Below are 108,246 nucleotides of genomic sequence, written 5' to 3'. Positions count from 1 at the left end.
GTAGATATAATGGTCATCTGAATTAAATTCCCTGACTCTAGTCCATTTTTGTTCACTGATTGCTAAAATGTGAATGTTCGCTCTTGCCATCTCCTGTTTTACCACTTCCAATTTACCTTGATTCTTGGACCTAACATTCCAGGTTCCTATGCAATATTGTTCTTTATAACATTGGACTTGACTTTACTGGACTTTACTTTCACCACCAGTTTCATCCACAACTAGGCATTGTTTCCACTTTGGCTCAGCCTCTTCATTCCTTCTGGAGCTATTTCTCTACTCTTCTCCAGTAGCATATTGGGCATCTACCAACCTGGGGAGTTCATCTTTCAGTGTCATATCTTTTTGCCTTTTCATATCGTTCAAGGCAAGAATACTGAAGTAGTTTGTTATTCCCTTCTCCAGTGGACCAAGTTTTGTTAGAACTCTCCACTATGACCCATCCATCTTGGGTGGCCCTACACGGTATGGCCCATAGTTTCACTGAGTTAGACAATGTTGTGATCCATGTGATCATTTGGTTGGTTTTTTGTGATTGTGGTTTTCATTCTGTCCGATGTCTGATGGATGAGGATAAGAGGCTTGTGGAAGCTTTCTGATGGGAGGAACTGGCTCTGGGGGCAACTGGGTCTTGCTTTGTTGGGCGGGGGCTGTGCTCAATAAATCTTTAAGCCAATTTTCTGCAGATGGGTGGTTCTGTGTTCCCTCACTGTAGTTTTGCCTGAGGCCGAACTATGGTAGGAGCAATGGCAGTAATGGTGACTTCCTTCAAAAGAAATTACATCATCACGCCTGGTTCCCAGGACTGTTGTATTCAGTGCCCCTGAACTTGAGGCAGGCCACTGTCGATCCACACCTCTGCCAGAGACTCCAGGACACTCACAGGCAAGTGTGCTTCAGTCTTTTGTGGGGTCGCTGCTTCTTTCTTCTGGGTCCTGTTGCACACAAGATTTTGTTTGCGCCCTCCCAGAGTGTTTCCCCAGTCCCGTGGAAGTTCTGTAATCAAATCCCTCTGGCCTTCAAAATCAAGTTCCCTGGGGATTCTCAGTCCTTTTGCCAGATGCCCAGGTTGGGAAATCCGTTGTGGGCCCTAGAACTTTTGCAAAGTGCAAGAACTTCTTTGGTGTGATTGTTCTCCAGCTGTGGGTCATCTGCTCGGTGGTTCTATAGGGGAGGTAATGGCGAGCTCCTCCAAGAGGACCTAGGCCACATCCCCCACCTCCCAGATCTGCTGCAGCCAGAGCCCCTGTCCCCACAGCAGACCACTCCTGACCCATGCCTCTGCAGGAGATACTGAAACGCTCAAAGTCTGGTCTGGGTCAGTCTCTTAGGAAAGTCACTTCTCCTTTCCCTGGGGCCTGGCGCACACAAGGTTTTGTTTGTGTCCTCTGAGTGTCTGTCTATCTGTCTGTCTATTAAAGTTTTAAGAAATTGGTTCCTGCAGTTGTGGGAGCCAGCAAGTTTTGAGGTCTTTAGAGAAGGCTAGCAGGCTAGGGACCAGGGCAGAGTTGATGTTGGAGTCATGAGTCAGAAGGCAGTCTGAAGGCAGAATTCCTTCTTCCTCTGACAAATGTAGTCTTTACCTCTCAAGACCTTCAACTGATTGGATGAGACCCACCTATACTGTGGAGGATAATCTGCTTTACTAGAAACTTAGAAACTTACTGATTTAAATGGCAGTCTCATCTGAAAAGGGGGCCTCCCAGTGGGTGCAGTGGTAAAGAATCTGCCTGCCAATTCAGGAGATGCAAGAGACATGGGTTTGATCCCTGGGTTGGGAAGTTCTCCTGGAGTAGGAAATGGCAACCCATTCCAGGATTCTTGCCTGGAAAATTCCATGGACAGAGGAGCCTGGTGGGCTATAGCCCATGGAGTCACAAAGAGTTGGACATGACTGAGCATACATGCATACATGTACTCATCTAAAAAATGCCTTCACATCAAAATCTAAACTGCTGTTTGGTGAATTTCCTGGCAATCCAGTAGCTAGGGCACTGTGCTTCCACTGCAGACGGCATGGGTTCGATCCCTGGTTAGGAAACTAAGAGTCGGCAAGCTATGGAGTATGGCCAATTAAAAAATAAACAAAAAATAAATTGTTGTTTAACCAAATATCTGACTAGTGTGGCGTAGCCATGATGACACATAGAATTAACTGTCACAGATGGGGAACAGCGATCTGTGGTAAATATGAACCCAGAACCAAAATGTTTGAACTAAAGCACTGTCCCAAAATGGCTTCAGCCTTCAGTCTGCTTAGGTTTTGATTGGGTTCTGTTTTTAATTACTTAAAACCCATATACCTCTTTGGCATTTTTGACTAGTCAGATGAACTAAGATTATTAAAAAAGCAAAATACCATAGTGAGAAATGCAGTCTGTGGGTTTTTAGCAGCAAAGATAAAAACAGAACTTCAGGAAGTGAATTCCTTTTGCCCGAGTGACTATTTTACCTAATCCAAAGTTGAGGGTGAGCTATTATTTTTTTAAAAAAGAAAAAGCTTTATATGTCTCCCCTCTGTTCTCTGTTGCTAAGCTGTGGAACTTATTCATAGCAAGAACAGAATTACTTTAAATAGTTTTGAAATATTTTTTAGGAAGGTGGAAATTAGTTTATTTCCTAGGCAAAACTGGAAAATACTCTTACTGTAATAATTCAAAAATAGCAAGTTCTTCAAGTAGCACCTACACTAGAATAAATTTGCTGCCTTTCACCTTTGAAAATGATCTTTCAAATCCTCAATCAGCAAGATAGTGCTTCCCTCCCAGGCTCCTTACATGGCTTACAGGTGTTGAAAAACAAAGGAGTTTGTCTAGATTGGCTCTTGAATTTGGGAGAAAGCTATTCAGGACTGAGGAAATGGCCAAGGAATCCAGCTGAGATAACTGGCTGTGACAGAGCCAGATGGTTGGTTCTATTTCTTCTCAGCAACAGGACCCCAGTTTTATTTAGGATGGCAGTGTGCCCAGATTATGAACAGCATTCCCTAGTCAAAGGATGCCCCCACTTTTGTCAATTTCCCCCTGCTCCTGGAATATAGATGCAAGGGTTGGCATCCTAGCAATGATATTGTATTAGGAGGTAATGTTGGGCTTCCCTGATAGCTCAGTTGGCAAAGAATCCACCTGCAATGCAGGAGACTCCAGTTCAATTCCTGAGTTGGGAAGATCTGCTGGAGAAGAGATAGGCTACCCACTCCATATTCTTGGGCTTCCCTTGTGGCTCAACTGGTAAAGAATCCACCTGCAATGCGGGAGACTTGGGTTTGATCCCTGGGTTGGGAAGATGCCCTGGAGAAGGGAAAGGCTACCCACTCCAGTGTTCTGGCCTGGAGAATTCCATGGACTGTATAGTCCATGGGGTCGCAAAGAATCAGACACGACTGAGCGACTTTCCCCTCACTTCACAGGAGGTAAACTTGAGGTTAGTAGCCACATGCGGTGGAACTTCTGTATCAAGCCACAGTGTTTGTGGATTTCCTACCTCTAGAGTTCTTCTATGTCAGAGAAGAAAACCTTGTGTTTTTAAACTGCAGTAGTCAGATCTTGGTTTCTTTCTCTCTCTCTGTTTTGTTTTGGCCATACCTCGCAGCTTGTGGGCATTTAGTTCCCCAACTAGGGACTGAACTGAGCCCTCAGCAGTGAGAATACAGAGTCCTAGCTTCAGGAATGCCAAGGAATTCCAGATTTTGTTTCTCACAGCACAGTTTAGTTCTTACTAAATCACTAGCCCAGGCAGTAATCAAAACAATAAACTTCTTTAACATACTACATAGACGGGTAATAGGCCACAGACTCAATATAATTTTTAAATCCATTGTAATTTGATATATGAGACAATTTAAATAATCCGAAGAGAAAAGGAAAGCTGTTGGTCGTTACTACCTTTAGCCATAAATTAAGAAGCTGTTAGAACTGGAAAAGTACTTTAAAAATTCCTAACCTAACTTTCTGCCTCACTGGCTATTTCATAGATGAGGAAACAGAGGCCCAAAGTTTAATCCAGCAAAGAGACTCAGTAACTGGGCCAGAAGTGAAAGTGAAGTCACTCAGTCATGTCCGACTCTTTGTGACCCCATGGACTGCAGCCTACCAGGCTCCTCCGTCCATGGGACTTTCCAGGTGAGAGGACTGGAGTGGGTGCCATCGCCTTCTCCAAACTGGGCCAGAACCTGTGCACAAATTCCCCAACACCAGTCCATGACCCCATGAGGATTTCCAACCCATGATCTACAGACGGAGACATAATCTGACATAATCTGGATGTTTGACACAATCATGAAAGAGACTGGAAACCATTGCACACACTAGACTCATGTTCATATGAACACCATTTTGCCTACCTTGTAGCATAGCTATGCCCAGTTTACTGATATTACAGAATCCTCTGAAACTACCACAGAGCTCATTCCACATTTGAGCATCAGAGAACAGTCCTTAATCAGTGACTGAAACCTTCTGATGGCCCACTTTTGGCTCAGTTCCTGTTAGCTGGAGGCAAATGATCTACAGGCCCGGCAAAGAAAGGGGCCCATTTGGCAACAATTCATCCTTGTCAGATTTGAAGCTGTTCTGGGAAGGCATTTTAATTAGGCAGTGGGAGAGCTGCCACATTTAGAAGCAGCTTCTGAATGGGAAGCAGTGAATTTCAGGACCAACTGAAGTTTCTGGTGCTTATGTTGTTTATTAGTTAAGAGACAGCCCCAATGAATTCTTCTCCAGTATTCCTTTCATGTGTATTCCAGGCTTTATAAGATTTAGGACAGTCAGATGATTTCTCAAGGCTCATTCCTTAGTTCTTACTGCCCTTCAGACTGCATAGTTTGCAGGCAACACAGGTCCTTTAATCATGGTTTGATTAACTCAAGTTATGTTCCATACAAATGGTGACTGTTTTGATTATTGCTTTAGTTTTTTCATAAGTGTTAAGAGACAAGTCACTGTAGTGGAGCCTTTACAATGCATGGATAGTAATTGTTTTTGTATAATCAAAGCAATAAACCAATAATCACAGCAGCATTCTGTATTAGCTATCTGCTTATTTGCAAAAAGCTGAGCAGTTGTGGAGTGTCATTTTACAATAAGACTGCAACAGAGAGAATTCAGTCACCCCGCTCATGGAAAACAGGGTAAGAATTTGAAGCCAGAACCCAGATCACATCATAACAATTGTTCAAATGAGAAATAACAATTTTCATCTTCTGATCTGTGTCAAACATTTTGGCAATATTTATAGTACCATCCAAGTGAGCGTCTATTAAAAAGAAGATGCCCAGCTTAGGCAGAGAAGTGGAAGATGGTATGCAATAGAACAAAGAAGACTGGCCCAGAAATTGAGATTTGAATTCTGTCCTCAGCTCTGCATCTGACAACCACTGTGACCCTGAGCAGGTTACCCCACGTTCCTGGGCCTCCAGTTCCTTACCTACAAAATGAAGTCTTTGCTTCAGAAATCTTTCATCAGAAGAAACATTTTGTAAAATCTCAATGTACAAAATGGTTAAGAGCAGAGTGCTCTGATGGAGGAGGGCCTGAGGGGCGGGGTACTTGAGGCCCCCTGGGTCGGCTCCTTCCAAGGGGATCAATAGCTCACAAGAGCCCTTTTCTAATCCTAGGGCATTGGTCCATGGAACTGTAATACCCTTCCAAGGCTCTGTTTGTATATTTTTTAAATTATTTATTTACTTATTAGATGGAAGTGCAGTTGATTTACAGTGTTGTGTTAGTTTCATAGTGATACAGTTCTACATAAATACAAATATGTATGTATATATATGTTGTTGTTGTTGTTTAGTCACTAAGTCATGTCTGACTCTTTTCTGATCCCACGGACTGTAGCCCACCAGGCTCCTCTGTCCATGGGATTTTCCAGGCAAGTATACTAGAGTGGGTTCTCCCGTGGGTTCTCCACAGGATCTTCCAGACCCAGAGATTGAACTTGTGTCTCCTGAATTGGTAGGTGGATTGTTTAACACTAGCCACCAGGAAAGTATATGTAATACATATATATTCTTATTCAAGTTCTTTTCCTGTGTAAGTTACTACAAAACATTCAGTATAGTCCCCTGTGTTATACAGTAGGCCCTTGTTGGTTATTTATGTTATATACAGCAGTGTGTACTAAGACGGTAGGCACTGAGAGAGGGCATCAGAGGGCAGACAGACTGAAACCACAATCACAGACAACTAGCCAATCTGATCACACAGACCACAGCCTTGTCTAACTCAATGAAACTAAGTCATGCCATGTGGGGCCACCCAAGACGGATGGGTCATGGTGGAGAGGTCTGACAGAATGTAGTCCACTGGAGAAGGGCATGGGAAACCACTTCAGTATTCTTGGCTTGAGCACCCCATGAACAGTATGAAAAGGCAAAAAGATAGGACACTGAAAGATGAACTCCCCAGGTCAGTAGGTGCCCAATATGCTACTGGAGATCAATGGAGAAATAACTACAGAAAGAATGATGGGATGGAGTCAAAGCAAAAACAACACCTAGCTGTGGATCTGACTGGTGATAGAAGCAAGGTCTGATGCTGTAAAGAGCAATATTACATAGGAACCTGGAATGTTAGGTCCATGAATCAGGGCAAATTGGAAGTGGTCAAACAGGAGATGGCAAGAGTGAACGTCAACATTCTAGAAATCAATGAACTAAGATGGACTGGAATGGGTGAATTTAACTCAGATGACCATTATATCTGCTACTGTGGGCAGGAATCCCTTAGAAGAAATGGAGTAGCCATCATGGTCAACAAAAGAGTCTGAAATGCAGTACTGGATGCAATCTCAAAAACAACAGAATGATCTCTGTTCGTTTCCAAGGCAAGCCATTCAATATCACGGTAATCCAAGTCTATGCCCCAACCAGTAACACTGAAGAAGCTGAAGTTGAATGGTCTTCTATGAAGACCTACAAGACCTTTTAGAACTAACACCCAAAAGAGATGTCCTTTTCATGATAGGGGACTGGAATGCAAAAGTAGGAAGTCAAGAAACACCTGGAGAAACAGGCAAATTTGGCCTTGGAGTACAGAATGAAGCAGGGAAAGGCTAATAGAGTTTTGCCAAGAGAATGCACTGGTCATAGGAAACACCCTCTTCCAACAACACAAGAGAAGACTCTACACATGGACATCACCAGATGGTCCACACAGAAATCAGACTGATTATATTCTTTGTAGCCAAAGATGGAGAAGCTGTATACCGTCAGCAAAAGCAAGACAGGGAGCTGACTGTGGCTCAGATCATGAACTCCTTATTGCCAAATTCAGACTTAAATTGAAGAAAGTAGGGAAAACCACTAGTCCATTCAGGTATGACCTAGATCAAATCTCTTATGAGTATACAGTGGAAGTGACAAATAGATTTAAGGGACTAGACCTGATAGACAGAGTGCCTGATGAACTATGGACAGAGGTTCGTGACATTGTACAGGAAACAGGGATCAAGACCATCCCCATGGAAAAGAAATGCAAAAAAGCAAAATTGCTGTCTGAGGAGGCCTTACAAATAGCTGGGAAAAGAAGAGAAGTGAAAAGCAAAGGAGAAAAGGAAAGATATACCCATTTGAATGCAGAGTTCCAAAGAATAGCAAGGACAGATAAGAAAGCCTTCCTCACCAGTCAATGCAAAGAAATAGAGGAAAACAATAGAATGTGAAAGACTAGAGATCTCTTCAAGAAAATGAGAGATACCAAGGGAACATTTCATGCAAAGATGGGCTCATAAAGGACAAAAATGGTATGGACCTAACAGAAGCAGACGATATTAAGAAGAGGTGGCAAGAATACACAGAAGAACTATACAGAAAAGATCTCACAACCCAGATAATCATGATGGTGTGATCACTCACCTAGAGCCGGACATCCTGGAATGTGAAGTCAAGTGGGCCTTAGGAAACATCACTATGAACAAAGCTAGCGGAGATGATAGAATTCCAGTTGAGCTATTTCCAATCCTGAAAGATGACGCTGTGAAAGTGCTGCACTCAATATGCCAGCATATTTGGAAAACTCAGCAGTGGCCACGGACTGGAAAAGGTCAGTTTTCATTCCAATCCTAAAGAAAGGCAATGCCAAAGAATGCTCAAACTACCGCACAATTGCACTCATCTCACATGCTAGTAAAGTAATGCTCAAAATTCTCCAAGCCAGGCTTCAACAGTATGTGAACCGTGAACTTCTAGATGTTCAAGCTGGTTTTAGAAAAGGCAGAGGAACCAGAGATCAAATTGCCAACATCCATTGGATCATCAAAAAAGCAAGAGAGTTCCAGAAAAAAAATTCTATTTCTGCTTTATTGACTATGCCAAAGCCTTTGACTGTGTGGATCACAATAAAATGTGGAAAATTCTGAAAGAGATGGGAATACCAGACCACCTGATCTGCCTCTTGAGAAATCTGTGTGCAGGTCAGGAAGCAACAGTTAGAACTGGACATGGAACAACAGACTGGTTCCAAATAGGAAAAGGAGTATGTCAAGGCTGTATATTGTCATCCTGCTTATTTAACTTATATGCAGAGTACATCATGAGGAACGCGGGGCTGGAGGAAGCACAAGCTGGAATCAAGATTGCAGGGAGAAATATCAGTAACCTCAGATATGCAGATGACACCACCCTTATGGCAGAAAGCGAAGAACTAAAGAACCTCTTGATAAAAGTGAAAGAGGAGAGTGAAAAAGTTGGCTTAAATCTCAACATTCAGAAAACTAAGATCATGGCATCCGGTCCCATCACTTTATGGCAAATAGATGGGGAAACAGTGGAAACTCTGGCTGACTTTATTTTTCTTGGCTCCAAAATCACTGCCGATGGTGACTGCAGCAATGAAATTAAAAGATGCTTACTCCTTGGAAGGAACGTTATGACCAACCTAGACAGCATATTAAAAAGCAGAGACATTACTTTGTCAACAAAGGTCCATCTAGCGAAGGCTATGGTTTTTCCAGTGGTCGTGTATGGGTGTGAGAGTTGGACTGTGAAGAAAGCTGAGCACAGAAGAATTGATGATTTTGGATTGTGGTGTTAGGGAAGACTCTTGAGAGTCCCTTGGACTGCAAGGAGATCCAACCAGTCCATCCTAAAGATCAGTCCTGGGTGTTCATTGGAAGGACTGATGTTGAAGCTGAAACTCCAATACTTTGGCCTCCTGCTGCGAAGAGCTGACTCGTTTGAAAAGACCCTGATGCTGGGAAAGATTGAAGGCAGGAAGAGAAGGGGAGGTCAGAGGATGAGATGGCTGGATGGCATCACCGACTCTATGGACATGGGTTTAAGTAAACTCCGGGAGTTGGTGATGGACAGGGGGGCCTGGTGTGCTGCGATTCATGGGAACACAAAGAGTCAGACACAACTGAGCGACTGAACTGAACTGAACTGAGTGTGTATAAGTTAGTCCCAACCTTCTAATTTCAAAGCTCTGCTTTTACATTTATTTCCTCCCAGATTTCTAAAACTGAAATATATGGAAAATTCAGGCAACATTCTGTTATTTGCCCATCACTGAAACCTAGAAGACACTAAGTAAAGCTGAACCCTATTGCATTTCAGAAAGGGATCTATTTCTTCTATGCCCATCAGGGACCTTTACCAAGTGGACCATTTGAGACAGTGGAGAATATTCTCTAAAAACCACAATCTGCAAAACTCGTTAATGGGTAATGAGAGGATGGCATAGGGAGAAAAGGTCTTAGCACAACCTGGCTCTCCCTCATTATAAACCAGGAAATCAAAAAACAGGGCCAAGTTGCACTGACGTCCAGACTAATTAGAATGGCCACCATCCTCAGACAGAAGGACTCTCAGACATTATCACATGGAGCATGAGTGCGCTCTGAGACAGGGCCACAGTGTTTCTGCCTCACTTTCTGTCTCTTATCCGAGGATTGGGTCTTGGCTAAATGCCTTTCTTTCAGTCACCAAGTATGCCTGGTCGCAAAATCAGGTACCCACACTTTTTTTTTTATTGAATTAACATTGTTTTATAACATTTTATAAATTTTGAATGTAGAATATCATGTTATACCCTAAAATGTGCTTGCCACCAAAAATTTAGTTTTCATTCCTCACTGTATGGTTAATCCCTTTACTCTTTTCACCTCCCACTCCTTCCCCTGCAGTAACCACCGCTGTTCATTGTAGCTATTTGCTTTGGTTTGGGCCTTAAGGATATTATGCCAAGCGAAATAAGCCAGAGAAAGACAAATACTTTGATTTCACTCATATATGGAATTTTAGAAAGCTAATAAGCAAGCAAAAACAAAACAAAATAAATGAGCTTCTTTTTTTTGTTTGTTGGCTCAGGGACTCCACCTCTGCTCTCATGAGGTAACAGAGTGTCCTTCTGTGTCTGTCACTTTACAACCCGTGGTGGTATCATGGAAGGTCAGAGGCTCGCTGAGAAGCTTGTGCTGACAGTGCAGGCAGCCTTTCCTCACTGTCCACCCATCCGTACTCACCACACTGCTGTCCATCTGCAGTGGCTCTGAGTAGCAGCTAGTTCTGTGGATAATCCGAAAGCTCAAATGGTGAAAGGAAAGTAGGATTTTGTGTTGCTGGATGAGGTTTTGTGGATTTGCCTGATTTGGAACTCTGTCAGGACATAAGGCTAAAATAAAAAATAAACTCCAGTCATTACACTATGGCAGATACCTCATCTGTTTTTTAAATGTGAAAACTTTTCACAAACTAGGCCCTTGCGGTATATTGCAAAAATGGCCATCATTTCCCCATATCTGTCTAGGCACACCCTTTTGATGGGAAGTTGAAATTCCTCCCGTCAGGAGGTGGAATCTGTTTCACCCCACCTGGAGTCTGGACTTGGACATACGACTAGGTTTGGACAAGGAGGTCGGCAGCAGACAGAGACTTGCACTTTAGGCCTTGCTGTCTTTCACTGTGATTGGAACCCTGAGGTTACCATGTCAAGGAGCCCAAGCTGGCCTGCTAAAAGATGAGAGGATACGAGGAGCACATTCGAGGTACCCTGGCCTCCGGGTGCCAGTCAGCCACCTGCCAATAGCCAGACATTCGGGTGAGACCATCCTAGGCCAGCCAGCCTCCAGTCCCAGCAGTAGCGGATCACAGGCCACATAAGCCCAGCAAGGACAACCTGGAGAAGAACCACATTTTCAGTTCCCAGAATTATAAGCTACATAAGTGCTTGTTTTTTCAAGCAAGTAAGTTGTGGGGTAATTTGTTATATGGCAAGAGCTAGCTGATAGAGCACTTAACAAATGATTGCTAATTCAGATGTCTAATAAGAGTATGAGAATGCAAAGACAATAATGTATGTTCAGAATAAGACAAAGAGAAAATTGCTAAGTAAAACAGGAACTGGCAGAAATAAGCAAATTGTTGATTTTTGGCTGATTTTTCTCCCTGAATTTAGAAAAAAGGTTGTTTTTTAAATAAAACAGCAGCAGAAAACAAATTCGTATTTCCAAATTTTGATTTACCTTGTACTTTGATCTACTCTGTGAATCTGCTGAGTTCATGCTGAGCCTCTTTCAAAAAAATACTCAACCCATCACCCCCCCTTTCCCAACCCCTTCCCCCCTGGCTGCCCCGAGCCACTGTGGACAGGACTAGCATGTTCTTGTTCAGAAAGAATTCAGGGCTCCTTGGATAACACAGGAAGGACAAGAATTTTGCTGACACAGAAATAGCATCAGTGGTCTCTGTGTTAATATGAAGCCAGAGAGAAGCCTCTTTAGGAAAGGGATGTGCTGGTTCTGCCGCCTCAGATAGAAGCTGGAGAGAGCTGTGGGCGTCTGCAGGAAGTGCTCGGAGCTGTATGAGTGTGCATGTTCCAAACATGATCCTATTTTTAATGTTGGCTTGGCAATATCTTTATTTTAGTCTGTTCAAAGAGTATACCTTCTCAGGAAATGGTGAGGATATAAACATAGGTTTAGCATTTGCCTCCCAAAATGCAAACTCCCTAAAGATTTAACTTCTCCAGCAGCCTGTCTGCTAATACTTTATAGCCCATGCCCAGGCAAACTATGAGTTTTTCTGAGATTAGTATATTTTACTTATTTGAAAAGATTTCCAAACTGATGCAAAGTGAAGAAAGCTTATAAAATAGATCGATATTTTTATACATCTTAGTAACTCAGAACTATGGTTTTTTTAAGAAAAAAATTTATTTTTCTCTCCAAGTTAGATTTCAGTGTTCAGTGTCCCTCTAGTGAGTACCAGTGAGTCCCAAAATCTTTGATTATAGGATTTCCTAAAGTCTTTTCAAAGATGGAAAGACCTTGGGGAATCCCTGGTGGTCCAGTGGTTAAGACTCTGCTTTCACTGCCAGGGCCTGGGTTCAGTCTCTTGGGGAGCGTACACAAGCTCTGCAATACAGCCAAAATAAAACTTTAAAAAAAGAAGAAAGAAAGACCTTGAATATTCTGATCCAGTGGAACATAAGATTCTATATTTTCAAAAGGGTGACTCCATAGATGACCCAGTTTTGGAAATCATGCCAAGAAAATATAACTAATGGATTCAATCATTTATTTGGCTTTCTATAGTCATAATAAAGTGATTCTTATTTTAAAAAAACACATTTTTTACAACGCTACATTTGTGCCTACTCACTTAGCATCTGGACTATTTTGAAGCAAAAATACCACTGTCTAGGCTGGAAAAATAAAAATCAATATCTGTTGCAGAATGAGTTGTTTGGTGCAAATGCTTTTTTGTATCTATTTGTACCAAACACAAACATTTGAGCTCACACACATAGATCAAGTCTTGATTGTAAATCTAACTTCTTTTTTTCCAGTCAAAGTTATAATTTGATTTACAATGTCGTTTTCGTTTCAGGTGTATAGCACAGTGATCCATATGTGTGTGTGAGCAAATATATATATGTGTATGTGTATATATATTCAGATACTTTTCCCTTACAGGTCATTACAAAATATTGAGGATAGTTCCCTGTGCTCTACAGTAGGTCCTTGTTGGATATCTATTTTGTATCAGTATGAAATAGTATGTATATGTTAATCCCAGACTCCTCTTCCCACCCTCCTTGTCCCCTTTAGTAACCATAAGTTTGTTTTCTATGTCTGTGAATCTCTTTCTCTTTTGTAAATAAGTTTGTTTGTGTCATATTTTAGATTCCACATAAAAGTAATATCATGATATTTACCTTTGACTTACTTCACTTAGTATTATAATCTCTAAGTCCTTCCATGTTACTGCAAATGACATCTTTTCATGTAAATCTAACAATTAGTGTTGCCCAGTTGCCATGAGTGTTCGCCCCTCCTGGCTATTCTCCCCAAGGAAGAAGGAACAACTTCAATTGGCTGATGACACTATCTGATGGGACACTGGGCGTGCGGCGCCTCACCCCTTTCTTGCTCCTTCCCCTTGACAGTTTCCTGGCTACTGTTTGTGTTGCTCCTTTGTGCTCTTCGGCTTTACCTGGCCAGCGTGTCCTGTCATGTAAAGCTGTTTATCTGGGAGGTCGGTATTATTGACCACTTGACTGTGGATAAAAGTCACACATTTCTTTATCCACTTTAGCAGTCCTAGAAGAAATACGTTGGCCTCTACCAGACCCAGGCAAGGGAAAAGAGTGTTAGGTATGGGACCCTCTTCAAACATATCAACATATCCCTGTGAAATCATTACTTTTATTATTTCTGTTTTAGAGATGAGTAAGATAAGGTTCAACAGCTAAATTCTTTGCCCAAGACACTTGAGCCATCAGACTAATCTTTTTTTTTTTTTAATAAATTTATTTATTTTAGTTGGGAGCTAATTACTTTACAATATTGTAGTGGTTTTTGCCATACATTGACATGAATCAGCCATGGGTTTACATGTGTTCCCCATCCTGAACCCCCCTCCCACCTCCCTCCCCATCCCATCCCTCTGGGTCATCCCATTGCCCCAGCCCTGAGCATTTGTCTCATGCATCGAACATGGAATGGTGTTCTGTTTCACATATGATAATATACATGTTTCAATGCTATTCTCTCAGAACGTCCCACCCTCACCTTCTCCCTCAGAGTCCATAGGACTGTTCTCTGTATCTGTGTCTCTTATTCTGTCTCGCATATAGGGTTATCGTTACCTTGCAGTCAGTTGATTACAAATAAGATACTTGAAAAAGGTGACACATGGACTTAATAATGTGTCAATATTAGTTCATTAATTATAACAAATATACTACACTGTTAGATTGTAATAGGGGAAACTGGGTGCAGGGTATATGGGAATTCTTTCTACTACCGACAGTTTTTTTTGAGACTCTCAGTTCAGTTCAGTTCAGTTGCTCAGTCGTGTCCGACTCTTTGCGACCCCATGAACTGCAGCACGCCAGGCCTCCCTGTCCATCATATCTCCCCAGAGTCCACCCAAACCCATGTCCATCGAGTTGATGCCATCCAACCATCTCATCCTCTGTCGTCCCCTTCACCTCCTGCCCTCAATCTTCACAGCATCAGGGTCTTTTCAAATGAGTCAGCTCTTCTCATCAGGTGGCCAAAGTATTGGAGTTTCAGCTTCAACATCAGTCCTTCCAATGAACTCCCAGGACTGATTTCCTTTAGGATGGACTGGTTGGATCTCCTTGCAGTCCAAGGGACTCTCAAGAGTCTTCCCCAATACCACAGTTCAAAAGCATCAATTCTTTGGCGCTCTGCTTTCTTTATACTGCAACTTTCTCATCCATACATGACCACTGGAAAAACCATAGCCTTGACTAGATGGACCTTTGTTGGCAAAGTAATGTCTTTGCTTTTTAATATGCTGTCTAGCTTTGGTCATAACTTTCCTTCCAAGGAGTAAGTGTCTTTTAATTTCATGGCTGCAATCACCATCTGCAGTGATTTTGGAGCCCAGAAAAATAAAGTCAGCCTGTGTTTCCACTGTTTCCCCATCTATTTGCCATGAAGTGATGGGACCGGATGCCATGATTTTAGTTTTCTGAATGTTGAGCTTTAAGCCAACTTTTTCACTCTCCTCTTTCACTTTTATCGAGATGCTCTTTAGTTCTTCTTCGCTTTCTGCCATGGTGTCATCTGCATATCTGAGGTTATTGATATTTCTCCCGGCAGTCTTGATTCCAGCTTGTGCTTCCTCCAGCCCAGCGTTTCTCATGATGTACACTGCATATAAGTTAAATAAGCAGGGTGACAATATACAGCCTTGATGTACTCCTTTTCCTATTTGGAACCAGTCTGTTTTTCCATGTCCAGTTCTAACTGTTGCTTCCTGACCTGCATACAGGTTTCTCAAGAGACGGGTCAGGTGGTGTGGTATTTCTATCTCTTTCAGAATTTTCCACATTTTATTGTGATCCACACAGTCAAAGGCTTTGGCATAGTCAATAAAGCAGAAATAGATGTTTTTCTGGAACTCTCTTGCTTTTTCGATGATCCAATGGATGACGGCAATTTAATCTCTGGTTCCTCTGCCTTTTCTGAAACCAGCTTCAACATCTGGAAGTTCACGGTTCATGTATTGCTGAAGCCTGGCTTGGAGAATCTTAAGCATTACTTTATTAGCATGTGAGATGAGTGCAATTGTGCGGTAGTTTGAGCATTTTTTGTCATTGCCTTTCTTTGAGATTGCAAGGAAAACTGACCTTTTCCAGTCCTGTGGCCACTGCTGAGTTTTCTTTCTGAGCGACTTAGCAGCAGCAGCAGCATCTTCACTAAACAAGTGCAAGCCATGCATCATCGTCTCCACCATGTCTGAACACGTGGTTGGATGATGTGTGATGCCTGGGCATTCACGTTTTATAAAGTTTCCTTTGAAAATATTCTGATTATCACTGCATTTTCAAATAACACGTTAGGGGTTCAAATGTTGATAAAGAAAGAGAGATGTACAAAGACCTTGATGTCTCTGTGTTGGAAATGGACACACCTCAGTGTCTTCTTTCTATCTATTATTGAGTCAGGCATTCTAAGAAGGAACTAATATTTGACTGCTTAGTGCTTTGGGTTTTTGAGAGGAAAAACATTTTTATTTTATTAAATTTTTTTTTTTTTTTTTAGTTTTTTGGCCATGTGGCAAATGGGGTCTTAGTTCCCAACCGGGGCTCACACCCATGCCCCCTGCAGTGAAAGCAAGGAGTCTCCACCACTGGACCACCCAGGAAGTCCCAGAAAAACATTTTAGAGATCATCATTAATAATTCATAAATGAAAGAATTTTACCAGGTCAAAGAAATTCAATATTCTTGTTTCTAACTTACCTTTAAATTTTGTCAGTGCCTTTGAAGTTTTTGCCTACCATGAATCACTCTGAATGATTATTTTAAATGATTAATGACAGCTGAGTGCTCTGTGATACAAAGATTGATGGTTGGACCCCAGCCCATGTTGGTGCCTTCCTCAGAAGACCTCATCTGGAGGATTAGGATCAGTATAGAACTTTTTAAACAAATCATGTTAGATTGTTGGCTTGGGGATATGTACGCTTGCATTTAGTATCTTTTGTCTTTATCGTAGATTATTTTATCTGAGCATGAGAGAAAAAAAGAATGATTTTAGTCTATAGCTTCTCTGTGATGATGATGGAAATTCAGAAAAAACAGTGATTTTCTCTGCTGTTGATGGCAAGGTCCCTTGCCTCAGAGTCTGAAGGAATGACAAATGAAGGGACCCTCACCTGCCTGTGTTCTTTACAAACAGGAAAGGGCATTCCTCTCCCGGAGTGGGATGCTTTTTAAATGTGATTTTATGCTTTCTGAAAGCTATGGTTTCTTCATCCAATAGTATATCTTTGGAACTCGGAATTATTTGGGGTAATTTTTTCAAATATGTACATATACACATGCACACATACACACACTCCACACTCACTTTTTAATTTGTGAATTGGAGTTACAGGATAAATTTGATTTAAAAATTGACCGAGTAGACAAAATTACTTTGGAAAGTTCATGGAGGGCAGGTAGTGATCACCAGTCTACCTCTGTTTTTTTATTAGCATGAATCTTAGAAAAGGCAAAGAAGGAATCAGAACAGACACTGTGGACAAGAATTTAAGCAAAAAATAAAAATTTGGATTGTTATATTATCTTATTTTCAGTATGCTGCTGCTACATAGGTATGGTGTAACCTTTCATCAGCATCATTTGATGATTCATATTAACTCATAAATAAGACATTGCTTTTTTGAACCATTGTTGAAGTCGTATTTCCTGTAGAGATTAAAATGTTAAGGAAGACATTTGTTTTCTACAAGGTAAGAAATGTATATAAAACCTGGTAAATTAATTTATTATTACCCTTTATATAGATTTTGTTTAATCTCTCCATCTTATTCTTAGTATGGATGGTAGACCATGATAATTGAAACACATTTTAAAATACTTAAATGATTCATTTCTGGATAAAGAAAACTAACTCAAAATTAAGCATAATCTTATACTGATTTATTTTCAAAAAGCAAAAAAATCTACAGAGCTATAATTCATATCAAATTTACAAGTATATATTAAACACAAAATATTGTTTTGAGATCTATTGAGTGGAATTTATAAAATACAATTTATTTCATCTTAAATTTCAAATTAATGCTGTGAAATTAGAAACCTAGGAACTTTTGTATGGTAATGTAACAACTGTATGAAACTGATTCTAAATACTGTATAAGAGGACTTCCCAGGTGGTCCAGTATCTAAAACTTCAGGTTACCAATGCAGGAGGCCTGGGGTTCAAATCCTGGTCAGGGAACTAGATACCATACACAGCAACTAAAGATCCCACGTGCTACAACAAAGACCCAGTGCAGCCAAATAAGTAAGCAAATAATTTTGAAATATACTATGTAAGAAACCAGACAAGTCTACTTGAGTTGGAGGAGTTAGGTCACAGGTCACAGGTCAAAGGGTACAAGTATTAAACAATACTACTCTTTGCTAAGTTTGAAAAATTAGAAATTTTTTGTAAAACTGCTTGTCACTGACATCCCTGCTCATAAGAATTAGTCATTTATGCTTCAGATTCTTCCTGATACAACTTTGAACTCCATCTAAGGAATATCATGTCTCAGCAACTTTTAGCCCAAGATGTTGAGTCCAAGAATGCCAACTAAACTCAAAGTGTATTTGCATATTAAGTTTCCCTGTATTCCTAGAGCCAAATAAAGTGAGCTACAGTGTGCTTTCTCAGTCACAAATATAATGGTGACACACTGCTTAAAAACCTTTCAGGAAAGTCAATGATCTGGCCCCAGCTCACACTTTATTCTTACTCCTGATACTCTCCTATGTGCAGCTTATTCAGCTTCTCCTTTTATCCCCAAATACTATGTGTAATCATGTCTCTTTGCCATAATTCTAATATTATTTCTGCCCTGATACTCTTCTGTTTCTCAACATGACAAACTATTTTTCATTCTTCAAGACATGGCTCACGTTTTAATGCCTGTAAGAAGTCTTCTTGACCATCTAGTTCTTCCAGTTTATGCACAGCATTTACATATATCTCTCCCACTGGATCATGAGTCTTTCCCAGCAGACTGTGAGCTTCTTGAAAGCTTCTTGAAAGCTCACAGTAATAATAATGTTGATATTCCCACCCCTCTCACTGTTAACATATACTATAGCCTAGCACAATGTCTGGCGTAATACATCTCTAATGGATGAGTGAATGCTAAATCAATATGGTCCCTGTTGCTTCAAAGTGCAACTAAAGAAGATGTTTGTGTGATCAGGCAAGAAGCAAAAAACCTATACAATTACCAAAAAAAAAGCTATACGTAATTTATACAAGTTAGGAAAAAATTACTCAGAGAATAAAAATTGGGAATCTAAGTATGTATGGTAAGTACAGAAATTAACTGTAAATCACTGGGAATTTGTATAGGAGACAGTGCCTAGAGGTGACGCAGCAACCAAGTCCTGTTTTATATATGCTGAGTCTCTGAAGAGAGTGAACTATTATGATCAAAATATCTCATTTTGACATCCATTATGGCTTTGTTCCATACCAGTGATTTTTCTATGTATTGGGGTATTTCAGTGGCCCAACCTTTTACATATATAATCACAATACTTTGTTTAAAAAAGTCCTTATATCATATAAAAAAAAAAAAAAAAGGACTTCCCTGGTGGTCCAGTGCCTAAGACTCTGTGCTTCCAATGTGAAGGGCTTGGGTTCAATCCCTGGTCAGGGAACTAGATTCCACATGCCACAACTTAGAGTTCACATGCCGCAGCTGAAGATCCTGAATGCTGCAACTAAGAACAGACAGTCAAATACATAAAAATAAATATAAAAAAACCAACAGGGGTTGACGCAGCTTATACAATATAGTTGGGAAATCCGCTTTAAGAAAAATACAAAATTCACAAACATAAAATTATATATGAAAGCAAATATCTATTTAGAACAAGATTAAAAATCACAACAAATTACAATTTTGTTGACAAATACCACAAATATCACAAAACTCAGAAAAATTGTGTATTTTCATTAATTAATTGCAATGTAGCTTTTTCCCTACATTTTTGGCTGTATGCTCATTGACTGTTCTATCTGGTGATAGTCTTGTTCTATCACCTTTTATAGAAAAAAGTAGAAAAATAATTATATTTTTGGGCATATTTTTCCTAGTCAACCCTCATCCTTTCAGTGCTGGTCACCTAGGGACATGCTCTTATTGTGAGAGACCTCTGGCTTTGTGCCTTTTTATCATGCTGAAAAATCAGAATAGTGGGCAATTCTAGTATTTCTGGAAGCCATTTCTATACCAGAGAGACTAGCCATGGTTTCCCTACACACAGAAGTGATGAGACTTACAAAAACATATCCCAAACACCATGTATTACCAACTGTATTTTCCTTACTCAAGTTCCCAGAATACCTGCAGGCACTGCTATTAACCAATTAGTCACGGGGGAAAGTGTGACAAGAGGAGAAGTTAGAACAGAAAGACAACATGGTCTCAGCCAGTTGTGGGGAAAACATCTAACTTTTACAAATGTTACAAAATCCATTGGACCATGTGAATGCATTAGAAGGGTCTCTCCCCGTGCTTTGGAAGGGGCTGTTCAGGAGAAGGGCCCCAAGACTAAAACTTGCCTCTTACCTAATGCCCTTGAAAGAGAAGAATCACTTATTCTGTGACCCTCATATAGAAGTGAGAATAACAAAGGCTGCTGATAAAAAAATGTAGTCAGAGGGACTTCCCTGGTGGTCCAACATAGGGGGCCTGGGTTTGATCCCTGATCAGGGAACTAGATCTCACATGCCACAACTAAAATTTCACAGGCCACAGCTAAAGATACCGTATGCCTCAGCAGATCCTGCCTACTATAGCAGATTCCATGTGCTGTAACTAGGACCTGGCACAGTCAAATAAACAAAATATTTAAAAAAAGAATGTAGTTAAAACTGAAAAGTCTATTTTGTATTATTAAGAAAATAGCCTTAATTCCCAGTAGATGTGCAGAGGAAGAGAGTGAGTAATGGAAAGAACATTGCTTTGCACAAAAATATGACTTCCAAGACATCGATTCTGGAGAGAAAGGTGACTTACAAATTAGGAAATGGTTGGAAAAATATTTTCTCCTTCCTACTGGTTTATATGGTTTTGGTTTAGGAGTCATAAACTGGTAAAACATAGGTCATATTTAACCTGAAAGCAGCTTTTATTTGCTCCACAAATGTCTTAAATTAAAAAAAAAAAGTGAGCCAATGGAAGCAAATTTGACTTCAAAATACAGCATTGTGGCCACACTGACCTCACCTCTCTGTGCCCAGCCTGGGCGAGGATTGCCCCTTTAGATATGCTGCCTGACGCCCAGCTTGCACAGGCCTCACTGCTGACACAACCACACAAAGGCTTTTATTTCGGTCCACTTCAGTTCTGGCTTAGGCTGACTGTTCTATCTTTATCCTTCAGGGTGTTTGATCCAACCAGCTTGCACTTCACACTTGTGAACAGATTGGGAAGGACCCAATTTTATTAGGAGTGGCTAGGCATGTCAGAGATGGGATCACAAGGCTAGGAGAGACTGTTCTGTGGGAGGGGGACACCTGTAGACCACACTAATTCTACTGGTAATGGGCTACCTCGCAGCACATTATCCCAGACCGCATGGATCAGACTCAGGAAACCTGATGGCTGACAGGAAAGTGAGGAGGCCCTGTTGGGGAGGGGAATGTACAGTTCCAATAACTGGATTTGGGGTTTGGAGTTTTTTTAAGGTAGGGGAGATTCACACAGGGAAACCTAGAAAGAGGAAAGGCTTTGAGAGAAAGATGGAAATTTGAAGACAAAAAAAGCAATTTAGAACAGTGGGGAAATCAAGCAGGATCAGGTGAACTTTTTAAATGATCAAATCAGAATGGTAAAATTTTACATGCTTTTAATTTATTTATTTTATTATTATTATTTTGCCACACCACATGGCTTGTGGGGTCTCAGTTCTCTGGCCAGGGATGGAACCCATGCCCCCTATATTGAAAGTGCAAGAGTCTAAACTGCTGGACTGCCATGATTCTAATTTAATTTTTAATTAAATCTTTTAAACTAATCTGCATGATTTTAATCTTTTAATTTATCTATATTTTCTACATGATCATTTTAATCCACATGATTAATCTTTTAATTAATGTACATGATATTAATTTTTAATTTACCTATATTTTCTAATTTTTTGAAATGCATGTGTATCATCTAATTTTTATAAGTAGAAGAAATTTTTAAAGGATGAAAAGTTTTTAATTGAGATGATGACTATTTAAAAAAATAAATAAAATCCAAATTGGCCATCACCAGGGTATTGGAAAAATGTATGGGAATGAAAAATATTCTTACTCTTGGAAAAACAAATTAAAGAAAAAAAGATTTCAGGTTAAAAAAATTGATAAAGAAAAAATATTACAAAGAAAAGGACAACTAGATGCAGTTTAACAATATCATCAAATGAAAAGGCATTTAAAATGTCTATGATAATAATTACACTGTTTAAAATTACTTACTTTTAGAAAAATTTCTCTCTAAATTTTTACAACTTACAAGGAAATAGTCACAGATGTTAAATTAATGAATTAAATGTTAATAAATTAATTTTATTGATAATAAATTAATGTTAAATTAATAAACACAAAAATTCATAAATTAAACAATAGAAATTATTATGGATTCTAGATACATATATTTCATAAAGAGACTTATCCTGACTTTTCAACATCAACCAGTTTTTCAATCATTGTCAAAGATAGAAAAAGGAATCAAAGTTAAAGAGAGAAAAAGAAAGTTATTAGTCAGAGATGAATAATTGTCCAGAGAAATGAACTCCTCTGAAGGAATATTTTGAAGGTAATTCTTAGTATCGTAATTTGAAGTTGCTAAAAGTTCACCATGCCAGGAGGAGAAGTTGACCACTGGCCTGGCGTTGTTTTATCTCTTCATGGGGTCATACGACCCATCTTTTTTTTTTTTTTAATTGGTTGTGCGGGGTCTTGTTTGCTGCCCAGGCCTTTCTCCAGTCTCCACAAGCGGAAGCTGTCCTCTAATTGCGGTGTGCCGACTTCCCATGGGGGTGGCCTTCATTGCAGAGCGCAGGCTCGGGGCACAAGGGCTCCGCGGCTGGGGCACACAGGCGTCGTTGCTCCGTGGCATGTGAAATCTTCCTGAACCAGGGATAGAACTTGAGTTCCTTGCATTGGCAAGCAGATTCTTGACCATTGGATGGATCACCAGGGAAGTCCAAAGGTTTCACAGACTTTTAATGTGTGAAGGACAAAAAAGAGGTAATAAGCGTTAAATTAGAAGAGAATATTCAACATAAATTTTGGTGTGCCTTTTTATGTAGAAAAAAAAAGAAAGGAAGGAAAGGAATTGTAATCCTTACAATTGCCTTGCTTGAGAGGTTTGTGTTTCTCATCCAGGCATTTTGTAGTTGAGGGTCATGAGGTTCAGAGAAAGTAAGTAAATCAGTGGAAGGTAACCCAGGGCAGTACTGGAGTGACTCTGAAACCAGTGCTCTTTCCCAAGCAAACAGCTCCTAAGTGTCAGTCATTCAGGCATCAGTTTCAGAAACTGTTACACCTGAATACCATAGTAATAAGCATATTAACTTATCAATTCAATTTAAAATTTTTAAATATTTATTTAAAAAGAAATTGTATTACTACTATAAGTGGAATCTAGTATCGGTGATACTAGATACTCTAGATACTCTTCCAACAACACAAGAGAAGACTCTACACATGGACATCACCAGATGGCCGACACTGAAATCAGATTGATTGTATTCTTTGCAGCCAAAGATGGAGAAGCTCTACATAGTCAGCAAAAACAAGACTGGGAGCTGACTGTGGCTCAGATCATGAACTCCTTATTGCCAAATTCACACTTAAATTGAAGAAAGTGGGGAAAACCACTAGACCATTCAGGTATGACCTAAATCAAATCCCTTATGATTATACAGTGGAAGTGAGAAATAGATTTAAGGGACTAGATCTGATAGACAGAGTGCCTGATGAACTATGGATGGAGGTTCATGATATGGTACAGAAGACAGGAATCAAGACCATCCCCAAGAAAAAGAAATGCAAAAAAGCAAAATGGCTGTCTGAGGAGGCCTTACAAAGAGCTGTGAAAAGAAGCGAAACACAAAGGAGAAAAGGAAAGATATACCCATTTGAATGCAGAGTTCTAAAGAATAGCAAGAAGAGATAAGAAAGCCTTCCTTAGTGATCAGTGCAAAGAAATACAGGAAAACAATAGAATGTGAAAGACTAGAGATCTCTTCAAGAAAATGAGAGATACCAAGGGAACTTTTCATGCAAAGATGGGCTCAATAAAGGACAGAAATGGTTTGGATCTAACAGAAGCAGAAGATATTAAGAAGAGGTGGCAAGAATACACAGAAGAACTGTACAAAAAAGATCTTCATGACCCAGATAATCACGATGGTATGATCACTCACCTAGAGCCAGACATCCTGGAATGTGAAGTCAAGTGGGCCTTAGGAAGCATCACTACAAACAAAGCTAGTGGAGGTGATGGAATTCCAGCTGAGCTATTTCAAATCCTAAAAGATGATACTGTGAAAGTGCTGCACTCAGTATGCCAGCAAATTTGGAAAACTCAGCAGTGGCCACAGGACTGGAAAAAGTCCGTTTGCATTCCAATCCCAAAGAAAGGCAATGCCAAAGAATGCTCAAACTACTGCACAATTGCACTCATCTCACACGCTAGTAAAGTAATGCTCAAAATTCTCCAAGCCAGGCTTAAACAGTACGTGAACCGTGAACTTCCAGATGTTCAAGCTGGTTTTAGAAAAGGCAGAGGAACCAGAGATCAAATTGCCAACGTCCATTGGATCATCAAAAAAGTAGGAGAGTTCCAGAAAAATATCTATTTCTGCTTTATTGACTATGCCAAATCCTTTGACTGTGTGGATCACAATAAAAAGTGGAAAATTCTGAAAGAGATGGGAATACCAGACCACCTGACCTGTCTCTTGAGAAATCTGTATGCAGGTCAGGAAGCAACAGTTAGAACTGGACATGGAACAACAGACTGGTTCCAAATAGGAAAAGGAGTCCGTCAAGGCTGTATATTGTCACCCTGCTTATTTAACTTATATGCAGAGTACATCCTGAGAAACACTGGGCTGGAGGAAGCACAAGCTGGAATCAAGATTGCTGGGAGAAATATCAATAACCTCAGCTATGCAGATGACACCACCCTTATGGCAGAAAGTGAAGAAGAACTAAAGAGCCTCTTGATGAAAGTGAAAGAGGAGAGTGAAAAAGTTGGCTTAAAGCTCAACATTCAGAAAACCAAGATCATGGCATCTGGTCCCATCACTTCACGGGAAATAGATGGGGAAACAGTGGAAACAGTGTCAGACTTTATTTTTTTGGGACTCCAAAATCACTGCAGATGGTGACTGTAGCCATGAAATTAAAAGATGCTTTCTCCTTGGATGAAAAGTTATGACCAACCTAGACAGCATATTAAAAAACAGAAACATTACTTTGGCAACAAAGTTCCGTATAGTCAAGGCTGGTTTTTACAGTAGTCATGTATGGATGTGAGAGTTGGACTATAAAGAAAGCTGAGCACCAAAGAATTGATGCTTTTGAACTGTGGTGTTGGAGAAGACTCTTGAGAGTCCCTTGGACTGCAAGGAGATCCAACCAGTCCATCCTAAAGGAGATCAGCCTGGGTGTTCATTAGAAGGACTGATGTTGAAGCTGAGACTCAGCTACTTTGGCCACCTTATGCAAAGAACTGACTCATTTGAAAAGACCCCGATGCTGGGAAAGATTGAAGGCAGGAGGTTCGACAGAGGATGAGATGGTTGGATGGGATCACCAACTCAATGGACATGAGTTTGGGTAAACTCCAGAAACTGGTGATGGATAGGGAGGCCTGGCATGCTGTGGTCCATGGGTCACAAAGAGTGGGACACGACTGAAGGACTGAATTGAACTGAGTATTCAGGGGTCATAAACAGAAGGCATAAACATCTCCATGTGCAAAAGTGCTTGGTTTTCAGTTCATCCCGAACCTATTTCCACCTCATTGTGTTTTTAAAATTTCTTTCTGTCTTGGGTGGCCCTATGGCGTCTTGGTCAACTCCCATTTCGCATCCTGCCCCAGTCTTTCTAAGAATTGAAGGCTGCACATCAAATAAATATGAATGCCATCTGTCTCCAAGCTTGTCCTGAGAAGCCCTCCCTGCCCTACCTCCAGGACTGTGATATTCGTCTTCTTCTGAACAGTCAATAATCAATGCATACTCTGGGAAACTCTGAACCAAACTGCTTCCTATCCTTCTCTTCTACAAAAAAAAAAAAAAAAAAAAAAAAAGTACTAAACACAAATACTGCTGAGGGATCAAAATATACAAATAAAGAGTGCAGTTCTGGGGCATATGAATTGCCCTAGTCATTCAGTAATGACTTTGGAAAAACACAAAGGGCTAATGTATCCTTTTTAGTAGATAACATTTCTCTTTTAATGTTCTCCTTGGCAACATTTATTTATTTTTAGAGTTTTGTGGCTAGCAGACTAGACTGGGGTATGATCAATCTATTCATTTATGCTCTCTTTTGTGTTGAAAGCAGTTGTTACGACTGAATCAATTCTGTCATGAACCAGACTAGCGGTTATGACCACCAGTACAAATGGGCTCGGGAGAAGGCAATGGCACCCCACTCCAGTATTCTTGCCTGGGAAATCCCATGGACAGAGGAGCCTTGTAGACTGCAGTCCATGGGGTCGCTAAGAGTCGGACACGACTGAGCGACTTCACTTTCACTTTTCACTTTCATGCATTGGAGAAGGAAATGGCAACCCACTCCAGTATTCTTGCCTGGAGAATCCCAGGGACGGCGGAGCCTGGTGGGCTGCCGTCCATGGGGTTGCACAGAGTCAGACATGACTGAAGCGACTTAGCAGCAGCAGCAGCACAAATGGGCTCGTGGTGCCTTCGGCTTTTATGCTGTAGGCAGTCATCATCTCTCTCTGGTTCATTCAGAATCTGAGACGAAACAGTCTTTGTAGCTGCAATGAATTTTCTTTGGAACTTAAGTGTTAAATGTTGATTGTCTGAAAGCTTCTTCAGGTGATGACAATTTGGTTGTTAGGTGTAGCCTATTCCTTTTGGGTATGCGGATCCTTAATTCCTGTTCTGTATGCACTTATCAAAGAGTTAGATTGTATCCCGGTAGAATCTATCCTTCAGGACAGCCAAGATTCCAAGTTTCTTGTGTTTTGCATAGCATCTATTCTGTGTTTTCCTTATGTGGAATCTTGTTAGGTTAAATTGAAAAAAAAAAATCCTTTACCATTAAAAATTAAAAAAGCAAGGAGAACAAGACTGAGTAAAATAAGCCTCCAATATATAGGGGGCCCTCACCCTATGTATGTAATCCTTTCTCAAAGTATAGACATTGATTGTTTGGGGGAAAACTGTAGGGGAGGAAAAACAATCTCTTTCCCTCTTCCCTCCTAGATTTTCTACTTAGAGCCATGTAAATTAGACTGACAGATTAACAAGAGGAAAGCTTACTAAATTATTTAATATAAGTTTTGCATGACATGATAGCCTTATAAGGAAATGAAGACCTGGGAAACAGTTAAGTCTGAGTATTTTTAAACTAGGTTTGGTGTAGAATGAAAAGTCATGGGGAAATATGATAGGAAAAAAAAAGAGAATGAGCTAAGGGTAGTAAACTAGGGAAACTTAGTGAGGCCTGTTCACCCAGACTCCTCTATCCATCTTAGAGACAAGGATTCTCCTTTTCTCTGGGTGTAGGACAGCACCTTTCTCAGGGGATGGGGGGCAGTGGAAATGACCTACTTCAGAGGAAGATCAGAGAGTCCTCCCTATACCTGTTATGTCTCGAATCCTTCAGTGTAAAATTTTCAAAATGGCAAGGTACCATGTTGTGGGGTAGCATGTTCTGAGCCTCATCGCTACTAAATACTTTTTTTGCTTAAACAAAGACTCTTTGAGAGTCTACTGTCCTCTCAACACCTTTTCTATGGAAACAATAGGATGAATACTGTGTGGATTGCAGGGCCAGCTCACTGAAGCCTTTTCACCTCACTTGGAGTGAAGCTGTGCCACGAGATGTGCAAGTCAGACCTCTGAGCCTGGGAACAGCAGGCCACGTGACAAGACAGGAGGAAGAGAGGAGAAGGAGGGAGAATGGTCCCTTCTGTTGTGGGAACTGACTCGCCCTAGGACCAATGATTAGGAAATGCTTACTGTTATCATGTTATTTGGGGCTAGGCACTGTTCTACGTGCTTTATGTAAAATAACTCATTTGAGCAGACATGTTTTGATTTGGGCAGCTACCCTCGTTCCATCCTGTCCCCCTTCTCCTCTCTGCGAACACCTCTCTCCATGTGACCTGGGCACGTACTGGTATCCTGCGCTCTGCTCTGGCTCCTGCACTGGCCAGATGGACACTCCAAAGTGCTACATGCTCTAAAATCCTCTCTTCTCCAACCCTTACTCATCAAAATTACCATTACTTCACTGCAGCTGATCTCAGGTGCTAAGAAGAAACTCTTCAGAGATGCTCTTATTTGCAAAGAGGATTCCTCATACGTAAAATGCCTTTCTGGTGGTATTTTAGGCAGGTGGGTCTGGCAGTGAGGAGCAGACACATATGGGCTCCAAGTTACTGAGTGGAAGGGTTGGCCCTTCTGAAGAGCCAGTTTGTGGAGACCACACCACAGAGCTGTTTCTGTTTTTATAGCATCTTCCCTTCTCCACTTCTGAACATGAGAAAAGCACAGGGGAAAACTACCAGCAAAGAAAAATTGGCGCACTCAGCTTCTCTTAAATTCTCTAGAGCAGACCAAGGCAGGGTAAGGCAAGCCAATGCTGTGAAAAAAAAAAGGGGGGGATTTCTTTGGGCTTCCCTGGGGGCTCAGACGGTAAAGAATCTGCCTGCAATGCAGGAGACCCAGGTTCCATCCCTGGGTCAGGAAGATCCCCTGCAGAAAGGAATGGCTACCCACCCCATTATTCTTGCCTGGAGCATCCCATGGACAGAGGAGCCTGGTGGGCTATAGTCCATAGCTTTGCAAAGAGTTGGACACAACTGAGTGACTAACATTCAGTTTCTATCATTGTTGTTAATGTTCTAACACCTATATCTGGGCATTATTGGCTGACCCATGTGAGAATTAGTTCATACTTACCCCTTTTCAGGCAAGCTCTAAGTAGAAAAGAAAGTCCTAAAAATTAACTTCTAGAACTCTTAGCCCATGATGGTGGTTTGTTTTTTTTTTTGTAATCTCAATTCTTAATGACGATAGCAGACTAAAGCCTTCAAAGGCAGGAGGTGGTTTTCCCTAGTCATCTTTTGGGTATAACTTTCTGAAATAAGAATTAATTATTTCCCAAAGGCATGATCTTTGCTTGCTTATAAGGCATGATCTTTGCTTCTGAACAGAAGGTTAAGATCTTATTAGTCTTTGTCTTCTCCAAATTAATAATGCAGAGGTTAAAAGTGATGACATCATTTCAACTCAATTTCCATTTTTATTATAGTAAAACTGTTTTATATACTTTCCAGGGGAATTTTTAAAACAAGATTTCCACTGAAAGAAAAAGAAGTGGGAGAATAATTAGAAGGTGCTTCTTGATAAGTAAAAGGCACATTTATGCCTCTTATATATTTTTGTTTTTTCTAATGAATTGATTGTCAAATTACATACAATGAAATATCAGTGCATAATAGAATTGCGGACTAATGATCACAAAGTATACTTTCAGAGGTTTTTCTTACTAACTGGCCCATGAAGCCAGGACTATTACCTGGCTAGGCGATGCCACCATTCATTTACATTTTGTGGCTCTAATCACAATTATAATTAATTATTTGTGTTATTCTTTATATAATCTCTTCTTTCCTTATTCAACTCTGAGCTCCCTGAGAAAATTTCAGTCATGTTCACCTCTCTATTTTGCATCCCAGGTGTGATCATAGCCCCCTAAACATAATAGGCTTCATAAATACCTGATATTTACATAAATATAATCATATGCTGAATAAACAGATAACAGCACTAAACACATGAGGTAAGTTCATTGTGCTAGTTTAGCAATGAACTTGGCCAAGTTTCTTGGCAGTGAAGGCCCAAGTGAAAACATATTGGGCTTTTGTTCTAACTGCAAATAACATCTACACAAAGAGACACTTTTCTTTCAATGGAACCCAAAGGCACTGAGGAACAGAAATGACCACATTTGTGATTTTGCAGAACAACCAAATACTTTTCTAATGTGTTGTTTTAAAGATGTTCTCTAAAAGTTTACGTTTGACTAATGAGAATGTTTTTGTAGGTAACAGATTACATGGCCAAGGTACACTGATATCAGTTAGTCAACACAGAATTTCACTTCAGTTCAGTTCAGTCGCTCAGTTGTGTCCTACTCTTTGCGACCCCATGAATCACAGCATGCCAGGCCTCCCTGTCCAATACCAACTCCCGGAGTTTACCCAAACTCATGTCCATTGAGTCGGTGATGCCATCCAACCATCTCATCCTCTGTCGTCCCCTTCTCCTGCCCTCAATCATTCCCAGCATCAGGGTCTTTTCCAATGAGTCAACTCTTTGCATGAGGTGGCCAAAGTATTGGAGTCTCAGCTTCAACATCAGTCCTTCTAATGAACACCCAGGACTGATGTCCTTTAGGATGGACTGGTTGGATCTCCTTGCAGTCCAAGGGACTCTCAAGAGTCTTCTCCAACAAACACCACAGTTCAAAAGCATCAATTCTTCAGTGCTCAGCTTTCTTTATAGTCCAACTCTCACATCCATACATGATCACTGGAAAAACCATAGCCTTGACTAGATGGACCTTTGTTGGCAAAGTAATGTCTCTGCTTTTTAATATGCTATCTAGGTTGGTCATAACTTTCCTTCCAAGGAGTAAGCATCTTTTAATTTCATGGCTGCAATCACCATCTGCAGTGATTTTGGAGTCCCAAAAAAATAAAGTCTGACACTGTTTCCACTGTTTCCCCATCTATTTCCCGTGAAGTGATGGGACCAGATGCCATGATCTTAGTTTTCTGAATGTTGAGCTTTAAGCCAACTTTTTCACTCTCCTCTTTCACTTTCATCAAGAGGCTCTTTAGTTCTTCTTCACTTTCTGCCATAAGGGTGGTGTCATCTGCATAGCTGAGGTTATTGATATTTCTCCCAGCAATCTTGATTCCAGCTTGTGCTTCCTCCAGCTCAGCGTTTCTCATGATGTACTCTACGTATAAGTTAAATAATCAGGGTGACAATATACAGCCTTGACATACTCCTTTTCCTATTTGGAACCAGTCTGTTGTTCCATGTCCAGTTCTAACTGTTGCTTCCTGATCTGCATACAGGTTTCTCAAGAGACAGGTCAGGTGGTCTGGTATTCCCATCTCTTTCAGAATTTTCCACTTTTTATTGTGATCCACACAGTCAAAGGCTTTGGCATAGTCAATAAAGCAGAAATAGATATTTTTCTGGAACTCTCCTGCTTTTCTGATGATCCATCGGATGTTGGCAATTTGATATCTGGTTCTTCTGCCTTTTCTAAAACCAGCTTGAACATCTGAAAGTTCACAGTTCACGTACTGTTGAAGCCTGGCTTGGAGAATTTTGAGCATTACTTTACTAGCGTGTGAAATGAGTGCAATTGTGCGGTAGTTTGAGCATTCTTTGGCACTGCCTTTCTTTGGGATTGGAATGCAAACGGACTTTATCCAGTCCTGTGGCCACTGCTGAGTTTTCCAAATTTGCTGGCATACTGAGTGCAGCACTTTCACAGTATCATCTTTTAGGATTTGAAATAGCTCAGCTGGAATTCCATCACCTCCACTAGCTTTGTTTGTAGTGATGCTTCCTAAGGCCCACTTGACTTCACATTCCAGGATGTCTGGCTCTAGGTGAGTGATCACACCATTGTGATTATCTGGGTCATGAAGGTCTTTTTTGTATAGTTCTTCTGTGTATTCTTGCCACCTCTTCTTAATATCTTCTGCTTCTGTTAGATCCAAACCATTTCTGTCCTTTATTGAGCCCATAGGTCCATGAATCAAGGCAAACTGGAAGTGGTCAGACACGAGATGACAAGAGCGAACATTGAGATTCTAGGAATCAGTGAACTAAGATGGACTGGAATGGGTGAATTTAACTCAGATGACCACTATATCTTCTACTGTGGGCAGGAATCCCTTAGAAGAAATGGAGTAGCCATCATGGAAAACAAAAGAGTCTGAAATGCAGTACTTGGATGCAATCTCAAAAACGATAGAATGATCTCTGTTCGTTTCCAAGGCAAACCATTCAATATCATGCCCCAACCAGTAACGCTGAAGAAGCTGAAGTTGAACAGTTCTATGAAGACCTACAAGAACTTTTAGAACTAACACCCAAAAAAGATGTCCTTTTCATGATAGGGGACTGGAATGCAAAAGTAGGAAGTCAAGAAACACCTGGAGTAACAGGAAAATTTGGCCTTGGAGTACCGAATGAAGCAGGGCAAAGGCTAATAGAGTTTTGCCAAGAGAATACACTGGTCATAGGAAACACCCTCTTCCAACAACACAAGAGAAGACTCTACACATGGACATCACCAGATGGTCCACATTGAAATCAGAGTGATTATATTCTTTGTAGCCAAAGATGGAGAAGCTCTATACAATCAGCAAAAGCAAGACAGGGAGCTGACTGTGGCTCAGATCATGAACTCCTTACTGCCAAATTCAGACTTAAATTGAAGAAAGTAGGGAAAACCACTAGACCATTCAGGTATGACCTAAATCAAATCCCTTATGATTACACAGTGGAAGTGAGAAATAGATTTAAGGGATTAGATCTGATAGACAGATTGCCTGATAAACTATGGACAGATGTTCATGACATTGTACAGGAGACAGGGATCAAGACCATCCCCATGGAAAAGAAACGCAAAAAAGCAAAATGGCTGTCTGAGGAGGCCTTACAAAGAGCTGTGAAAAGAAGAGAAGAGAAAAGCAAAGGAGAAAAGGAAAGATATACCCATCTGAATGTAGAGTTCCAAAGAATAGCATGGACAGATAAGAAAGCCTCCCTCAGCGATCAATGCAAAGAAATAGAGGGAAACAACAGAATGGGAAAGACTAGAGATCTCTTCAAGAAAATGAGAGATACCAAGGGAACATTTTGTGCAAAGATGGGCTCGATAAAGACAGAATATAGTTTGGTATTTAATTGCTCAAACTTCGGAGTCAGAAGGATCTGGGGATGCACTCTGGCTGTACTCCATGGAAGCCGGGTGATCTGGGTGATCAGATCCTCTGAGCCTTGGTTTCCATATTGTAACACTAATCTCTACTCTTCAATGTGTTGTATGAATTAAATGAGAGAACTTATATAATCCTTCAGACAAAGTAAATACTCAATAATTGAGAGCTTACAGTGCTGAAGCAAAACTAGGGGAAAATCTAAAAAAAATTAATAATGGCACTTCCTTGGCAGTCCAGTGGTTAAGATTCTGTGCTTCCACTCCAGGGCGTGTGGGTTTGATCCCTGGGGAACTAAGATCCTACATGCCCTGTGACATGGCCAAAAAGCAAACAAAAATTAATAGTGATCATACTGATAAAAGTTCCTTACAATCTCAGAGGCTTACATAAGTATTATGAAGTAACATATCTCAATCAATTCTTGAGTGAATTTTTCCCACAATAGGTATGGGAAATGAAGATATTTTATATGAATGGATAAAGGCAGTCATCTTATAGATACCAGGTAATAGAGAGCAAATTTGTTCTGCTGAGGAAGGAAAGATACCAAGCTTTGGCATTCTGACCCAGGCAGAATTTCCACTCAGTTGATTGGAAGTGCCGATGGGAAGGGTGAATATAAATAGAATCAAATTCTTTTATCAAAAATGTAATTAAGTACCTGATTGAGGCTCCCAAGCTCTATACCACATAAGGAGAAAGGGCAGCAGAACACTATGCCATCCTGGACTGTAGGGATGAGTCAGGTAAAGGGGCACCTCCCATGCTGCTGAATGAATTGAGGCACCTTTGGAGTCTGCTTATGTTGTTCTGTTAAAATGTTGCAAACTGCCACATTTGTATAGGTATAACTCTTTTGAGTTTGGGAGTAAAGACCACTAAGACCTTTAACATCAACTAGCCAATTAGTCTGATTAATTCTTAGGAAGATTTTTTCTGCATGAAACAGGAATCTCAACAACACAGAGTCCTCACCCTCCTATTTTCTATAGCAGGAAAGCATTTATTCCATTCACCTATTAATCATAAAAATGAAATGGGTCTGTGACATAGCTTTTATTTCTAGCTGCATTCCTAATATAATGGAGTAAAGCATTATAGTGATAATATGAGAACAAAATTTATAACCAGATAATGGAAGAAAGCTGATGTAGTTCAAAACACTGATTGATCGATGGTTTAGGAGTGAGAATGGGTCATACTTTGATTCCATCTAGGCCTTACCTATATGGTTCATTAGAGTAAATAGTTAAGCGATTTCACTTCCTATCTTGCATTTAGGGCAGGAAATCTAAAAAATTATAATAAAGTGAGAAAGTCACTCAGTCATGTTCAAGACTTTGCAACCCCATGGACTGTAGCCCACCAGGCTCCTCTGTCCATGGAATTCTCCAGGCAAGAATAGTAGAGTGGGTTACCATTTCCTCTACAAGGGATCTTCCCAACCCAGGGGTCAAACCCAGATCTCCTGCTTGGCAGGTGGATTCTTTACTATCTGAGCCACCAGGGAAGCCCTCCTGATTAAATCATCTAGAGCAGAGTTCCTCAAACTCCAGAATCTAATGCCTGATGACCTGAGGTGAAGCTGATGTAATAATAAAAGAAATAAAGTACACAACAAATGTAATTCACTTGAATCACCTCAAAAGCATGCTCTGTGGCTTTTCCACCCCAGTCTGTGGAAAAATTGTCTCCCACGAAACTGGTCCCTGGTACCAAAAATGTTGGGGACCGCTGATCTAGGGTTCTTCTGTCTCACTTGGTAATCACCAGCTACATGTGGCTATCTAAATTGGAATTAATTAAAATATCAGAGAGAGTCCCTTGGACAGCAAGGAGATCAAACCAGTCAATCCTAAAAGAAATCAACCCTGAATATTCATTGGAAGGACTGATGCTGAAGCTGAAGCTCCAATAATTTGGCCACCTGATGTGAAGAGCCGACTTATTGGAAAAGACCCAGATGCTGGGAAAGATTGAAGCAGGAGGAGAAGGCGACGACAGAGGATGAGATGGTTAGATGGCATCACTGACTCGATGGACGTGAGTTTGAGTCAACTCCGGGAGTTGGTGATGGACAGGGAGGCCTGGCATGCTGTAGTCCATGGGGTTGCAAAGAGTTGAACACAACTGAGCAACTGAACAACAACAAAAATATCAGTTCCTCAATCACAGAAGCCACATTCCAGGTGCTCAAGAGCCATTATGTGGCTGCCATATTAATCAATGCAGATATTGAATGTGTCAGTCATTGCTGAAGGTGGACAGAACTGGACAGTTCTGTTCTAGAATCACTTAAATTACTGGCTGTTTATTTGGGATGGCTCCTAGGACCTTACAGAATTCCAACATCATTCTAAGCTGGTAGAATTGAGGAAGGTGATTTGTCCAACTATGGATGGAAATGTACACTTGTAATTCCTCTTGTAAATGTCATGGCCTAAGTAATTCTGTCCTGACATCTAAGAACGATTTCTCATTCCAACTATAATGCTATGTTACTTGGTCTCTACTATACAGAGGTTTTCTCATTAAATCTACACAATAGTTCTATGAGAAAGGTATTGTTATTTTCAAAATGAAGATGGAGAAAGTAAAGCTCAGAGTGATGAATCTACTTGTCCGAAGTTTCTCAGCTGGTAAGGGGACAATAGGAACTTAAACCCTATGCTGTCTTAATTCCAGAGTCCTGTGTACTCTCACCACCCTCTCCAGTCTATCAGAGAAAATGGAAATAGTGCTTTTTGTATACGAGCCCCTTTAGATCTTTAGATTCTTGAGCCAGACTCTCACACTTAACTGCTGTGTTACCTTGAGCCACGTACCTCAGTCCCTCATCTGGAAAATGAGAATGATAACAGTAGCTTCCTCAGAGGGTTGTGAAAGGCAGGTAAGCACATGTGAAGCACGTGGAGCAGTGCCTGGCGCTGGGAAGAGCTAGTTAAGTGTTTGCTATTATTATCTCATTCGGTGTTTTTGTTTTTAAAGAAATTGAGAAATAGCTTTTGGTAATTTCAATTGCTAATTATGTATAGGTCTGAAAAACCCTTTTTAAACAGTACGTTTTTCAAGATATCAAACAAAAGCGACTGGAAGACCAAACTTCCTTCATCTCCACTCCCAAAAGTTGGCTGACTTCAGCCAACCTGCTGAGTCATCACGAAAGGAGAAGCTTCCCCAAAAAGCCTGTGCACAGCAGCAAAAAGTCCTCAGAGCGCAGGAGGTTTAACCAAAGCTTAGACAGAGTCTGTTTTCACTCACCTTTTTCTTTTTTTTTTCCTGAGAATGTAAGTAAGGGACGTAGGATTCAGAACGTTGGGTGGAAAGAAGATTATCACAAAGGGACCATGTAAGGAGTGCCTTCAAATGCAGACCTTACTTAGGGTCATTCATTTTGCAGTTCTGAACTGAGAGGACTCTAGGAGAGCCTTTCTTGTTGGCACCTGGGAAGAGGAATTCAGAGTTCATAAACAGAAAACCTGATGGGTTGCTGGGGCAATATTTTTCGTGAACTGGGCAGAAAAACAGAATGTCAGAGCTGGGCAGCCCTTTACTATCCGGGACAGAATATTCTGAGTTTTCTGCCTAGAAAGAAGGTTGGAAGAAACGATGCCTGCCGGCGCACAGTTCTGAAGGTGATGCCCCGTCCTCCACACACACAGGCAATATCAATAGCCCCAGCCTCGGGGAGGGGCTTCCCAGTTGGCGCTAGCGGTCAAGAACCCACCTGCCAATGCAGGAGACATAAAAGATGCAGATTCGATCCCCAGGTCGGGAAGATTCCATGGAGAAGGGCATAGCAACTCACTCCAGTATTCTTACCTGGAGAATCCCTTGGACAGAGGAGCCTGGTGGGCTACAGTCCTTAGGGTCACAAAGAGTCAGACACTCGCTCCCAGCATGCTCGCTCGCAGCTTCAGGGAAGAGGGTTCTGAAACAAATCAAGTTCCAGTAGCAGAAAAACAAACACCAAAAAATTCCCCAAACACACACAGCAAAATAAATATCCAGGCCTCATCATTTCATTCTTCTTAGAAGAATTCTCGTGGTGACCTTCCGGAGTCAATTACATTGTGCAACTCCTAGAATAATTCTAAGAAAAGAGGGTGGTGGTGGATTTCTGGCCCCAGAAGAAATGGACTAGGCCCTCACAGTAGGCCAGAGGAGCAGAGGGAGAAATTCAGAAAGTGGGGCTATTTTGGAGAATCGACAGTAGCATTTAGTTTTCCAGAAGGGCTAGTTCTCCTCAGAGCATCCCTTCTGCAGGCCTAGGTGTTGCATCAGGAGAATAGGAAGACGGGATTAGAGCTACAGCCAGAGGAACTGAAACCACAGCCTCATTTAAATAAGCAAGAGAAAATTTAGGGACAAAAACATTTCCTCCTTATTGCTTTCTGCTTTCTCCAAAACTCATTATTTTAAAAAATTAAGATTATTTCTACTTAATTTTTCTCAACTGATCAGTATCTTGTTTATAAAAGAAAACACAATGAGCTTCTAAATGCTTCCCTGGTAGCTCAGCTGGTAAGGAATCTGCCTGCCATGCAGGAGACCCCGGTTTGATCCTTGGATTGGGAAGATCCCCTGGAGAGGAAATGGTAACCCACTCCAGTATTCTTGCCTGGAGAATCCCCATGGACAGAGGGGCCTGGCAGGCTACAGTCCACAGGGTCGTTGCAACAATCTAACTACCATTAAAGGGAAAACAATCATAGACAATATGCAAACTAATATACTTGGCTGTATTCCATTACCCCCTAGGGTATGTCCTCATCTACATTGTTGAAGACCCTTGGCCACCAAGTCAATGAGAATATGTAGAAGGCAAATGTCTTCAAACTCACCCCTAGAAGAAGCACGTGCCACTTCTGTTCGGATTCTATTGGCAAGAACTTGATAACACAGTCATAACTCAATGTTCAGGGCCTGAGGAAGTTAGTCTAGGATGACCGCCAGGTTCCCTGGGGGGAATCAAGACTGGATTTTTGTAAGGAAGAGTCTCCACTTAGGGGTATTCTTCTCTCAGGCTGACTGAGCTGTGAGTTTGGAAATCATTCTACCAACTTCATTATTCTATATAATGACTATAACAGTCCTATGGGATCAAAATTATTTCCACTTTACAGATAAGGAAATTGAGACATTATGTAACTTTCATAGAATATTGTTCCTTGTTATAGTACATTTTTCCTTTTTTATGTTTATTTGCAATATGTCCTCAACTAGATCATAAAATCGTGTCCCCAGTGTTAACAGAACTTTGTTAATTGAATGAGCAAATTAATGATTAACATATGTTTATGTGCTGATGCTTGAAACTAGAGAAGCAGACTTCTTGCTTCATAAGTAAATTATTTTGATTTCTTTTTTGGCTGTGCCACGTAGCACGGTCCCCAACCAAGAATCAAATGTACACCCATTTCAACAGGAGCACATAGTTTTAACTACTGGACCACCAGGGAATTGCCTAAATTATTTTGGTAAAAACAAACGTTTTAAAATTCAAGTACTCAAGACATCTATTAAGGAGTATTAAAGATGGCTGCTAATTTCTTCTGTAATGCTGTCATGGAATCATGTTTATTTGATTAGTCCATTAATCTAGCATTTGAAAAAGTCAAACTAGTCAAAAAAGCTAATAGTTCAATCAAATGGTTTATGCATATAACACACAAAAAACCACGTGGTTAAAAAAAGGGAAAGCTTTCTATAGCCAAGGTTGGTCCTTAGATTAGAAAAAGAAAGAAAACTAACAATTGCTGAGTAAATTGTATGATGGGCCCTTTATATATATAATCCTCAAAAAATCCCATTAGGTAAAGTGAAAGTAGCTCAGTCCTGTCCAACTCTTTGTGACTGCATGGAATTCTCCAGGCCAGAATACTGGAGAAGGTAGCCTTTCCCTTCTCCAGGGGAATCTTCCCAACCCAGGGATTGAACTGGGGTCTCCTGCATTGCAGGCAGATTCTTTACCAACTGAGCTATCAGGGAAGACTATCAGGGAATTTTTATTAATATTTACATGTGCAGGAGTTTATAGAAAATAAGTGAAACTCAAAGAAGCAATTATACTCTGGAGGTTTTATACACTTCTTAGGAAAGACAACTTGAGCTAAACTGTGGGTAAGTGACTAAGAAATATATGGGGGAAGCTAATAGAATTAAGGGCTACTTTAGTAAATTCTATTTGTGCAAACTCCTCTGGGTGTTGACTCCCTATCTTTGATGCTAAGAGTCACTCTTCTTTCCCTGGATGGCTGGGGGAGGCACCTTTCTCAAAGGTTAATTTATATCCTGATTTCAGGCAATAAGGGGAGGGCAGAGAACTCTGTTGACTTTCAGTTGCCTTCAGCTTAAAATAGTACTTTTGCCGAAGTGGAATATTTTGGGTGGCATAAAGTTTTGATTCTCTTCAGTGTTCAGAAAGATGAAATTACTTGTCCAGGTTTACTGGGTAGTGAATGAGTGAGTGGAGGACTCTGGGATTTAAATTCACCTCTGTCAGCCTCTTTAGCATCTTCCTTTTAAATGTAAGCATTCAGAAAAAGTCTGCTTTTCGTATTTTATCTAAGATGATTGAAATAACAGTTTCATTGCAAATAATTTGTGTATATATATATGTATATTTTAACCATAGCATGATGCTGGCTCAGAGTGCTTTTATGAAGTCTCTCATTTGATGGTCTAGACAGTAGGATGGCCAGACTCACTAAACTAGTTTCACAGATCAGAAAACTAAGTAAGAACAAAGAATATAGTGACTTGAACACACAGCCAAGCAACCATTTGGGAACATTGTTGCAACCATGATCTAGGTCTTCTAAGTCCCATTACAGTGCCTATTGTAGCTATTTCATTACTGCCTCTGCCTTAACTGCCCACCCAATGAATTTAAATACGATTATTCTATTTAACCACAGACCTCTGGGGCATAGCCTTCAGGGTAGTATGAAGGTCACTGTTCTAAAATCCCACAACCTGGGAAGGAGTCCAGGTTTATTCATTTACTGTTCTGTGGGGATAATAGAACCCACCTGTGGGATGCACTTTGAAGGAGATAAGGCAGTGTGAATGTGAAAGTTGCTCACTCATGTCCGACTCTTTGCGACCCCATGGACTGTGCAGTCCATGGATTTCTCCAGGCAAGAATACTGGAGTGGGTAGCCTTTCCCATCTCCAGGGGATTTTCCCAACCCAGGGATCGAACCCAGGTCTCCCACAATGCAGGCAGATTCTTTACCAGCTGAGCCAGCAGTAGGGAGTATTACAAAGGGGCCTCCATTTCCCTGCCCTCTGGGGGCAGGTTTCCCTCTAGAAGAACCTCCACCAGGAGGTTTATTCTTTCTGACTGCATTGCTTATCTCCAGGGCAGAAGGTGTGATGTATCTGATGGGGAAGTTGGGAGAAAGAACTGGGCAAACAAACCCAGTCTCTTCTTGGGTTCCCTTTATTTCAGAGCTTGTTGTCCAGGTCTCTCTTCTGCCTTCCTGAGGAGACAGGAGAACCTGTGCCTGAAGGTGAAACCACGCAACCCAGACTGGGACTTGAACCCATGGTCTTTTAGCTGAGATCACACCTGGTCTCAGTGCTTCCCTGTTGTCTCAGATGGTAAAGATTCTGCCTGCAATGCAGGAGACCCAGGTTTGATTCCTGGGTCAGGGAGATCTCCTGAAGAAGGGAATGGCCACCCACTCCAGTATTCCTTCCTGGACATTTCCCTAGACAGAGGAGCCTGGCCAGGCCCCAGTCCGTGGAGTCAGAGTCAGACACGACTTAGTAACTAATAATAACGCACCTGGGTTCAGGACTTGATGAAGCTCAGGTTCTTGATGTCTCACCACAGAAAGAATTCAGTGAGAGACAAAGTGATAGGAAAGAAATAGATTTATTTAGAGAGAAATACACTCCACCAGCAGAGTGTGGGCATTCTCAGAAGGTGAGAGCAGCAAAAGGGTATGGGGGTTATCAGTTTTTATAGGAGTGGTTAATTTCATAGGCTAATGAATGGGGGGAGTGTTCCAGCTCTTTTAGGTAAGAGGTGGGAATATTTAGAAATTGGTCCAGCACCCATGTTTTGACCTTTGTGGTTGGCCTTGAAACTGTCATGGCAGCTGTGGGTGTGTCATTTAGCTTGCTGATGTGTTAGGATGGGTGTAACATCAAGGCTCAAGGTCTAGCCGAAGTTGACTCTTCCACCATCTTGGACCCATTTGGTTCTAATCACTTTGTGTCATGTCCTTGGGCTATGTCATTCTTTTAATGGCTGTGCCCTGCCCCCTTCCCTCCTGTTTCACGTGAGGAGGCCTGTGTTAGAGGTGCTGCTGCTGCTGCTGCTAAGTCGCTTCAGTCGTGCCCGACTCTGTGCGACCCCATAGACGGCAGCCCACCAGGCTCCGCCATCCCTGGGATTCTCCAGGCAAGAACACTGGAGTGGGTTGCCATTTCCTTCTCCAATGCATGAAAATGAAAAGTGAAATTGAAGTCGCTCAGTTGTGTCCGACTCTTAGCGACCCCATGGACTGTAGCCTACCAGGCTCCTCCGTCCATGGGATTTTCCAGGCAAGAATACTGGAGTGGAGTGCCATTGCCTTCTCCAGTGTTAGAGGTGAGGTCTGAGCAAATACAAAGCCATGTTCTCCAACTTACTTTTTCTGTGCTATTTTGATCTCCCGTCTGCTTACCTCCTGCATCTGTCTTTCAACTGGTTCTAAACTCAGGCAGGGAAAATGAATTTTTTTACTGGCTCCCTGGAACCCAAAAAGCAGATAGATTCCTTTGCTTTCCTTGTTCATAGGAGAAGGTGTCCTAAATTCACCGGAAAAAAAAATGTGTCTGAGCAAAGTTATACATAATTTTTGACGTGTGAACCAAGTTTTAACTTGTAGGTGTGAAAAATGCTTTTATGTAATTATAAATCTAAATGCATATGGCTTTTCCACTAAAATCACAGTTTTTATTATTGGTGGTTCTGGTGAAATTTGCTTATTTTAGAACTTTCAATATGTCACAAGAGCAAACTGGATATGAAAAAAGAACACCTGATGAAATGGAATAATAATTATAATACTAATAAAATATTACTAAAGTTGGAAAAATGGAAGTGAAGCCCCTCTCCCATTTAAGTTAGAGCCACCAAAGTGCTTAGCAGTAGGAAAGTTCTGGGATCCTCCTCTTGTGCTAATTTTGATATAAGAAAGTCATAGCCCACTTGGGCTGTAAATAATTTTTCTTTAAACTTGTAGTATTTCTTACTGAGATCTGGGATCTCTTTCACGCAAGGGAATCAACACATCAACTCTGAACAAGATTAGCTCTAGCTCAGTCGCTCAGTCATGTCTGACTCTGTTTTGACCCCATGGACTGCAGCCTTCCAAACTCCTCTGTCCATGGGATTTCCAAGGCAAGAATACTGGAGTGGTTGCCATTTCCTACTCCAGGGGATCTTCCTGACTCAGGGATCGAACCAGCGACTCCTGAGTCTCCTGCATTGACAGACGGATTCTTTACCATCATACCACCTGGGAAACCCCCTAAACAAGACTGCAAGTTACTCAGTTGTGTCTGACTCTTTGTGACCCCGTGGACTGTAGCCTTCCAGGCTCATTTGTCCATGGTATCCTCCAGGTAAGAATACTGGAGTGGGTTGCCATTTACTTCTCCAGGGGATCTTCCTGATCCAGGGATCAAACCCTGGTCTCTTGCATTACAGGCAGGTTCTTTACCATCTGAGCCACCAGAGAAGCCCCTAGTCTGGCAGATATTGCCTGATTTACCTTCCTTCTTTGGCATCTCAAATTCTAGTCTCCTCTGCCTTTCTTTCTGCTCTAGGTCTCCTTTGCTTACTCTTCCTCTTCTGCCAACTCTTTAAATGCTGGAGTCCGTGGTTCTCTTAATTTCTTCTTTCCTTTTCTGCAAGGATCCTAATCTACACTCCTTGCATTGAGGATTTCTAAATCTGTACTTGCCACTCGAGTTACTCTCCTGAACTTCATGTATATTTTCAAATTTCTAATTGCTGGAGGCATCACAGCTGTCTCAAACACAGCACGTCCAGAACTGAACTCATTTTGTGCACTCCTCCCAATATAGGGAGATTTCATGTGTAAAAGTCAGCCTCTCTTGAAAAATTTGAAAATCTGATAATACTGAGCCCATGTGACTACAGCTGGCTGGAGTTGGGGAGTAGCTACTCCCTGTAAAGGAGGCCAGTGGTCTCCTATTGTTCACAGTCTCTTCCTCTCCCTTTATCCTATACCTGGCTGACTTCACACAATAAATTCTTGGCCTGGCAACTGTAGATGTTTGAATCTGTGACCATGATCTAGGCCATACTACCCCATGTGATGAATAAAGAAATAAATTGAAGGAACAAACAGCATAACTCTTTTATGTTCTTGCTGAAATCGTTTCAGCTTTGGCCATTGGGAACTCTTTCAGATTGGCTCCTCTGTCCTTTCGACATGCTTCATCACTTTTATTTTATCTTTTTTCAAACTTCCTTCCTGTTTGGCATTAGAAGATATTCCAGATTCATATTTTCCCTCCCCAGTCCTAGAAAATCAGCCATTTCTCCTTTTCTAGGAAAATGGTATTTAGGAATCAAAATCAGGATGCTGGGTATGTTTATTGCTATTAGAATATCATTGCTTCTAGACCCTCTCAGTGGACAAAGCTAGGAAATATATGTATATATACTAAGTTATGTATACACACATCTATCTATCATCTATCTATCTATCTATCTATCTATCTATTCATCTATAACATGAATTTCTGCTGATGTCCCTGATCCTAATCCAGCACCCCAGGGCTCATTTTAACCTTCTCTCCTTGTTTATTTATGACATTTTCTCTAATAATGAGAGACCTGGCTCCCATTATCTACAACTATTTACTTATTTGTTTGAGCCTACTATTATGAATTAAATTGTGTTCTCCCGAAGTTTATATGGTGAAGTCCTAGACCCCAGTACCTTATAATGTGACTTTATTTGGAGAGAGTCTTTACAGAGTTAAGAGGTAAGCAAGTTAAAATGAGATCATTAGGGTGGGCTCTGATCCAATATGACTAGTATCCTTAAAAATAGGGGAAATCTGGACACAGACACATGCAGAGAGGGAAGAAGATGTGAAGATACAGGGAGGAGATGAACATCAACAAGCCAAAGAGAAAGGCCTGGAACAGATCCTTTCCTCACAACTGTAGATTTAAAACTGTGAGAATCCAGAACTTGTGAGACAATACATTTATGTTGCTTAAGCCACCCAGTTTGGTACTTTGTTATGGCAGCCCTAGCAAACTAATATAGATTTTCTAGCGTACAGGTAAATTAGTTTTGAAATTCCTAATACTTAGCCCTATGAGAAACAGATTTACCAACCAGAGTACAAAGTTTGTGTCTAGCTCTTTTTGCCTTTAGCCTTATAATATCTAGTCAGGACACTGTTTTCCAAAGTCAGTTCCTTTTCTACCTACCCCTTCAATCAATAAGGTCATATTATATATTTGTAATATAATAGATTAATTTGTTACAGCCTGCATTTCATCCTAGGATTTCTCAGCATCTTGGTTGATTTTTAAAATTTTGAATACAGCAAATGGATTTTGACAAATGCATCATGTCTATTTGGTATCCACTACCTGTAGAGTAGATGAGTTTCTACCCTAAAACATCCCCTCCCTCCACAATGCCTTCAGAGTCAACCCTTTACCACTCCTGAATCTCTGGCAACCAGTGGTTTGTTTTCCATCCCTATAATTTTGCCTTTTCCATAAGCCACATAATGGAATTATATAACATATAACCTTTTGAATCTGGCTTCTTTCACTTTAGCAAAAATGCATTTGAGACTCATTCATATTGTTGAGTAAATTAGTAGCTTGTTCCGTTTCATTTCTGAGTCGTATTCCATTGTAGCAGTATTTATCGATTCACTTGTGGAAAAACATCTTTATTGCTTCTGGTATTTTGCAATTATGAATGAAGTTGCTATAAATATTCACCTCCAGGTGTGTGTGTGTGTGTGTGTCTGTGCAGTTTTCAATTCACTAAGATAAATACCCAGATATGGGAAAGCTGGGTCATATGGTGAGTGTATATTTCATTGTATAAGAAGCTGATAAACTGACTTAATGACTGTACCATCCTGCATTCATGCCAGCAATAAATGAGAGTTCCTGTTGTTCCACATATATACCAGCACTTTGTATTACCAGTATTTTTTTTAAATTTGAGCAACTCTAATAGGTGTGTAATAATATCTACTTGTGGTTTTATGTATTCAATCTTATTTTATTTTATCTTCAGCTACACTGTATGGCTTGTGGGATTTTAGTTTCCCAGTCGGAGATTGAAACCAGGCTCTTGTCAGTGAGAGCACGGACTCCTAACCATTGGACCACCACCAAGGAATTCCCCTAACTGTGGTTTTTATTTTGCAAGCACTGCATTTTACTGATTCATTCCTGTTGCCATATTACATCCTATGTTCTGCTGTATAATTCTCTATGATGTGAATCTACCACATTTCACTATCAATTCTCCCAATGACAGACACTCCAACTTTCTCCAAATAATACCATGAAATTTATTTTTTTATTCATTATGATCTCGGAGATCTCAGTATGTCTTTACATTCTTTTCATCATCAAGTTATTTCATACACGAGGGAAAATAATATCTAAACAAATATTCAGACAATATCCAAAGCATATCTAAAAATCTTCTTGCATAGACTAGATTCTCAACTTTTCTCACATAGACTCTGTGATAAATGCAGAAATGATGCAGTTGTCCTCAAAAAAGGATTATTTATTAAAGTATTATGACTTCTATTTTATTTTCAATAACATTTCTTTCCTTCCTCCCTCTCTTTCTTTCCTCCTTGCTTCTTTCCTTTCATTTACTCTCCCCCAAAAATATTTATTGAAAGTCTTTGCTGGGAGTAGTCATTGTTCAAGCCAAGTGTATACAAAACAAAGACATGGCCTGCTCTGCTGTGGTGTGTGTTGGGGAGAAGGAAACATGGGAATATACAGACAGGCATACAGGAGAGAGCTGTCTGAAAACAGACAAGGGAGTGCAGCCAGATTGGCCTTGGTGAGTTAGGAAGGATTCCCCACAGGAGATAAAGATTTGAACTAGATATTGAAGGATTAATAGAAGAGGAGAGCAGAAGGCATAAAAACACTCCTCATGTTGAGGGTCCACTGCGTAGTTCAAAATCATGAAATATGAGGTTCATGAAGGTAGGTAGTGGGACGTATGACTGGAAAAATAGGATGATTCTGATCGGGATGGGCTTTGCAGGTCTTATTTTGTCATGTAGACATCAGAGAGCCATTAAAGGTTTTATAAAAAAGTTGACTTTATTAGATTTGTATTTTAGAACCATAACTTTGGCATTTAGGCCAGAGGGGTATGAGATTGGTAATAAGGAGACCAATTGCAAGTCTATTACATATAGTTCAGATAAGAAATATTGAACATAGACATGGCCTGTTTTCTCACTAAGTTGTCTATTTGTGAGAAACAAGGGAAAAAGGAAAATCTGGGAAAGTATAACTTAATAAAGTTAAGTTTAAAAAGAGTTTAAAAAGAAGTGAGTGAGTTTAAAAGGAAGAAGAAAAGAAAAAAGAATCACAGGTGAAGGAATTGTTCTGTATCTTGCCTAATGTGATACAGAAACTTACACATAATAACATTGTGTACAACTAAATACACACAAATGGAGTGAAGTAAAACTGGGGAAATCTGAATCAGATTGTGGATTGTTGTTACCATTGTGGTAAACTGGGCAAAGTTTACACAGATTATTTTATACAATCGTGAGTTAATCTACAACTACTTCAGTGGTTAAGACTCTGAGCTTCCAATGCAGGGGGCCTGGGTTTGATCCCTGGTTGGGGAACTAAAAATCCCATATGTCACCCGGTGCAGGCAAAAAAAAAAAAAAGCAAAATAAAGATATTTTCAACCATTCTCCCCTGCAAAAACCTATTAATCCTCTTTTGGATGTAGAGGGGAGATTTAAGGCAACTTTTCCACAATTCCTCACTGAAAGTTTGGTTGATTTTATGTTGCAGTTATATACTAATTTGGACAAAAAGGAAAAAAAGAAAACCAACCAGATTCAAAATTAAGATAAGGTACTAAAATGTGCAGTTTTTAGATGATAATTATGATTGGTGCCATTACATATTTTACATATTGATTGTTAGGAGAGAAAATAAACATTTATTGAGTGCTTAAATGCACTCATTGCTCTGGGGTGGGGGCATACATATAGTTTCTATTTGATGCTGTCAAAGTGGCAAATTTTACTAGAATTATTCATACACTTTTCAGATGGGGAAGCCTAAGGGTCAGAATGTGTAAGTACTTTTGCGGGGTCACAGTGTTAGGATGAAGCTAAGCCTGTCTTTCAAACCTGTGTACTGTCCTATGACTTAGGGACAGTTCCAGACACAAGCACGTTTAAGATAGCATCTCTGTCACCGATTTGTCTGGTTGAGCTCTACAGTGTCCATATCCAGTATTAGAAATGTGGAATATAGTGTGGATTACGGAGAAGGCAATGGCACCCCACTCCAGTACTCTTGCCTGGAAAATCCCATGGACGGAGGAGCCTGGTAGGCTACAGTCCATGGGGTCGCTAAGAGTTGGACACGACTGAGCGACTTCACTTTCACTTTTCCCTTTCATGCACTGGAGAAGGAAATGGCAACCCACTCCAGTATTCTTGCCTGGAGAATCCTAGGGACGGCGGAGCCTGGTGAGCTGCCGTCTATGGGGTCACACAGAGTCGGACATAGCAGTGTGGATTATTTCAGCTCAGGAAAATATGTTTTCAAATTTGTGACAAGATAGCTTTGATAAAATATTTAGCAAAAAAATGGAGTCAGATATGATTAGACTTCAGGATAGTTCCTTCAACCTTTAAATAAAACAAAACCTCAGTAAGAAGTTTATAATGTTTAACTTTTATGGAATGTTTACTATCCATCAGGTGCCAGGTCAAGCAACTTCCATGCTGTTTAACATTTCACAATAAAATAGGGATAAAATGGGCTATGTGACTTCAAAGCCACACTTCCAAACCACTGGGCTACAATGCTGTAGGCATCTATCAAATGAAAATAATGGGGAATGAAGAAAAAAGAAACTCTAATAAAAAGTTTTGCATGATCCAAGATCAGTGACCAGAGCCACCATTTATTGTAAAGAAATTACATGAGTTAACTACATTGTGTGATTCGGGGGCCTAAGGGGGTAGAAGCCACATGAAAAGGTCGGTGGAATATCAGATCCCAAAGAGTCAGATACAACTGAGCAACTGAATTGAACTAATACTCAGACCAGTCACCTTCTACCCCTTTATGTCTTTTTATTTTCTACACAGCTCTTTCACTTACTAATACGTAAAATTATTTCATTACTTGTCTATCACTTGCCCCATCTCACCAGAAGTTCAATAAAATTAAGAATCAGGTCTTTGTTGTTCAATGCTGTATTTCCAGTGTCTCAAGTTGTTCCTGACAAATATTTGCTGAATGACTGCCTAAATGATTGCCCTTCTCTGGGCTTAAATGGTAGAGGTTTAGATTTACAAACTGTGGTTCAAAAGATCACATTAGCAATCTATTAGCGTTTCATTTCTTAGACTGGCTAGGATAACTGAAGGAAATGGGAGGAGGAGACTGGGGGAAGGAGCTGGAGAAAACGGAAAAGAGAGAATATAAATTGGTAATAATAACCCTTTGAATAGGGAGTGGGAGTTGAAGTGGCAGAAATTAGGAGCCTTAGATCAGTGGCTAAAATTGGTGGGGTTCCCAAGAGTTGGATGAAAGCCATCACGAAGGCAAACTTCAGTTTGGTCTCAGATGGTCAAACCACAAAAGGGTTATGGAAAGGAGGTACAAGTTATTTAGCTTTGATTAGACTGCATTGGGGCTTCCCTTGTGGCTCAGACAGTAAAGAATCTGCCTGCAATGTGGCAAACCTGGGTTCGATCCCTGGGTTGGGAGTATCCCCTGGAGAAGGGAATGGCTACCCACTCCAGTATTCATTGGATCACAAAGAGTCAGACACGACTGAACGAATTTCACTTCAGACTGCATTGCTCTTGAGGCCGCCACAGAAATCAGTGCCAAGGGTACTGACATACTGGGCACTGGTCTACCTATCTTGTATATTGTAGATTCTTCTTGAGGAGTCATTACTGATGTTATTATAATCCTTGTGAGTTTTACATCACTGTCGAGTAGAATGTCAATGAAGGCAGATGGTTGAGAAACCAAAAGAATCACATGTGAAGAACCAAAATGAATGGATAAACTGAGGCATCTGTAACATAGAGTGGGAAAGGCAACTAGTTTCAATGAGGTTGAGAGCGCTGAGGATAAAACCTGTATCCTCTAAAGTGGAATTGGGTTAGTTACAATAGATGACTCTAAGTAGTTTGAAGTCAAGGAGTTTCAACGAGTACAACAGAGAAGAGTTGTTAAAGTTTTTAATCTCAAGGACCTCTTTATAGTCTTAAAAATTTAGGACTCCAAAGAAGTTTTATGTGCATTAAAGATAGCTATATCATATTTGAAATTAAGAATTAAGAGTAGTTATTATTTCATTTTAAACAGCAAACCGATTAAATGTTAACAGAGAATAATGTTTTATATGAAAAGTAACTACTTTCCAAAATAAAAAAATTGAGCAGAGTAGTTTTATGTTTTTGCAAATCTCTTTAATGTCTAGTTGAACAGCAGATGACTGGATTCTAATATTTGCTTCTGTTTTCAGTGTTTCCATATCACATGTCATGTAGCCTCTGGAAAACTCCACTGTATAATTATCACAGAATGAGTGTCAAAGCAAATAACATTTTAGAATTATTATGGAAATACTTTTGACTTCCCCCTTGAAAGAGTATTGGAACCCTCCGACCACACTTTAAGAACCACTGTCTTAAGAGTTAGTATTAGTCAATCCAGCTTCAATTGAAAATAGCCATGAAGTTAGATTTACTTTTTCAAAATGAGGAAACAACACTGTGCTCATTATAAAGCGTCCAAACCATACACGAACATGCTATTTTCATCCATCAAACATACGAAAGCAGAAATGACGGATCGCAAGCCAGGTAAAAGGATGGAGAAGTTGGAATGAAGAGCATCCCCGGAAGCCACCGTGACCCACTGAGTTAGGAAAAGCAAAACCCGCAAAAGACGCCGCCGAGGCGGTAAGGAGGAAAGAACTGTGGTTCTTACGGTGAGAAATGGGCGGGGAGAGGAAACGGTTACCGGGGATCGGAGAGTTTGTAGGAATTAGGCCCCGACGCGGCAGGGAACGAAGGAGCGATCGCTGTCAGGACGCGGCAAGGCAGGACCCGGAGGTTGACCTCCCGCCCTCATCCTGCCCGGTACCAGGCCGGGGTGGGAGGCTGGGGGAGGCGGGGGCCGAGGTGGGCCGTGAGCGAGGCTAGGGTCAGGGCCCTACCCCGGAACGGAAAGGGCGGCGAGTTCCTTTCCAGCTAAGAGCGTAGAAAAGAGATGGCTGGAGGCGTAGTAGGGGGCGGAGGCGGGAACCCAAGCCAGGCGCTGCGAGTTTGGAGGTCGCCGGGGGAGAGAAGGGAGGCTCCGTTGCTAGGCGACCGGCCGTGGCCCCGCCTCCCGCCCGGGTCGCTAGGAGACGGGGAGGCCGGGGGCGGGCGGCGGAGCGGGCCCTGCGTGCTGACGCCGATTGTATATGAGCGCGAGCGGCGGGCTCTCGGGTCTTTTTTAGCGCCATCTGCGCGCGGCGCCGCCTCTCGCTCCTCCCGCCGCCGCCCTGAGTCACTGCCTGCGCAGCTCGGGCCGCCCGGCTCCCCGCGCTCGCCACCGGTAACGGGCTGGGGCCCGGCGGGGAAGGGAGGGACGCGGAGGCCGCGGGTGGCCCGCGCGAGGGAAGCGGTGAGGGGCTGGGGACGGCGAGCGGGGCCCCCGGGGCCGCCCGCGGAGGCCGGAGCCCGAGTCGCTCCGGGAGCCGCGGCTCCGCCGGCGAAGAGGACCCGGGGGAGCCGGCCGGAGGCGCGCGGGCCGGGGGAGCGTCGGGGGTCCGCCCCGGGGCCCTCCGAGCCCCGCCGGCCTCTCCGCGCGGGCGAAGGCGCGGCCCCGGCGAAGCCCGGCGCCCGGAGCGGGGAGGCGCCCGGGGCGCGGCCCGAGTCGGGGTCTGCAGCCCGCCGTCGCCGCGACGCCCGCTCCCTGGAGGGGAGGCCGCGGGGGAGGGAAGGAACCGCGGAGGCTGCGAATTCCGACGGGAGGGAGGGGCTGCGCGGGGACCAGGCCGCGGGGCGGGGCGGGGAGGCCACCCGGCCGGGAGGGAACCCCCGCGGCTCCCCTCTGCACGTGGCCGTGGCCCGGGCGCGGCTGGGGACCCCCGTCCGGTCGCCCTTCCCTGAAAGTTGAGGAGTGGTGGGATGCGAGGGTGAGCAGGGAGCCAATCAGTCCAGCTCTTCGGTTTCCAACTCTTCCCTGCTTCTCTTTGATCTTAATCTTTGTAGGTACCGCAAGAAAGCGTGAATGGTAGTTGATGGATGAAGGAGCGGGGCCTTCACTGCTAGGATTTTAAGAATTATCGCCTGTAAAGCACTTACGCTAGCTGTTATTAACAAGAGATTCTTTTATGTCCTCTCAAGTACAAATTACAATTAGGATGGGTGTCTTGATCAGGGTTTTTTTTATTTGGGAAGCATTGATCGTAACTACTCGACTCTTGAACAGGGGGAAGTAAAGGATTTGGCCTGCAGTGTCTTTAATTCGTCGAGGGCTTCTATTGCTTTCTTACCTAGTTCCTTTATTCACGTTCCCACTGTAAGATACTTAACTAGCTGTTTGGTTTTTAACGTTATGGTGGAGGAGGTATGGGGTGAAATGAGACGCACAAGTAAACGTACTGAGCCAGGTTTGTAGCCTGCTGCCTCATCAGTGCTTCATGCTTTGCCCTCAAAAAAAAAACAAAACAAGAAAAGAGGCCGGGAAAGGAGGCGGGGAATGAAGGCCTGTAGGGGAGGGCTGGGTTTTCGGAGGAAGAAAGAGCCGGGCACGTGATGTTCTCGAGGAGCCCCAATTTTATTCTCTGATTGTGGGTTCTGTAAGGACTACATTTTAAAAGCTCACAACTTACACTGCTTATCTGATTTCAGGAAAGCTGAGCTGGAAAACGAAATTTGCCATTTTTGAAAGTAGGTGGTATCAAAAATAATTTTTCAAATTAGTATTTTAGGCCCTGTTTTGTTGTAAGCTTTAATAACTGCATCTATACTTATTTTCCTTAGGAAGTAATACACATCACCTTTGATTGGATAACGGAAAAGCCTTATATTTAGAATAACTTATTTAAAGCTGACAGCAGGTAAATGAGGGTTACAGTGACCTGGGACTGATGTCTCAGGCTTATTTAGAAGTTATCTGAGTTCAGATTAATGGCCCAGAATCTAAAATGAGCCTTTTTAAGAAGATTGGTCCTTTCATACCAGTCTGGAAATTTTTATAAGTTTTATCTGTTGTAAAGTACGTTTTTTTGCTATTGGACCTATTGACAGGGAAAATTGTTAAGCTGATACTAAATGTGACACGATTGTCCTTGTCATCTAGCGATTAAAAAAACAAAAAAAAACCCACACGTGTACCAGAACTAACTTAATCCACAGTGCTATTGCTTGTTTTGTTACTTACTCATCTTGCCTTTATTGCCTTGAGATGACTGATTCTGAACTACCAAATGTATTCAGTACATATCCTTTTGTAGGAAAAGTGGCTAAAAAAGGTAGAATCTGTTTGACTTCAAGGTATGAAGATGTCAAAATTAAAAATTGCTTTTCTTACTTTGTTTTCTGCTTGATAATTTGAAATATTAATGAAAGAGGCAATGAATCCCAATCAATTTAGAAAATAATGATCAAACTATTCATATCCTCAAGTCTAATCAAATCTGTAATTGCTTATGTTCTTAGTTGATTCTTTGAGTAAATATTTTAGCTCCTATTTGGACATATATCATGAGCCAAACAGGCAAATTGGTTATTTGATATAAGTTGAGTTGTTACGAGTGTTCTGAAGAAAAAAAGAGCTGAAAAGTGGGAGATAGAGGAGTATCTATAACCTCTTTACATGAAGGAATTTGTTAAAATTATGCTAATATTAAGGCCCATTGCTTACTGATTGCATCTGAATACATTGGGCGGAGTAGGGATTAGAACTTGAGCACTGCTGTTTTCACTCATCCTTGTAAGTTACTTAGTACTTTTAACTGCAGACCAGTAGATCACATTGCTGGACTTGCCAAGTGGTCTCAACCCAAAGTTAGTTCTGGTTACCAACTCTGCTTTCTATTGCTACATAGTTTTATATATTTTTACTTGTTCAGAAGTTTTATTACATTTTGATTTTTATTGGAAAAGGGGGTCATAATTTTGAAGAGTTTATTAATTACTTTGAAGATACTGTCTCAGGTAAAGAGGGTACAGACAAGTACAACAGGCATAAAATAATAGGATTTCTTGCATGTTTTAAATTATTCTACATATATATAACTCATTTAGTGCTTGTAGAGATAAGTAGTATCAACATTTAAATGAGACTGAGGTACAGAGCAGTTAAATAACTTATTATCCAAGGTTACATAACTGAGAAATGTTTTATAATACGGATTTTATATTGGTTTAAAGGAAGTTCCCTTGACTTAATTGTTATACTATACAGTATATAGGGCTTCTCTCATAGCTCAGTTGGTAAAGAATCCACCTGCAATGCAGGAGACCTTGGTTCGATTCCTGGGTCGGGAAGATCCCCTGGAGAAGGGATAGGCTACCCACTCCAGTATTCTTGGGCTTCCCTTGTGGCTAAGCTGCTAAAGAATCCCCCCGCAATGTGGGAGACCTGGGTTCGATCCCTGGGTTGGGAAGATCCCCTGGAGAAGGGAAAAGTTATCCACTCTGGTATTCTGGCCTGGAGAATTCCATGGACTGTATAGTCCATGGGGTCGCAAAGAGTTGGACACGACTGAGTGACTTTTCACTTCACTATACAGTGTATATCTGCTTAGAATTTAAAAGCACTCTTGCTTGGGTTCCACTGGGCTTCAAAGGACAGTTAAAGCACTTACAGTCATGAAGATTTCTTCCAACATATGTCTGATATGTGAATACATTGTTGTAGTTTTGTTAATGCTGAGTGCATTTTCACCAGGTTATCAGTCCATGTATGTTTCTCTGCTGTTTGGTCAGATGGTATTATAGATAATGCGATTGAACAGAAGATAATGTTCTCAAATAGGAGTGTATTTGGCTTGGGACCTGTATACAAGTCAGTTCTAGATTGACTTGGTATCTCTGAAGTGGAAAAGTGAGTATAAAGAATGAGATGTTCTTACTAAGAGGTTGTGCCGAAATCAGGTACTGAGCCCCTGGCCCACTGAAATTATTGGTAGAACAGCAGTGTCCAAAACACAGATTTGTTTAAAATGCATTCAGCTTAAGGTAGGAGGTCTCAGGTAAAGGGAAATTCTTTTTGGGGGGTTTTACTGGTTCCCTTGAACCTTTTTGCTTTAAAATGTGTGTGTGTGTACATGTGTGTCTGTGCTCACTCAGTATCATGCTAGGTTCCTCTCTGGAATTTTCCAAGCAGGAATCTGTAGTGGGCTGCCCTTTCCTCCTCCAAGGGATCTTCCCCCACCAGGGATTGAACCCAAATCTCTTCTGTCTCCTGCATTGGCAGGTGGGTCAGTTACCACTGTGGACTTCCCTTGTGGCTCCGACAGTAAAGAATCTGCCTGCAATGCAGGAGACCTGGGTTTGATCCCTGGGTTGAGAAGATCCCCTGGAGAAGGAAGTGGCTACCCATTCCGGTACTTTTGACTGGAGAATTCCGTGGACAGAAGCATGCTACAGTTCACGGGATCACAAAGAGTTGGACACAGCTGAACAACTAACACTTGTAGTAGCTTTCTTTTTGTTATCCTTTAAAACTTTTAAAAATTTACTTTAAATTTTTGATTGTGCTGTGAGGCTTGTGGGATCTTAGTTTCTCAACCAGAAGTGGAACCTAAGCCCTCGCAGTGAAAGTGTGGAGTTCTAACCACTGGATTGCCAGAGAACACCCCAAACTTGTAGTTTTTAATGATTGACTATTTCACTGTGAAGCAGCTGTTTTCTGTAAAGGAATATAACTATAGGTTATGTAATCTGTGTAGTAGGTGATAGGGGAAGCACTTTGGCTTTTGGAATAGTGGAATTGGTGTGGGTATTGGAAGTCAGGTTTTAATTCCACAAATTTTTCATTTGTGTGTTGCTGAGCAAGTTGCTTACTATTTTATCTGCAAATAAGAGGAAAGCCTGTAATAGTCTTTTACAGAGTAAGCTCTGTATGTGTTAGCTTTCTTTCCTTCTCATTGGAAGTAAGAACAGAAGCAGGTGTACTAGAATGATAGATCATTTGATTTTTGGACGTCTAGCTTTTACACAACCACAAAATAATCAGCTAATGATCTGATTAAATCACTCGTTTTCCCCTCTTTCTCCATTGGAAGATTTTCTTCATGTTCAGGTTTTCTGGTTAAGATTTGCCTTAAGTCTTGTTATGAACCCTGTCTTTACATTGAGATCTGTAACATTGAGTACTGGGTTGAACCTTTTATTGTAAATGTTAATCCTCAGGAATGTTTCTCCTTTAAGTGTTTTTTTCTGATGTTAGTACAATGATACCACCTTTTGGTTAAGGATTGTATTTTACTTTGAAGCTGTTTGTATTCTTGTTACAGATGTGTTTCTTATAAGTGGGATGCAGTTGAATTTTCTTTAATCTGACAGTTCTAGAAGGGAGCCTTTAGTTGATTTATGTAATCACTATGCTTAGGTTTAAATTTAATTTGTGTATGTGTGCTTCTTATTTGTCCAGCCTGTTTTTCTTTTAGATTGATGGAAAAATAAGTATAGCTTCCCCAGTGGCTCAGTGGTAAAGAATCTGCCTGCAGTGCAGAAGTTTCGGGTTTGATCCCTGAGTTGGGAACCCCCTCTAGTATTCTTGCCTGGAAAATCCCATGGACAGAGGATCCTGGTGGGCTCCAGTCCATGGGGTCACAAGAGTCAGACATGACTCACCGAGTAAACAACAAAGATAAGTGTATTTTATTTGATGTCTCTTGTACTTTGGAAGTTATATGTTCTGTTTCTGAACTTTTGGGGTCACCGTAGAAATTACAGCATGTTCGTTTAAGAACAGTAGAGTAATCCATTTCCTCCCCACTTATTCTCACTGCTGACTTAGTATCATGGTGGTTTAAATCTGACGTGTTACACAGTGGTAATATCATAGTATGCTAATGTCCTTATCGCCTCTCATTTCTTCTTGTGTCGTTAGACCTTGTCTTTGGGATCACTTGCCTCCTGCCTGAAGAATATACTTACAGAATTTATTAATGAGAGTGCTGGAGATATTTTTGCCTGGAAGTACCTGTTTTACGTTCTGTCTTAAAGGATGTTTCAGTTGGGTGTAATAGTCTAACATCCTTAGTTATTTTCAGAACATTGAGCGCACAGACCATTCTGTCGTCTTTTGGCGTCTTTTGAAGAGAAAACAGCTGTCAGTCTTTTATGCGTTTGACATTAATCTGAGTCTTTTTTCTGAATGCTTTTGAGGTGACTTCTGTCTCTTGTCTTGCATTTTCACTCATGTATCTAAGTGTGGGTTTTTTATTTTGCTGACTGGGATTTGTAGGACTTGTCTTCCATTAGTTCTGGAAAATAACTTGGCTATTTATTTCTTCAAATATTCTGCCCATTCTCCCCTCTACTCCTAGAACTTCTATTAAATCTTTGTTAGACTTGATTGTATCCAAAAATGTCTTTTCTGTGTTTTTTATCCTCCAATCTCTGCTATACTTTGGAAGATTTCTTCTAAGCTCACTTTCAAATCACTTAATTCTCTCTCCAGCTGTGTTTGGTTTACTGTTAAACCTGCCCATTTAGTTTGATTTCTGTTATTTTTATTTCTGGAAATTCTGTTTAGTTCTTTGCCAGATTTGCTCTTTTCACCTTTAGTAAATGACTTTCTTATAGATACTGCTGCAGACACATATTTTCAAACATCATTGTTTTTTCTATGTTTGTGGTCTTTTAGACAACATTTAAGTCTTTCATAGGATTGACTTCTGTTGTTTTCTGTTGCCCCTGTTCTTGAAGATTACTTTATTATTTAAGGTTTAGAATGGTGCTTTCATTTACATTTGGTTATGCAGGTGCCTAGAAATGCTGATAATGGCTCTAAGCTCATAGCTTGAAGTTTAGGGGACAAGGCTGATGAGGTGAATTGGGGTTTCATACTGGACTATGAAACAAATATGGAACAAATAATTGCTGGATAATTGCTAGATTTATTAGACTATATATTCAAGGGAGCAAATTCTAAACTGTTACTAAATAGTATCTGGATAGGAAAACCTAATGATGCAGTATGAAATGTAAGCTCTCATTTACTTCCAGTGTTTACTCTCATAGACAACTGCTGTTAAGTTTCTGGTATATTTTTCTAGAAATGTCTTATTCATAAGAAAGTATGTGTGTGTATGAGAATGCATATTCATATACACTCAGGTTGGATTTTGCTGTACATTCTTTACCCCTCCCTGCTTTGTTGCTCTTTCCATATCAACTCAGATCTGCGTCTTTTTTTTTTCCTTTTTTTAAAAAATTATTTAATTTTTGGCTGTACTGGCCTTTGCTTGCTGTGCAGGCTTTTCTTGTGTGGGCTTCTCAGCGGCGTGGCTTTGGTTGTAGAGCATGGGCACTATGCTCTGCGGGCTTCAGTAGCTGCAGCTCGTGGGCTCAGTAGTTGCGGCACTTGAGCTTAGTTGCTCCGCAGCTTGTGGGATCTTCCTCAATCAGGGATCGAACCCATGTCTCCTGAGTTCGCAGGTAGACTCCTCACCACTGAGCCACCAGGGAGGTCTTGCTTCTTCTGTTTTTTTTTTTCTTTTAATTGCAAAGCGTTGCATTGTATGCACATTCCACAGTAATACTAAGTTTAATTTTGCTAAGTAATTGTAGCTGCCGTATATGTGTGTGTGTGTGTGTGTGTATAAACTTTGTATACTACTCTGAAAGATACGATGCAGTGATTGGAAAAAGCAGATACAATCGCTGTAATCATGAATGTTGTGGTCTGGTCAATGGTAGAAGACAGACCTTAGTCAAATAATCACAATAATCTATAATTACAAACTGGAGACATCTTATGATGGAAAGAAATGGGGCTTTATAAGAGTGTGTACAACCAAGAAATCTTACTTAGCCAAGATGTACAGATTGGAGAAGGCATCTCTGAAGGAGTCAATGGCAGTCTTTTGTCTTGAAGACATAAAACTTTGAGCTGAGAGTCAAAGAATATGTAGGACTTGGATTTTAGAAGAACCTAGTAGACAAATGTGATTGTGTACAGGCCCTTAGATCCTTTACTTCTTTTTTTTTCAGGGTAGGTTCTCACAAATTGAATAACCAAGTCTGGAGATGGACATGTTTAAGGTGTTTGTTATTCCCATAGACAAATTGCTCTCCAGAAAGATAACAGTTTATGGAATTCCCTGGTGACGTAGCAGTTAAGAATCTACCTGCCAATTCAGGGGACATGGGTTTGCTCCCTGGTCCAGGTGGATTCCACATGCCTGGATCAAGTCAACCCATGAGCCACAACTGCTAGAGTCACAGCAAGAGAATAGCCCCCACTCACCACAACTAGAGACAGTGAAGCAGTGAAGACCCAGCACAGCCAAAAATAAATAAAGGAAAGAAAATAATTTTTGTAAACAGTAGCCATGTTTAAGAATGCATATTCACCGTAATTTTCCCTGCATTAAAAGAAAACCCTTGCTGATCTGATAGATCTGAAGCCCACTTTTGTGTCTTTGATTCAAAATTTTTTCGTTATTTTTGAATTAGTATATTCGTAATCTTTTGCTAAGTGTTCTGTTAATACTGACTTAATTAACCGGCATCGCTAGAGAAATATAGATTATTTACAGTAAATAGAAAATACTTAAAAATAGAGCAGGCTACAGTAGGAAGAATTATTTCCTTTATAATTGTCTAAAGGATGGGTGTTGGATTAGTAATAATGCTCCAAAGGATAGCACTTGACTGCTAAAATCAGTGACTCAGTTTTTTAAAGTGAAAAGCATATTAAGCGTATTGATATGAGGAATCAAATCTTGTAACTTTTTGTGAGTGAAAGACTAAGGTTTTGGGCCTTCTCTGGTGGTCCAGTGGTTTAGAATCCATGTTGCAATACAAGGGATGTGGGTTCGATCCCTGGTTGTGGAACTAAGGCCCCACATGCCATGGAGCACAGAAGCCTATGGGCCACAGCTGCGGAGCCCGTGTGCTCTGGAGCGCCTGTGCCGTAGCGGGGAGTCCCTGCGAGCCACGTGGCCAGCGAAGGTCCTGCACGCCATGACTGAGACCCAGTGCAGCACATTAATAAAGAAAACACTTTTTAAAAGATGAAGGTTTTAATTTTTCAAACATTAAAAACTGATTTTAATGTGGGAGCCTAAGCCTTTTTTTTGTTTTGTTTCTCATTAAACTTTTTTAATGAGTCTCAAATTCTGTGACAGATTTTTGGTCATTTCCATTAAAAAGTACTGATTTTAAAAGCTAATAACTTAAAACTGCCACGCACAAAACTAATGGTTCACAAACACTCTTCTGAAGGTTTTGCAATGCAGTTACCATTAAGCATACTTTACTGTAAAAACGTAAATGGCCAACTGAGACAGACTGTCCTGAGGTGGTTCTTCCACCACTGTAAGACTGGGCTGGCATGTTTTGGGGTAATACTCATTTAGCCTTCAGCTTTCTGGGCAGACTTGGTGACCTTGCCAGCCCCAGGTGCCTTCTCTTGTCCACTGCTTTGATAATACCGACAGCAACTGCCTGTCTCATGTCACAAACAGCAAAACGGCCAAGAGGCAGATAGATAGTCCAAGAAACTCGTAACACACATGGCTTTGCCAGGAATCATATCAATGATGGCAGCATCACCAGATTTCAAGAATTCAGGGCCATCTTCTAGCTTTTTTCCACAACGATCAATCTTCAGTTCAGCGTACTTGCAGTAGAGCTGTGTGATTTTGGCCTGGATGATTCAAGATCATCACCTGAGCTTGTGAAGCCAGCTGCTTCCATTGGTGGGTCATTTTTGCTGTCACCAGCCACATTGCCACGAAGAACATCTTTGACAGACATGTTCTTGAAGCTCACATTGTCCCCAGGAGGGCCATTACTCAAAGCATTGTGGTGCATTTCAAGACTTAGTTGTTTCCTTGACTGGAGCAAGGTGGCCACATTGCCAGGTTGGAGAACACCAGTCTCTATTTGACCCACAGGAACAGTACCAGTACCACCAATTTTGTAGACATCCTGGAAGAGCAAACACAAGGGCTTAGCAATGAGGCAAGTTGGCAGGATGCAGTCTAGGGCTTCAGGCAGTGTGGTTCAATGGGCATTACCATCTTAATGGGTGACTTGGCATCCCTTGAACCAAGGCATGGTAGCGCTTGATTCCAGCAGTGTTGTCACCATGACAACCAGAAATTGGTACAGATGCTTCTGTGTTGGGATTGTAGCCAGTTTTTTTAATGGAGGTGCTGACTTCCTTAGCAGTTATCGCTTCTGGCTGTAGGGTGGCCCAGTGCGGTCCATTTCGTTACCTCAGTGGTGGTTCCACACCCAGAGAGGAAGCCAGAAGGGCCTGCTTGTGGGTCTGCCCTTTCTTGGAAATACAAGCACATAGGTGCCGGAATGTGCCTGTGATTGTGTTTTTGATGAACTCTCTGTGTCCTGGGGGCTTCCTTGGTGGCTCAGTGATAAAGAGTCTGCTTGCTAGTGGGGAAACTGTGGGTCTGAGTCCTGGGTGGGAAGATCCCCTGGAGGCAATGGCCACCCACTCTACTCTTCTTGCTTGGGAAATCCCATGAAAAGCAAAATCCCATGAACAGAGGAGCTCGGTGGGCTGTAGTCTGACACAACTTAGTGACTGATCAGCAGCTGTGTCCTGGGGCAGAGTACTTGCTGGTCTTAAATTGACACAGGGAGATATCACTGGTGATAGTCAACTCTCTTGTTCAGCTTTCAGTTTGTCCTAGACCCAGGGTACTTGAAAGAGCCCTTTCGCGTGTTGGCAGCCTCCTTTGTGAACTTTCAATGGCTCCCTGGTGAATCCCACGACGTTTGCAGATCAGATGGCCAGTAGTGGTAGACTTCTCTGAATCTACATCTCCAGTGACAACAGTGTTGACATGGCTCTTCTTACCCATTTTTGCTCAGGTTTAGTGGTGGTTTTTATGACACCTGTGTCCTGATGGCAAATCTGTTGTGAAAAAACTAAGCTTGTTAAAAAAGTAAATCGGCGTTACCCATGGCACTCAGCTGTTTTTCTGGATGAATGGAACACATTTTGTCCTAGGGTTTGTTTTTCTAAAAGCAGTCTTCTCTAAGTTAATCCTGATCCTATAGTGTGAAAGAGTGTAGGATATGCTCTGGTCAGGCCTGACTGTGCTTAGTCGTTCAGTCACCCTGTGTCCCACTCTTCGGACCCGGTGGATGGTAGCCCATCAGGCTCCTTTGTCCATGGATGTCTCCAGGCAAGAATACTGGAGTGGGTTGCCATGCCCTCCTCCAGGGATCTTCCCAACCCAGGGATCAAACGCAGGTCTCTCGCATTGCAGGCGGATTATTTACTGTCTGAGCCACCAGGAAAGCCCTAATAACCAAAAACATTATGGACAATATGCCGACATACTCAGGGTAAGCTGGAGGCATGGTAGTATTCAGTGATGTGACATTAAGTACATTTGAAGGGTTGGGGAATGTTTACTTGGCAGATCTGGACCAGAGTTTTACAGCTGCCATTGAATAGTTTAAAGGGCTGACATTTAATAACAGGAATTATTAAATTTAGGGGAAAAAAAAGATCTCCGGGGGATCATGAGTGCAGCATGTGGCAGATTTTGGCTTTTAACGTGAATTTGATGAAAATTTATACTGTTAAGAAATCAAGTGGGTTTGAGAGAAGTAAAGCATTTTTGTCCATGAAAGAAAAAAAGTGAAAGTGAAGTCACTCAGTCGTGTGCGACTCTGCGACCCCATGGACTGCAGTCCACCAGCCTCCTCCGTGCATGGAATTTTTCAGGCAAGAATACTAGAGTGGGTTGCCATTTCCTTCTCCAGGAGATCTTCCTGACCCAGGGATTGAACCCCGTGTCTCCCGCATTGTAGGCAGATGCTTTACCGTCTGAGCCACCAGGGAAGTCCATTTGTCCATACAAAGAGGCAAATGCTTATAGCAGCTCTGTTTGTAATTTGTAATACCCGCCCCCCCCAAAGAAAACCCAAATGTCCATCAACAGCTGAAAACTTAAACGTGCAGGAGAATGTATGTTTTCAATGGAATACCACTGTACAATAATAAGTAATGAACTATGTGGTAAGTACTACCACACAGATAAATCTCATTCTGTATGAAAGAAGCCAGACCAAGGGGCAAAGTACATACTCTGTGATGCCATTTCTATAAAATTCCAGAAAATACAAGCTATAGTGACAGAAGGCAGTGCTTGCTTGGGATGGGAGGCAGGAAGGGGAGGAGGGAGGTATTCTAACAAGGCAGGGGTATATTCATTATCTTGACTTTGATGGTTTCATGGAGAGAGAGAGAGATATATATATATTCATCAAAACTCCTCAGAGTACAGTGAGGTACTAAGCAGCCCAAAAATTGACCGTTTATGGTTAAAGGAATTTGAATAAAGACTCTGTATTATTCTTTTCCTGTGATTCTAGCATACCTCAGATTCTTTTAACCAACAGTGATGTTGTAAAAATCCTTGCCCAATAGATTGAGTGCCAAGTAGTAACTTACTTGTTTTAAGTAGCATCCTCTGAAGAATTACTTCAGTGACTAGTGTCAGTGTTCCACCTCCCTGCCCCTGTTTTTTTTAAACACTTAACTCTGTTTTAATGGGAGTGTGTGTGTGTGTGTGTGTATATATATATATATATATATATACTTTTTTTTTTAAATAGCTTTAGCATGGTATTGATTTAAAAAGTTTTGGTTTCAGATGTTTTTACTGGTTTTAAATAAACTGTATGCTTTTTTAACATTGATATTTCTCTCCATAGATATTTGGCATTTGTACAACATGGCAGACATCGACAAGTAAGTGACAGAAAGTTGGTTCTTTTTTCAGAGATTTGGCCTCACTCTGTACTGTGTGATTTAATTAACAGCAGTACTAATTATGTATTATGAGAATGTATGGTAATGACTAATGCTTAGTACCTACTATTTTAAAAGTTGGGTACAGTGTATCCAAGACAAAATATAGTATATATAATCACTGTCATAAATATAGTAAACCATTTGTCAGTGTTTATTCTTAGGAAAGTGCTGAGCACAATAATGAGTCATAAATATTTGGAGAATTTGTTTTTTACCATTTCTCAAAGATTTTACTACTTGCATTGTAATATCATACATAAAGATAAATTTATAAAATTTAATGTGTAGAGTTGAAAGAACAACAGGACACTTGTGTACAAGTTTTTAAAAATTGCAGCATTACTCTTGAAAGCCTGTGTGGCCCTTCTCAATTGCATCCTCCTTTTCTCTTCAGAAGTGTCAGTACTATCCTGGCTTTGTCTAGTTCACTTCTGTTTTTCTTTAGAGTTTTAGCACCTACAAATTCTTAATCAGTATTCACTTTTGAAACTCTAATAGCAGTTACAAACTTAGCTGTGTAAAGAAAAAATGCAATATAGCTGAGGAGTCAAAAGTAGGAAAATAAAAAGTAAAAAGAGACTGTCTGAGTCATGGTCTGCCTTCAGCTTTCCTGAGTCTTTACAAAGGCTTATTTTGAAGAAGTCACTGGGCGAGGTCATACATCCTGGAAACATAGGTTTATTGATGTTGGCATCTGGCAGGCTTCTAGTGTGGATAGATGTCTTGCGGAAGTATGGTCAAGGAGAATGGGATGAGCTGCACTATTTATTTGTTGCTATTTGTAATTCCATGGTAGTCTGCCAAGTCAAAGGAGTAGGTAAAACAGAACCTTTCAGGATGAAGGGGTTATGATGTGATTATCCACAGCTGTTGTAAGCAGCAGAGCATGGAGGTGGGAGGGCAGAAAACTATCACAAGGGCAACACGTGCAAGTACTTCTAAGAATCTGGCCAGTCCTCCCACGCATACGCGGAAAAAGGAGCGTGGCAGCACGGAGGTCAGTGACAGTGGCTCTCCAAATGATGGTCTCCCGAGTCACACTGCCCTGTTGTGGACTGCTTGACCTTGGCTTCACAGTTGTCGTTGTGGATTTATTTTATCTTCCTAGGGTTTATTTTTCTCCTCTCTTGGGTTTGCTATATCCTGTGTTTTCCTTTTTTGTACTTTTGGTTTAGCACCTTCATGGAAGAGTACAAGGGAAGTGAATTGTTTTGAGATGGCATGACTGAAAATGACTGTTTTACCCTTCTGCTTGATAGTTTGAATGCAGTGTTCTAATTTGGGAATCACTTTTCTTTAGAATTTTGAAGGCATTGCTCCACTGTCAGCTTGCTTCTAGTGTTAAATTTCAAAGTCGTCATAATTCTTAATCACTTGTATGTGACACTGTAAAAAAAATACAGACATATATATCTATTTCTGGAAGCTACTCAGGCTTCAGAGTTCCGAAATTTTTACATGGTTAGGTTTTTGTTTTTATCTCTTGTGTTAGGCATACAGTGGTGGACCCTTTCAGTCTTGCAACTTGATATCTGTCATTTCTGGGGAACATTCTTGACTGACTTTGTTGACTGTCTCCTTCCTGTTTTCTATTTATGGAGCTTCTGCTATATGTGGGACTGCTGCTTTTTGCTCGAGTTTCTGTCGTTGTCTCTTTGCTCTTCTTTCTGGGCAAAGCAGAAGAAACTCTTTTAACTCTTGTGTTGAGTTTCTAAATTTCTATTATTTTAATTTTTAAACATTCCTTTGCTCTCTGTTTCTGTTTTTATAGTATCTTGTTCTTATTTCATTGATTGTATCTTTTCTCTGGATATTCATTCCCTTGTATTGTCTATTTGGTCTTAAATTTTTCTTTCCTCTGTTTTGGTCTCAGTGTAGGAGGCTTTCCTCAGATAGGAAGTAATACTTGTTCGCTCATTAAGACTTGGGTGGGCGGAATGCATAGTTGAAGGATGTTTTTTTTTTTAAGTTAATTGGAGAGTTTGAGTGTTGGGGAGGGAAGGACTTAACCAATTTAGTATTTAATCAGTTTAATACCCATCAGGGTGGTATTTGTTGTGAGAATCCCCAGTGTCCGAATGGTATTTTTTTCCTGGGCTGGTCAGTAAAGAGTGTTTGGGTAAAGATTTGGCTTCCAGTGTTGGGGGGCTAATTTGGGAGAGGGCAGCTAGGGAGGAACGTCTGTATTCAGCATTCTAGTATATTTCTTTCTGTGATCCTCTAGTCTGAGCTCTCAGTTCCCTTTCCAAAGCAGAAACTATTCTGCTAGAGAGAGAGATCATCCTAAGATTTAACTGTTTATCAGTTTTTGCTTATCCTCCTTATTTTATCCACCTTCACTACCAAGCCGTAGTTCTAGTTGTATCTTTTTAAGACTTTAGGCTGGTTCTCAGCTCTACCACTACTGACTTAGATTTCAGTTCTCAGTGAATTTGTTGGCTCTTATTTTCTTGTCCTTCAGTATTTGTTCAAAAACTTCTTTATCATAATCTTAGTGGAGATTTTAGAAGGATTAAGATCAGATGAGTATATGCTATCTGCCATCTCACCTTCATTTTGTTTTAATGAAAAAGAAATAAATTGGTTGTGATAGCTTGATTCTGCCCTACCCCCTCCCACTCCACTGTTTACTGTTGGATGCCTGAGAGCTTTTAGCAGGGTAGGAGGAAGAGAGACGATCCTTGTTCTTCAAAGCAGGAGTCAGCAGACTCTCTAAAGGGTCTGATCGTAAATATTTTAGGCATTTTGGGCTATGTGGTCTGTGTTGCAGCTATTCAGCTCTGCTGGTATAGTGCCACCAGGGAAGTTCTGCTGTGTGAAAGAAACCGTAGACAGTAAATAAATTAATGTGGCTGTGTTCCAGTAAAACTTTATTTAAAGAATAGAAATGGGCTGGATTTGGCCATATGACAGTTTGTGGACTCTTGTTTTAAAGCTTTAAGCTTTAGGTGTTCAATAAGTGATTGAATGAGATGACACCTCAAGGAAGAACTGTTCCATATTCTCTTTAGTTAGTGCCCTTAGCTCTAAATATGCTTAATTTTATAATAGAAGATACTGCCAAAATAATTGGTGTTGCTTCTGATGGGAAGATTGCTTTTTTCCTCCTTAGTTGACAGAAACAAATTTTTGTAGCAGAATACAGTTGACCTTTCCTATAGTTGTTACTGTATGAAAATTAGGTTGTATTTGTTCCTATATGAAAATTAATTTTTCAAATGCCTTAAGACATGAAAGCAACTAATTTTCTAAACAAAATACTAAAAATGTAGAATTACATAAAGAATTGTATGATGATCTTTATATTGACTTAGATATCCCTGTTTTAATACTAGATTTTTAAGATGAAATTGGAAGGATATTGTTACTTTCTCCTAGCTTTACTCTGACCGTGAAGTAGACTCAGGTCTTCCCCTTAACTTTTACTGTTCTTCCCCATCTCCACTATGAAGTAAAGAAAAAGGAAAGGCCAAAGATAGATACAGGCTTATGTGGTTGTTCTACAGCTAAGAGAGATTCAGGATCCTTCTGTTTTTCCAGACTGCTTTATTTATTCTTAGCTGGAGACTTCCATTCTCCAGGATACCTCGTGGTCCTACATGGCTGCTGGAACTAGCCATCATATCCCTGTTGTAGGGAAGGAGCAATACCAAAAAAGCCTCCAGCTGTTTACCATCCTATTAAGGAGAATGATAAAATTCTACATTGCTTCTCCTTTTTATCTCACTGCCAGAATTTGCTTATATAGCCACATCTAGCTGAAAGGTAGGCTGGAATACATAGACTTGTTAGATTGATGTATTACCATCTCATATAAAATCAAGAGTGCTGTTACTAGGAAGAGTGAAATCAATAGATATTGAATTGGAAGCACATACTTTCTGATGTTATATTTTCTGAAGCACAACCCATCAAACCACATTTTTAGCTTGAAGTATAAACTTCATATTTGAAAAGCTTTTAAATGAAATTTGAAGTACTTCCAATTTGTACTTATTTACATATGAAGTTTGAAAACTGAATTACCTTTTAGATTTCCTGTTTCATATTTTTGAAAGAGGCATATTAACCTAGAAAATGCATTGAAGTTTTCTATAATTTTTTTTTTTTTTTGGGTAATTGGTACATTTGAACCTTGGTGTGATACTGTAATATTGTAGCAAAGAACAGTCTGAACTTGATCAAGATTTGGATGATGTTGAAGAAGTAGAAGAAGAAGAAACTGGTGAAGAAACAAAAATCAAAGGTATCATTTTCAATTACTTCAGGAGCCAGTGATTGCTGGCTCATGTCTCCTAGAGGACAGTAATAAACGCCATTTTCTTTTTGAATACGTGTCCACTTTACTGACTAGCCATACCCACAGCAGCAGTTTTGTGTGTGAGTGTATGCTTGAGATAGGGGGAGGGAGGGAGGGAGAAATGGAAAGGAAGAGGGAGATGGAGGTGGAGTAAGGGAGAAAGGTATGGATCTAGTGACCCATCAGTGGTCACTGTGTGTGCCCTCTACTGCTGGTTTGACATCATGTCTTGTCAAACAGCTGCCTATGAGTTTTATCTGGATTTAGAAGTGTCTTAGGTAGTGGTAGGAGTTGTCGGTAGTGGTGCTTCTAAACAACATTAGCTTAGACTTAAAAATGTTTAACATGTAGAAAATATGTGGTATGTCGGTTTTTAATCCGTTCTAACCAACCAAAAAAAGAACACTTATTAAATGTAGACAAAATCACTCAACATTTTCTTTAGCAAATTATTTTTAAAAGGGGTAATAATGGTTAGTGGAGAATTACACTGCTTTAAGGTATAAAGGGGCCAAGAATATCAAGGTACCAGATGACTTGACTTCTTTTTTTAGGCCAGAATGAGGTTTATTGTGAAAAGACTACTGAACTAATGATACAGGACTGTATCTTTATGGCCAGTATTGGTACTTCTAAAAGTATATTGGTTATTGCAACTGTACATCATCCAATAATCAAATTACTACTAGAAGTAAATTGATCTTTAAAGACATAAACTGGGAAAATTAATGCAGATTTTTGATAAAGTCTGTATTGACAGAGCAGATAAGATAGCAGAATAGTTTGTTTTGCACAAATCTAGCTTATTTTTGGATGGAGTACAATTTTTAGAGGCCATTAATAACCAAATTTTTCTGGCTTTAGTTACAGCCTTTGGCTGTCTCAACTGTTGACTTTGTTCAGATGCACATAAACACATCACACAAGCTCAAAGAACCGTTCAGGTCATTCATTTGACCATCTTTGTCCCAGGCTTGAAAGTGTCACTATTTTTGCAGTTTTCTTATGTGTTGTCTGACTTCAAAGGGTTTCAAGGATCACAGATAGGCATCTGGATGAATCTTTGAACTTCTCAAAACACAAGGTGGGTAAAACACATATAGGAAGAAGAGAAAGGATAGTGTTCATAATAGTTGTGGCAGTGGCCTTGAGAAGTGGTGCATTAGACATCTTTAGGAACCTGAACTTTTTCTGTACACTAGGTTTTCCTAGCGTGAATTTTCCTTAGCTTGCTATTCGTCTCTACTCACACCAGCGATTTATGGACTAGTCAGGAAAGCTTCGTGATTGGATTGCCCTATTAAAATAGCATAATACATTTTCATAAAATCCTTCTTTCGATGCCCTTTTGTTTTTTTTTAAAGCGCGTCAGCTGACTGTTCAGATGATGCAAAATCCTCAGATTCTTGCAGCCCTTCAAGAAAGACTTGATGGTCTGGTAGAAACACCAACAGGATACATTGAAAGGTACACGTTCTTCTTTTTCATAGTCTGTCTGTGTATAATCAGCATTGCAGGTGAATATTTTTAAGGTCATCTGGGACGTAATGTATGTCACAGTGGAAAGCTAATGTTCATTATAGGATTATTGGGAGTTAAAAATTTTGCTAAATACCAATTTAGAGTTGGTCTTTTAAAGTTTATTTTGGTTCATCTCCATAGGAAGTATATGAATCTTAAATCATTCCTGAGATTTGTTTAGAGATTTGTTAGAAATCCAGAGAATTAGAAGAAATACAGACTTCTTATTTATTTCATTGGTGATAAAAGTCATTAGTAATAACCCAAATATCTTATTCTGCTTCTGATATTTTTTTAGACAACTTTGATTTTAAGATTGCTGTCTATATGTATCTCTAGTCAATAGTTTCTCTGTCTTCCCTGGTTCTCAGTGATATATGTCCACCATGCTTCACTGTATGCTTTTTCTTTGACGGACATCTGGATTGTCTCCAAGCTCCATCAACACAAATTCCATTGTGATGGTCATCCTTGTGCATGTCCTCTTAAGGAGTTGTGTGAGAGTTTCTTTGGAGTATGTACTTCCCAGTGGGATTGATAGTTATGGGATATGCAAGCCTTCAGTACTTCCAGGATGTGTGAAGATTGATTTATCCTTGTGTCCTTGCCAACAGTTGGCATCATTCAGCCTTATAGTTTTTGTCTTTACCAGCCTAAGAGATGCAGGCTCCTTTTGTTTTATTTGTATTTTCTGATTTTTAATGAATTGAGTTTCTTTTCATGATAATTGGGAGTGAGCCTTTTAGGTTGCTCATTTGTACCCTTCGGCCCATTCACTTTTGGGGGTTTACTGTCTTTTTCTTGTTTTGTAGGAGTTCTTATGTGTTCTAGGTTTTAATCCTTTTTCAGTAAGACTTTGTAGCTAATCTTTTGTGTCATTTCTATTAATTTTGTCCATGGTGTCCTCCATTAAATCCTTAATTTTTACGTTCATTAAATTTTTTACCTATGTCTTGTTCTTTTGAGGATGTCTTTCCTTGCTCCTTCTATGTTTCCTATTGATTAGTTTTATCTTTTACTTTTAGACCTTGAATCCTTCTAGAGATCACCTTTCTATTTCTTAGTGAGTTTTTATAATGCTTCACTCCACGATTCCTTCTTTCCCCATTTATTTCTGTTGCCACCTTTACTACAGATCAAATTCTTATAAACACCTTTGTCTCTGAGCAGCACTCTTCTTCGTTGTTTCTTTGCCTGTTCCCTTTTGTCTTTGTCCCACTTACTGACTATGGCTTTAGAGTATGTTTTCATATCTGACAGTGAGTTGCTTTCTCCTTCCTTCTCTCACCCAGAAGGGAAACACACTCTTAGGATTGATCTTACCATCTGTAGCCTCTTACCCCATTTATGGTTGAGGGTAAGTTTATTAGGGTTTTCTTAAAAAACAAACAGGACCCCCCAAAATAAAGCAACGAAAATTTTGATAGGAATTCCACTATCTTTTTGGTATTAAATTGTCTCATCTATGTCCTCGTATTTATTCAGATGATATTCTCTATTTTATTACAAAATATTCCTAGTTAATTTCTCTATATTTGTGTTGTTATTGTGACTGTTATTTTATTTTTTACTGTATTTTCTGTTTGACTTTTTTTTTGACTCTTGATTTTGTTGTTCGAAGTATATGTATATGTACTGTGCTTAGTTGCTGAGTCATGTCCAACTCTTTCATGACCCCATGGACTGGAGCCCGTCAGGCTGGCCTGTCCATGGGGTTTCCCAAGCAAGAATTCTGGAGTGGGTTGCCATTTCCTGTACATGGTAAAGGAGTGCTGTTGATTAGTATTAAAGTTGATTTTATGTCCAGAAACCTTGCTATTCTTGTTGTATAGTAATTTGTTCTTTTATTTTTCCCATAGCCCAAAAGTCTCATCTGCAAACAATGGCAGTTTTAATTCTCATCTTCCACATTATATCACACTCTATGTTAATTTTTCTTTCTGATAACATTGGCCAAGACTTTCAATATTGTGTTAAGCATTAGCATCAAAAATGAGCATTCTAATCTTTACCAGAATTGAATATATAATCTCTTCACTAATTTGGTGTCTACTGGTGATTTTTTAACGGTCTTTTTGTCCTTTATAAATTCTGATGATCTTTTGACTGTTTCTTTGAATTTACTAATTATATATTAAATATATACTTTTGGAAATATGAGTTGGGTAGTTACTTAGGGTAGATGGTTACTTATAGGTAGTTACCTTATTCGCCAGTGAAAAGAGCTTGTATGTGCTGATAAACTAATGTCTTCAATTTCTTTTGTCAATTGTGGAGTTTTATATTCTAAAAATATGCATTTTTATCTAGGTGTCCAATTTATTAGTATATAGTTCATACTTTAAAAAACTAATTGTTCCTTTCATATTCTGTATTTTGTATCTTCATTAGTTTTGCCAGTTGTCTCAAACTTAATGTTTTTAAGAAGAGCCTTTGATTTTCCATTTTCATATATTTTTGTTATTGCTGCTTTTTTTCCCCTTTGCCTTTAATGTTATATCCTTATTTGGGTTTGCTCTATTCCTCTTTCCAGTTTCTTGATTGCATGTTTATTAGTTCATTTAATTTAAAAAACCTTTAACAGCTATAAAACTTCTTATAAATGTTATGGGTATGTTAAGTGTGAAGATCTATATGCCAAAGTCAATAGCTTAGGCATATTAGTTGTACTGTTCAGATTCTCTTTATTTCTGCTTATTGATTAATTGCTTTATCGGTTTCTGGGATGAATGTGTAAAAAATCTTCATTCACTTAATTTATCTCTCTTATTATAATAAAATGGCTTATAATCTAGTAGCTTTAGTTACCCTTATTGATCTCTTAAATTCACCAATAATGTACTTCCTGTAGGCTTCTGTCTTTTTTCCTTCTAGGCAACAGTAAATTTTACCAATTTTTAATTCACCCATACCTTATGTGACATCTCCTGGATTTTTTTTTTACTTCCTCAAAATTATTTTTAATGAATATGAGTGTCTGTGGCGTATTTCTTGAAGCCTTATAGGCAATTTTTATTTTACTTTCGTATCTGAAATTTTACTTGGTCTTCATATCTGAAAATTTTAGGTTCAAAGTCTGAGATATAAAAAGATTCACTTCATTTTTTTCCTTCTATATTGTATATTCTTGTGTTTCCATTCAAGCCTGATATCACTTTGATTCCTTTTCCTTTATAGGTTATTTGCTTTTTTCATTAACACCTTTAGAATTTACGTTTGTCTTTGATAGTTATACGTCTGAGTAACCTGTCTAGTGCTTTGAGTAAGGATTTTCATATTTCTTTAACTCTGAGAAATTTATTTTACTCATTTCTTCCGATAATCCACCTCCCTTCTCTTTTTCAGCTGTTATTAACATTTATCATCCATGTCTCCATATCTTACAGCTTTTCTGTCTTTACCACTGCCTGTCTGAGAGCTTTTAAATCTCATGGATTTTTTTTTTCTTCAGTTGAACCTCTCATTTATCCTATTTGTTGGTTGTTTTAGTTACTGTATTTCTAATACTTAGTATTCCTACCTTGTTTTAGACTTCCTGGTCTTGTTTCATAGTATCTATCCTCCTTCATCCCTTTAAATATATTTACATTCTTGTTTAAATCCTTAGTCTGTCTAATAATGCTTCAGATGCTAAATACTTCATTCTTTCATAGTACTCTGAAACTGTCTAGTTATTCTGACCTTATTTCTCTGGCACACTGGGTGATATCAGGTACTCCTGTGAGTATCGAGGGAGGGATGAAGGTTAGACTTTGGTTTTGACAGTCTCATGAGGTTTAAAGAGAGAGGGGACAGGATAAGCCTGAGGAGAGCACCAGTCATCTCAGACTCCTGGCATTTAAAGAGAGAGGGGACAGGATGAGCCTGAGGAGAGCGCCAGTCACCTTAGACTCGTGGCGTTTAAAGAGAGGGGACAGGATGAGCCTGAGGAGAGTGCCAGTCACCTCAGACTCTTGGCTGACAATTCCAAACATTTTTCTTGGGAGGAAGCAGTCTACTTTGGTTGTAGTCATTGTTCTGGATTGGAGTAGGGGGAAGAGTGAGTGCTTATGGGCTCTGAGCCAGTCCAGCTTTCGTCAGCTCTTAATGTTATCCCAAGAACAGTAGCACTGGGCGCTGTGAAGGGTGAAGGGGACAGGCAGTGAGTGTTGAGGGCAGATGTAGAACTTAAAAGTTTTCTTTCAACTTGTTCTCACCACTACCTACTGTGGTTATCACCATCACCTATCCCTGCCTTCAGAGTTGCAGCCTGCTCTCCCTCTCTGTACCAGTTAAAGGCAGTCCTCGGCCTTACTCAGAATTTGCTCATGGTGTGTGTGTGTGTCTCTCTCATGGTGTGTGTGTGTGTGTGTGTGTCAGATTTTTTTTGCTGTGTGGAGTTGAGAGTAAAGCTAGGTGACCAAGTTCTTTGACCACCTTGACAGAACATTTTACTTTGAATTGTAAGGAATAAAACTTGATATTTCAGGTGTTTGTTTTTTGTTTGTTTTTACTTACCTTAAGTGGCTAAATAAGAGAATTAATTTGAGAGAATTACAACAATATGTCTATGGCAGGACATTTTTTTTTAGCTTTTGATTTTATATTAGAGAATTGTTGATTGTGTTGTGATAGTTTCAGGTTGACAGCCAAGGGACTCAGCCGTACATATACATGTATCCATCCTCTCCCAAATTCCCCTCTCATCCAAGCTCCACATAACATTGAACAGAGTTCCCTGTGATACACAGTAGATCCTTGTTGGCTATCCATTTTAAATCTAGCTATGTGTACATGTCGATACCAAACTTGCTAACTGTCCTTTCCCCTCATACTTTCCTCCTCCCTGACAAACATAAGTTCATTCTCTGTGAGTCTGTTCTGTAAATAAGTTCATTTGTATCATTTCTTTTTAGATTCTGCTATAAGGGATGTCATACAATATTTCTCCTTCTGTCTGACTTACTTCACCCAGTATGTCAATCTCTAGGTCCATTCGTTATGGCAAGAAATTCTAACCTTGATTTTGGATGTGTAGTACAAACTGCCTGAGTGAATATTTTTTCCGTGTTAGATGGATTCATAAGTTTAGTAATTTTTTGAGGAGCTCATAAACTAGGTGTGTATATTCTTTAAAAAAAAAATCTATGTCCCATATTGGATCATATGAATTATACTTCAGGAAAGCTGTTATTTTAAAAATCATCCTCCCCTCTTCATAAAATACTATGTACTTATTTAATGTAATTTCAAATTCCAAATTAAATACTGAGACTAGAAAAAAAATAATGGTGTAGAACACCATTATTTTTCCAGAAAGAGATATGATCCCCTCCTTTCCTCTAATAATAATAGACACAGGTGAGATATGCAGTTGACCCTTGAATAAGGAGCTAATTAGTATACAACTTTATACGTAGTGTATAACAGTATATAGTCACCCTTTGTATCTGATTCGTCCATCTCCACGGATTCAACCAGCCACACACTGTGTAGTACTGTAGTATTTACTACTGAAAAATGTCTGCATAGAAGTGAACCCATGTGATTCAAACCTGTGTTCAAGGATCAACTGTACATATTTTATTTGTGTTTATTCACTTATTTTGGCATGCCTTGTGGCTTGTGGGATCTTAGTTCCCCAACCAGGGATCGAACCTGTGTCCCCTGCAGTGGAAGCTCTGAATCCTAACCACTGGACTGCCAGGGAATTCCCTCAGTTACACATATTTTAAAAAATAATTCAGGTTATCAGGATAGACAGTTCGTGACTTTAACTGTATGAGATAGACTGTTTTACACCTGAGATACCAGCACTGACAAGCTCAGTGCTAAGGTTTGATTAAAATGAAAGATTTAGGATTTGTGATGCAATTATATTTCCTTATCAGTTTACTCTACCTGGTTAAATTTCCTCTTTTGAAATGCTTAATGGTCATGAGGTCTGTATTTAAATGTATCTTTTGCTTCAAATAGGGAACCTGTCATTCACTAAAGGCTTCCCAGGTGGCTTAGTGGTAAAGAATCTGCGTGCCCATTCAGGAGACCCGGGTTCGACCCCTGAGCTGGGAAGATCCCCAGAGGAGGAAATGACAACCCATTCCAGTATTTTTGCCAGGAGAGTCCGTCCCATGGACAGAGGAGCCTGGCAGGTTGCAATCCATGGGGTCGCAGAGAATCAGACATGACTGAGCATGCATGTTGCTAACTATGAGCATCATTCACTAACTTTTATGCTTCGGTTTCACCATGACAAAAGTGACTTGTGTTTTACTGTGATGCTGTATAACTGGTATTTTCTAACCTTTCAGCTTACCTAGGGTAGTTAAAAGACGAGTAAATGCTCTCAAAAACCTTCAAGTTAAATGTGCACAGATAGAAGCCAAATTCTATGAGGAAGTTCATGATCTTGAAAGAAAGTATGCTGTTCTTTATCAGCCTCTGTTTGATAAGGTAATGCTTTCTAATACTTTATTTATCTAAAGTTCAAGAAGATAATAAAGCTTTGGAAATACAAGCAAACTTTTGTTAGACCTCTCAGCAAAATGGTTATTAAAGATATTTGGGAAAACTGTCAGTAATAACAATTCAGCTTGTGGCATGAAGTCATTAAATCTATGAGTGTTAATGAGAAACAATTTTTAGCTTGGATGCCAGAATTTTTATGTGAGGTTTTTTTTTTTTTTTTTTTAATCATTTCAGCGATTTGAGATCATTAATGCCATTTATGAGCCTACAGAAGAAGAATGTGAATGGAAACCAGATGAGGAAGATGAAATTTCGGTTGGTATTATCTTTAGTATGTTTTTATACTTTGGGAATATTTTTTTTTTATTGTGAGATGGATATGAGTGCAGATGAGCCACTGTTAGTTACCTTGCACTGTCTATACCCAAATTTACTTTTTCCTTGTATTTTTATAGAACTTTAAGTTTATAGATTTATATAAACTTTTTTACTTTGAACTTCCTGATGACATACAAAAGGATTGTTCCCATTTTTCAAGTAGAGGTGGAGGCTTCTAAGTGACCTGCCCACCTTTATAGATGGCAGAGCTGTGACACCAATCCAGGGCCCTGTTACATGATCTCATTTCTCCAGTGTTCATATTTTAACCTTGATTAAAGGAATGTATTTTGATTAAGAACACCAATGGATGAGGCAGTAAACAAGGTTTATGTTTCTTTTGCTTTTTCTCTTTACTGTGCTTAAGTCTTTTTTTTTTTCCATGAAGCTAAATTTTTTTCTCTACAGCTCATGGTCCTAGTAGCTTTCTTTTGGGAGGGATATGGTATGGTAAATACTTATAGAAGTAAAGGTTTGCTTTGGGTAACAGCAGTGTTTACACAATTAGACTAGAATTTCTTTGGCTGAATGTTAGAATTAGTCAGTTGAAGGTTTGTTGGGTCCTGAATATAAAACATTTTATCAAGATGTCTAATCTAGGTATCCGACATTCATTAATGTGGTTTTTATTAAGGAGGAGCTAAAAGAAAAGGCCAAGATTGAAGATGAGAAAAAGGATGAAGAAAAAGAAGATCCCAAGGGAATTCCTGAGTTTTGGTTGACTGTTTTTAAGAATGTTGACTTGCTCAGTGATATGGTTCAGGTAATTTTATTCATAAAACACCAGTTGAACTCAAAGAGTAAACCTGTGAAATTTAAATGAATGTGATGACTGGTCTCTGTTTTGTTGACTTTTATAGAAGGATTGCCTTTGAGGGGAAAAAAGTACTCCAAGGCTTACGGGACTCCTAGTTCCCTGATGAGGGATCACACCTGGGCCCTTGACAGTGGAAGCACAGAAGCCTAACCCCTGGATGGCAGGGGAATCCCCATTAGGGCTTTCTTTTGAAAGAGCTGTTACTGGTAGAAGGGAAATTGAAGCTTTGATTAATGTAATCAAGTAAATTATAATTCATTTCCAAAAATTAAATAATGAAACTGTTTCTTAGATAATTTCACTGTAATCCTCACATAGCCCTGTGCCTTTTGGTTTTAAATGGCAGAGTATGGAGGTTATGGTGGGTTGTTCTGATTGTCTGACCAGAGAGACCTTTTTCAGTCTGAAACTCTTCCAAGGAATATTTGCATTATAAAAGAACACTGTAAACATACGTGTGTGTGCGTGTGCCCAGTTATATTTGAGTCTTTGGGACCCTATAGACTGTAGCCCACCAGGTTCTTCTGTCCATGGAATTTTCCAGGCAAGAATATTGGAGCGGGTTACCTTTCCCAGCTCCAGGGAATTCTTCCCAATCCAGGTCTTGAACCTTAGTCTTCTTGTGTCTCCTGCATTGACAGGCAGATTCTTTACTTACCTATTTTAATAATTGTCCTTTTCTCTGGGAAACCAGTATAGATGTCACCTTCGAGAAACTTTGCCTCTCCTAATCTGAATCATTTCTTGGGCCACTTTCATCTGCATTATACCTTGTTACCTTATGTTGTGATTGTTGGAAGGTGTCAAGAAAAAGAAACTATCTCAAAACAATGACAGCTTATTGCATTTCTGTTTTTTAGCAAAGTAGTAAAGGAAAAGGAACAAGAAGCAGCTGGAAATGGTAGCAATTATGATCAGGAAACTTTTTTTTTTTCTTCCAGGAAACATTTTTAAACTAGCTTCAGTATAAGGCATAACCTGGAGAGTAAATCCTAAGGTTCATAATTAAACATAAAACTTCAATAAAATGTCTCAGTTAAATGCATATCATCCAATAGAAGAACACTAGTCTTAAAATGCCATTTAGATACTCATTTTGATTTTTTTTTTTTTTTTTAATTTAAAGGAACATGATGAACCTATTCTGAAGCACTTGAAAGATATTAAAGTGAAGTTCTCAGATGCTGGTCAACCTATGGTAAAAGAATCTTGAAATATTTCCAATTTTGTAGCATTAGATGTTTACAAAGTAGATCAATGGAACTTTCTAAAGAAAGATGACATTCAACAATTAGACAAGAGAGTGAGAAGAAGTTGAAACTGATATTTGGTACTTTCAATTGTTAGTTGGAATTAAAGCTCACCTGTTGATAGTTGTGTTGCTGTATTCCTTCTCCTCCTTCTGATTGTCAGAATCGTCCGTTTTTGATACTGAATTTAAAATGTATTTAAAAATAACAGCAAAGTAACATGAACAAGAAAATGCTTATTTTGTATTAGAAAACATGTGTCTGGAAAGTAAATAGAACAAAAGGTGTTAGAGGGTTCTTACTTCTTCATTACAGAAGATCAGCCAACAGCTTTTCCCTAAAACCATCAGGATTATGGAAAGCATGGGCGAAGGTTCTGTGGGCTGTAGGTTCTTATATTACATGTGCTGCGGTTGGGCTTTTTCTCTGTCAGTCTGAGATTGAAAGTCCTCTCTGGGGAGATGGAGGAAAGAAGGGAGAGATTGTTCACCTGTACCTAACCTATTTCATAAACATGTTACTGAACAGTGTAAGCTGAACTAAGTTTTGCTCAGTTTATTTGGTGCCATATTTTGCTTTTAAGGTAATTTGGGATTTACATGACTTTTTCCCAGAATAGGACTTTGTCACTTAAAATTTCATGTTTATAAGAGTCATAGATTAAGCTTTATTTACTAAAGCATTGAAATTTTATCATGTAAAAATTTAATTTAATGTTTGTTTGTTTTTTTAAGAGTTTTGTCTTAGAATTTCACTTTGAACCCAATGAATATTTCACAAATGAAGTGTTGACAAAGACATATAGGATGAGGTCAGAACCAGATGATTCTGATCCCTTTTCTTTTGATGGACCAGAAATTATGGGTTGTACAGGGTGAGTTTCTACTTTAATAGAATGCTACATCTATTTTTGTTTTACTTATGATTTGTGGTATTTATTATTTTCTAGTGTGTCTGCTTGGTACACACATACATAGTTTGTCTCCAAATATTTCAATAAAATGTATTCTGAGAAGGGCTTATCCATTTTTGCAAGATTCTCCATGGACCATAATAGATATTTTTCCAAAGGAGTACACATTTAAATGTATTATATTGAGTTTGTGGTAATTATAAATACATTTATTGAAAAAATTTGTTTAGAAATAAAAATTTTCTCTCTATACTGCTACAGAAAGCAGCAAAATTTCCCCTCTAAAATTGGAAAATAAAACGTTTACTTAGAAAAATGTCAGCTTTCCAGCAGTTGAAAGTAAATGTGTTCATTGTGATAGACATTCTTTTCCCTTTGTTTTGGAAGGTGCCAGATAGATTGGAAAAAAGGGAAGAATGTCACTTTGAAAACGATTAAGAAGAAGCAGAAGCACAAGGGACGTGGGACAGTTCGTACTGTGACCAAAACCGTTTCTAACGACTCTTTCTTTAATTTTTTTGCCCCTCCTGAAGGTAAAGAGTGTTTTACTTTGGTATTTATGGTTGTTTTATTATAAGCTCTGTTTAACTTTTTACTCATTTGAATTTCTTTTCTCAATTTTGCAGTTCCTGAGAGTGGAGATCTGGTAAGCTGAATTGTTTATTTATTTGTTGAATTGTTTACTATATATAAAATTAAAGGACTGTATATATAAAATTAAAAGACTGGTACTCAAATGTGAGAAGTGGGGAAGTGGCCGCTAGTATTTTGTACTGAGGCTTGTAATGCAGAGAAGAGGACCTTTACACATCTGAAAAATTACTCCATTGAAAATGCTTTTGCTGCTTCCACTGAGAAATAGTGGGAGGCTAAAGATTTTCTTTTCTTTTGAGACTTGGCAAATACTGACGTGAAGGATTCAAGTTTTCAAACTATTAAGTTTTCTTCCATATTGAAAATGGAGTGTATTAAGTCATTTATACTGTTTACAAAACACTAACCACATTCTGCTTAGATTTCTTTCTGTGGTTATTATTCCAGTAGAAATTTGGTTTTATATATGTGATCATATAGCTGAAATGTGCTTGGCACACAGCCTGGAATGAGGAACAGCCTTAAAGAAGTCTATACATGCAGTGTAGGCTAGACATGTTTTGAATTTGGCCTAAGTCTATTACCAAGTATTGATGGTAACAAAAAAGTCTTGAGTAGTTATGGAGAACATCTATGTCTGCGATTAGAATTTTTCCTTGAAAGTCTTCTTCCCTAGCCCTTTGGTGTGTTGTTGTTGTTACTAGAGTGGATTGTGTTGATGGATCAAAAATAAACATTCAGGATTTCACAGAATATTTGCTCATTGTTTGGTATCACAGAATTGGAACTTTAGTATTGTGGAATAATTTTAATTTGAATAATGTCAGCAGCATTTCTGTGCTGTACTTTGCCATTAAGTAGTAATCCAAGATGGACTTAGTCTTTATCAAGTAGGACTTCATGACATTTGCCACTACCCAGCTGCTTGGATAAGTCTCTTTCAGGAAGTATGAAGTGATCCTCTCTGGTCTATATTATGTGCCATATACATAATTTTATTTATAAGATCCTAAGATCCTTACTCTTATTCCATTCGGTGTTTTCAATAATATCTTTTAAAAAAAAATTGCGGTCATATAGCAAAGTTGCTATTGTAACTTTTAAACTAGAGGAAACTAAGCAATGATCAGTAGGTACACTGACCTCCTATCATTTTCTTTTTATTAAAAACCTGTAAACCTAAGGCACATGTAGATGACTATTTGATCATGCACACATGAGCTACTTCTAAATGTTTAAAGTGAAGTTGAGAGTTTCTATGAATGATTTAAACTGAGCAGTCCCACATATGCCAGATTTAGTAAGTTGTTACATTTTGTGCTTCTGTTTTTCTGTAATAGGATGATGATTCTGAAGCTATTCTTGCTGCAGACTTTGAAATTGGTCACTTTTTACGTGAGCGTATAATCCCAAGATCAGTGTTATACTTCACTGGAGAAGCGATTGAAGATGATGACGATGATGTGAGTGAATATGAATCCTACAGTGAAATCATTTGGTGCGGGTGTGGTAGTCAGAACTGGTGAGAGGTTTAACGAATAGACGGAGCTGTTAAAAAGCAAGACAGAATAATTCAAAATTAGGCTGATTACTTACATCCTTTTCGGTAACTTTGAATTGTTTTAAACAGATTCTCTTAGAATCTTTGTGTTTGGTTTATTGTAGTTTTTATTTTCCTACTATTAGGAATGCTACTTTGAAATAGTAAAACTTCAGTATGTTGGGTTAGTGTTTGTAAATCCGTTACATGTTTTTGACCAAACAAATCATAACCTTAGACATTTTTGAATTCTGATAAAAATCTTTATTAGAAAGCATGGGATTTTTATTCATAGAAATACAAAAGAATAATTTAAGGTAAAAATAGGCTGTTGTCCAATATTTTGGACATCTTTCTTGTTAAGTGGAAATCATTCAAATAGGCTTTAGGTCCTTTTTTTCACAGACAAGTAATATTTACAGTCATAGTTACCTGATCACACTTTACCCATGATTATCCTGTGTTCTTTATTTTTGTTTTTTAAGTTGTCAAATTTAGATCATGGCACTGAGCTGGGTGATTGATGTAGCTGTTGTCCTTGTTTTAATCAGTTGCCAAATGGAAGTATTTTTTCCTTTTTTTAGACATTAGTGGATACAGTGGTGGATATTAAGTAAATGCTACTTTCAGATGTTTGTTAGCTTCATTCAAACGTCATCTTTTTTTCCCTTTTTTAGTATGATGAAGAAGGTGAAGAAGCGGATGAGGTAATGTTTACCAAATGAGCAAATAATTCTCTGTTTAACACATTGAGAAGCAAATTGAGTGACTTATGTATTCCATTGGTATATTCATTATTCCACGATATGGGATAAAAACGTCTTTTTGAAAAACGTGGTTTTAGAATTCTACATCCAAGCAATGTATGTATGAGGTTTCAATAAATAAACTGCAAAACTCAGAACACTTTTTTTATTTCAAATAATTCTGTTCTGCTGCAGGGTTATCAGCTCTTTGAAGAAGTCAAAAGCTGCAGTAAACTTTTTCAACGTTGGCTGCAGTAAATCTTTTCAATAAAACCTGTCTGGATGTCTCAAGTTGTGTTGGGAAATTTTTCATATTAGAAGCTTTCAAATTAAATTGCATTGTCACCAAACTCTGTAATCATGAAAAATCTGTTGACTTATAGAGTAACTTGTATTAAATTCTCCCTACATTATGAGCCATTTCTTCCTACTGTGTACCTACTTCATGGATGCATTTTGAACTTTAATATAGGAAGGGGAAGAAGAAGGAGATGAGGAAAATGATCCAGACTATGACCCAAAGGTGAGCAAAATTAGTGCTGTTTTCCATTAAATTTAAGGCAGGTTAAATATGAGCTGATGTTTCTGAATATAAAGTTTATTTTTGCCCATTAAAGTCTTTAATAAATCTCTCCTCACAGGTGTTTGAACAGTACGTGTAATTTCAATGTACCTTTCCTAAGAAATTTTTATTTTTGGTTCTGACCTTAAGGTTTTTCATAGTTGCAGCCTAAATAAATAACCCTAGGATTCTGTTTTAATGGTGCCTTATCTTGCACATTTTTAAGCATTTAAAATTACTTATGCTGGTGTTCTTTAGGATGTTTTTTCTCCGAAGGAAAGCTTATAAACAGTTTTTAAATAATCTGAATGCAGGAGTCCACAGAAACAGGGGAGCAATAAATACTGTTAGGTTCTCCGAGTCACTTCTTTTCTCCATATCCTAGAGGCCTAGTCTTCCTATTCCTAGGAAGCTTAATCTCCTGCTTGGATTCATTTGAAACTTCCAGTTTCTCTTTAATGCATTTATTCATTTGCTTATGCTATAAAATACCCAGAAGAGGCTTTAACCTAGTCATCAGGTAAGAGAGGGTAGTTAAAAAATCATATATTCTGACATGTCTGAATTGGTCTTAACATCTAAATATGAATGAAATTAGTATTTTTGAAAGGAAAAAACAATTGGTAATATGACTTAAGATAATTTACTGGCTATTTTAAGATTATACTTTAATGTGTTTCACTTTATGGAGTTCATTCTACAGTGTAAAATCAGGACTTTGCTTTAGCATTTTCATGACTGTAATATTTTGAATGAATAATTTGCCATCATTACTATATCATTTTTTAAAAATCTGGCAAAAATTTTGACAGACCAGTGAGATAATGTGATAATTAAAATAATTATTATTGAAAAATTAACTGAAGCAGATGGAAAAAGATAGATTGACTTGTTGTTTTCCTTTAACAGAAGGATCAAAACCCAGCAGAGTGCAAGCAGCAGTGAAGCAGGATGTATGTGGCCTTGAGGATAACCTGCACTGTAATAGCCTAAACACAACTATTATTTACTTACAGCCTTATGTTTTTGTATTTTCTTGGTAGACACAGAAGTTTTTTTTAAAGGAAAGGAACTGATATTTTAAAGACCAAATTTGTTCTACTTAGCATTTTAACGAGTTTTTCTGCCAGCTGCATCGAATGCACCGAATCTCTCACGCATGTTTGTCCATTGCTGTATAGTTTGGTTCTTCTTGGAGTATTTTTATCATTTAACTGTTAGATTAAAGCTATGAAAATGAACAAAACTGTGAAATGAACCAAATTTTTTTGTCTTGCTAAGTTTTTTCCTGAAGAACCAAAGTATTTTTTCAGCTGGTTGAATGTGTTTAAGTTTGCTTGCAAGAGCTGTGCCTTTCATTACTTTGTTACAGAAATACAATGACTTACATTAAGACAATTCATCGTTTAAAAAGCAAAACTTGTCAAGACAAGTATATGGTTAAGAATTTCCAGTAAGACTACACCTGATAATTTAGATTAACAGGTTTTTGTGTCAGGTGACATTAGTTACTATAAGAAAAACTTATTAACTAACAGTATGGTTATTGGTTATCATAGGGAGGTGAATAAACCTAGTATTTTTCAGAAGTTATGCCTCATTATTTTTATTTTAATTGTACTTTTAAAATTCAACCTCCATTAACTAAGCATCTTTTCTTTGTGGTAGGATCTACCTTCTGCTTCCATGGAAAGGATGAATTTACATCATTTGACAAGCCTATTTCAAGTTTTTTGTTGTTTGTTTGTTTGCTCATTTTTGTTTTTGCAGCCTAAAATAAACATGTCATATAATTTTAGTTCTCAAAAGATAATGTCTTAATTTTGTACTAATTCAGGTAGAAGCAGAGGCCTAGCTTAAATTATGTACCCAGTATACCTTATTACTGAAGAAAAGGGTGCCAAATTTGGAAGAGGTACTACTACATCTACTAATAAGAAAGTATTAAAAAAGAAAAAAGGACAAAAAATTCTTACATGATTTAATGGTTTTCATAGAAAGAGTAAAAGGTTAAATTTCATTTCCTTTGATCATAACTAGACTGAAGGCCCCGAGCCTCTACAGTTAATTCCAATTCTTATTGCTTAAAGTGTGTCATTTATTTACCCTTGCCTTTTGTTTTACTGTGTATTAAAATGGGTAGTACTGTTGACTTAACTACCTCACAGATGTGTTAAGGCATATTAAGTTAAAAATTTTATGAAAGTTTCTCAATTGCATTAAAAGCTCAAAACTTTGGACCTGTTGTACCATAAGTATGTGATATTCAGCATCTTAATTATACCAAGGCTTGATACTGATAGTTAAACTGGTAAACCAAGTTTAAGTACCTTTATTCTGGATCCAGTCAGGCAACACTTGTAGATCTTTGTGTGGCTCCTATTTCAACAGAAGTAGGTAATGAGCAGCTGTTTCAAGGGGTCCTAGGATTTTTTCCAGCTATTTTAATTTTTGACTATATTGTAGTAAATACTATAGATGTCATGGGACTAAAGTCTACATAAGACCATTGTTAGAGGAAGGAAATGCCATTAAATTAGGGACTGTAGAGCCACATTTAAAATACCTCAGGCTAAATACTGTTACTTTTGGGGATGAGTATTAAAGGTTTGACAGAGTGGACTAATTGGGTTGTAATTATAGGAAAGCCTAGAATGCTTGGTTTTAATAAAATTACATTGGGCTCATTTTTAGAGGTGTTAGAACTTCTGTTTTAAAAATTTAATATTAAGGTCTTAGAATATAAACACATTTTGTTATTTGTATAGTACTATCCATTCCTCCTGAGATTTTAATTAACTACTGGAAATCCTTAACCAGTTGCAGTAGTTTATAAAAAAATGCCATGAAAACATCTTCTGTTTTTCCTCTTTATTTTCAAAATGATTTTGCTTGTTTTAATTAGACATTCTGCGCTAATTTTTTTTTTGTACCTATAGCTCATCTGAACACAGCTTTTTCTGAACTAAAAAATTTTAATCTGAAGATAGAATCCCATTTTTAGTGAACTTAAAAGTAGCAGCAAAATCATTCTGTTAGGAAATAGCTGTTGCCAAAGTGAAGAGATAGATAACTATTTCTTGTTATATCAGGGGAGTATGGTCTGCAGAGGAATTTTTTTTTAAATAAAAGTTGGAGTTTCAAGGGATATCAGTGTTCATCAGTGTCATCTCTCCAGTTTCAAAATGGTTCTATTCCATTTTAGAAATTTGACATGTAATTTGAAATCCTTAATAAAATTCGCATTTAACTTTATAAAATGTACTGGTGACATTTTGGGTCATTTTTGAAAAAGAGTGAGTATATATACTTTTTTTTTTTTTTTAAGAAGAGTGGAGATATTTTGAGTAGGCTATTCTGTGTTTAGGCCATGATGGCCTGTAAAATGTGTAATTTTAAGAGTAACCTCCCAAGCCCTGCTAAGTGGAGTTTGTTACTGGAAGACTAGAAAGGAAGGAATTTCATGTTCTGCAGATTATGCTCTCACTTACTACAGATGTTCTTGAGGCCCTTCGAATTCTCTCTTTACATTTTCAATTTATAGTTTTCTCTAGTCCAGGCTGTGACTACCAAAATGTTCTCTCATTTCTTTCTAGAAATGGTAAAATTCCATACGAATACCTCCAAAGTAATACACTTAAGATTTTTTTCTATCTTTATGGTTACTCAAATATGGTAATAAGCAGAGAACAACAGTTTTAGTTTAGCATGGCTCTCTGAAAGAACCTAGTTCACTGAAGTTGTATTAGTATTTATGTGACATAAAAATGTCTTAATAGTGTGAAATTGGCTTACATAGCAGTACTTTAAAAAATGGGATTCTACCTCTTATTCCTTTTTAACACATTTAATAGCAACACATAAACCTTAAAAGGACACATTGGACTTGATAGAAATATCTTAATTATTCTGTGAACAGGTTAATGGTATTGATTGGTAGATGATGAGGTCTTTAAGATAACTGAATTAACTGTTTATATTACTGCTGCTTGTAAAACAGTATAAATTTGTGGGTTATCTGAGTTGTAGGCCATTCCCATCATTGAATAATAAAACTTTGGAATTATTGTTTGTGAAAACCTCATCATACCATGCAGAAATACTATTTACTCTTCAGATATTCTTTGATTGCTTGGTTTTAGGGCTTGGTTTAGAATTTGAGTCCTATTTTTAATGAGTTAGTCTTATAAAAATTTTAGCCTTTATATTTTTGACTAAGTCAAGCCAAATGTTGTTTTAAATGTACAGAATTAATGGATAGTTTAGAAGAAACATACATTCTTTAAAGGAACCTTAGGAAAAAGAAATCACATGCTAATGTAGTTTTTAATCTTCTGCACTGTATATATAATTGTGAACTGGATTTTGTTTTGAAAATACTTGTTTATAATTTAGGTAGTTTGCTACTTAAAGCGCTAAGTCTCTAATAGCTGAAAAGTAAATGTAAATGATAATGGAAAAATTAACATATATAGTGGTGGTTTTGTATACTAGTTTAAAAATCCAGATGCTAAAAATTTAACTTCGAGGAAAAGCCAAGTTCTTGGACTAATTAAGGATTGCTTACTGACTTCAGAGAAATGGAAACATCTTTGTTGGGATGTGGAATTACTTTTAAGGATAAATGTTTATTAGGAAAATTGATGTATTCAGTTAATTATATTTTCAAAAATACAATATAAGCTGTATCTTTTGTTTCTTCCATTTTACATTATACTACTGTACTTTGTTTTTCAGCTTTTTAAGAAATTGAGGTATTGACTAAATTTTCTTAAGTGTGAAATAAATGAGAAATGGAGCTTAACAATTTAGCAACAATAAATTGCCAGCAGGAAATAAGTTGGTAATCATATTGCTTAATTTTCATATTGAAAAATGAGAGTTTATAGCTTTTGTAGAGCTTTATTATTTTGAAACTCAGCACCTCTAGCCTCCTACCTACCTGGCCTTGAGTAGGTGCTTTAGCCTCGAGCTGGTTGCTGCCGCCTCTGCCTCTTGCATCCTGTGAACTGTTTGCTGCTCACAGGTCATGCCCAGCGGTGGGTTGTGGTCCAGGACTCAAGAGGTGAGCTTACAGAAGGTCCACTGCTGCTTCTGATCCACATCTGCCACCTTGGTCCTTCAGAAAGGCTGTTTTTAAATTTAAAAACAAGTAACTGGGTCTAAGTGTTGAAAAATGCCAGTGCCAGAAGCGGCAGATCTCATATCCAGAATTGGTGGTATTAATACTCATGTGTTTTTTATTAATGAACTTCAGGTGATTGTGGTTTAGAAACTTTATGGACTGGTCATGTCTGCTAAAATACTCAGATCTTGTGCTTTTAGCTGGGAGTACAAATCTGTGTCGCAAGGGATGGAGGACAGAGCAGCTGAAGGTGAGCACAGGACCATGAAGGTCCTGAAGTAGGACTGTCCACAGCGCCTGCAAGGCAGTAAGAATGGGAGGCTTACAGGAACCGGGCCAGAAGGCTCCAAGGGATCGTGGCGATGAGGATGACTAAGACAGGCTACGACCGAGTCAACTGTAAAGAACAGTGGCGCTGGTTAGAGGCTAGGACTGAAGTTAAGAGTAGTGTGTCAGAGTAAGGGATGAAACTGTTTAAAAAATAGATTCAAGGCTATCTGCAACGAATCTGCTTACATTTCCAGGTTGCTTTTTGTGGGGAGCCCTTATCAATATTGCAACTTTTCTCTTAACTCTAAAATTATAGTCTTTAAAGGAATTCCTGCATATTCTTTGACACAAAATCGCCATTTACTGAGTTTCTACACAGTTCTAAATTTATGCATTTATCCTTTTCCTAAGCTATTTGGCAGTGTCGTAGACATTGTGCCCCTTTATCCTCTAAATGCTGTATTTTTTCAGTAGGATGACATTCTTAGAGGTCACAGTACAATTAAAATCAGAAAATTTTACAACATATAATGCAGTTTGATGCTTAAATCATCTCAGATTCGATCAGTGGTGTCCTTTTAAAGCTGGTTCCTTTGTGCTTTCTGTGCGTCCATCATTTGCACACTTGCATACTTTGTAGCTCAAAAAGATTTTCTGCACTTCAATCTCAAAACTCATTCGCTAAGTCATGTCTGCCCCCATGGACTGTAGCCCCCCAGACTTCTCTGTCCAAGGGCTTCTCCAGGCAAGGTTGCCTGAGTGGGTTGCCGTTTCCATTGCCCAGGGGATCTTCCTGGATCAGGGATTGGAACCCATGTCTCCTGCATCACCTGCATTGCAAGCAAATTCTTTACCACTGAGCCACCAGGGCAGCCCTTTCTGGGTTTATCATGGGCTTTTTTTGGTCCTGCCTCTGAAACCGGCTCTTTCCCCAAGGATCCCTGGTTCCCTTCAATGGGAGTTATACTTGGAAACCAAGACTAGATGGTGAGTTTGCTTGTTCCTGGGATGTTCTTTTTTCTAGGTCCTTTCAGGTGACAGTCTTAGGAAATAACAGTAAAACCTTAGTACACACAGAAAACCTCAAAGTTAATCCAACATATTAGAATTTTATTCTAGCCTTATTCCAGTACATAATTGTAATTACCTTGGAACAGATAGGGTTGGAAATAGTTGATCCAGCTGGGAATTATACGTGAGGTTGCTCCATAGGAAGAAGAAAGGAATAAAAGTAGAAAAGCTCAGACTAAAAACCTTGCAGCCCTAAACAAGTACTGTAATCATCTATTTTTAATGAGCATGGGAATAAAATAGTTGATACATTGGGTAGTAGAATGGTTAAATACAAGTTTGGAGTTCATTGACCACTTGTTCTTTCAGCTTCATTGTTTTGATTGTGGGCACTGGGAACACATTGGTTGTTGGGAACACATTGGTTGTTGAAGTAGTTCAACAGCACGTAGAACCTGATACACATGTTTTAATACATAATGAGCAACTAGTAAACGTGTCTCCTAAACTAAGAAAACCTAGAATTTGGTTTGGATCATCTTGGATAATTGATTCTGACAGTTTCAAAAGTAGTTGGTTTTTTTTTCTGTTCTGATGTTTGGTACTAAAGGCAAAATGGCTCTTGGCTAAGAGATGGCTGGCCCTCTGTGTACCAAAGAACCCTGAGACTAAGACTGGATAATAAATATAAATCTGTGGCCCCATTTTGAGGGATTTTTATATTATATAAAGGTAAAAATAGAAAAAATGATTTGTTACCCTTATGTAAAGTCAGTTTTTAAAATTAATATTTTTTAAAAGCTGATTTATTTTCCTTTGTTAAATCCAGAAATCATACAGAGTAAAATTAAATGAAATTTGGTTGATACCTCTTGCTCCAAAACTTCCAAGCTATCATGACCCAGCCCATCCGTCTCCATCACTAACATTTATTTCCCTTGATTCCTGGCCATGGTGGGTGTCTGTCTTCAGTCCAGATGTGGTTTTAAACTTGAATTAGGCTTGTTGTCTTTGCTATTCAGTTGGTTTGGTGAGTGGACCTAGAATCTTTAGAACAACTTAAATGTCAAAAACCCGTTCTGTTTAACTTGTATTTTTGTTCTATTTCAGTTATGCTTGGCTGCCTTTTCTTTCACTTCCTTCTACTGAGTCTTGTGTGCATTTTATCTCATTAGCTCAATAGTCTCTTTTTTCATTGAATTAAAATGTACTTTATTTGGTTTCTTAGTTCTTACCTGGTTTTAACTGTTCAAGAAGTGCTACTATAGGAATGCTTTTTCACTGCTGGATTCCCAAGCTTCTGGTTTGGGGCCAGGAAGATGATAGGGGTACAGAAGATTTTTGTACAACAAATGCATCAAGCAGCTAGGGTTTATCTGGTCGCCTACCAGCTTACCACCCATGATACTGAATGGGGCCATGTGGTAGATGAAGTGACTGATTCTCAGTTCAGTCACTTAGTCAACCAAGATGCTTTAAGATCCTTGGTAGTTGTCACGTTTCTGCATACAGACTACATTCTGACTTGTTTGGAGAAAACCAGTAAAAGCACAAAACTAGGTTGTGTATATTCTGCCATCTCAGTGGGAGTGTGGAGAGTTGAATCAATGGTTGTAGTTACCTAGTACTACAATGCATAACAGAACCACTCTTCAAACTTAAAGCATCAACAAGATGTATGTTTTCTGACCGCTTGAGTAGTTCATTTTCACTCTACAGAGCATCATCTGGGGCAGCTTTGAAGGCTGGGGACTAGAATCAGGTGGTCAGTGCTGGATGGGACTTCAGCTGGGATGTGGCCAGAACTCGGCCTAGACTTGGCTCCATAGCATGATGGCTAGGTTTTAAGAATTAGGAAGTTTTATCCTTTCCAAGACCTACCCTTGGAAGTCGTCTCTTCTGTACTCTTGGTTACAGTCAAACCCACCAAAGTTTAATGCGAGAGATCTCACCATGTTGCTGGTGAAATAAAATTTGGGGAAGATGAGAGGAACTGGAATCTTGTAGTGGCCATAATTTGTCTTTGTTACAGTTGGCTATAATAGTAGTGATAAAAGCTGCAAAAGTTTCCCAAATGTGTTAAAACATGCAGAAAGGTTAAATTATATATTGTATGCCTATTTATGGAGAAAGAATGTTTTACTTTATCATACTGGACTCAATTCGAATTTATCTGGACAGTCAAGATTACAAAGGTCAGACATGGTGGCTCAGACAGTAAAGAACCCCCCCGCAATGTGGGAGATTTGGGTTCGATCCCTGGGTTGGGAAGATCCCCTGGAAGAGGGCATGGCAACCCACTCCAGTATTGTTGCCTGGAAAATCCCCATGGAGAGAGGTGCTTGGCAGGCTACAGTCACGGAGTTGCAAAGATTACCAAATTTACACATAATTAGGTCATTCTGGATCATGATAATGTCAAGCTTGATTGGTAAAGTTCAGTCACCAAGTCCTGTCCGACTCTGACGCCATGAACTGCAGCACTCCAAGCTTCCCTGTCCTGACAATTTTTAGCATAATTTCTGTTGTCATTTCAAAGTCCACTTTTGAAAGCATCCATCTTGTTGAAAACTGTTTGCCACTGCTAACAAGAGCAAGGAAAAATTGTATGGAAAGAATGGTAATCTAATAACAGTAACAAAAAGTTAGACATCATTTCTCTATTGTTGATGTTCAGTTGCTAAGTCCTGTCTGACTCTGTGACCCCACGCCTGCAGCATGCCAGGCTTCCCTGTCCTTCGCCATCCTGGAATTTGCTCATATTTATGTCCACTGAGTCAGTGATGCCATCCCACCATATCATCAATTCAGTCACTCAGTCGTGTCTGACTCTTTGCAACCCCATGGACTGCAGGATGCCAGGCTTCCCTGTCCATCACCAACTCCCAGAGCTTGCTCACACCCTTGTCCATCGAGTCGGTGATGCCATCCAACCATCTCATCCTCTGGTGCCCCTTTCTCCTCCTGCCCGCAATCTTTCCTAGCATCAGGGTCTTTGCCAATGAGCAGATTCTTTGCATTAGGTGGCCAGACTATTGGGCTTTCAACTTGAGCATCGGTCCTTCCAATGAATATTCAGGACCGATTTCCTTTAGGATTGACTGGTTGGATCTGCTTGCAGATCCGTATGCAACCATACCATAAAGTATGCATTTCTCTTCAAAGGATGGGTGTGATCTATAGTTAGAAGTTCAGAAGGAAGTTTCATTGCTGTACTGTTTGTATTTCAGACTGCGTAAGGCTTTGCCATGTAAATCTTCATCAGCATCTTTAAGAAAACCCCAAATGTGTATTCAGATATTTAAGATAATAGGGATAATGTTTTATTTAATACTAATACTTGTCTGAGGATGGTAGTTCCCTCTCTGTATGTAGGATAAAAGTTAAATAGTAGGGTTGCACAGTTGATTGTGTTGGAGTCTGTTTGATGTCAGCTTTTTTGGCCTTTGCCTGTGTTCTCACCTGAGTGAGTTTCATCCTCTGCTTTGCTGTGCTTGACACGTGGCTTCCATCTGTACAGTTGCTTTCTTGTCTGAAATCGGTGCTGGCACTCTGGCCCATGATGTGCAGGTTTTGGACAGCAGGGAGTGCTAGAGGAGGTAAAATCCACCTGGCATCCAGCGGTCCTAAGGGATGAGTCTGATCAGTGCTTCCAGCACGGGGGTGGGGGGGTGGGCCGGAATCTGGTTAATGCTGTAGACCTTGGGTATCTAAAGCCAAAGTGAAATTTGTGAGAACAAAGGCTGGGATCACAGCCACATCAGCTGTGCATGCTGAAGAGCTTCAGGTTTAGAAAAGGATTGAGGATATCCTGGAAAACAGGAAGCAAACAGCTGCATTTTGGAAGTAAGTAAACCAGTTCCAGGAAGGTAACTTAGGAGTACAGCCTCGGGATGATTTCTGACTGGAGTCTTATCCATCATCCAGGGCTTTTCTTTTCACTTTATCCTAGTGGTGTTTTTCCTAGAACTGCTTGCATAAGAGAGATTGCGACAATGGCTTAAGCACAAAGGTAAATAGAATCTCAGAAACAAGAACTACTAAATGTCCCAGTTTCTGTCCTGTTAAAAGGATGCTGACTGTTAAATCGTTGTAGTCATGAGTTGGGTGGCGATTTTGCTATTGCCTCAAAGATGAGGGTTTGCTTTTCCTGATGGGCTTAGTGGCAGTGTCTAAGCTTGCCATAAAAAGTTCTGTCTTTTGGTTAAAAAAAAAGTGTTTTATAATCTCCCTGAGCCTGGCCATGCACAGAGTTCTGTCTTTTGCTCTTGGCTCTCTGTCAGTTACTGTGTCATCTTTGAGCCATCTTCCACCTTTCTATTGGAGAAGGCAATGGCAATCCACTCCAGCGTTCTTGCCTGGAGAATCCCAGGGACGGGGGAGCCTGCTGGGCTGCCATCTATGGGGTCGCACAGAGTCGGACACGACTGAAGCAACTTAGCAGCAGCAGCAGCCACCTTCCTATCCTTTGTCTTTAAAACCCAAGTTCCTTTTCGAAAGTAACCTTGCGTTTTGTTGCATCACCCAAGCAACTTTATCATACCATCTTTTCCCTTCATCCTTAAATTTTTGAAGTTACCTATACCCATTGTTTGTACCTTTCTTCCTCTACCACCTAAAAAAGCCTTTTCTCATTTACTGATTTACTCATTTTTTTGCAGGTACCAGTAATGATCAAACAAAAGTCTGTTCTCAGACTGTGTGTTATATTGGAAAAGAGGGAGTTCCCCATGTTTTTTAGCCCCTTCAGAGAGGTTTGTAGACTGGCTATCCATGAGATATTTGAGTTGTAAATAACAAGCATTTACCCAGTTTGGGTAGAATTGGACTTAGAACATGAGGTGTTTAAGGCTCTTACTGAAAGGCAGAGGCTAATCTGCCAGCACAGTGCTCAAAGATTAAAAAGTTCCAGTGCTTCCACTGTCTGCCGCTGGAATACTTCATGCTGCTCTACTGCCACTCTGCCAGAATTCAGAGGATCATAATTTTGCCTACTCAAATGTAGGCAATACTGAGCTGAATTTCTGTTCTATTTCATTCACCTTCATATTTCCATTTATCACTTAAAAGGTAGTATTACTCTAGTAAGTGTCTTTAATGAATACCAGATTCTCCTGAACTCAGTTGCTGTCTTCAGTAAAATGTCTTTAGCCTGTGTACCTTGTTTTGAATGTTAGTGTGTTTCTAGCCAGAACTAACATTTAGTCTCAGTTTGAGCGCTGTCAGCTTGCACTTAATCAGCAGTCTCCACCAACGTCACTGTGCCCCTAGGTACAGTGATGCAAGTACTAACCCCAAATGTTAACTGCTTAGCAGATTGGAAGTACTGCAGTGTGATTAGGAAGGAATTAACTCAGCCTAAAGAAAGCCATTTCCTTCTCCAGAGGATCTTCCTAACCCAGGATCGAACCCAGGTCTCCCGCATTGCAGGCAGACAGTTAACCTCTGAGCCACCAGGGAAGCCTTAAAGAAAGCTAAGAGGTGGGATATTCATTGGAATATTCATTGGAAAAATTTGAAATGTTACTAAGGATTTGAAAGAGCAAAGACAGCGCAAGTAGGTAAGTGATGATAAGTTGAGTGGAAGGAAATGTAAATGCAAGTCGGGCTTTACAGTCCTGTGGACAGCTTTCCATGCTAGAGCAAGGAGTTAGGATGTTCTCTTACATGAGATTGAATGTTTTCTATTCTAACAAATATTAGCAGTACGGTATATTAGTGTGGATTCAAATGGTTGGATTCAAGTGGTATTACAAGAGCATGAGTGAGGAGTGAGCACCTAAAACTTTGGTTTTGGCAGAATCAACAGGACGAGACAGCTGACTGAGTGCTGTCTGAGGACCTTTACGGTGACTGGTGAATTACTGTTGACTAGTGTGAATCGCTCCAAGCTGCGCTATACAGATTGGTCACTAGGAGGCACAGTTCATCAATTCATGGTGTAAAGGAGGGGAATGAGAGGGCCACATCTGTGAAAACCCGGTAGCTCTGTATACAGTCTCAAGAGTTGTTTATTAAGCTTTTCAACCTGGCATTTTTATACAGTATTTTTACTGAGTAGAGTGTTTTAAAATGAAGAGATGAATGGTTAAGAAATCTAAAATGTGGTCTGAATGTGGGCTTTTATACACTGATGAAGATGACCTGACTTGTATTTTCATGATTTACTTGGCCTTTGCTTTTAACTATTTCTTAAAAGATACTTGAACTCTATCCACATCTTCACTAGTGACATTTTTCATGAGTTTGTTTATATTTCAAATTAGGAAGTTTATAGATTAAAAGTTTTACAATCTGGTAATCAAGTAAACACTAAAACTAAGTTCTGTTACATGTCTTTAAGCCAGTATTGATTAATGAACTTTCAAGCAAATATCTGACAGCCAACTAAGAAACTGCTACCAATTCTGTTCCATTACTGTTTGTTTTTTTAATTATTCTACTAGCAAGCAATGGGCTTCCCTGGTGGCTCAGATGGTAAGGAATCCATCTGCAATGTGGGAGCCCTGGGTTTGATCCCTGGGTTGGGAAGATCTCCTGGAGAAGGGAACAGCTACCCACTCCAGTATTCTTGCCTGGGGAATTCCATGGATAGAGGAGCCTGGTGGGCTACAGTCCATGGAGTGGCAAAGAGTCGAACATGACTAAGCGACTTTAAAAAAAAGCAAGCAATAGTGTGATACATAAATACCTCTCAACATTAAGTTACATGTTGCTTGGTAAAAGGTTTGTAGGACTTATTTTAGATAGCATTTATAGATTATAAAAACAAAAACAAAAACCACAGCGTTCGTCAGTCACTCAGTTGTGTTTGACTCTCTGTAACCTCATGGACTGTAGCCCACCGGCTCCTCTGTCCATGAAGTTCTCCAGGGACTGCTCCTGGTGGTCCAGTGGTTAAGCCTCTGTTTCCACTGCAGGGGGTGTGGGTTCCATCCCTGTTTGGGGAAAATTCATTATGTTAGGAGGTAATACTGATACATGCTATGAGGAAAATTAAGGGAAATTCGTGGTTGCAGTTTTAGAGTGATTATGCAAGTCTTCATTGAAATGACATTTGAGCAAAGATGAAGAAAGTGATTGGGATGACTTAGAGATTATAATATAGATGATAAGACAGCAAGGGTAGGATCAGGGAGACAAGTTAGGCCATGGTGGTAATTCAGGGGAGAGGTGATCAGGGTGGTAATGAAGCAGAGAGATGAACAGAATATAGATGTAATTTGAAGGCATAACTGATGGGATTTCTTGATTCAACTTGTGGTTTGGGTACTGGAAAGTGAGGAAAGGGTTCATGCAAGGCAGGCATGCTTCTAGACATTTTCCATCCTGGGGTAAGAGTGCAATGGAGACACCAATGTTAAATACCTTAAAAGTTTTGTTCATTGAAAATATGTCCCATGCTACTCTTCTGCCAAATAAACCTTCATAAGTATGTGGAAGGCCAGGTTTGAATTTCAGATCCTTAAAAGTCCTGTGCCAGAACCTTCCTTACAAGCAACCTGTGTCCCACCTTCCTTCTTCTCCCATCCCTGCCTCTGATTTGTATGGCAGGGGGCTTCATGCACATTTGGGTGAACACCTTAGCCTACATGCTCAAAATCTGTCCACTTCCCTTACACACCAGTGCACACAACGGTGATAGAAATCGCTGAGGTCATTTTGACAGGGTGTTTAGAATCCTGAATACCTAGAGCTTAGTCTAGGGTGATGGAGAAGGCAATGGCAACCCACTCCAGTACTCTTGCCTGGAAAATCCCATGGATGGAGGAGCCCAGTAGGCTGCAGTCCATGGGGTCGCGCCGAGTCAGACATGACAGCGATTTCACTTCCACTTCTCACTTTGATGCATTGGAGAAGGAAATGGCAACCCACTCCAGTGTTCTTGCCTGGAGAATCCCAGGAATGGCGGAGCCTGGTGGGCTGCCGTCTCTGGGGTCGCACAGAGTGGGACACGACTGAAGTGACTTAGCAGTCTAGGGTGAATATGAGTTCCAGATAGATGTGTAATATGGGTTCTTCAAAGCTCAGGGCTTCTCTCAGTTTGTTTTAAGGGCAGCACCACTCCATGGGTTTTGGCTTGAGCAGCTGTACAGATAACTGCTGTGTACCGGGAAGGGATTGTAGGTAGGTAGAACAGGTCAGGGTGAGGAGATAAGCACATATTGGGTGTCTCTGTTAGACACCCAATAGTAGAGGGAAAAAGAAGATCAATTTACAGTAACAGTGGCTTGGAATATATAAAAACTGAAGGCAATTTTTCATTACAGCTATACGAACCAGCAAAGTCGCTTCAAAAACCACGAACTTTAAATGACTCCAAACCCTTACTGAACTGATTCTGTCCATGATTAGTATATAAGCCTATGGACAATCGAGCCAATTGTATATAAGCCTATGGACTCCATCCTATCCAGCACACTATCTTATTTTTTTAGCAAATGCTCTAGGAACTCTGCTTTCTATGACCAATAAATAAACCTCAGACTTTTTCCTCTAACAGACTACTCACCAGTAGTCTTCACCAGTATGTGCTCCCTTGCCCAGGGTGTTGCCTTTTTTTTTTTTTTTTAAACTTTGGCGATAGTTTTTGTTTTATTCTTTGGTAACAAGCAGTTGGATATAATTTGGGGAGTCTTGGGTATACATATGTTATTGAGAATAAGACTGGATGCGATCAACATGGGAATGAGGGTTGAACCACGTGCTGAGCTTTGGGGCAGTCATTAAAAGATTGGGAAGAGGAGGAACCTATAGAGGAGACAGGCCATGTGACTAGGGAGGGAGAAAGCAAGCTAAGCGATGTCCTTGAAGCCAGTGAAGAGCTGTTTTCTAGAGCAGAAGAGGACCAACTCTATCAGATGCTGCTGATAGACAACTTGACGCAGTTGACTATAACATCCATTTTGACTTAGCTGTTTCAGACTTGTTTACCAGAGCAACGACTTAGCTTTCTAAACTTCAGTAATTTTTAAGCGACATTTGTAGGTATTCATTATCTACACCTGAAGTTGTGGGGGAGGGGAACGGGGACAATTATATCCTGTTATTTTCTGTAAAATAAATTGTCTTTAAAAATGGTAATATGGCCGTTTTTATGAGTTGGTGGTGACTAGTGAAATTGAAGTTAGTCAAAATTTCTGTATTATATTACTGAGATTTCCAGTAATCAGTTGCACTGTGTGGTTGGAGAGCTTCCCAAGTGGCACAGTGGTAAAGAACATGCCTGCCAATGCAGGAGACACAGGTTTGATCCCCTGGAGGAGGAAACGGCAACCCACTCCAGAATTCTTGCCTAGAGAATCCCTTAGACAGAGGAGCCTGGTCCATGGGATTGCAAAGACTGCAGCCACGACTGAGCACACTCGCACGTGGTTGGAGAAGGCAAACTATTTCCGAACTGTTCACTAAGTTATCAGATAGCCAACTGGAAATTCTGAGTTTGAAAGTCTCTAGTTATATAAGAAGTGCTTTTTAAAATTATGCTGTTTGGTTAGACATTTTAAAGTAATTGAGATAGAATGCATTTGATGCATCCTGATAAACTGCAGGTTAGATAACACCAGAACATTGTTTCTCTTAAGAAAATGTCTTGGGTTGCCAGAATATGGCTTACTTTTAGCCAGTCAATTCTGTATTACATCATTTTTCCATATGAAATGTCTTTCCCCACTACACCTGCCTCAGAGACTCTGAATCACACGTTTAAAGGAAGGATCCTTTCTAAAGGAGCTGAAGAATGGCATTCTGTTAAAAAGATGAACAGCTGGTCATGTGGAAATTCTTTGGAATGCTCACTTGCCCTGCAAAGGCAGGGGAAAAACTGAGATATCAGGTGTAGTGTTTGTCATTGTTATACAGAATTGTTTTAATGTAACCTTACTAGAGATCTTTACATGATTTTAATCGCTTTTCTTCTTCAAAGACTGCTCATCTATCAACAATGTGAAGGCCCTGAGAACCGGCTAAGTGCAGTTCAGTGGGTCTCAGGACTGTGCTGGAATTGTTTTCTGTGCTGAAACATTGTTCCTTTCATTGAGATTCAGGACCCTCCCGTGATTAAAAGTTATCCTTTGTTCTCTATTACCTTGGGATGAACCTCGAATTTCTTAAGCGTGACACAGAAAGAATTTGACTCTTGTGAGGCTCTCCAAGCTCATCTGTCTCTTCTTCCCCCTTGAATTCTTTGTTCCAGCCAGATGACAGACACTACAGATGAACTCAGCTCTGCTTCTTCTTGAGCACAAGGAGCAGCCTTTCCTGTTACCCTGACCAACTCTGACTTGTCCACCCCTCATTAATTTCTTCTGTGTAATTCTTCATGTTTTTCAGGATGGGTACATAGTTGGGATTCTCTAATACATTTCCGTAAGAGGTTTGGTTTCGGTTTATGGTCTTTAATCTGCTTTGTTTCCCCAGAATTTCTATAGTAATTGCTTAAATGGAGTAGGGGGAGCTAGGGGCAAGCACAGAATGACCTTCCCCGGGGTTACAGATAAATGAGATCAGAAGAGATACCAACTGTTCGGCGTTTGCAAAGATACGGGTCCACGGAGGCCAACCTGCCGTTTGGAGGTTAAAGTGCGTGATCTCAGAACCGGATGTTACCCCAATTTGTAGTTATTGTTGTGAGAGACTGCAGGCTGTACGGATGGGTCAAGAGGAAGCCCAAGGGCTTGTGTCACGTAAGATAAGGGAGTGCCTGCGCTCCAGGCTCGAAAAAAGGAAGGCAAGATGTCATTTCCAGTGGGTCCCCTTTCTCCACTCCAAAAGGGACGGACGGTTGCTCTAACAATCAGCCTCTCTAAGAAGAGCTGGGTAGTGACCATAAGCGAGTGTGGGTGTAAAGACACCGTGTCCTCCCGCCCTTTGCACTAAGATGCCTACGTGGGGTCCGGAAGAGGCACAGTTCGCGGGACTCCGCGGCTTGCGAACCTCAGCGCCAGTTCCTCGCTGGCCCAGGGCTGGACCGGGGTCTGCGAGATTTCGGAGCCCAGCACGAATCCCCAGGGCTAGTTCTGGAGCGCAGAGGGTCAGACCGGCGTGCCCGGCAGTCTGGCAGCTGCGCCCACTTCTGCAGTCCCCTGCCCACCCGAGGCTGTTCGCGGAAAGCCCCGCCGGGCGGAGAGGCGCGACGGCTGAGGATGGTCTCTCGGCGCCCTCTGCGCGTCGGCATTCTTTGCCCGGCAGTCGGCGCGCCCTCTGCCGCGGCCCGGGGCGGAGGAGACGAGTTTCCGGGGCTCGCGTCCCGGCCGCCCGCCTGGGGAAGGAGCGCGGAAGCGAGTGGGCGGCGGGAGGCGGAGCGAGGGACGCGGGGGGCGTGGACGCGGCCGGCTTTGGAAAGGCCCCAAGTGAATGAGGCGCGCGCCGGCGGCAGAGCGCCTCTCCGAGCTGGGCTTTCCCCCGCGGCGCGGGCGCCAGGAGCCGCCTTTTCCGCTGGGTGTCACTCGGGGGTGGGGGGTATGGCCCATTCAAAAGCGCCGCGAGGGGGCCCGGCCAGTGCCCTTCAGTGAGCGCTCGCAAGAGGACGGCCCAGGCCCGGCGGCTCGCTGCTCCGGGACCTTGTGGCGCATCAGAACGCGGCTGCCCTGCTGCCCGGACCCCGAGCCGCCGCCGCCGCCGCCGCCGCTCTGCTTTCTGCGAGTTAGCCTCCTTTGCGCCCTCCGGCCGGGAGGCCGCGGGAGCCGTTGGGGCGAGGACGGCGCGCGGCTGCTGCTGCTGCCCCCGACTCGGACGGCTGGAAGTGGAGAGGCCGAGCCGAGCGGCGGCGCCCCCTATGCCGGGAGGATGTTGGAGAGCAGCGGCTGCAAGGCGCTGAAGGAGGGGGTGTTGGAGAAGCGCAGCGACGGGCTGCTGCAGCTCTGGAAGAAAAAGTGCTGCATCCTCACCGAGGAGGGGCTGCTGCTCATCCCGCCCAAACAGCTGCACCAGCACCAGCAACAGCAACAGCCCGGGCAGGGGTCGGTCGAGCCGTCCCAACCCGGAGGCCCCGCCGTGGCCAGCCTCGAGCCGCCGGTCAAGCTCAAGGAATTGCACTTTTCCAACATGAAGACCGTGGACTGCGTGGAGCGCAAGGGCAAGTACATGTACTTCACGGTGGTGATGGCTGAGGGCAAGGAGATCGACTTTCGGTGCCCGCAGGACCAGGGCTGGAACGCCGAGATCACGTTGCAGATGGTGCAGTACAAGAATCGCCAGGCCATCCTGGCGGTCAAGTCCACGCGGCAGAAGCAGCAGCACTTGGTCCAGCAACAGCCTCCGCAGCCGCAGCCGCTTCAGCCCCAAACCCAAGCCCAGCCGCAGCCTCAGTCCCAAGCCCAGCCGCAGCCCCAACCCAAACCGCAGCCCCAACCCAAACCCCAGCCTCAACCGAAGCCGCAGGCGCTTCATCCGTACCCGCATTCGCATCCGCACTCGCATCCGCACGCGCACCCACTACCGCACCCGCGCCCACCACCGCTCTCGCAGGCGCACGGCCACCGGCTCCTCCGCAGCACCTCCAACTCGGCCTGAAGAGGGCAGCACCCGGCCCGGACGCGGTAAGGTCGGCGCGGGTCCGGGGAGCGCGTCTGGGGTTGTTACAGGAGTCGGAAGCCTGTTCACGGGTTCTGCCCTTGGGTGGGAAAGGGAGAAGTTAACCTAGGTTTCTGGGAGGTGGAGAGAAGGGCACAGTTGGAGGCAGCAGAGGCCGGGTGGGGAGGGGAGGATGAGGGACGCGGGCTGGGCAGGAAGGTCCCCGCAGCGCCGCCCCGCTCGCGTCCAGGGCTGCTCACCCCCCGGCCGCGCCGGGGCTGCCTCCTGGCGCTTTCAGCGCCGCTGGACTGTGTCTGGGCACTCGAGGGAGCGACCCCTGTGTTTTTCTGAGCTCCTTTGTCCGCGGGACAGGCGCCAAGAGAACTGGGTCTGGTAGGAATCCAAGCTTCTCACTTCCGTCCGTGTCATTTCTTTCCAGGTTTTGGGGCCTTGAGGAAGCGGGACGAGCACCTTTCTATTGTCTTCACTTGGATCGAGAACAAATCTCCACCCCCACCCCACCCCGCACCAAATCAAGTAGTTTGAACAGAACCCGACTGATAACTCGTGATTCCACTTACTTCCTGCATACTCTTCTTCACAATGCAGGAAATTATTTTGAGTCCAGAAGGCTTTATTTATGAACCTTTGAGAGGATCTTCCAGTATGGTGGACCTTCGATGATGTACTGTAATTTTATTTTAATGTATTTTGACTTATTATTTATTAGTTTTGTTTTTTTTTTTTATGCTTGTTCTGAGACATTTCTGAATGTAGGCCATTTTCCAGAAAAGAAACTTTATTTTCGAAAACCTATCCTTAGTAAGTCGTAGTCTTAGGAAAGAAGAAAGTAAAAAGGTGGTACAGAGGAACACAAGAATTCATTCATTATTCCTAGGGCATTTTCAGAAGGTCTGACACTTCATTGTTATACCAGGTGGTTGAAATTAAACTCTGTGATATTATGTGGGCTTTTCGTTCTGTTTTTTTTTTTTTTAAATTAGTTTTTTTCTCCTTAGACATGTGTTTTGTGTAGAACTTTTTAAAGAAGTTAAATGTTCAGAATGGTGTAATTATAAACATTTAATTGCTTTTCTAAAAGGAAATCAGTAGTAATGATATCTAATTCAAAATATTTAATACATAACTCAGTTGATGGCAAGATGACCGTATCCTGAATATACAGAAGGACTTGGTCTGCTGTAGGAAAAGCCTTGCTTAGATTATCTTTGTGTAGAGGGTTTAATAATGAGTTTTCTATGATTTCAGAGTATGAATGCATAGATGTTTCATTTCAAAAAACGTAGTGGGGGGAAAGAATTAATTCCAGTTGTTTGAGAGAGCATTTGTGCTCTTATCCACAGTAGAAATTACCCTTCTTCAAGAGCTTGGCACACTTGATGTGAACCGCATTTCCTGGCCTTTCTTTCACTTTGTTCTAGAAGCATATTCTAGAATCTCATAGTTTAAAATACAATTTGTAAATGTTTCAAAGGACTGGGAGTCATAGCTTTTTGTTTTCATTCTGAGAATATTGACCAGAGACACCAACTGTTTGCTCTTTATTGCTCTGTGAGAAATCCAAGGGTTATGTGTTTTGTTGTTAGGTTAACTAAACTCAGAAATTGAAAAAGGAAGGACTGGATAAACAGTGGATTTGCAGTAAGAAAACAACCCAGTCTTGTTTTAGCAGCAACTTTCAGGAGTCCTGGGGGTTGGGATGGTTGGGGGAAGAGGATGTGCTTTTAAAGGTAGAACAAACCCTCTTCTGTGTGAAATGAAAAGGATGGTCAAAATCCACAAGTACAGATGCTACTTCAGTTTAAAAAAGAGCCATAGATGCTACCAAATCCTCTTGGGGCTGAAAATCACTTCCTATCTTGTATGGGTTTACTAACAGCTCTCTGTTTTCCATTTTCGTTTTCACAAAGTCTTGATCAGAATTTTTCCAGCTTCTAAATTGGAATGGTCAGTGTTAGACCACTTAAAGTTCTATAGTCAGGAAATGAAAATAGAATTTCATGCTAGAGGCACCTTTTTTCTCCCTCCATCTAAAAAGGAGTTTGAAGGTCAAATTGCTTTTCAGTACAATATTTAAATGATGAAAATTTGTGACTCAAAGAAGTGGTAAAAAATAAAATTCAACCAAGGGGCAAGCAGAACTTACGTGGGCTCCCACTTCAAGGTGAAGTTGCAGTTGCGGGGGGAAAAAGAAAAAAAAAAAATATATATATATATATATGATGGGCAGCTCAGAGAGCAGATCTCAAGAGTTCTTAAGTCAAGTTTGGTTTGATTTCTTTGAAATTACTGATGTGCTTTTTAATAATACCCCATTGTACTCTCATTTTAATAAATGCAGATCATATGACCCCATTAAACCACAGCTTTTTTCTCAGATGAAAGGATTTTTTTTCAAATTCTTGTGCTATAAAAAAATTTAAATCTATAGCAAATACTTATAAAATTCAGATTCAGGTAGGCTTTTAAAAGCACTTGCATGTTAGCTTACAAAAGTATGCGCAGGCTCCCTCCTAACTGCTCGAATTTTTCCTTTCTCACAGTGGCTCTGGCTCATAGTGCGGCCGTCAGAATCATGGTTCCTTGTCTTATCTGTCCGTAGCCCTTAGTCCTTGCTCTGCTGTGACTGAGTTGACTCTCTTAGTGACTCTCTAGTCTGAACCCTTCTTAGTATTAACTGTGACAACTCAGAAGTTAGAAGGGAGAATAATAGGGTGGTTTTTATTATGCAACTAACACTTATTACAGCTTAATAATTATTCCAGAACAACAAACAAAAAAACAAGTGTACTTAACAATACACAACAACACAAAATAACAGGTGCAAATTATTGAATGTGTTGGTGGCTTTGTATCACCTATAAGAAATCAATACAAACCACCTAGGTATTCTGGATACCCTAGGATCTTCCCAGGTGGCGCAGTGGTAAAGAGTCCGCCTGCCAGTGCAGGAGACGCAAGAGTCACTGGGTCTGGAAGACCCCCTGGAGGGGGGCATGGCAACCCACTCCAGTATTCTTGCCTGGAGAATCCATGGACAGAGGACCCTAGCTGGCTACAGTCCATGGGGTCACAAAGAGTTGAACATGATTGAGCACACAAACCTGAAAGGGTTTTCTGAGGCCTGGAAAATCACCTTCATGGAGGAAGATAAAGATACTTCTTTTGACCCAAGAAACGGAAGGAAAGGATAGGTCCAACAGAAAACCTACCTCTTAGATAAACATAAAGTGTAAGAAGTTGGGAAAGTAACAGAAATGTCCTTTTTGGAAACACCTTTTTGTCTTTGAACTTGTGTCGGCACGAAGCCCCTTACTCAGTGAGCTCAATAATATTTGTTGGGACAAATGAATGAAAGAAGGAAAAGATATCTAACTTCCCAGTACCCAGGAGATAGCTTCTCTTGCCTCACACAGGGCTTCCTTTACTTGCTGTCGTGCCATTCCCTGAGGACAACTAACACTGGGACAGGCCGTGCCTCATGACAAAATTCCTTGGACATACTTTCTTAGTGGAGATCCACACAGATCTGCGTATGCCTGGAGTACTGAGGTCAGAGAGAAAATGGATATAAAGGGCCCTTTCAAAACGAACATTTCCCCCATAGAGGAAGGGGGGTTCTCTCATCATGTTAGAAATCAAACCAACTTTATAATCTGGTTTCACATGTTTTTTCATAGAAGCGAAAGTAAAAAGCAAGTTGCTCAGTTGTGTCCGACTCTGGGACGCCATGGACTGTAGCCCATCAGGGCTCCTCTGTCCTTGGAATTCTCCAGCCAAGAATATTGGAGTGAGTTGCCATTTCCTTCTGCAAAACAAAAGCAAAATGAAGCCCGACTTGCTGCTGAGAAGTTCCTCTTGGGAATTCCCTGGTGCCCCAGTGGTTGAGACTGCGCTTCCAATGCAAGGGGCGGAGGTTCAATCCCTGGTCAGGGAACTAACATCCCACATGCCCCGATATGCGGCCGAAAAAGTATTTAAAAAAAAAAAGTTCCTTTTAACACCTAAACACTGTTAGGAAGTCTGGCTTAAGCTGAGAGGCCTGTTTTAACTCGCTTTTGCCAAACACTATTAAAAATTTCTCATTTAAAGCTGACACTGTATGAGTTTGTTGCCAGTGTATGAGTTCAAACACATCACTTATTTTCTGTCCCCCAGGATAGTAAATTGGTTTTAATTTGGCTCCAAGTGTTTACACTGCCATGTTCAGTGGCAGGTTTACAAGAGAGATCTAAGACCTGAATGAAACTAGAGCAATCTTGTAGAAAATAGAGCTTCATAGGTTGAGGATGGGCCCGAGAGCCTCTTTTCCTTTTTTTAAAATAAATGTCAAATTAATTGGTTTTGCCTTACCAATAAAATGCCTCAGTAGAATAAAATTTAAATTTGGAAATTATAGAGCTCAATATTGAATCCATCAATGATTCTTTAAAGAGAAATACACCATTTACCTAAAGCCACTTAAGATGTATTGAATTGTGTTGGTTGGGTTTTATTTTTCTAATTTTTTGACAATTTAAAGGGTAAATTTTGATCTGCAGTGCTGAATGGCCAATTTGGGCTTACTTAAGACTGAATGACAAAGTGATGTGACTTTGTTGGCAGGATATCTGCCAAATGGAGTATAGCGTCCAACAGGGTTTCTTGCAAAGGGCATTATTCTCTGATGCGGGAAGCAAGTGGACTCTGGACCATTAGAAACAGCTACATAAAAACTCCTACCTGTTTTGAAGCTGGCCTCCCAGTGATCAGCTGGGTGGGTGGTAGGGAAACAGATTTTTAACAACAGGTTGTCCTTCCGCATCATTGTATTTATTTTGAGAAGAAAGATGAAACAATTGTCTGTTAACATTCCCCTATCAGTCTTCTGCTTCAAGTTTCAGGATATGCAAGCATCACCATGAACCAAATGCTTTACAAGCTATCACATTTGTGAACTTAATGAAATGGTCATAATTTGTGTAAATATGTCTTTTAAGTGATGTTGGAGAGTTGTGATTCATAGTTCATATTTTCAAAATGCATTCCATTTCAAATAAAGTATCTACAGAGGTGACTGACCTATGGACTTTTTGAAGGCCTTGTTCACCTGTCACATACATTGCGTGTCCCTGTGGGAAGACGAATGTTCTTAAGGCCCTGGCCACTGTAAAGGACATGATGATTTGGGGGAGAAAAATACCTTTTTAAAAAATATTGTTATTGATTTATTTGACTGTGCCGGATCTTAGTTGTGGCACACTGGATCTTTAGTTGTGCCATACAAGATCTTAGTTGCAGCATATGGGATCTAGTTCCCTACTCAGGGATCCAACACCAGGCCCCTTGCATTGGGAATGTGGAGGTTTAGCCGCTGGACCACCAGGGAAGTCCCTGAAAAAGACCATTTTTTGAGGTTGGCTGGGCATTTTGAATATAGGATATAGATGTTCAGTCAGATTATTTGGTGAAATAATGTTTGCCTGTTGAGTGCTAATGGATACGAGTTCCAATTTTTCTATAGTGCCTGGAGGATAAGTAATGGTCCTTAGTGAGTTAGCTTGGAGGCGATTCCTTCTTAAGTCCCAGAGGAGTTTGAGTCCTCCTAGGCCCCTTGCCAAGGTGAAGCTTTGATTCTAAGAGAATCGTCTCTCAAAGTGGTATCTATAAAACTGGCTGTTTTGTGTTGAGGCAAGAGAAGAGAGTCGATTCTTGAAAATAGCATAACTTGGCCCACAATCTCCATTGGCATCCAAGTCTTTAAATTTTAAAAAACTTTAAGGTATGAAATTTGAAGGCATTCTTTCTATCTCTTAGCATAGTCTTACACTGAGAGCTTTATTGCTCTACTGTTCTTGTTTGGTTTGGTTTTCTTTTTTCTTTTGTTCTACTCAGCTGTGCAGAGGTTTTCTGGCCCTTTGGAAAGTCTGAGGTCTTCCACCAGTGCTCAGTAGATGATCTGTGTTAATCGTTCCACTTGTGGATGTACTTTTGATGTACATGTGGGAGGAGGTGAGCTCCACGTCCTACCTCTCCACCGTCTTGATTCCTCCTCTGTTTGGTTTTGTTTTTAAAGAAAAAATCTGAGAAGACAAATTACTGCCATTGCCAGGGAACATCAGGGGTACAATGTGAAATAAATGGATGAAGTAAGTGGTCAAGCAGGGTTGGTAAGAGCCAGGATTTGTGAGTACATGGGTTCAAGTCCCAGTTTTACCACTTTTAGGTCACGTAGATCTTGAGTTACTTAAACTCTTGGAAACTCAATTTCCTTCTCTGTAAAATGGAGTTAATAAAGGTCCCCACCCTCTGGTTATTGAGAAGATTTGTTATAATAAGTTAGCACACATAATAGTGCTTAGAACAGTACCTGGCATGGCTATGAAAGGATGCTCCCTGTGTTTTAGGGCAGATAAGCAGGTTTGGGGATCATTTATAACGATGTGAATATATAATACATGGTGTTTTAAAGCTATGAATTATATTTTCTGAGACCTCAGCACTTCTTTTAAATGGTAAGAACAGTTTGATGGCAACATCCTTGTTTTCAACTCTGAAAAAAGAAAAAAAAAAGCCATTATTTAAAGTACTATTATTGTCATTTGCTTATCACTTTCCAGTCTTGGTTTACATGCTTATGTATATTAAGTGAGTTACAATGAAACAATCAAAATACTCATGTATGTGTCTGAGCGGATGCTGTGGTGCTCCACTCAGATTCCCACGTGAGGACAGATATGGGACTGTTGGTGGCTCTCCCTCTGCCCAGTCCTGTTTCCCTTGGTCCTTCACAGGTGAGATTCCCAAGAACACTCCCCTGCTCCAAACCTCCTGTAGTCAAACATCAGAGTCTCAGAACCTGTTTCCCAAGGTCATCTTGTTTATGACTCTGTGTGTGTGTGTGTGTGTGTGTATGTGTGTGTGAATATATATACATTTCTACCACCACTTTTCTGTAGAAAGACTGGTTGTGTTGGAAGTGGGTCTATAGCATAATGATTAACCTTATGCTTTGGAATAGTTGCTCACAGCCTGCAGAGAATTTTCTTCCCCAGGAGGCTTTTGACAGTGGAGATGTTATTGGCTTTCACAGCTGCTGGTAGAGGTCAGATGTGCTACTGAATATCCTACAATGCACAGGACAGTCCTCCACAGCAAAAAATTATCCAGCCCCAAATGTCAGTAGTGCCAAGGTTGAGAAACCCTGCTTTAAGT

At 40.2% G+C, this 108,246-nt stretch overlaps 3 protein-coding genes, 1 long non-coding RNA gene and 1 pseudogene across 54 annotated transcripts; 3 read left to right on the top strand and 2 right to left on the bottom strand.

Moving 5' to 3' along the window:
* Nucleotides 1-22,408: 22,408 nt before the first annotated feature.
* Nucleotides 22,409-50,194, bottom strand: LOC145503727 (uncharacterized). The gene is made up of 3 exons (XR_014051705.1): nucleotides 50,037-50,194; nucleotides 36,560-36,668; nucleotides 22,409-22,706 (listed from the first exon to the last, which is right to left on the bottom strand). It is a non-coding gene; the product is annotated as an uncharacterized LOC145503727 (long non-coding RNA).
* An 82-nt stretch (nucleotides 50,195-50,276) lies between these two features.
* LOC145503726 (uncharacterized) lies at nucleotides 50,277-51,354 on the top strand. Its single transcript, XM_081483888.1, has 2 exons — nucleotides 50,277-50,941; nucleotides 51,275-51,354. Exons 1-2 carry the CDS (start codon nucleotides 50,286-50,288, stop codon nucleotides 51,291-51,293), a joined length of 675 nt encoding a protein of 224 aa, XP_081340014.1. The 5' UTR covers nucleotides 50,277-50,285; the 3' UTR covers nucleotides 51,294-51,354.
* On the top strand, nucleotides 50,509-83,920 carry NAP1L1 (nucleosome assembly protein 1 like 1). Of its 50 annotated transcripts, none has more exons than XR_014051694.1 (18): nucleotides 50,509-50,615; nucleotides 51,917-51,955; nucleotides 52,049-52,125; nucleotides 62,945-62,981; nucleotides 67,205-67,290; nucleotides 68,709-68,811; nucleotides 75,156-75,297; nucleotides 75,547-75,627; nucleotides 76,325-76,453; nucleotides 77,634-77,705; nucleotides 78,492-78,631; nucleotides 79,058-79,203; nucleotides 79,297-79,316; nucleotides 80,605-80,727; nucleotides 81,482-81,511; nucleotides 81,746-82,073; nucleotides 83,022-83,065; nucleotides 83,781-83,920. XR_014051694.1 is itself a non-coding variant. In XM_081483873.1 (18 exons), exons 4-17 carry the CDS (start codon nucleotides 62,965-62,967, stop codon nucleotides 83,055-83,057), a joined length of 1,173 nt encoding a protein of 390 aa, XP_081339999.1. In that variant the 5' UTR covers nucleotides 50,509-50,615; nucleotides 51,917-51,955; nucleotides 52,049-52,125; nucleotides 62,945-62,964; the 3' UTR covers nucleotides 83,058-83,065; nucleotides 83,781-83,920. The 50 variants fall into 50 exon arrangements, 31 of the variants coding, with proteins under 31 accessions (XP_081339999.1, XP_081339996.1, XP_081339986.1 ...); XM_081483873.1 differs by having other exon boundaries at nucleotides 76,328-76,453; nucleotides 82,023-82,073; XM_081483870.1 differs by having other exon boundaries at nucleotides 76,328-76,453; nucleotides 82,023-82,073; nucleotides 83,022-83,093.
* Nucleotides 59,604-60,478, bottom strand: LOC145545633 (elongation factor 1-alpha 1 pseudogene; annotated as a pseudogene).
* Nucleotides 83,921-99,867: 15,947 nt separating the features above from the next.
* PHLDA1 (pleckstrin homology like domain family A member 1) lies at nucleotides 99,868-102,525 on the top strand. Of its 2 annotated transcripts, none has more exons than XM_081483850.1 (2): nucleotides 99,868-101,057; nucleotides 101,471-102,525. In XM_081483850.1, the coding sequence occupies exon 1, from the start codon at nucleotides 99,874-99,876 to the stop codon at nucleotides 101,029-101,031; it is 1,158 nt and encodes a 385-aa protein (XP_081339976.1). In that variant the 5' UTR covers nucleotides 99,868-99,873; the 3' UTR covers nucleotides 101,032-101,057; nucleotides 101,471-102,525. The 2 variants fall into 2 exon arrangements, with proteins under 2 accessions (XP_081339976.1, XP_081339977.1); XM_081483851.1 differs by having other exon boundaries at nucleotides 99,868-101,062.
* The last annotated feature ends 5,721 nt before the right edge of the window (nucleotides 102,526-108,246 follow it).

Source organism: Giraffa tippelskirchi, chromosome 4, assembly GCF_054371585.1.
Source record: "Giraffa tippelskirchi isolate mGirTip1 chromosome 4, T2T-mGirTip1v1.2.pri, whole genome shotgun sequence".
Classification (NCBI taxonomy): Eukaryota; Metazoa; Chordata; class Mammalia; order Artiodactyla; family Giraffidae; genus Giraffa; species Giraffa tippelskirchi.
This window is presented reverse-complemented; position numbering and strand designations above follow the sequence as displayed.

Bases quoted from the DNA above. Each gene is read 5' to 3' on its own strand.
- PHLDA1 (XM_081483850.1), top strand. From the start codon at position 99,874: ATGAGGCGCGCGCCGGCGGCAGAGCGCCTCTCCGAGCTGGGCTTTCCC.
- NAP1L1 (XM_081483852.1), top strand. The intron at 67,291-68,708 runs GTATCATTTTCA...TTTTTTTTAAAG, and splicing joins TGAAGAAACAAAAATCAAAG to CGCGTCAGCTGACTGTTCAG. The intron at 76,454-77,633 runs GTAATTTTATTC...TTTAATTTAAAG, and splicing joins TGCTCAGTGATATGGTTCAG to GAACATGATGAACCTATTCT.
- LOC145503726 (XM_081483888.1), top strand. From the start codon at position 50,286: ATGGCTGGAGGCGTAGTAGGGGGCGGAGGCGGGAACCCAAGCCAGGCG.